Source organism: Colossoma macropomum, unplaced genomic scaffold (genome assembly GCF_904425465.1).
Source record: "Colossoma macropomum unplaced genomic scaffold, Colossoma_macropomum, whole genome shotgun sequence".
Taxonomy (NCBI): Eukaryota; Metazoa; Chordata; class Actinopteri; order Characiformes; family Serrasalmidae; genus Colossoma; species Colossoma macropomum.
This window is the reverse complement of record NW_023494790.1, coordinates 803,088-913,087: the sequence shown is the minus strand read 5'-3', so window position 1 is coordinate 913,087 and position 110,000 is coordinate 803,088. Positions and strand designations below refer to the sequence as shown.

At 41.0% G+C, this 110,000-nt stretch overlaps 3 protein-coding genes across 4 annotated transcripts; 1 reads left to right on the top strand and 2 right to left on the bottom strand.

The window, feature by feature from the left end:
• Positions 1 to 23,011: 23,011 nt before the first annotated feature.
• On the bottom strand, positions 23,012 to 41,874 carry mmp21 (matrix metallopeptidase 21). The gene is made up of 8 exons (XM_036571805.1): positions 41,734 to 41,874; positions 38,310 to 38,699; positions 37,973 to 38,252; positions 36,731 to 36,870; positions 35,779 to 35,920; positions 29,603 to 29,860; positions 27,494 to 27,666; positions 23,012 to 23,730 (listed from the first exon to the last, which is right to left on the bottom strand). The coding sequence occupies exons 1-8, from the start codon at positions 41,872 to 41,874 to the stop codon at positions 23,422 to 23,424; spliced, it is 1,833 nt and encodes a 610-aa protein (XP_036427698.1). The 3' UTR covers positions 23,012 to 23,421.
• A 1,956-nt stretch (positions 41,875 to 43,830) lies between these two features.
• On the bottom strand, positions 43,831 to 70,773 carry uros (uroporphyrinogen III synthase). Of its 2 annotated transcripts, none has more exons than XM_036571865.1 (11): positions 70,658 to 70,773; positions 66,791 to 66,874; positions 64,957 to 65,040; positions 63,443 to 63,539; positions 60,949 to 61,020; positions 54,082 to 54,156; positions 51,588 to 51,671; positions 51,032 to 51,117; positions 47,704 to 47,802; positions 44,997 to 45,186; positions 43,831 to 43,984 (listed from the first exon to the last, which is right to left on the bottom strand). In XM_036571865.1, exons 2-10 carry the CDS (start codon positions 66,851 to 66,853, stop codon positions 45,046 to 45,048), a joined length of 801 nt encoding a protein of 266 aa, XP_036427758.1. In that variant the 5' UTR covers positions 66,854 to 66,874; positions 70,658 to 70,773; the 3' UTR covers positions 43,831 to 43,984; positions 44,997 to 45,045. The 2 variants fall into 2 exon arrangements, with proteins under 2 accessions (XP_036427758.1, XP_036427759.1); XM_036571866.1 differs by lacking the exon at positions 43,831 to 43,984 and adding an exon at positions 67,999 to 68,087 and having other exon boundaries at positions 44,865 to 45,186; positions 70,658 to 70,748.
• A 284-nt stretch (positions 70,774 to 71,057) lies between these two features.
• On the top strand, positions 71,058 to 85,995 carry zgc:92749 (elongation of very long chain fatty acids protein). Its single transcript, XM_036571864.1, has 4 exons — positions 71,058 to 71,236; positions 76,037 to 76,168; positions 78,137 to 78,288; positions 81,795 to 85,995. Exons 1-4 carry the CDS (start codon positions 71,154 to 71,156, stop codon positions 82,220 to 82,222), a joined length of 795 nt encoding a protein of 264 aa, XP_036427757.1. The 5' UTR covers positions 71,058 to 71,153; the 3' UTR covers positions 82,223 to 85,995.
• The last annotated feature ends 24,005 nt before the right edge of the window (positions 85,996 to 110,000 follow it).

Below are 110,000 nucleotides of genomic sequence, written 5' to 3'. Positions count from 1 at the left end.
ATGTAAACAGAGAGATTCAGAGTGGTTTGGTGTGAAATGGTTCAGATGTCTTTACAGTGGTGGTGATAGGAACCAGGGGTCGCCATGACTACAACACAAACATAGACATTTTATTTACTATCCAGAACCACCAGTGAACCTACACAAGTCTTCTGAGTTTATATGGAATGATAATTATGGAAAATAGATAAATCTGAAAAAATAACAATGTAAGTTGTGAGTTGCCTCATAACACCATGCATGTATCCCTCCACCATGAAATGACTTTTAAGAAATATGTTTTGGGCCAAAACTTCACTGTAAAACGATCAGAAAACTCAGTCATCAGGCAGTGAATTCATAACCATTTCATGTAGGAACTTTCTGTGAGGGAGCTTTTAGAGGTGGACGTCTGGTTCCTATCACCACCACTGTGAACAGTTCTGACTCGGTAAGTTTCTCTAGAACACCAAACCACTCTGAACCGCTCTGTTTACATCTTAACCGTTTAATTACAAAGAGCAATTTTACAAATCAGTGAGATGTTTTTTGATTTTTTTCTCTCCTGTGGGTGAAACTGGCATGAAAGACACATCAGGCTCTCTCTTTGTGTTCTGATCTGCTATGATAAAAAAATCTACTACAAATTGTACCATGCAAATAAGATAGCTTGATTTATTTAAAATAATACTGAACACTTTTATGATTAGTATTATTATTACTATTAGCAGTAGCAGAAGTTATAATATATATCACTGTTGTCGGAAGAAAACCTCGTATCTCCAAAATGGTAACTTTAAAGGATTTATTTTATTTTATTTTATTTTTAATGTAAGTCAATGGAACCAGACATCTTTCCAAGTCATTTTGAGCCGTTTCTTTTAGTTGATTCATCAACAGGTGTTTTCAAATTATGTAAAAAACTGAAAAACAACAAAAATGGGGATACAAGGTTTTCTTCCAACAGCGATATATATATATATATATATATATGAGATTGTTGTAAGCATATTCTAAGCATATTTAACCCATTTCTATACATTTTTACACATTTTAATGAAATTGTCTTTTTCCATAGACAGACCATTTGGCTTATTTCAAGAAACCAGTTACAGAATGAATCACTCGATAGAGACCTAAAACAAGTAAAAATGTAGAGGAAAAAGGTTAAAAAATCTTATAATGCTCTAATAATGATCTCATAATGTGAAATATTAAACACACTGACTAGATTTAATATGTTTTCACTTGCTTAAATATCATTTTTGCCGTGTAGTGAATTCTAAACCTGGTTCGCTCATTGATGAGTGTCTGACCGAACAGGCCCTGGATGGCGTGTGTGAGGGTGGAAGGTAGTGGTTTTGTTATCAATGCTGGATATTTGTGAATGTGTGGAAATTCAGCAGGTCTGGCTGTTTGTTTTAAAGGGAAAAAATATTAATCTCAAAGACAAGCGGTCAGAAATGTGAAATGTTATGGCTAGGGGCAGCGGTCAATGGGCAATGTCGACCCCAGACACAGACGCACTCAGCTCATCCCTCCTACGCCGTCCTCCCTCACTCCCTCTCACTGATTCCCATGCAGTGTACATTTCCCTCTGATTACAGGAACATGTAGGATTCTGGATTCAGCTCATGAAACAGTGGATGAATAATGGGGCTCCTGCTTTGAGTAAATCATTTAATCACTGCACGCCTTTCACCACCGCCGTTCTCTTCAAGGTCACGCTGTTATTCATGATGTAAAGTATGCTAATGTGCTACATCTTAGGGGAGAGCGCACACAAAACACGCACAAATTAGGCCGACGCGGCAGAACTTTACACAAAACATGCATTATAATAACAGCAGAGCTTTACACTCAGCCTCTTAAATGTGCACGTATCACCATAAAATGCTTAAACAGAGCTCATAAACATCAGAGCTAATATTTAAATGGGCCACTAATAAGCGAAAACATGGCGCACGGAGTTCTGTTTAAATATAGAGCAAAATCAAAGCAGCTTTGATACTGAATGGATGTCTGGAAATGAGAGAATTTGTGAAAATTATGAAATATAAAATAAAAAGGACCTCTGAACCCCTGAGATTTCCCTTCCCCCACTGAGCACACACACACACACACACACACACACACACACACACACACACACAGAAAGTGGGGAAAAAGAGACTTTCCTCTCTCGCTTTGGAGAAGAGGGAAGAAAGTGAAAGTGAATTTTCATGTTTTCATTCATCAACATTGTGTCACTACAATACCCAGCATGCATTAAGCCAATACATCATACATCCACTGGGAATCCCTGTGGTGCCAACCGATCCTGACTGCCAGTCACTGATCTACAGGCTAATGAATCGTCACTATCGGAACGAAACCTTGTATCTCCAACATTATAAACTTACAGCAGAAGGAAAAATTGATTGTGATTGATTTTTCCATGTAATTTCTGGATCACTTCTGTTGGTCTGTTCATCATGAGACTTAACGCGAGGCAATGAGACGGGTAGCTTGCTTTTCAAATAATACAAAAAAATTAAACAAGGTTTTGTGTGACGGCAATGAAATACAGGCAGATTCACTCGAAAGAGGCCCCGAATATCCTGTAATAATAACCCTCTCTAGGACGAAGCAATCTGAACGAAACAACGTGCAGTGAGCTCCTCAGTATATGGAGCTTTGAACAAGCCGGGATGCCCCTGCGTCAGAGCGGTGAGGTAGGCACCGGACAGCCGTTGCGACATTTAACCTCTGTTTGCAACTTCCGGGTGCATAACCCTGACCCCCTTCATGTGTCTGGCAGGAAACAGAGATCACTTCCAGCATCGCATGTAATGTAATCGATTACACATCCGTCAAGGTATGTAGCGTATTTTTTTGGTTCAGATTGCTTCATCCTAAGGGCAGAGAAAAGAAGCCAAACTGAGGTCAGAGTCAGTTTAAGGAGAGCCTGGCCACTTTTTTTTCCCCGTTATATTAAAAATGTGACTGTGGAATGCTAGAGGGCGCTCACGAGTCCTGAACAAATGGGTGTGAATTGGGCCAAAAAATTAAACATGCTAATTTTGGAAAGTAGAAGTACTGTATGTATTACTTTAAGCTCCAGTTTTGGGCAGCAGTACACTAGCATTACTGCTACTGACCGCTGATTGGTTAGCATTACTGCTACTGACCGCTGATTGGTTAGCATTACTGCTACTAAGTGCTGACTGGTTGGCATTACTGCTACTGAGTGCTGACTGGTTGGCATTACTGCTACTGAGTGCTGATTGGTTAGCATTACAGCTAGTGAGCGCTGACTGGTTAGCATTACTGCTACTGAGTGCTGATTGGTTGGCATTACTGCTACTGAGTGCTGATTGGTTGGCATTACTGCTACTGAGCGCTGACTGGTTGGCATTACTGTTACTGAGCGCTGATTGGTTAGCATTACTGCTACTGAGTGCTGACTGGTTAGCATTACTGCTGCTGAGTGCTGACTGGTTGGCATTACTGCTACTGAGTGCTGATTGGTTGGCATTACTGCTACTGAGTGCTGACTGGTTGGCATTACTGCTGCTGAGCGCTGATTGATTAGCATTACTGCTACTGACCGCTGATTGGTTGGCATTACTGCTACTGAGTGCTGACTGGTTGGCATTACTGCTACTGAGTGCTGATTGGTTGGCATTACTGCTACTGAGTGCTGACTGGTTAGCATTACAGCTAGTGAGCGCTGACTGGTTAGCATTACTGCTACTGAGTGCTGATTGGTTGGCATTACTGCTACTGAGTGCTGATTGGTTAGCATTACAGCTACTGAGCGCTGACTGGTTAGCATTACTGCTACTGAGCGCTGACTGGTTAGCATTACTGCTACTGAGTGCTGTTTAGTTGGCATTACTGCTACTGAGCGCTGACTGGTTAGCATTACTGCTACTGAGTGCTGATTGGTTGGCATTACTGCTACTGAGCGCTGATTGGTTAGCATTACTGCTACTGAGCGCTGACTGGTTAGCATTACTGCTACTGAGCGCTGATTGGTTAGCATTACTGCTACTGAGTTCTGAGTGTAGTCCATTCCCTGCTATTGCCAGTGTGTTGCTAGATAGCTGCTATGCTCAAGGTTGTTGCTAGGGTGTTGCTAGGTAGTCTAGTTAGTATTACCTTCCAGGTAGTTGCTATGGTGTTGCTATGCAGTTGCGATGGTATTACAGCTAGCTGCTAAGGCATGGCAAAAATATCTGACAATCTGATTGAATCTTGAAAACTGCAGGGTGAGTTGGAAGAAGAAAATAAATTGTACTACAACAGTGTTGCAGTGTTGCAGTGGTACACATGCACAGTCCCCATTTATTTGTGAGTTTGACACTTGAACCACAGTCCTGTGATAGTACTGTGATTTACTGTCACAATATTCAGCAGAAAAGGACAGAATCGTCATTTACAGACGTTGCACTGTACAAATGTCTCAGGCAGCCAAAGAATTATTTATCTGGGTAGTAAGTGTGTTTTTACACTATACAACATTATAATAAATACAAAAACAACATAATAGAGTACAAAAAAATCTTTTTTTGTTTGTTTACTTGCTAACACTGTCACACACAGAGCAAACAGAGCAAAATGTTTATTCGTGTATTTATTCATTTTTATTTTATTGTAATGTAAATGCATACTGTGCAGACAAATAGCTTTATTTGCCTACTATATGTGTCCATTACAGTATTACAGTACTGACAGAAAGCCTGTTTGCTCTACAGCTGAGTAAAGCTAGTAGACCAAGTGTAGGATGTGGCTGAAAGAGATGTCAATAAAAATGTCAATAGAGAAATAAATACTGGACTTTTATAGAAATGTGATGTCCTTTTATTTCTTTTTTAAAACCGTGATGCTAGCATACATTAGCACCACCAGAGTTCCTCATTTTTGACTGAGTTTGAAATGTATGGCACAAACTGAAGGACTAGCACTAAACGTATCTGATTACTTTCAAAATCGTAGTTTTTTTCCCTGTTTTTCGAAAAAAAAAAATCTTCATCCACTCCACTGTTTCTGAAAATCTCTACGTCCACACAGGAACGCAAAAACAACTCGAAAAAGCTCGCATAAGCATGTCAGTCCAGCAGGGGGAGGTAGTACCCCATAAAATACACCTATAGTGCACCACCAAGCTAAAGCAGAGATTTTCTAACAAGGTTACGATGGCGTGTAACATATACAGCAGACTTCTGCTAATGTGGAGAGGAATTTGTGAAAAGCAATCATTAAAATGTGGAAAAATGTGAAATGCAACACTTACGACATTCTTTTTCCATACTGTCTTGAAGAATATGTGCCAAAATGAAAAGCAAAACCCCTGAGACATTGTTTTCGTGTTGCTATCCATCTACAGTGTATATATATATATATATATATATATATATATATATATATGTGTAGATAGATAATGTCATAAATGTGCTATGTATCTAAATAGATAGATAGATAGATAGATCTATGTAATGAATGCATGAATATATTGCTTTCTTCTGTGCGGTACTTCAATGTTAAATCAATGTAATCAATCTTTTTATTTTATTTTTTATCACTGTTTAAACGCAGGTTTATGTGCATTACGTTTCATTTTTTTCACTGTTACAATTGTATTTCAGTGAGGCATTTACTACTGAAGTACTGCATGGTGGAAAGCAGTATAGTGCTGCATTGATGACAAGGTGGATTGTTTTTCAGTTCTGATGTGAATTCAGTATTTCGTTTGTAAACTGTAAGTGGGTCATTCTACAGAAACGTCCACTTCTGTGTCCCTAGCATTTACAGATATATCACACTTAAATATCTTAGCGTTACAATTTATTTATATTTTAAAAGAAAACAATAATTTTAACAGTTACACGTGCTTGAGCCTCAATTTAGCGATATTGGTTCTTAAATCAATTATCTAGAATTCCAAACAGCGCAGAAGAGCTCGTCATGTGTAAAGGGTCAGCGCCATAGTTTGAAGTAAAAACATGTTTTTCATGACTATGAAATATATAACTGCAAAAATGACAAGTGAAATGATCTTAAATCTAGTCAGCATATCTGATATTTGGCGTGCACTTATTGTCAGATTATTTAACGTATTTCTATTATTATTTATGTGTTTTAGGTCTTTTTATGAAGTAAAATTATCTCAGTATGCTGGCAGATAATTTTGCTGGTTTAAGCTTATAATTAATCTTACAACAACCTCAACAGGAGAAATATTAGATTTACTGATTATATTTAAGATAATTTTACTTGACAAGATATCATTTTTTACAGTGTAGAACCATGACTTTAGTAAAGAACCTTCAAAGAAATTTTTAAAGTGTAGGATATGCCTCATTTGGAGATCATTGTAGCCTTATTATAAGATTATTATAACTTATTTCTAAATATTTTACTTGTTTTATGTGATTTTAATAAGACAAATCATCTCAATATGTTGGCTGATATTTCGCATGTTGTAAGAAACGTGCTTGAAACCAGCCAAATTGTTTAGATCGTTTGACTAAAATTACTTAAAACAGTTAGAAAAAGTGTCCAGAAATGGGTTAAATGATCTTACATCATAAATGATCTCAAAATGAGAAATATTAGATATTTTGACCAGATTTAAGATAGTTTCACTTGTCAAGGCACCATTTCCAGTAGGTTAATAAACTTCAACACCTCACACTGCAAAAATGGTATCTTGTCAAGTAAAATTATCTTAAATATAGTCGATAACTCTAATATTTATCATGTTGTAACTGTTGTACGCATAATTTAAGATTAACTTATTTCTAGACATTTTTACTATAACAAAATAATTTTACTTAATAAAGTTACTGAGAAAAAGTGAAAATGTCTAGAAATAAGTTAGATAGTCTTATAATTAAGTAAGTATAATTAAGTACACAACCATCTCAAAATGGGAAATATTAGACAGATCGACCAGATTTGAGATGATTTTACTTGACAAGGTACCACGTTTTGCAGTGAATACATCGTTTCATGTAGAAAACTCTCTGAAAAGTGAGACAGGAGTATCACTCCACCTCTGAGTTCAGACAGAAAGATCATGTTTCAAGTAGAAAACAGGAGACACGAGTTCAGCAGACAGGAAGTTTCACACAGAACACACATGCACAGTGTACCGAACGCAGAGAAGCGCCTCAGTGAGGGGCTTCAGATCTGCTAATGCCACTCTTAGCTGAACATCTGAAGACGCTGCTGAAATATTGATGTCGAAATGAAACCGAAAACACCTGCCACTGTTCTGCTCTTCATGTCCCCCGACTGCTTCATCAGGAGAGAGAGAGAAAGAGAGGAGTGAATATCAACTACAGTAAACAAGTGGGAGTAAAAATGGCTCAGAGAATTTACGAATCCCACGACAGCCTTCAACTCCGAATCCGTCTCTAAAGAGAGGCTGAATACGGCGCTGATTAGTGGGTAAAAGCTTCACACGTAGAAACTCCAGCACACGGGGATCCTGTCAGGCCCGAAACAGAGCAGGAAAGCAGCCATCAACAGTTCCCAGCGCTCACTGACAGAGACGCTGTCTCGGCAAGTAAAAATACCTACATCTAGTCAATAAATGTAGTTTTCTCATTTTGAAGTTGCTGTTTGGTACAAGATCCATCCATACAGATCATATTTTACTGGCAGATACGTTTTCTTATTTCAAATAAACAGCAAAATGTTCTGTCAATATAAAAGAGCAGACGGACAGCTAGATAGATAGCTAGATAGATAGACAGACAGACAGACAGACAGACAGATAGATAGATAGATAGCTAGACAGACAGACAGACAGACAGACAGATAGACAGACAGACAGACAGACAGACAGATAGATAGATAGATAGATAGACAGACAGACAGACAGAAAGATAGATAGGCAGATAGATAGACAGATAGACATATAGATAGATAGATAGATAGATAGACAGACAGAAAGATAGAGAGACAGATAGATAGACAGACAGACAGACAGACAGATAGATAGATAGATAGATAGCTAGATAGACAGACAGATAGACAGATAGACAGACAGATAGACAGACAGACAGACAGACAGACAGATAGATAGCTAGATAGACAGACAGACAGACAGACAGACAGGTAGATAGATAGATAGACAGATAGACAGACAGAAAGATAGATAGACAGATAGATAGATAGATAGATAGATAGATAGACGGACGGACGGACGGACGGACGGACAGACGGACAGACAGACAGACAGATAGATAGCTAGATAGACAGACAGACAGACAGATAGATAGACAGATAGATAGATAGATAGACAGACAGACGAATGGAAATATGGATGAACAGAAAGATAGATACATAGACAGACAGATAGATAGATAGATAGAAAGATAGATAGACAGACAGACAGAGAGACAGATAGACTGATAAACAGACAGACAGACAGACAGATGGAGAAGGAGGGAGGAAAGCACCTTGTATTTTTACTTTACTATCTGATTTTGAATTTCCAGAAATTCCCAGACAAACAGAGCGGAGCTCCGTAACTGTGGAGGAGTCAGTCAGGCCTGAGCTCCGTAACTGTGGAGGAGTCAGTCAGGCCTGAGCTCGACCTTCTGGATTAAAAACAACATGCATCAACAGAAACGATGGATCAATTATCAATGACTATAAAGCAGCGACCCCAGCAGGGGAACGTCTCCCATAATTACCTGCAGCAACCCTGAATTAACAGACCATCTGAAGCATGAAAGCAGGAGCATATGTTCCTCCAGTCTGCCCAGCAGACCGTCTCAGAAACACAGACTCTGAGGGAGTCAGAGCCGACTCAGCGAACGGCTCCCAGACACGGACCCTGGCAGTGCAGTCTGAGTGTGTTCACTCCGAGACGCAGTTACACTCGAAAAGTTTTCAGCGAGTTTGTTGAGTTGTAGCCTTTTTCTGTTTCATGTGTTTATAAATGGTTTAATAACAATCCAGACATCAAAGCACTCAGGATCATTTGATTATCTCATTTTAGGTAGAAGATCAATGCATAAATTATACATGAGCTAAAGTACAAATACTCTACACCAAAAAACACCTTTTTATTTACTGTAATGTGTGTTTATGAATGTGTTAATAATAATCCTGGTATCACCAACGCTGACGATTATCTGATTATCTCCTTTTAAGAAAAAAGTTAATTTTTGCTTGAAAGGAAAATATTTGCTTTGATTTGTAGCCTGATTTGAAGTTCTATATCTTGAATGGGTTTATAATAATCCAGGTATCCAAGATCATTTGATTATCTCACTTTAAGCACAAAATCAATCCATAAATTTACACAAAACCTACAAACACTCTACTCCAAAAATCCAACTCTCACTGACCTTTCGCTAGAAGGGGAAAACCCAAAACTTCATGTTTTGTTATGTATAATGTTTGCCCTCTGCTGGCTGACTGAGGAACTGCATTACACCTTTAGTTTTTAAGGGACATAAAAAGTACAGAAGCACCTACCTTATGCTTCCACTCACTGGCCACTTTATTAGAAACACCAACACTGTACTTTCACTAACTGGCCACTTTATTAGAAACACCAACACTGTACTTCCACTAACTGGCCACTTTTTTAGAAACACCAATCTGGAGCTTCCACTCACTGGCCACTTTATTAAAAACACCTGCCTTGTACGTCCACTAAGTGGTGAAACATGATATTATTGGTTAATTTTTCCTTGCACACTGGTGCACCGTGATGTCATCAAAAATCAAAAGACATTTTTGAGGTGGAGCAAACGGTCATTCCATTTTCATGGGAGATTACAAACCACAAGCAGAGAGAAAGAAGAGCCCTTTACACAATATATCAAGCACAATATGAACTGCGCTTAATATGACCAGGAACATAAACTAAAAAATGTAAAAAAAATGGTCATTTTAGAGTTCAGGCTGACTTTAAGCCCTTAAAGCCAGACGGAAATGAATGTAAATGTAATTTCCACTGTATTGTGTAGTACGAGCTCCATGCAGTTCAGTCTGAGTGCTGAACTGATGTATAATGACTCAGTTCTCTGCGTCTGTACATTAAACTGAAATCCAGTGCCAGGCGCTTTGACAGGCTATCAGGACGTGACAGGGGTGTTATTAAGCTATTTCAGCCAGGCAGGACGCAAGTGCATGTGTGCGTGTATTTCTGGATGTGATGGAGCTGTGATAAATCTGGGAGAAAGAAATATGATTATTCAAGAGAAACAGCATGAGGTTGTCTGTGTGACAACACAAGTACAAAATAAATATGAACGAGCGATTAGAGAAATAGGAAGGACCGTGTGCACAAGATAGGTGTTTCTAATAAAGTGGCCAGTTATTGGAAGAACAAGGAAGGTGTTTCCAATAAAGTGTCCAGTTAGTAGAAGCAGGTGTTTCTAATAAAGTGGCCGATAAATAGAAGTACAAGGTAGGTGTTTCCAATAAAGTGTCCAGTGAATGAAAGCACAAGGTGGGTGTTTCCAATAAAGCATACTGTAGGTGTTTCTAATAAAGTGGCCAGTAAGTGGAAGTACAAGGTAGCTGTTTCTAAATAAAGTGGACAATGTAAGTTTATATCTATATATACTTATATAAAGTAGGTTTATCAGTACCTGAGAACTGTGTAAAGAGGCAACTGTTAACTGATTTGTGTGTCTGTGTTGAGAGTAAATGTCAGGAACAGTTAGGTTTCAGCTCAGTCATCCTGTTTTATTAATGACCGCTGCAGCTTTGGCGAGGCTGAAGGACACAGCAATTTTGTGTCGATCATATTTTTCAGCATCAGTGAGTGCAGCGTGAGGAACTGTCAGAGTTGTTTTAGAACAGGAACACACCGGGCGTTCGAGCCCCACGGCTTCTCACCATGGAGCTCATCAATAACAGATCGCATTCATTTCCACCTTCAGGCCAACAAAGAAGGTGAAAAGAAAACTTGTTTCTCTGTCTTTCTCAGAGCTGGAGCGAGACTGCTGAGACATGCTGCATGGTCACGCTGTATCAGATGTACAGCTGTATGCAAAAGTTTGGGGGTCCCTATTTTATTTAAACTTTTCAGAAAAAAAATGCCAGATTTAAAGCTGCACTATGTAAGATTTGGGGATTTGGAGACCTCTCTGGTGGAATGTGTAATTGCACACAATGTGTGGAAGAACATTTTGCGGGGTGGGTTGTGCTTCGGCCCCCTTCCCCAAGGGGATGAATCTGATGAAGAGAATTCAGAGAGGACTCAGTCTAAACTTGGTGAAGGAGCGTCTCTGAGGATGTGAGTGAATTATCTAGTATCTTCATCAGTATGATGATGATTTTGGGATCACTTGAGGCCGAAACATCGAGTTGGACCTTCTTTTTGAGTCTGTATGTGATGTTAATATGTGAAGACATACAACGTGGTGTGAAAAACTCCCGACCGACACCTCTGACTTTTAAATGATGATTCCAGGCTTTACACGGTGAACTGCAGCAGCACACGTTCACCATATTTTAGCCTGTTTATATTCTTTTCACTCAGTAATGACACTTTTTCCATTTTAAGACAAAAATCTTAGGCTACGTTCACATTACCAAGCTGAAGTGGCACAAATCCGATTTTTTGCCCTAATGTGACTCAGATCTGATGTTTTCAGGGCTGTGTGGACACAAATCTGATCTTTTCAAATCCGACCTGAACCACTTTCATGTGGTGCTAGATCAGACACGTATCCGATTCGTCGCCATGTGACCTTAATGTGACGCTCAGATCGGAATTCATGTGCTTTTTTTCCACTGCGCTGCTCCATCATTCAGCGTTACCATGGCAGCAGCGCCGAACAGAAGTTAAAGCCTGTAAACGGTGGAAAAGCAGCTCATCTCACCTTTTTCTCCTTCATCTCGCTCTAATAATGAAGCTGAGAGCTGATCAGAGTTAATGATCTTCTCAGCGAAGCTCGTTCTGCTCGTTAGTTTGTGCTGATGATGAACGTGATTCATTCACGTGACGTTACTGAGTAGGATGAGCTCATGAGGGTCATTTCAGGACGCCGGTTCGTCACATTAATGACAGATTTGAGTCACTTACCTGAACGAGTGTGAACCATCCTGTCAGAGAGATCGGATTTGAGCAAAAAATCAGATTTGAGCAACGAGGCTTGTAATGTGAATGTAGCTTTACATAGTGCAGCTTTAAGCGTGGTCTCTGTAGGAGCCTCTAAATTAATTTTCAACAAATGTAATTTCACTGGGCAGTTCAAACTTCTGCATATGCCTGTATGTCTTTAGTTAAACTGTGTTCACATTCTTCTAGTTATCTAAAAATGCATTGATGCATCAAAGGTGTTATAAGAAGGCCTTGACTATGGAGGGGTTTCAAGGGGGCGCCATTTCCTTGGGCAAAAACCATCCCCCTTGTAAGCCACCCCCTTCCCCCCACTGAATTAATGAGACCACTTAAGATCTCTACTGTCGATATTTCCATTCTATTCGTAGCGAGATTTACACACTGTGGACATTCTTTACAGTTACGATCTGAGCAGAGCACAGCAAGCACACCTAAAGAAGAGGTGGTCATGCAGAATTGTCCACTTTTTCCTTCATTTTTGGATGTTATAGAGTGTTTGGTGCAGCACACAAACCTGCCTAACGCTAAAATGCAGCAAGATCTCTGGGCTACTTTTAAAAACATAAGCAAGTATGATAATCAGTGTTAACTACTGACAGTAAAAATAAAAACTGAAGCTCATAATTTTAAGGCATTATCAAAATATTTGACTAAATAAAAGGCACTGGCAGCAGAGCCAGTGAGAATTGTTTTCCAACAGTCTTGAAGGAGTTCTGAGAGGTGCAGAGCACTTGTTGGCTGCTTTTCCTTCCAACTCATCCCAAACCATCTCAATTAAGTTTAGGTCGGGTGATTGTGGAGGCCAGGTCATCTGACGCAGCACTCCATCACTCTCCTTCTTGGTCTAATAGCCCTTACATAGCCCTGGAGGTGTGTTTGGGGTCATTGTCCAGTTTGAAAAACAAATGATGGTCCCACTAAGCGCAAACCAGATGGCATGGCATGTCTAATGAACCTCTCCTCTGCAGCAGAAGGAACTCTTGGTCTTCCTATTCTGGGCGGCCCTCAGGAGAGCCAGTTGCATCATAGCATTTGGTGGTTTTCGTGACTGCAATTGAGGATACATTCAAAGTTCTTTCAAATTTCCGGATTGATTGACCTTCATGTCTTAAAGTAATGATGGACGGTCATATCTCTTCACTTAGCTGAGTGGTTCTTGCCATAATGTGGATTAGAAAAGTAGCCGAATAGAGCTCTTCACTGTATGGAACTGTGTACCAACCCTACATCCGCCCCACACAAGTGATGGTCTCAAACACACTAAGAAGGCAAGCAGTTCCACAAATTAACTCGTGACAAGACACACCTGTTATTAAAACCATTCCAGGTGACCTCATGAAGCTGACTGAGGTGACTACTTTGAAGAATCTGAAGTATAAAACATTAACATTAAGACTTTTTATGTGTACCGTATGATTCCATATGTGTTCCTTCGTAGTTTTGATGTCTTCAATATTAATCCACAATATAGAAAATAATAAAAATAAAATAAAAAAAAACACTGAATGAGAAGATGTGTCCAAACTTCTGGTACTGTAGGCCTTAAACTCCTTACATCTGGTTTAATTATTTCTCTTTTGTAAGTAGGAGAGGAGATATTGTATTATGATTGGAAACTGTTTCTGATACTCTTAGCAAATGGAAATGTCCCACAGATTTCAGATCATTGTTCATCCAGGAGATTACTCTGATTTACCAAAACACATTAAACTCATATTACATGATATCCTTTGTTAATTTTCTAAGAGAGAACAGTTAAAACACATGCTCTGCAGGGAACAAACCTAAATTTGCCCAAACTTTTGCACATATTAATGACAAAATAATCAAAATTCTATCGGTTCAAAAGTTTGCATACTGAAATGATGATAGATTTTCTTCAATAAATTGTATGTCCACCCTTCCTCTAACCACTTTGTGGTCCCTCTTAGAAGCTTTTGGCTCCTCTCAGTTGTGATCTTCACTCATTTTTACTGAGATTAACCCAGAGATTTCCTCTAATATTTAAGTCTGAGGACTGAGGAGGCCACGTAGGCCAGTTTGACATAGATGTAACTTTTCTGTTCTGATAATTGTGGTGCCGTATTTCACTCTTTATGTCCAACAGAATTCAGGTCATTGTTTATCCAGGAGGTTTTGATTCGCCTCTTCTCAGAATGTACTTGAGTATATTTGAAGGATTTAGTTGCGCAAATGCATTAAACCTAACTTCTCCATATTGTAGTACAAACAGGTGAGTCTAAAGACACTATTAAAGGAAAGCAAGGAAGAGCAAATAAAGGTAGCAGAATGCAAAACGATTGTTAATTAAATGCTTATTGAAGAGAAGGGTGGGGGGTGGGGGGGTTGGCTTTGTGGCCTAGCAAATGTAAATCTAACGTGGGCAGCAACAGAAATAAGTGCTCTTCTAATCCAGAATACAGTGATACTGTTGGTTTGTTCTATCAATTGTGAAGCATTCATGTGAGAACAAACTATTGATCACCCACTGACCTCAGTGCTTTATATGAGCAGAAACCTTGGTAACAGCAAGGGGGGGTGGGGGTGGTCAACCAGCAGCAGTCTGAAAGAAATGAGTGGAAAAATGTAAAGTAGTAGCTTTACTACAGCAGCATAAAGCCACACAAGCTCGAGAAACCAGGATATATATTCATACATACATACATACATACATACATACATACAGCTACAGGAGCTTTTATGAATCCCATTCTAAATCCAGAGGCATTAATATGGAGCTGGTCCCCCTTTGCAGCTCTAACAGCTTCCACTCTTCTGGGAAGCTTCTACAAGATGTTGGAGAGTCTGTGGGAATTTCTGCCCATTCATCCAGAAGAGCATCTGTGAGGTCAGACACTGATGTTGGACGAGAGGGCCTGGCTCACAATCTCCGTTCTAGTTCATCCCAAAGGTGTTGATGGGGTTGAGGTCAGATGGGGTTGATGGGGGTGAGGGTCAGTCAAGTTCTTCCACACCAAACTCACCCAGTCAGGCCTTTATGGAGCTGCTTTGGTCACTGGGGCTCAGTGATGCTGGAACAGGAAAGGTTCTTCCCCAAACTGTTCCCACAAAGTTGGAAGTGTACAATTGTCCAAAATGTCTTGTTCAGGGCAGAGATTTCATGAACTGACCTGTGTTAAAGGTGGCCTCCAATGACAGTGTCACGTTTAAATTCACTGAGCTCTTCAGTAAGACTCAGTGTTTGTCTATTGAGACTGCATGACTATGTGCTTGATTTTATACACCTGTTAGCCATGGGTGTGGCTGAAACACCTAACTCAGTAATTAGGAGGGGCGTCCACATACTTTTGCCCAGTGTATAAAGCCCTGCTACTCAGGTTTGTATGGCTTATACAATAACTGTGTTTTTTGCTTGTTAAAGCAATGTTACAAACAACAATATATATAATGTAACAATAGATACAAACAAACATTGATACAGTAAAAAGTAACAAGGTTTTTTTTATTATTTTATTTTTAAAAAGCGTTTGTATATGATGAGCAAGTCAAAAAAAGTTCAGTTTCTCCTTTGTTGAATTACATCAGCAGCACCTGATTTAACATCATGAAGTGCTGATTAGCCAAACCAGCTGCTGTGATAACTACAAATAGAGCTGGGTGATATGGCCAAAATTCTTATCACATGATAAAAATTATCATATCGTTTGATATCAATAAATATCACGATAAATGTCAAATCAAGTTTGAGGGCTGATTTTTGCTCCTGGTTGGTTAATTGCTGTTTTAAACTATCCTTTATGGTCAGAACATGATAAACACTCACCAAACAGTGGGACATTTCACAGGTCTGTCATGGGAGAGTGGGAGAAAGTGTCTGATCAGCTGTTTTTACCAGCTGGAAAAGCGCGGCCGCAGTTTTTGTAGTAGTCATAATTTAAGAAAGAAAACAGATTATTTAATCTGTCTGGTGTCGAGCGCTCGGCTACCCCGCTACAAACACTAAACTGTTTAGTTTCTCAACAATGTCAGCTTAATACGAACAGCAAACGTTAGCTGACTCAGTAGGTCAGTGATGGATCACACCGCCTCACTGCCATCACTCCGACCACATCCATATCACACCACATCACAGTATTCAGACAGCAGCTAGCAGAGTCTGGGTTTCTCTGTTCTATCGTAGTGTTTGAGGGGTGAACCGCAGTATATCTGATGCTCACTGTGTAAAAAGCATTAACTGCAGTGTGATTTTCCTCCTTTTAGGTACATTTAAACTGAAATTGGTGCTTTTTGTCCTGTCTTATCTACAGTGCTGTGTGAGTGATGGAGCGCTGCTTCTGTCCAGCTGCTAAAAACAGCTAGTCTGGGAAATTCCACACACACTGAATCTTGAGTTTACTTTCGTTTAAGTCAGTGCAGTTTTTTATCTTTCACTTTCGTTGTTTGTGAATGCACTAATACTAAAATCTGACTGAGCGCAGTAACAGTGCTGTAGTTGTGAGGAGCAGACGTGATTTAACGCTGCTAAAGCTGTTAGGATGTTAGGAAAGAGGAGAGTTCACTGTAGGACAGTTACAGCACTGACCTCATCACTCAGGAGAGCAGATCGCCGGTCGCTCCACTCAAACAGGGAACATATAACTCCACGTTTCAGACGTTGCCAAAGTATATTTGGCGACTCATTTTACTCGCCGTCCCCCCCAATCATGTCAAATTACCCAGAAGTGTGCCCTCTTGTGGCGACAGCAGAATAGTGTCGCTTTCCTTGCAGTAGAAAGCGCTACCAGGGCTGTCGCTAGAACGTGGAAGTGTGAGAAAGGTCTATTATATCGAACATTTATAGAACATTTCTTATAGTTCTATTGAGGAAAGTTATATCGCGATAATTATAGTTATCGTTTTATCGCCCTAACTACAAATAATACTGGTCTTCTTCAAGGGGAGATTGGGAAATGTTTAAATTAATATATTAACATACCTAAAATCTCTACTTAATGTACTGTACAAATATTAAATCATATTATTTCTAATATTAGTATTTTTCTGAGCAGATAAGCGCCCAGAAAAATAGCTTTTTAAATACTGTTTTCTCCGATGCCTAAAACTTTTGCACAGTACTGTATATGCAGCTGTGTGCAAAAGTTTGGGTACCCTGGTCTAATTCCATGTGGCCTAAAAGTTATGGCACATTTTCTGTTTTTATGTTTTATTTTCTTCCAAGATGTTAAACTCAGAAAATTATTAGAAATAGTGCACTAAAATTTAAGTCAACAACTTTAAAGCGGTAGTGCTATTAGTCAAAGGTGCGAATTTGAGTGTCAAAAACGTGAATTTTATTGAAATGAGTGTAATTTGCTTGTGAACCCTCACTGGCTGGCTTTAAGGAGGCCCTACATGGCTCTGTGTTCGTGAGTCAGAGTGCTCAGAGTAAAGTTTCATCAGGTATAATAAAAATTCACTACAATAAGCTTTCATACAGATGCAGACGCTTAGCTGGATTCAGAAATGAACACATTCACACGAACGCTGCACTGAAATCAGCGGCTCTGGTGAGGAGAAAAGAGCATTTCCATTTAAAAAATCACCTCATTTACTTCAGGCTAAAATGCGAGGCAGAGCAGGCGAGAAACAGAGTGGTAAAAAAACAGTAAATGTGTGATTTTTCTTTTTTCTCCTCTTCTCTCTCCTCTCTGCTTCCTCTTACAGCCTTTTTGTGATTTTGCTTGTCATTGATTTGTTTTTTTTTTTGCTGGGGTTTATTAATAAAGCGCATGGAAGCCCCTGAGTGCAGGGAAAGGTTATTTGAAAGACCACCAGGAGCTTAATCTGCTCTGATGAAGAGAGTGAATGAATGGAAAGGAGGGGTGGGGGGGCTGAAATCATGTATCGACTTCAGAATCAATGGCTGCTCTGCCAGTCTCTGTTCATTTGGAGCAGCTCAAATTGGACATCAGAAAGCACGACCCAGCCTCCTTTTCACTGCTGCTTTACAAATCCATACGCCTCCTTTAGCACGTGCAGCGAAATGAATTCATGATGTCAACAAGAGTAAATTCACTCGGTTTACCGACACCAGCATGGAGACTCGAACTCAGTTACTGACTACAGCAGCACATCAAACATTTAAACACTACACCGTTAGAAACCTGTGCAGGTTCATATTTCATTCAATAAGGTAATAAAGGTGTAAATGTTCCCTCAAAGCTCCAACAGTGGTTTTAAGGTCTGATTGTGAACCTTAAATAAGTTTTTCCAGGTGAAAAGTTCGTATTTGTACCTTTTCATAACCGAATGTTTTAAACAGAACAGTAAAATAACAGTAAAAAGCCTGGAGACGAGACGGGGTGTGTGGAGTCAGTACAACCTAAAAATATATAACTGCAATCATGGGCGACATTTGGAAGGGGCAAGCAGGGGCGGGGGGGGCATTTGCCCCTGGTGCAATGTTCACCAACTCACCTTAATTATGTAATATTGACAATTATCACAACTATCTAGTATGTATACAGACTGAACTCCACGACACTAGGGGGCAGCCTGTATTCTGATGCAATGAGCTTTTATGCAATGCAATGTACTATCGCAGACGTTGGCAACCCAAATGTTAAGAAGAGCCATTTTATCCTTTCAACAAACATCAAACAACTTTGTGAGCCACAACATTTTATGTCCATTTTACTATCTTGACTGTAAATCTGTCTCAGTATGTGCTAAAGTACTAGTATAGAAGAAAAATATAATATAAACGAAAATGCTGGCTTACTTTACTCTACTTCAAGCTTTGGCTCCCACTTTTCTCGCATCTCCGGCAGGGAACTTTTCCACAATAGTAGAACAGTTTCTTGTAAAATGTCTCTCAACGTTCAATTTTTACACGGTTGAATTCAGCTTCCTATTCTCCAGCTTCTTGTTCTAATTTTCCCGTTCCGCCTTAAATGGTGCCAGAGGCGCAAGAATGTAACTGCTGCACCATTTCAGCTGGAACTGGCGAACAAGCTGACTTCAGCTTCGTGGCTTTTTAGTGTTTGAGTTTCTCACTGCAGATTAAACGTATCAGGAAACCAGCTGGAGTGATTATAAATGCAATTAAGTCAATTCATCTCCAAATTATCAGTGTTTGTCTTAAATCTCTCTCTTTGCCGTTTCGTTAGCTACTAGCTAGACGAGACTGTTGTCCGCGTTGCTATGGTGACCAGCAGTCTGCGCTGACCTTCAGGGTTAAAGGGTGAATTAGCAGTTCTACATTAACTCCAGAGTTTAAGACCATTTATTGTTAAAACTGTGTCGGCACTGCAGTCACTAAGTTTAAATTATGCTGTGGTCAAGAGCCTAACTAGTAGCACAGCTAGTAGCACAGTCTCTACTTTGCTAGCAATGGGAACAACTTTCAAAAACTCCTGAAGCTCCTGGTTGACTTATGCGCTCAAAACAACTACTGAGGCCCACAGCGTCCACCGAGGAGGTCTGGCAAAGTGACAGTGTCTGGATCAGATGCTGACTCTGCTATGGGTTCCTACAAGGAATTATACTTCGGTGTACTTGAATGGGCCATTCACATGGAACAGTCAGTGCATTTGATGCCATGCCCAGTGGGCGCCGTCTTGCACTTCACTAAGGTAGGACATTGTTTATACTTTGATAAATATAGGTTATTTGTAAAAACTAGGTTTTAAACTTACTGTACAGTTGACCCCCTTGACATAAGTCTCAGATGTTGCCTGTGACTTGTATATTAAAATATTTGTGAAAATTAAAATTATTGAAAAATTATTTAGGATTTTTTATGCAATATAGCTTTCTTAATTGTTACAAATTCTCATACTGAAGAACTATGAGATGTCAGAAGCTCCACCAGAGGGCAGCGTGGAGCCAGTTTCGGTCAGTGTTTCTAATCTGTTCTCCTTTTGCTGTAAATAACCCTAATTCTTAATTATGTTTATTTGATTATAATAAATTTTACCAAATGTTTCAGTAGTGACTGTTTTGGTGGAGACAGCTTTAGCTCATTTTGAGCAGAACTCAAAATGGCGACCAGCAAACACTGCTTTGAACACACATAAAATACAATATTTAATATCTTTACATATTATATTTTTATAAAAATACCAAAAAGTTTACCTAATTGCAGAAAATGTTTCAGTAGTGATCATGACGTTTCACACTGATTTTCAGACTTTGGGACTCATTTACTTCAAAACAATGGGATCTAACTGCTCACCATGTGGCCATGAGGGACAGGGATGCAGCCTCACTTCCTGCTCTAAAATACAGGGGCGTGGCTAAAATAAGGCTCCGCCCACAGAGAAAAACTTTTGGTATTTCTGTAACGACATGAAAATGTGGGACAGCATTTTTTAAATGAAGTTCAAATGATAAATGTACATCTTTCAGCTTTATTTTGAAAGAAATTAAGAAGATATTTTGAACAAGAATAAAAAAAGTATTATTTAGTAAATTTAGGGTTTGGGACAGACACCTCCCGATACATACATACATCATCTAAACCGCTTATCCTTCTGGGTCACGGTGGGGTGCTGGAGCCTATCCCAGCTGTCATTGGGTGGAAGGCAGGATACACCCTGGACAGGTCGCCAGTCCATCACAGGGCAGACAGACAGACAGACATACACAATCACACAGTCACTCACACCTAGGGGCAATTTAGCACGTCCAATCAGCCTGACTGCATGTTTTTGGACTGTGGGAGGAAACCGGAGTACCCGGAGGAAACCCACGCAGACACGGGGAGAACATGCAAACTCCACACAGAAATGACCCTGGTCACCCGGCCGGGAATCAAACCCAGGCCATTCTTGCTGTGAGCGCCACCGTGCCGCCCCCCGATAGAATTTATCTATTTATTGTTTATTAAATGTTTATGATTTAAGTTTGGTATCAGACAGATGTGGTTATCCAGCTAAAAGGTAGTAGGTCATATATGATGTGACAGGATTAGTAGCGTTAGATGATGTGTAAGCAGACGTTGGTGTAAATCACGACATCATCTACTATGGAAGTGTTGTTTTGGTGGACTGATATTATTTGAATATTTCTTGATTAATTACTTACAAATTTGAATATTAAATTTGACTGAACTGCCGTCTCTAATCCTAACCCTAACTCTAAACCTAAAACTAACCTTGTTGATAATCAGTTTGCTAGCAAGTTGATCATTTCACGACGAAAAGCACATCAAATCCAACAGTGTAGGAAACCATCACATAGTAACACACCAGCAGCTCACAGCATCGGACAGTGATACGTCAGTCAGAGCACACCCTTCATTTATTTCTAGTCATAACACCCGTTAAGTTATTTACAGTGTTCTAAAAAAGAAGAAAACGTTACAGAAAATTAGACTCAAAATGACTAAATCTACTCTCAGCTGTTCAGTCTCAGTGAGTCTCTCTTTCCCTTTATTCCAGCTTCAATTCTGTTCAGGAGCCTCACTTTCAGTTCCTCAAAGAATCTGCAGACACGCCTCCAAAGTTCAGTCTTAGAAGCTGGTTGATCATTTTCTGAAGTGATCAAACACATTCAGTGGTGTTGAGGTCTGGACTCTGGGGTGGTCAGTCCATCGTTCAGCTTCTTTGTTTGATGTGTCCGTCTCCTTTTCTCAGTGAGGTTCTTCTTGATCAGCTACACATCCTTTCAGACCCACAGCGCTGAGTCGTCTTCTCACAGTGGAAGGATGGACAGAAACACCTGTGGATGTTTTCAGATCTGATCAGCTTGATTTTCTCCTCTCTCTCAGAGATGAAAGCTCTAAGTGCTGTTTATCTGATGGGGGCAGTTTTGGGGTCGACCAGCTCTTCCAGGTGGTTGTCAGGAGTTTTCTGAACTCCATCTTTTTGTTTTCCTCCTTAGTTGTGCAGGTGGACAATCTTAAATCTAATTTCCTCATAAAGATCTCATGGTAAATGAGTAACTTGTACTAAATCAGACGTCACACAAACACACACACACAGACACTAACACACATGAGTAACACTGCTGGGTGGAACATTTTCCAGGTGATCTGCATCCTGCAAACTGTTTGTTAATGTGATAAACAGCAATCAAATCTGGACTAAACATAATCATTAATGGCCTAATAATGATATTAGCCCCCTGAGACCAGCCACACTTTTTCCAACCAACACATATAACCAACAATCCCACACACATCTGCTGTTCTGAACAATCATCAGTAATAAATTAAAGCTCTTGCTAAATAAATGTTCCTCCTACAGATTTGAGGTTAATATAATTAAAGTGAGCAGAAGTTAATCTAGCAGTTGTCGTTTTATTGCCTAGAGATTCTCACACAAATAATAAACAATTTAATTAACACTGCGGTCAAAATCAGGCAAACGGTAAATAAATACATTTGCTTTCGTCCAACTTTTCACATGTAATGACTTACATTACAGATGTTTATATAAATAGGGTTTTTATTAGACTTTAAATAAAGCAAGACGCTCAATGCGTAAAATCAAACTATGCTTAAAGGGAAATCCCACTAAACTTTCATAATTTCTGCAGAATTAAAAGTCATTCAGAGTGGTTCAGAGTGGTTTGGTGTGAAACGCTCTGTTCTAGAGAAACTTCCTGAGTCAGAACTGTTCACAGTGGTGGTGATAGGAACCAGACGTCCACCTCTAAAAGCTCCCTCACAGAAAGTTACTACATGAAATGTTTATGAATACATGGCTTGATATTTGACACATTGTTTTATGATAGTTTTGAGAAGGTTTTGGTTCTTAAAATTAATTCATGGTGGAGGGATACATGATATGCAGGGTGTTGTGATGCAAAATAGTCCCCAAAGAAAACGTATTATTTCAGATTTTCCACTAGTTAACTCAGAAGACTCGTGTAGGTTCACTGGTGGTTCTGGATAGTAAATAAAATGTTTATATTTGTGTTGTAGTCATGGCGACGTCCGGTTCCTATCACCACCACTGTAAAGAAATCTGAGTCTAAATTCTGCAGGATGCCATATTCATATATCTGTATCTGACCGAACTTTATGACTGTATGAGTAGAAATGTACATGTATTAAATGGTTAAACACCACTGGAATTCCAGTTTGGTCCAAAGATAGGCTGAATCCAAGTTAGAGAAAATGTCCTTTAGTGTCTTTAGGGGCAGCACAGCCAAACATGATTCCAAGACAGGAGTAACAGAGTAAATCGGTCTGCTCTTGGATGTGCGTAGAAAAGTAATCTTAGCATCGCTATATAAATGATTCAGCTCAATCGCTGTCTATGATCCAAACATCTGTGCTCATGTTTACTCCACTGTGCAGTTAGCAGATGCTCTTATCCAGGGCGACTTGCATTAACAGGTGAATCATCTAAGTGCAGGGTGATGGTTATCCACTGTGCTGTCCAGCCGTTACCATCATAAACCCCCCGTCACCTGCGTGAGGTCTTCAGAGAGCTGACGTGGACGTCACAGATGTCGAACCACTGCTGGTCCACCTCTCTTCGGGGCAGAAGGCCGTTGTAGGGCAGCCATGCCTTCAGCCTGCGCTCCCTGCTCCCCACCACCCGCCAGTAGGAGGTGCCCTTCAGCAGGAAGAGTGCATTGTGAGTATATGAGAAGTAAGCTGCGTCCAGTTTAGCCACAGGATGGTCACCTGCGGCGACAGCGGGAAACAGCTCGGTCATCTTCTTGGGAGAGCCGGCGGCTAGCCGGTTAGCTCTGACATCAAACCTATAAACCTGAAAATAAACATATTAAATATACTAACTGTCAAAAGTTTGAGCTCATGGTTTTGCATGGTTTTATTACAAATGAGCATGTTTTCTTTAATGGCTTGCAATAATTTATTAAAGAATAACCAGGTGTGTTCTGAGGGTTTCACACGTGGAAATATTGGAGACAATGAGTGCCTTTTTAATGCACTTCATCATCCGATAACTGCAGAAAATCAGATTTTGTCAGTAATCTGATCAATGCATTTATATGCACTTGAATAATCAGATAATGGGAAACTCCAGGTCTACATGAGTCAGACCGTAATCAGATTTCTGCTTTACAACCAGCCAATAAACTCACAGAAGAAGACGCGACGTAAACGTAACATAAACCCCAAACTTCCAGCTGCGGCTTTTTTTTAAACATTGCGCCACTTTACCCTGAAAATATGAACAAACATCGTCTAGAAGATGAAGAATATTTAAATCCTTCATTTCGTTGAGCATGTATTTGGTTTCAGTGTCGCTCCAAAAGTGTTTTGCTGTGTCTTGTGGTGACGCTGATGCTTATTTCTGGTACTGCAGTCTGTTTTCACACACGCTCAGACTGAGAAATCCGAAAGAAATCAGAGTAACAGTTTATATGCACTGAGAAATCTGATTACTGAGCTAAAATCCAGCCTCTTTCTCAGATTTCTTAATCAGATTCCTAGACCTTGCTCTAAGAAATCAGTGTGCTGTTTACACGACCATTTGAATAATCAGATAACTGCAGAAATCTGATTATAATCAGATTATTAAGTGCATGTAAACACACTCAATGACTAAAAATGAAAAATTCACAAAAACTATAATCAAACTAAAAGAATGACTATACATATTAAAGGTTGTGCAGTAGTTACAGCTACTGACTGAGCTACACACACGCATTTGTAATGTTTTTACTGACACAAAATTTACTGTGATATTAATTGTGACATCATTTTCCTCTAAATCTCTAAATAAACCTGGTTAGTTGTTAATATGTTAAACTGGTAACAAAAAAAAGCTGATTTATTAAAAAGTTTGATGTCCCCAAATCTTTGACAGGCAGAACACATGACATCACTGCTGCATCACTGCTGCAGACTGTGTGGTCAGTAACCAGGGAAAAAAAGCAGAAAACATATTTAACAGGAAGAAACGCAGACGCCTCAATAACTAAATACAGTATCACACTGTCAGTATGTCTTGTGTCCACCTCTCAACCTTTATTCCAGCTTCCTTTCTTTTCAGGAGACTCACTTTCAGTTCCTCAAAGAATCTGCAGACACACCTCCAAAGTTCAGTCTTAGAAGCTGGTTGATTGTTTTCTGAAGTAATCAAATGGTACAGGACGGCAGGGAGGCGGACCCAAAGGCAAAGATGAAAACCCGTGAGAAAGGGTGTTAAACAAATGTATTGAGGTAACGAGACGTGAATTGTCACACTGGGGATGAGGTGACCCAGAGCCAGGCTCGGACCGCCAATGTACTGATCGGCGGCCCGTGGGGTTACCGCTGGAAGGGGAGGCAGACTTTATGCTTCACACGTTTGCTCTTAGAGCAAACACCTTTTGTATGACTTGGAGCCGTTTGTAGCTCATGCCTTATTTTGGGCCAATTCCTCTATTTTGTTTTTTGTTTGTTTTTTTCAGCCCTCTTTTCTTTTTTTAAATTTTCTTTTTGTTTTTTCTTTTCTTTTTGTTTAAATACCCACCTGGGCTGCGTACTGTACCAGTCACCCCTCTACAAAGGTGTGACAAAGGGCTGCTGTTTGCCACAGCCTTAAGTAGAGGAGTCCACAGGTGTAATCAGCCCAAGGGCTTCTGGGAATTGGAGTTCCCTAAAGTTATGGCACTTCGCCACCGTTGCCCTCTGCTGGCAGCCAGCTGTGCAGGCTGGACGCTTACATCAACCCCATTCAGTGATGTTGAGGTCTGGACTCTGGGGTGGTCAGTCCATCGTTCAGCTTCTTTGTTTGATGTGTCCGTCTCCTTTTCTCAGTGAGGTTCTTCTTGATCAGCTACACATCCTTTCAGACCCACAGCGCTGAGTCGTCTTCTCACAGTGGAAGGATGGACAGAAACACCTGTGGATGTTTTCAGATCTGAAGCAGCTTGATTTTCTCCTCTCTCTCAGAGATGAAAGCTTTAAGTGCTGTTTATCTGATGGGGGCAGTTTTGGGGTCGACCAGCTCTTCCAGGTGGCCGTTGGGAGCCCCATTTTCTCTGGAGCTCTTAATCAGTTTTTGAACTTTTGGAAAGTCCTGCTTTTCACTTATTGTCCATTGTCTTCCTTCTTACTTGTACTTAATGCCCTGTTTATTCTGGAAAGCGTGGTCTCTGACACTTGCACTGTATTCTACATACCGACATTACACATCATAATGCAATAAACACAATAAATCAGACGTCACACAAACACACACACACAGACACTAACACACATGAGTAACACTGCTGGGTGGAACATTTTCCAGGTGATCTGCATCCTGCAAACTGTTTGTTAATGTGATAAACAGCAATCAAATCTGGACTAAACATAATCATTAATGGCCTAATAATGATATTAGCCCCCTGAGACCAGCCACACTTTTTCCAACCAACACATATAACCAACAATCCCACACACATCTGCTGTTCTGAACAATCATCAGTAATAAATTAAAGCTCTTGCTAAATAAATGTTCCTCCTACAGATTTGAGGTTAATATAATTAAAGTGAGCAGAAGTTAATCTAGCAGTTGTCGTTTTATTGCCTAGAGATTCTCACACAAATAATAAACAATTTAATTAACACTGCGGTCAAAATCAAGCAAACGGTAAATAAATACATTTGCTTTCGTCCAACTTTTCACATGTAATGACTTACATTACAGATGATTGCATAAATAGGGGTTTTATGACATTATAAATACAGCAAAACACTCAATGTGTAAAATCAAACTGCTGAAAGTGGAAATTTTCTCCTCTCTCAGAGATGAAAGCTTTAAGTGCTGTTTATCTGATGGGGGCAGTTTTGGGGTCGACCAGCTCTTCCAGGTGGAGACACAGTTTTCTCTGTAGCTTTTAATCATTTTTTGAACTTTTGAAAACTCCTGTTTTCTCTCTTCATTTCCTTTGACTTTCTCTTTCCTTATGCAAATGAATTATCTTATATTTTAATGTCCTCAGAAAAATCAGTAGCGTGTACTTAATAGCTGTTTTGACTGGAAATTAAATAAATGAACGATGCTGTCTGGCTTTTACAGAGCACTGCAGATGAAAACGATTATGATTTTGTTTATGTTTATGATCGTTTCGGTTAAGTGCCCTCAGTTTTTCCTTCAACTCAAACAGACAAAAGTCTCTCCAGTGATAAATTGTGAGTCTTTGTCTTGTTAAAGTGATTAAAATCTGCTCCCAGACTAGCTGGTGAGCATGCATGTCCACTCTGGTCAGTAAAATGGATGAGGATGTGGAATTGGGCTTTCTGTGAGCAAACGTGTTTCCTATCTCTGTATGAAAGAAGCTCCATGCTGCCTTTATTGTTCAATGCATTGTGATAGTTTCCGAGCATAAGCACACATTCAGAACACGATTCACGTCGGAAATCACTTAATATTTGCTTAATTATTTAATCAGAGTAACAATAAAATGTTACTGGTATGTGGCTTATGTCATACAGACAGATATAATATAATGTAGATTAATGTTTGCAGTCAAAAGGTTATATAGCGGTTTCCAATACCATACACACTAAACTATCAGCGCTTTCACAGCTCTCACCATCGAGCCTCTGAAGAAGTAGATGTGTGCGTCTCTCCTGTCGTAGTAGGCCGTGTCGACGGGGCTGGGGACTCCAGGGAAGCCTTCTGAGATGAGACGAGGATAGCGCTGCCCATCAGCGTCCCGAGAGAAGACCTGATCGCTCTCACTGTCGTACCTCCAATACTGCGTACCTGCGACAGGTGTTCAAAGTGTAAATCTCACACACAACTGCATCTGTTACAACAACCCAGTAGAACCTCCTCCACGTCCCATTAGACCTCACATAAACTGTGAATTCATCACCATTTCCTGTGTGCAATATAATCAATACTCCATGTGAAATACGTGTTAAATATCTCTGTAGTGTAAAGGTTTTCTTGCTTTTCTGTTTGTGATGTTATGATACTGTTAATTCATCACCATCACATGGGTAATATGATCAATACTCCATGTGTAATTCGGGTAAAATATCTTTACAGTGTTTATATTGTCAGTTTTGTGTGAACAGAGTTTATGTGAATGATAGAGTTAATATTGTTATCTTTAGTGTTATATATTTTGTCTATACAGTAACAAGTAACAAACTGTAACCGTGTTAAGTAACTAACAAGGTTAATTACTTTGTTACTTCTTTTCTTGAGTGCCTTGCTATCATTTTGCTGCTGTAGCACTGGGAATTTCCCCGTTGTGGGACTAATAAAGGATTATCTTATCTTATCTTAACATATCATTATTTAAGCAGTAGAACACAGAGGGAGTGTGTTATCACGAAATAACATCACGGCTGTGATTTGGTCGCCGTAGATCATCACAGCCGTGATGTTATTGGCGATAACACACTCCTCGAGTGTTCTATTGCTTTAATACAACAGTTAATAAATACAGTAATAAATTAATAAACTGGGCCGTGAACGCGGCGTTTAATATGTTTTAATGTTCGCAGTTCCTTCACCAAATTATAGTTCCTTAACGAGCAGCTTGTTGCTACACCAGAGTAACGAGCCGGCAGTTCGTTCTCCAGCTCCTCACACTAAATTCCCAAACTGTCATCACCACTGAGCAGCTTTTCAGTCGGCAGCTGTGACAGAAGAACAGCTGAACAACCTGGAATCAGCCAGAAATGAACCCAACACCATTCGCTAAACGTGTAGTCTGATCTTCAGAGTCTGACCAAATCAGACTGAGCCACAAAACTGCCGCAATATCAGGTTCAGCTCAGTTTTGTCAGTTTTTGCCAGATCAGTATTAATGTTGTTTTGTTCCAGCCAGTCTGTAAAGCATCTTACAGCCCATTTAGTTTGGCGAATGGTGTTGGGTTCATTTCTGGCTGATTCCAGGTTGTTCAGCTGTTCTTCTGTCACAGCTGCCGACTGAAAAGCTGCTCAGTGGTGATGACAGTTTGGGAATTTAGTGTCGTCTCATCTTCAGAGTCTGACCAAATCGGCTGTCGGTCAAATGTGATCTTAAAAGTGTCCGTTTTCTGTTTGTAAAGTAAGAAGTAAAAACGTTCAAATGTCTTGAGCGTCTCCTACAGCTGTCAAAGTTGTCGCTTAGCAATGGCGTCTCAGCGGAGTGATACAGTGTTTGTGAAAAATTGAACGCTTCTCAACCAATCAGCTCGCGTGGTCGGAACTAACTGTTGTATAAATTCCAGTAAACACCATCATTAGAAACACTACACGGAAACCCACAAATAACAAACTGCTTAACATTTAGGGGCACTAAAGTACATAAATCTATCTATCTATCTATCTATCTATCTATCTATCTATCTATCTATCTATCCATCCATCCATTCACGTATGCACAAGTGTGAACACCCCAGTCTAATTACGTTTTGCTCACTTACTAAGTGCACAATGTGTATTAATTTGCTAACATATTGACTGATTTTTAATATAAAATGTTCTGTAACTTTCTTTACAGATCATATATTTTTATTATGTTAAATTCAGCAAATAAACAGCAATTATGCACAGACTTGTGTTGAAGTTCTCTCTCTGTAGAGGATGCTTGTTAACTCATTTTTCAATTAGAACATAAACAACAACACTGTATTTCACTTGGGTGCCTAAACTTTTGCATACATCTATATCTATCAGTGTAGGTTCCACTGAGAGAGTTTACCTCTAAAGAAATACGCCGCATCTGTCTTGCGCGTCCACACATGAACGTACGCGTCCACGCCAGCCGCAGGAATTCCGTGCCATCCGACCGGCACTGAAACCGGATCTCCGTACCGGGTTCTGTTATTCCGGTTCTCGTACAGCCAGTACCAGCCGTCCCGCATGAAGTAGGTGTTAAAACGCACCACAACTTCACCGTACTGGGTCTTCTCCTTTCTGATCCAATCAAACACAGTGCTGAACCGGCCCTTACAGCCTCCTGAGAGAGAGAGAGAGGCAGAGAGAGAAAGAGACAGAGAGAGAGAGAGAGAGAGAGAGAGAGAGAGAGAGGGAGAGAGGGAGAGAGGAGAGACAGAGAGAGAGAGAGAGAGAGAGAGAGAGAGAGGCAGAGAGAGGGAGAGAGGGAGAGAGGGAGAGACAGAGAGAGGGAGAGAGGGAGAGAGGGAGAGAGAGAAGGAGAGACAGAGAGAGAGAGAGAGGGGGAGAGAGAGAGAGAGAGAGGGAGAGAGAGAGAGGGAGAGACAGAGAGAGGGAGAGAGGGAGAGAGAGAAGGAGAGACAGAGAGAGAGAGAGAGGGGGAGAGAGAGAGGGGGAGAGAGAGAGAGAGGGAGAGAGAGAGAGAGAGAGAGAGGGAGAGAGGGAGAGAGAGAGATTGTTTCTTAGACTGATGGACAATGTGCTGTAGATGGTTCTGTATAGGATCTTTTTAAAAATGGTTCTATATAGCACCCAAATGGGTTCTTGTTACAGTGTCAATATAGAACCATCTGCAGCACATTCATGCACATTTCCATCAATCTGAAGAACGCTTTCAAGATGCAAAACCCTTTAATCATGCAAAGGGTTCTTTGAGTAAACATGGTTCTATATAGAACCATTTTCTTTACTAAAGAACCCTTAAAGCACCATCTTTTTTAAGATGGCCAATAAGTACGAGTTGTTCCCTTTTCAGGAGATGTTTCTGAGGAGATCAGATATAAGATAATCCACTTGCATAAGGAACGGGAAAGTCAAAGGAAAATGTGTCTCCTAACAACCACCTGGAAGAGCTGGTCGACCCCAAAACTGCCCCCATCAGATAAACAGCACTTAAAGCTTTCATCTCTGAGAGAGAGGAGAAAATCAAGCTGATCAGATCTGAAAACATTCACAGGTGTTTCTGTCCATCCTTCCACTGTGAGAAGACGACTCAGCGCTGTGGGTCTGAAAGGATGTGTAGCTGATCAAGAAGAACCTCACTGAGAAAAGGAGACGGACACATCAAACAAAGAAGCTGAACGATGGACTGACCACCCCAGAGTCCAGACCTCAACACCACTGAATGTGTTTGAAAATCATCAACCAGCTTCTAAGACTGAACTTTGGAGGTGTGTCTGCAGATTCTTTGAGGAACTGAAAGTGAGTCTCCTGAAAAGAGTGGAAGCTGGAATAAAGGGAAAGAGAGACTCACTGACTCACACAGCTGATATATTTAGCTTTTGTTTTATGCTTTCTTCTTAATACGGAAAAACAAATAACATACTTAATGGCTGTTTTGACAGGAAATTAAAGGGCTCTGATTGTTAAGCATAAATAAAATATTCAGGAAAGAACAAATCAAAGTTTACTTAAATACATGTAATTATTTGTCACTCATCTCTGAATACATTAGTAGGTGATGGTGTATTTACAGTATATACACCAAACAGGCATAACAAACACCTCAGTGTCACTGCTGGACTGAGAATAGTCCACCAACCAAAAATATCCAGCCAACAGCGTCCTGTGGGCAGCGTCCTGTGACCACTGATGAAGGACTAGAGGATGACCAACACAAACTGTGCAGCAGCAGATGAGCTATCGTCTCTGACTTTACACCTACAAGGTGGACCGACAAGGTATGAGTGTCTAATAGAGTGGACAGTGAGTGGACACAGTGTTTAAAAACACCAGCAGCACTGCTGTGTCTGATCCACTCGCACCAGCACAACACACACTAACACACCACCACCATGTCAGTGTTACTGCAGTGCTGAGACTGATCCACCACCCACATAGTACCTGCTCTGTGAGGGTCCATGGGGGTCCTGACCACTGAAGAACAGGGTAAAAGGGGGCTAACAAAGTATCAGAGAAACAGATGGACTACAGTCTGTAACTGTAGAACTACAAAGTGCACCTATATAGTAAGTGGAGCTGATCAAATGGACAATGAGTGTAGAAACAAGGAGGTGGTCAGAATGTTATGCCTGATCGGTGTATGGCAGTAACATTGTAACTGCAGCACGAGAACAGTGGGGTTCGTTTTTGTGTCTTTGTTGGGGGGGGTGTGGGGGGGTGATAAGATAGTTTGGCTAAAAGTGCCACAGTGGTCAGAAATGGCCAATGGCTACATGCAGTATTATGCAGCAGATTAGTATGAGAGTGTCAGGAACCTTTTTCCTTTTTTTGAGGGGCTTATCACGGACCCCATTACTTGATTTGATTACAGCGAAAATTACAACAGGGCGGCGTATTCTTCAAGCCAGCAAACAGCTTTTTACAGCTCGCTTTTGGCTTCAACACCCAAATAACTGGCGGCATTAGGGCCTGCTACTGGTAATGAACCTCGCGAACACATCAAATTAAAACGCTGATGGATGTGACGGCAGCTGCTTTGTCGGGACACGCTCGGGCAGTAATTGATGTTTTATGCTTGCTTTTTCGCAGCAAAGCGATTATTATCTTTAATGAATTGTCATCTGGACAGTTTTCTAATAGCGGTCTGGGAGCCACTTTAGATTCAGTCTTTTTTTCCAGGCTTTAAATCTCATCCTATAATAAAACATTAATTACGATGCTTCTGATCTAGAGGAGCTGATAAAACTCTTATCAGAGGTGTTTCTTTTTTTAATGAAAACATAATGGAAGTTATAACCGTAGCCTGTAGGAAAAAATAATATTAGTTTTGGGTTTTATTATCTTATTTCAGAGATTTCTGTGTCGACATTATATCCTGAACAACACCACAGGGTTTGATGTTGGAAAACTTATTAACACATTATTTTAGCGTGCTTGATCTGCCTGGCTCCGAATGTTTTATCAGTCATCACAGAAGTTCACCATGGTGAGCACACAGAGCTGGACTGGCACTGCTTTATATAGTTCAGTAGAAAATCACACAAGACAGTAAAAACATCTCAGAGAACGAGGAGACATGAAATACAAACATGCTTCATATTCGTCTTTGGCAAGTTTGACAGAAGAGCAGATCTGGATCCATTGCCGACTGACAGCAAATGGATAGATAGACAGATAGACAGACAGATAGATAGATACTTTATTAATCTTGAAGGACATTTAGTAACACTAACGTCGTGGTGGTGTGTTAGTGTGTGTTGTGCTGGTACGAGTGGATCAGACACAGCAGTGCTGCTGGAGTTTTTAAACACTGTGTCCACTCACTGTCCACTCTATTAGACACTCCTACCTTGTCGGTCCACCTTGTAGATGTAAAGTCAGAGACGATAGCTCATCTGCTGCTGCACAGTTTGTGTTGGTCATCCTCTAGTCCTTCATCAGTGGTCACAGGACGCTGCCCACAGGATGCTGCCCACAGGACGCTGTTGGCTGGATATTTTTGGATGGTGGACTATTCTCAGTCCAGCAGTGACACTGAGGTGTTTAAAAACTCCAGCAGCACTGCTGTGTCTGATCCACTCAGACCAGCACAACACACACTAACACACCACCACCACGTCAGTGTTACTGCAGTGCTGAGAATGACCCACCACCCAAATAGTACCTGCTCTGTGAGGGTCCATGGGGGTCCTGACCACTGAAGAACAGGGTAAAAGGGGGCTAACAAAGTATCAGAGAAACAGATGGACTACAGTCTGTAACTGTAGAACTGATAAAATGGACAATGAGTGTATGGCTTTTTAAACCTCAATAATCAAGATTTGTTTATTGAAGTTATTTTTCACTATTTTCAGTGTTCATTGTCAAAGAGTAGGGGAGATGGGACCCATGACCCGTCCCTGTCTCCAGTGAAAGATGGTGTGTGGTGTGAGCCTCGTCTGCAGTCACTCGTGTAGTGTGCGCACCTCGACATCCAGGTAACGACAGGTCGATAAATGCTGTACAGCAGCGTAGAATTTCGGAGAATCTGAAAGTGTCCACTAGGCATAATCATAATCGAGGCTTTACTGTTTGAATCGTCAACCAAAATCATTATCAGGAAACAGGTCAAATCCAGAAAGGGCAGCAAGTATAGACACACAAACATAACAACAGGCAAAAACTACGGAGCCCTGCTGGTGACATCCTGTGTAAATAAAAATAATGCGTGGCCACGCCTTATTAACCCGTGGGAACGGGATCCTAATGCGTGGCCACGCCTTATTAATGCATGGGAACAAGATCCTAATGCATGGCCATGACTTAGTAAGGTGTGGGAATGAGATCACGGCTTACTAAGTCATGGCCATGCATAAGGATCTTGTTCCCATGCATTAATAAGGCGTGGCCACGCATTGAGATCTCCTTCCCACGCTTCACTAAGTCGTGGCCATGACTTAATCATCTCATTCCCACGCCTTACTAAGTCGTGGCCATGCATTATTTTTATTTATACAGGATGTCACCAGCAGGGCTCCGTAAAAACAATCCAAAAGGGGTCAGGCAAAAACGGGTAAGTCAAAAATGCAGAAGATCAGTCAAAACCAGAAAACACAGCACAGGAAATAAACAGTCAGGAGCTCAAGAAAGAAGCAATAAAGCCCGGGCCTTATAATAAAGCTAATGAGAGGTCAACAGGTGTAACAGATCAGTCTTCAGGAGAGAGAGATCTGTGACTGAGGGTGCTGGAGTGCCGGAGGGTCAGGAGTCATGTGATCTCCCAGAGGATTCTGGGAGATGGAGTCCATGGAAACCTCTGAGCCATAGGGATGCGTGACAATGTGTTTGTAGACTGAAGATATTTTGTTATGATTTAAATTCTACCAAGTCTTGTTGACAAATAATGTACAGAACTCGACAAATAACGTACAGACGCAAGTAAGTACGCTGGCGCAACACGGCTGCCGCAACACAGCTGCCGCTTTACACCGGTTTTTTGTTTGTTTTGTATTGTTTGTGTGTATGTTTTGATGTTTCCCTGCTGGCTGAGTTTGGCTTCTTGGTCTGGCTGTTTGGGTGTTGCTACATCTCAGCTATGATGCAGCCTAGACCAGCCACTGGAGAGACGCTGTATCACGGGTACGAGGCTCTCTGGACTGGGACGCAACATTGCAGCCTGGGCCGACTGCTTGATTGACAGCTGTGGGGCTGCCTGGACCAGTAGTGTTCGGCTGTGTGAGCAGCGCAGCACCTCGGTTACAAGGCCTCTTGGGCCTGCTGAACCTAAGCGACACTACATCGCAGCTACGTGGCTGCCTGGGCCGGAAGCCTGGGTGACACTGTATTGCTGCTATTAGGTTGTCTGGACTGGTGGTGTTTGGCTACTGGAAAAAGGACATTTTTGACCTTTGAGGCTTCCCGGGTCGGCCTCCTGTGTGATGCACCGTAGTAGCAGTGTGAGACTTTCCCCGTGGCTAAAGACTCTTTCCAGGCTAGCTAAGTGGCTCTATACCGTGGTCAGTGAAATCCCCCCCTGCTAGCCATGGGAACCGTGGAGTGTGTAAGTGTGTGTGTTCTATGTCATGTATTGTTGATTATGTATTGAAGCAGTCTTGAGCATGGGAAAGGCACGATATAAATAAAAGTGATGATGATGAAATGCAATACCTTATGTAACTAATTATTAGTTATATAATTCATACATTCAAATAATACAACAAAACAAATGTAAAGAGTTAAAGGTGTGCACCCTGAAACTCTAGTCCGTTAGGGAGACATATAATGCACATATAATGTGTTTAACCCCGTTAGCCTTTAAATCCCGGTTTCCTTTCTTGACTCCTATAAGTTCAGAACAACTCAGCCAGGCAGCCCTGTTTTATATGTAGTTACTAAATAATAAGCCTGTGACTTTAAGGGCTAAAAATGCAACATCATTTAGTTATTAATCTTAAGATTTCATTTAAAGTTGAAATGTGGGAATTGAAATTTGGCCTCACGTAGAGTTTAAAAGGTTAAACACATCGTCACTAAGCTCCGCTGGTCTGTGAGCTGCAGGAGTGGAGACCGGTGCTCTAGTGTGTACTCTAGGGTACTTACCATAAAGGTTCTGGATAGCCTTCCTGTCGAGCCAGTTGAGTTCGAAGCCAGCGTCCTGCGGCAGATAGCTGGGCTGCATGATGGATCCCGCACGGTAAATGTGAGGCAGGCCAAGGACGTGTCCAATTTCATGCACAGCTACCTGAGCAAGACATAACAAAGCACAATCAGAGAAAAAATCTCATTTGGACACTGGAAGTGTGTTTAGAGTACTTTTCAAAAGTTTGGAATCAATAATACGAAATCAGTGCAGTTTCAGATAATTGTACACAATTATTCTAATATGCTAGTCCTGTTTAATTTCAAAGATTACTACTAATTAGTAGAGAGCTGTATAAAAATGAAGAAATGTTACGTGTCCAGAATGATTAACCGAGCTGCAGAAATTCAAGAATGAAGTTCTAATAAAATAAATATACTGAATGAAGCAGGAAAGTGTGTTAAGTTGGGGGTGCTGTACTTTTTTAACAGCATATACACCAATCAGGCATAACATTCTGACCACCTCCTTGTTTCTACGCTCATTGTCCATTTTATCAGCTCCACTTACTATATAGGTGCACTTTGTAGTTCTACAGTTACAGACTGTAGTCCATCTGTTTCTCTGATACTTTGTTAGCCCCCTTTTACCCTGTTCTTCAGCGGTCAGGACCCCCATGGACCCTCACAGAGCAGGTACTATTTGGGTGGTGGATCATTCTCAGCACTGCAGTAACACTGACGTGGTGGTGGTGTGTTAGTGTGTGTTGCGCTGGTCTGAGTGGATCAGACACAGCAGAAACAAGGAAGTGGTCATAATGTTATGCCTGATCGGTGTATATCCAATGTTCTTTCTCTCCTCAAGGACGGCAATCCATCTACAATCCTTCTGTGATGCAGCGAGGATACGGGACGGTGTTCAGTTTTACTCTGTAATTGCTGATACACGTGTCTGTCGGATTTCGAGCTTCACCTTGAGTAAGCTGATCCCGTTGCCTGTGTTAGGGGCCGTGAAATGTTCATCATCATCGAAATGGATGTCACCGAGGAACCACGCATGAGCAAACTCCCTTCCAGCGCCATCAAACCGCTGAGCGCAGCCAAGGTGTCGTCCTATAACGGGAGAGAAACAAAGCAAGCCATTATCTCTACAGACGTCGTGACGCACAGCACAGTAGCTCTCATTCTCTGCCTCCGACTGCTATATGATATGATTATAACCATGTGAAGTAATCTGTTATTTCAGCGTAGCAGACTAGACAGCTGCTATAGTTGGTAGCATAATGCTTCTTCTGTCCTTACAGAATTCTGTAGCCACAGTGCTCAAAGGAAATGACTGCAGGTATTCATTCCAACCCGCACAGTATCATCTGAGTGCACTAATCGGCTCTGCTCCTTACCAAAGAATTCAATCCAATTCAATTTTATTTGTACGGTATTTGTTATAACAGACATTGTCCTAAAGCAACTTCCAGAAATCTGGGTTCAGCCCCTAATTAGCGCCACCGAGAGAGAATGTGTCATTAAAGACTCCCTAAGACCAGGAGGAAGAACTACTGAGAGGAACCAAGACTCCCTGAAGAACTCCCTACACCCTTAAAAATGTTTTCAAGGGTTCTTTAGTAAAGACAACGGCATATATAGAACTGTGGCAACTCAAAGAACTCTTTGAATATGCAAATAGTTTGTTGCATGGTTACAATGTTCTTCCTTATGATGGAGAACCTGTCAAATATGGTTTAAATAAAGAATATTTTAAAAAGGGTTCTATATAGCACCAAAACGGTTTCACCTGTTGTTACAAAACTCAAAAGAAGAACCTATCCTTATGTGGGCAACACCGTATAGTGCAGTTAGCATACAAGCACAGCCTGTGTCCAGCCTGAGCCTTGGCTACAGCTAGGTTACTTCTGATACCTCTGGGATGAGTTGGAGTTGCATTTGGGATCCAGAACTGTTCATCCAACATCAGTACCTGACCTCACTAATGCTCAATCAAATCCTGACAGCAATGTTCAACATCTAGTGTAAAGCCTTCCCAGAAGAGAAGAGGCTGTTACTGCAGCAAAGAGGGACACTAGGGCAGGTGTCTACAAACTTTTGGACACATAGTGATGGGATTTAATAAGAGCTACTGGGGCCAGTTATGTACACCAACAGCCTCACACTGACAGCCTCATTAGGACTCCTCTAAAGCCAATGAAACATATTCCACCTGTTCCGAAGCCCAGTCTGATGTCGATCTCCTCCAGCGGTGAGTGCAAATCCTCGACAAACTCCAGAGGGGAGACTTCGCTCCACATCCTGAAGGCCAGTCTGAAGATGTACCTCTGGTCATCGACGGAGAGCTGGCTGCTGTAGCCCTCACCAATGAGCCTCCATCTGAGGACGCTCTTAGAGAACGCCATGTGGCCCCACTCACCGGCCTCTCTTTTCTGCCTGCTCTTACGCACCAGCTCCACTAGGTGGCGCTTTCTCCGTGTGGCTGGTTTAGGCTGAGCCAGGGTTTCGTTGGCGGTGCCGTTCAGAACGACCGTGATATTGTTTGTCACTGTGTGGTTGTAAAGCTCAGGAGTGGTGCCATTATATGTGGAGGTCTCATTCAGGTCCTGTGCAGTGGAGCTAGCCTCCGTGGTCTCAACCAGGTCCTCTTCCTTATCTGGGACACCACACCTGGGTTTGTTCATGGCCACTTTGGTGGCGTCATCGAAAAGACCCGTGACGGCTAAACCGGACACCTGCTGGAACTCTCGGAGGGCTTGGATGAAGTCAGGTGACTGTGAGGTACCTCCGGAACTTGAGCGAAACAAGGATGCCCCCTCCTGGACGAAAGGGTCAGTGTCCTCCAGGACCGTGTCAGCATCAAGAAGCATGTCAGTACTCTGGGCTGGAGGCTCCTCCCACTTCACTGCCTTAATGAATCCATACTTGAAGAGAAATTGCTGTGATGCACGACATGAAAATAATTGTTAGTAACCAAGCTCAGTCATCGGAAACGAGATACTGTTATTCGTAAATGAGCCAAGATAACTTGAGTTAGACGGCAGTTCTGAGGCCATTTGTTCCTCTTCCCTGCCAACTTGCAAGCTAACCTTCTAAACATCTCTCTAAGCTTGGTAACATCATTGTTGTATACAATCCAAGTATGTATATTAGTAGATCTCTATGATTAAGTGGTCAAATGTTATGGCAGCAAGTCATCTACTGTCATTAAAAGCAATCAAAGTATGTAGTGCTGGTTTTAACATGCCTCTCTCTCGTCAATTTGGCCTCTTGTTGGGTAAATCCTGTCACCATCTTATAGCCCATTTCATAATTTTCTATATAATTTCCTATATAACTTTCAGAATTTAAAAAACAGAATCAGCTGTTTGAAGTCGTGATTACAGTTGAATTAAAGAGCTGTTTTATTAGTGTTCTATTGAGTTTAACCCTTGTGTGGTGTTCAGGTCTGAGGGACCCATCTTCAATGTTTACCAAAAGAAAAAAGGTGTGATTTATTATTATTTTAATCTCAGATTCTTGGTCTTTGCTCATTTTCTGTGAAGAACATATAAAATAACCCATTTTCAGTGTCTTCACTCTGTTCACCCCCCACACGTTTATATTACACATGTGGTGTTGGGTGAACCTGCAGGGAGCAAAAGTGTGGAGGTGCTGTGTCCTTCACTCTGTTCTCCTCCTACATGGCCTGCTGTTAGTGTGTGTGTGTGTGTGTGTGTGAGGGTGGACAACATGGGCCGGCTGCTGACTGGCTACAGCTGCTAGAGGAGAACCCTACGCTGGACACTCGTGATATTTTAAACATCTGGTATTTTTACATAAATTGTTTTGGCTGTATTGATTTAAATAAACAATAGGTAATATAGCGCCGAAAAATAAAAAATCGAAAATGTTGCACAGTAGGGCTGACCTCACAATGATCCGAGTATCACCTTACTGTTTATCGAAATTACAGACCAAACTAAAATGCCATAAACGTTTAAAACGCGCTGTTACTTCTTATTCCATGTCAGGGGTCTCTAATTAAAATTCAGTAAGGTCCAGTTAGAGAAAATGTCCTCAAGCGAAGGTCCGGAACATCATAATGACTAACTTGGATCATGACTCATTGCCATATACTGTTTACTGAAGTAGCCTAGTAGGTATATCAACATCTTTTACAGTCAACAACTGAATATCAAATCAAATAAAGTACAGTTCAGTCATATTTCAACAATATTTATTATCAGTTTTCTCTTTTTAGATCACGACATGTGAAATAACTTCCCTCTGACTCACTTTCTTCTCTGACTGCTGTTTCTTGCTTCGTGTGTGCGTCACTCACTCGAGTCTCAGTGCTCATAGTAATGCACAGATCTGATTGGCTGAGAACCGTCACGTGTGATATTTACAACGTATGAGATTGGTCTGTGAGTCACCGCTAAACCGGTACCATAATGACTAGAAATGTTACGCCGATTAAAACAGGACCACCCCGTCAAAATTCAAATAACTCTCCATAGTTTATCGGTTATAGGTCCAGGTCCGCATAGGACAGCATCTGGGTCCGGACTCGGACCACGGTCCACCTTTAAGTGACCTCTGTTCCACAGGCACCGCCATGTTGAAATGACATCATGGGTTAGCAACTTTGAGAGGGGTTTTTACTACTTGGAGGTGCTGATTTTAGCAGAACTTTCTCAGAAATCACGAAACTCTAACATTGCGGCCCAAAGAAAAACAAGTATCTCCAAAACACTAACTTTACAGGAGAGGACAATGAAGTTGGCGGTCTGTGCTGTTTGCTGTTTTTTTCAGCAGTCTAATTATCATATTCATATATGTAAATGGAAAAATGAAGTCCCTCTTTAAATTAGCGTACTGTGACTTTACTTTCAATATATTTACATTTACGAAGCAAAAACACAAAAAACTATTCACGTCCGTATCAAAGTAAAATGTCAAATCTTCTCTTCAGCTGTACTTTTTTGTTGTCACAATAAAAGCAATAAAAAAGGTTTTTACTTAATTAATTAAACACCTGTGTTATTTCTGCTGGTTAATGTGGGTCTTTCTTTCACTGATCATGCTGTAAGACTTACAGCTCTGCTGGGAAAATTCCATTTGCACAAAGCCAGAAGCACCTCCTCTAATCTAACTTCAGACAGCTCGTCATACATTAAAACCGCTGTGTGATCCCCTCCCTGTCAGAGCCCCTACAGCACACGCGTCCCAGAGTGACATGGTGATTACTTTTAATAAGGCAGGGCCACAAATTAATATATTAAGGCCACAAGTAACTATACTGAACCTATGAGTTAATATACTGAGGCTACAAATTAACATATTGAGGCTATACATTAATATATAGAGGCCACAAGTTACTGAGGCTACAAATGAATATATTGAGGCAATGTGTTAATATATTGAGGCCACAAGTTAATATATTGAGGCTACAAATTAATATATTGAGGCAATGTATTAATATATTGAGGCTACAAATTAATATACTGAAGCCACTAGTTAATATATTAAGGCCACAAGTTAATATACTGAGGCTACAAATTGATATATTGAAGCTACAAATGAATATATTGAGGCCACAAGTTAATATATTGAGACTAAAAATGAATATATTGTCGCCATGTATTAATATATTGAAGCTACAAATTAATATATTGAGGCCACAATTTAATATATTGAGGCTAAAATTAATATATTGTGGCCATGTAATCATATATTGAGGCTACAAATGAATATATTGAGGCCACAAGTTAATATATTGAGGCTACAAATGAATATAATAATGTCATGAGTTGGCCTAAATATATTAACTTGTGGCCACGCCTTATTAAAAATAGCTCTTTTCCTTTTTTTGGTGTCCCCTTGCTGTTGCTGTATTATATAATTTGTGTTTTTTTTCTAAAAAGAGAAAGAAAGAAAGAAAGAAAGAAAGAAAGAAAGAAAGAGAGCTGTAGATTAGCGTGGCTTTACCTCGGCTGTGTCTGTGTCGGTGATGAGCGTCGCCTGGCGGGAGGAGGGCGGAACTACATCCGAGTGATCGCGGCGGTGAAAAATCTTCTCGGCCGAAGAGAATCCGATCAGGAGGGCGATCAGCCGCGCGAGGACCGGCATCGTTAAAGAGACAGAGAGCGCGAGAGAATATCTGTTGTAGTCTAATGTATAAGCGGGTCTGACAGGCGCGAGCTGTGGGACCGTTTATAAAGGAACACCGCGTCACACGCGCTTCCTTTGAAGTCAAAATTCAAACAGAGACTCGCGCTCACAGCGAGGCGCGAAAATAGTACACGTGTAGCAGGACGGCTCGTTAATCATATACTTATAATAACTACATTACCCATAAGTATCACGCGGTCATCAAACCGGATAAAGCGCGGGTTTATTTTTGTTTACTTGTATTATTCTGTCTCTATATTCGCTTCTGTTTCTGAATATAATAATCCACCAACCTATTACAACGTTAGATAAAACAAATTAACTATAAATTACGTTATTTACTTAATATAAAGGACCTAGCTAACTAGCTAGCTGTCGCCTAGCAACTTGAGAGGAAAATGAGTTCGGCTAGGCGGAGTGATACCGCCATATCCAACAAGCTGTCCGATTGTGTTTTTCTTGTAAATTGGATAATACTAATATTTACTTATATACTAATATAATACTTATATGTATGATTATTTTTATATGAGCGTTATTTGTTTATTTATCGTGAGGTTCTCAGCTATTTCAGGATAAAGCGGCCGTTGCTGTTAAAAAAGGTGTTTCGCTCGGCGGAGGGATACAGAACGCAGCCCCTGCGCTGAGTCGACCGTGTTTGTGAATCAATCACCTGCAGACGAGGCCACGCGCCTCACACCTGCACGCAGACGCACCTGCGTTCTTCTCACACCTCATTGCCAAAGGCAAAGGAAGTTAGCGCGATTTTAAGGGGAACTTCACCAGTTTTTCAAAAAATTGCATAATCCTTAAAACAGAGAGAGGTTTGGTGTGAAATGGTTCAGATGTCTTTACAGTGGTGGTGATAGGAACCAGGGGTCGCCATGACTACAACACAAATATAGACATTTTATTTACTATCCAGAACCACCAGTGAACCTACACGAGTCTTCTGGGTTTATATGGAATGTTGATGATGGAAAATAGTGAAAAATCTGAAATAATAAGTTTTCTTTGGGGACTATTTTGCCTCACAGCGCCCTGCATGTATCCCTCCACCATGAATGGATTAAAACAAATGGATTAAAATACATTTTAAGCCAAAACTAATACAACATGTCAGACATCAGGCAGTGAATTCATAACCATTTCATGTAGTAACTTTCTGTGAGGGAGCTTTTAGAGGTGGACGTCTGGTTCCTATCACCACCACTGTGAACAGTTCTGACTCGGTAAGTTTCTCTAGAACAGAGCATTTCACACCAAACCACTCTGAATGACTCTGTTTACAACTTAACCATTTAATTATGTAGAATTTTTTGAAAAAGTTCTCCTTTAAGTCTAACAAATCCTTAAGAAAATGTCCAGTTACACAAACATGAAAACAGATGATAATAATAATAATAATAATAATAATAATAATAAATAAATAAACTTTGCTTTTGGTTGGTCATTTTTGCTTTCATTTAGTTATTTTCTAAATATATTTTTATTGTATTTTTTTTAGTATTTTTATTAATTATTTTCATCTTACCTATTTTAAAATTCACAATTCTTATATTATTTAAAAAATTATTTTATCTTTTTTTTTTTTAACTGTTTAACCTACTAATTTAAAACCATCAAAAAAACATGGTTATTTTCAGCCTTTTGTTCTCTGTTGTAATGCTCGGCTTCAGTGCAGATGAGAGCCGCCCTCAATGCACTTAGAGTATATTTAAGATTGATTGATTGATTGATTGACATACATATTTCAGTGTTGGACACATACAGTGGCATCTCCAGTGCACATATTTCTCATCTGGAAAAACAAACATAAGTGTTTTTTCATAAGTAAGATACATTTCACATATATTGTTTTATTCCAAAATGTATTTCAAACACTGAAGTACAAATAAACACAAAAAAGACAAATTTCTTACATTGTCAGACGTGTTTATTTTCAGGACGGCTTCTTTCAAATGAAAACAAGTGCACAAACAAACATATGTAAAAGTGTCTCTTTACTTAATTTCGCTTCCCGACAGGCACTTAACAGGAAGTGTGCTTTGACCAGGACTGAGAGAAACTAGAGGAAAGAGAAGCATCACTTATTTTCAGCAAAACACTGATATAAGATTTTACGGAACACATTCAGTGCAGACAAATCAAGAGGACAGTAGCCACACGTTGTAAATGCATATTTGCACATATAATAATAATGCAGTCATGTGAAACTGGAACACTACACATCAGTGGATTTAGTGCTAAATGTAACTCTCCAAATCAGTGTGTCCCAGTTCCAGTATGTCCACCTGCACTACACACGTCTGTGTTTTCCTACTCTAACTCATCTGATTCAGCTCCAGAAAGACTTGACCTTTAGCTAATGATGTCAGTCAGGTGCAGCAGCAACAACAACAAGACATATACCTGTGCAGTGCAGGTAGACTACTGTGCTGGAACTGGAAAACACTGACCTAAATGACTCCTTTACCTCATCCATGCCTTAAATTCTACCACTTTTTAAAAATTCTGTGTAATTCAGTGTTTAAAATGTAAACAGAGAGATTCAGAGTGGTTTGGTGTGAAATGGTTCAGATGTCTTTACAGTGGTGGTGATAGGAACCAGGGGTCGCCATGACTACAACACAAATATAGACATTTTATTTACTATCCAGAACCACCAGTGAACCTACACGAGTCTTCTGAGTTTATATGGAATGTTGATGATGGAAAATAGTGGAAAATCTGAAATAATAAGTTTTCTTTGGGGACTATTTTGCCTTGCATGTATATTTAAAAATATGTTTTATGGCCAAAGCTTATTTTCAAACTATCATAAAACAGTGTCTCAGACATCAGGCAGTGAATTCATAACCATTTCCTGTAGTAACTTTCTGTGAGGGAGCTTTTAGAGGTGGACGTCTGGTTCCTATCACCACCACTGTGAACAAATCGGTAAGTTTATCTAGAACAGAGCGTTTCACACCAAACTACTCTGAACGGCTCTGATTACATCTTAACCATTTAGTTATGCAGAAATTTTGAAAAATTGGTGGAATTCTCCTTTAACTAATAAACAATCCAGTGTGTAATACCTAAATCTTCTTCCTCTGGACGGAGTGTACTGATGCTGTGGCTCGTAGGTCAAAGGTCAGAGGCGGCTGAGCTCAGGGCCTGTGCGATGCCCTTGGCGAGGTGCTGTGGGGTTGGTTTCTCCGCTGAGCAGCCCACCGTCAGGCCCTCTGCCTCCAGAGCGTCTGCTGTGGTGGGGCCTATTGCAGCAAACTGCAGGAGCATGAGTCAGTGAGTTTAATTTAGCCTTGGTTTGGATTCCAACTGCTTCATAAACACTAAAATCTACTTTAATACCTTTTTAATTTTATATATTAATTCCTTAATAAGGGTCGATTAAACCTTATACTTAATTCAAAATAGTACAAAGACAACATATCAAATGTTGAAAGTGAAAAATTTAATTGTTCTTTGAAAAATATATGCCCATTTTGAATTTGATGCCAGCAACACATTTTAAAAAAGTTGGACATGGGCAAAAAAAGGCTGGTAAAGTTGTGTAATGCTGAAAAAAAAACACCTGGTGGCATCCCAGAGAGGCTGAGTCTATCAGAGGTAAAGATGAGGAGGGGTTCACCACTCTGTGAAAGACTGCACCATCAAATAGTGCAACAATTCAAGAATAACGTTTCTTTACGTAAAATAGCAAAGAACTTCGGGATTTCATCATTTACAGTACATAATAACATTAAAAGATTCAGAGAATCTGGAGAAATCTTTGTATGAAAGGGACAAGGCCGAAAACTAATATTGGCCGCCCATCATTTTTGGGCCCTCAGACGGCACTGCATTAAAAACAGACATGATTCTGTAGTGGAAATCTCTGAATGGGCTCAGGAACACTTCTGAAAACCACAGTTAGTCGCTGCATCCACAAATGCAAGTTAAAACTCGATCATGCAAAGAAGAAACCAAATATAAACAGGATCCAGAAATGCTGCTGCCTTCTCTGGGCCTGAGCTCATTTAAGATGAATTGCGGTGAAGTGGAAAAGTGTCCTGTGGTCCAACAAATCAGAATTTTAAATTCTTTTTGGAAGTCATGCACAATGCGTCTTCCAGGCTAACGACCACTCAGCTTGTTATCAGTGCACAGTTCCAGATGACTTTTTTCAGGGAAGGCGTTGATTATTTCATCAAGACAATGAATGCATGTATTACAGCAGCATTGCTCTGTATTTAAAGAGTCCAGAGGCTAAACTGACCTGCCTGCAGTCCAGACCTGTCACTCATTGAAAACATTTGACATATTATATACTGAAACATACGACAAAGGAGACCCTGAACTGTTGAGCAGCTGAAATTTGATATATTAAGCAAGAATGGGAAACATTTCACTTTCTAAACTACAGCAGTGTCTCTTTAGTTCCCAAACACTTACAGAGTGTTGTTAAAGAAGAGGTGATGCAGCACAGTGGTAAACAGGCCCCCGTCCCAACTTTTTTGGAATGTGTTCCTGGCATCAAATTCAAAATGAGCATGTATTTTTCAAAAAACAATAAACATTTCTCAGTTTCAACTTTGTACTATTTTAAATTAAATATAGGGTTTAAAAGATTTGCACATCATTGCATTCTGTTTTTATTTACATTTTTTACAGCGTCCCAACTTTTTTTATGCTAAACTTTTGAACAGTAGTGTTCATGGCTTTAGGCTCTGGAGGAAAACGGTGCAAATGTTGAAATGTTGCTTTAACATATGAAATACATGCTAATACATAATAAAATACCAAAAGTTGTGGCCCCTAGCAAAGTTACATCAGACGCTATATCTACTAATTTCACTGCAAGACCTGCAAGACTGCACATCAGTTAGCATGAGGTTGATTGTAAATAAACAGTGCTGAATTTCCCAAAAAGCACTGCAGCACAAAGACTCCTGTAAAATGGCAAAGTGAGCTTTGACTTTGAACTCTTTCTCTAACACTGGGGTGTCAACCCTGGAACCTGCAGAGTTACAGTACTACAGAGTTACTGTGAGTTGCTGTGTTCCTGTCGTGAACGCCTTGTCAATTAGCTGATGAGTTGAATCAGCTGTGTTAGGGCAGAAAAACTAATGAACTCTGCAGTGATGTGACCTCCAGCACCAGCGTCTTACTGCAATATCAGCTGCCCCTTAATGTATGAAAGCTGCTATTTAAAAAAAAATAGTTTATAATAATCATTACTAGGGACTGTCGTAGAGGTGACATAGATCAATATTATATACAACGTGCAGAACTGAGATGTGTTTTCAGAACTAAACCACGTGGTCTAAAGTCTGCAGTGTGGATCTATTTTTAAAACTTGTAATATCTGCTGTGTGAACATAGAAAATGTGAGCACTTGTTAAACTGTGCACTTGAATGAATATGAATGAAATGTGAATTCATTGTGTATTCGCAATGCTCTAAAATGGTCGTAATCATGTTAGACTGTATACCATTAAGCACATATCAAAAAACAAGTTATTGCATGGCAGCATTTTAGGGAGGTCAGCCAAACTTAGCAGACTATCATTACTTACCAAAACTGTGAGCCTATATTATCTATGAAAGTACAAAGATCAGATCTGATCGGTATTGGCTGATACTCAACATTGAACTACTCCGTAAAAACTATATTAGGACACTCTAATAATTACTATTATTATTATTATTATTATTATTAACTCAAAATCAGGCAAAAAGGATATTAATACTCTTGTTAATAATTCTATTGCAATTTAATAAATTAAAACCTTGTTTTATTACCTTAATCTGGTCCAGCTGCGGTCCAGCCAGTCTCTTTAAAGTGTCCAAACAGAACTTCACCCCTGAAGGACTGAAGAAAGCGACGCTGGCAGGCATCCCCTGACAAAGCACAGGATGAAGAGTTGAGAGCAACGCAATAAGAGCAAGTGAAATATACTGTATATAACACAGCCTATATGGAGAAGCAATAACTAAGCACATATAACATGAAAAGCAACAGCGATTTAGCTTCCTAAATATTAGACTGTTGTTTATGGTAGAATTTACTGAATGTTAAAACCTGTTTGGTTGCTGTTTTTTTGTGTGCTCAATGCAATCAACACGTCTGTGAAAGTCAGCAGCACCAATTTGTTGTATTCTGATGAACAAAGCATGAGTTGGCACTGGTTATTTAGAGACAGGGTCTGTATATACTATATATATATATATACATATATATATATATAATATACACATATATATATATATATATAGTTATTTATAAAATCAAATCCTAACTCTAAATATCCTATATATATCTTTTGTTGCTCCTAGATGCTTCCATTTCACAATAATAGCACTTACAGTTGACCAGGGCAGATCTAGCAGGACAGACGTTTCACAAACTGACTTGAGGCAGAGGCGGCATCCTATGACAGCGCCATGTTAAAAGTCACTGAGCTCATCAGTATGACCCTCTACTGTCGGTGTTTGTCTATGGAGACTGAATGGCTATGTGCTTAATTTTATCCACCTGTTAGCAGTGTGGTATTTATATATAGAGTGTGTATTTGAAAGTGAATTAATGGCATCACTTTTTTCAGTATACAACGTTAACTTTAAGAAAAACATTTCATATAAACAGACAGTCAGAAGTAATTCATTCAGGCTGCACTCAATTCAGGTTATTCAGTCCAGTAATAAGTACACTAGCCAGACAGCACTGTATAAGGCCAGAAACATACTCAACGCAAGGACGCAAATGCAAATGTGAACGCTAGGTCAACGCATTGCAAACGCTCGGTCCTTCTGTACAAACTCACCGCGCGTTCTTACGTTGCTGTGGAGGTTAAAACACTCAGTATTGAAGGCGGCACTAGAGTACAGATCAGAGAGGGATCTACTGTTATTCCAGCAGCCTCAGCAGCTAAACGTGGACAGTAGAGGAGAGTGAGCTGCTTTACCTCTTCTGTTGGATTGGAAATGCGATAGTCAATCATATTTTTATGCCATCTTTGCGTGAGACTTAAGTGGTCATCTGCTATGGCAGTTGAGAAAGCACGCTGGCGGTACAAGACCGCATGGTCAGGTTTGGCTGTCGTTATAGCGCCCCTTGCTGTGACGCTCAGAATGCTGCTTGCGCTTGCGTCGCATTATGAATTGCGTCGTGACACAGTTTTGAACGCAACTACGTGTGAACCCCCGTCTGTGTAGCTTGAAGCGTCTGCGTTCGCGTCCTTGCGTGGAGGCCTAAGGCGCCCAACACATCGATCGCGATTGACCAGTTGATCACACAATGCATGCTGGTAGATCACGCCTCATTCAAACAGGCTATCAAATTTCAACACTTTCTAACTGCTTCTGGCGGTGACGTAAAATATGGCCACTGTCTCTTTAATTTACTGCATGTTACCATAGCTACGCCACAGCCAGCCTACAGCCAGGGTTACACTACACGGCTTTTACACCGATTTTAGCCCCGATTCTCAGTCTGGCCAAGTCTGCGCTGGTCAGCTCTAGTCTGCAGATTTTTGGGTCAGTTGGAGTCGACAATTGGAGAGAGAGTCGAGTCGTGTTTGAGGGGCTCAGACTCAGATTTTTTGGCCTCCTGATTGCGTATCAGACCAGTCAGAGTTTATCAAACAGGTTTTTGTGACCCGACTCTGAGTGAAATCTAGTGTAAACTGATCAATGTCTCAATCTGAATGGATTCCTGCAACAACCAATGAAAACAGAGATGTGAAAGAAGAAAAAACAGCAAGTACACAAAGACAAATGGTGAAAAGTCTCTCACGTGATCTGAGCTGAGTTTAAGGCATGAGCACAAGACAATTTATGTGTTTATGTACATTTAAAACTGAAAAATACCAACTGATCCACTTAAACACGTTTACCTGCTACTTCTTTACTGTTTCAGCGCAAACGGCAGAGAAAACAGCAGCAGCTCCATGTTTGTTTATTTGGGTCTCCTAGTAACAGGAGAACATGCGAGTTCGCGAGAGTTTGCGCGAGTTCAGTGAGCTCCGTTTGGTTCAGCAGAAGATGAAAAGTTGAGTAGTGTGTGATCCCTAATTGTTTAGTATGTGTGATCCCCAATATTTCAGTCGCCCAAAAAAATCTGATCTCATAGTGTGAGACATCCAGAAAATGACTCAGAAAATGAGTGCGAGACCTAACACAAAGAAACCATGCAGAGCGCGAGGGGGACTGTTTTTTCACAATGTCAATCCCCAAATGCATCTGCTTAATTTGCCAAGTAGCCATCGCTCTTCCAAAGAAGGGGAACGTTGAGAGGCTTTTTTTAACTATACACAGAAACTACGATGACGAATTCCCAGCTAAAAGTGAACTCCAGAAGAAGACAGTGGTCCAGACTAATGTTACACAAACCTGCCGACACCATTCAGTGCAAATCATCAGAATAAGGTTAGTGTGATTTTTTTTAGTTTGGCCTGTAATGCTATCAATATAGGCCAATGAAGTGCGTTTAAAAAGTTTCACAGCCTTTTTTTTTGAGGTAGATCAGGATGACCTGTCCACTGGAAAACGTAGATCTAAAGCCACAAAAGTATGGGCTCCCCTGTGATAAGCTAACCTACAACACATGCATGTATTCAGCTGCAGTACATGCCAATGGCAGATTTTCACCATGAAGTGCAATTGATGGTTTGTTGATGATGGCTGACTGTCTCACTTTCCATAGCTGAGGTGGTCAGAGGAGTGGGCAGTGGCCAGCCTCAAGCTAAAATACGGACCGATCCTGAAATTCAGTCGCGGGAGGTTAGGGAACCAGCCCTGTGACCGGAAGGTCGCCGGTTCGATCCCCTGAGCCAACAGTACGTGACTGAAGTGCCCTTGAGCAAGGCACCTAACCCCCAACTGCTCCCCAGGCGCTGCGGGCAAGTGTGCTCACTGCCCTCTAGGCCCTCTCGTGTGTGTGTTCACTAGTGTGTATGTGGTGCTTCACTGCACGGATGAATTTCCCCGTTGTGGGACTAATAAAGGCAAACTTAACTTAAAATTGCAGTGTATGCCTGGCTTGAAACAACAGTGTGATCAGATTTTTGCCTTTTTTTGTCTTTTTTGTCTTTGCCAAACTTCATCAACTTCATCAGGGCTTTACCTTTACCTGGTTATTAAAATAGTGAGTGATGTTTTTCTCCAGGTCAGGATGTTCAGCCGTCTGATAGACTGTGAGGGTCTCCAGAGGGATTTCTGAAAGAGAGAGAAAGAGAGAGAGAGCTAATGCTCTTCATGTCATACAGCATGATTAGAAACAGGGCTGTAATTAGTACTGGACCCAGGGGGATTGTGACACCACCAGCTTCAGCACACTGCAGCACAGAGAGAACAGACGCTATTCAATTACACGCACACACGCACTCTTGAGCGCACGCCCTCGCACGCGACCGCTGATTCGCAGAGATACCGCAAATAGAGTTATGTTGGAGATGTTTTTCAGACTCTCTAATTAACCACAGAAGCAGATGTCACGGCAAAAATAATATCTGGCACGCCAACAAAGTAACAAAGGCCTCTAAATAATATTATGTACATTTATAACCACAAGCTTAATAGATACATGCAAACCAGAAGCTGATATGAAAATATCTTCGGCATTCAGGCGTCTCACGTTTACAGCAGTCACTGAACTGAGCTAAAACATTTATTTTCACAAATCTGACCGTTTTGTCTGAGCGCGGTGGGCAGCACTTCTCTCTTCAGCGAGCCGCAGGGAAACAGCAGAGGCAGGATCGCCGGATCTTCTCCTGGGTTCAGCAAAAAACAAGCAAGAAAATGGATTTTTATTTTGCTGAGAAAGAAGAACATGTGTAAATTTGTCTTCTGCGCTGCTCCGTTCACTGACTGTACTCTGTTGTGTTTAGATAAAACATAGAAAAATGCTGAGATGATATGTACACTAGTGCCTGCTCTGTACAGTGATGTGCCCATATAAACCTAATCAAAAATCTAAAGCATCGCTACAGGAGTCTCTACACTTCAATTAAGAGCCACTACACTTCGACTAAAGATTACAGTAAAACAATAAACCTGTTTTTTATATAATGTGATATGAGGAATTATGCTTTATATGGCCAAATTTTACTTATGGGTTTACTTTTTAAACTTACTTTTTACTTTTTAAATGCTCCAAAGGTCAATTTATAATAGTAGTACTGAGTAAGTGGCTATAAATGTTCAGCTCATACAATAAAATAATTATTAAAAATAAAACAGAAAAAATACATGTTAATGCATTTTTGAATAACTTTATATTTCAGTAATTACTGCAGTTAGATAGTGCTTTACTGCAGGTGCTAATTCCTGGGGTGGGGGTGTACATAGTTAAGGTGCACAAGAGCTGTCAATTATAGCTCTTAATTAAAGCTCCAATTAACATTAAAATTGATTCTGTTGTGTTGTTTTGTTTAGATATTGTCGAAGAAAGAAGAGCCAACTGTGGAATAATTTCCAGCACTCTTTCATGTACTTTCATTGTTTGAACAGTTATTAATAGTCCTTCCTTTATTCTGTTAATTATCACCCAATTTATCATTATTGGGGGATATAAGATATTCATAATGCAGATCAGACTAAGAAGTTTAGTGACACAATGGAAATAAAAACACCACTGCAATCGACAATGAAAATGAATCTCTATACTGAATATGTATGATATTCATATTATTTGTTTTTGTGTTTTGATGCTGGCACATAAAGCTTCAGATATCAATATGATTGTATAATGATAAGTATAATTGTAGGTGTACTTTGTTTATCCATTTTTATATCTGAATTGCTGTATGAAAGCTATAGCCTCCTGATGTTAGGCCCCCACTGCATTTGCACCCCTGAACTTTACTACATTAACATACATGATAGCTGCATTCAAAAGCCGAGGCTGCAGTCGAGGTAGGGCGGGTCCTCGGTAGGACTGTCCTATGAAGACTCCTCCTTAGTGGCCTATCGGTCACACAAATGGATCAGTCCTAACGAGGGTGCGTGGTGACGCCACCAGAACGGCGCCAAACTCGTGAGGGAGCTGGTGAGAGAAAATAGAGCCCGTCGCTTTGAGTTTGTTGCTTTTTTCACTTCTTCACGGAAATGGAGGAGATGATCTTATGTATTTCTTATCTGAACTACATACATCAGGATTAAGATTAGATTAAGTCCCACAATGGGGAAATTTCACCTCCGCATTTTAACCCATCCGTGCAGTGAAACACCACATACACACTAGTGAACACACACACTAGGGGGCAGTGAGCACACTTGCCCAGAGCGGTGGGCAGCCCTATCCACAGCGCCCGGGGAGCAGTTGGGGGTTAGGTGTCTTGATCAAGGGCACCTCAGTCACGTACTGTCGGCTGAGGGGTTCGAACCAGCAACCTTCCGGTCACAAGGCTGCCTCCAGAATTGTGGGTAACTGAAGGCCTGGAAGGATACATCTGATGCGTCCTTTAAGTCACTCAGAATGTAGGCTGCATTTCTAGGCTGTATGTGAAGCATGCTTCAATTTGGAACAGCCTTCTATGATGTAGCAGCCGAGAAATGCAGCCTAGGCTTTGGAACACAGCTATTGTACCAATGAGAGCGGGGCTACCCAGCATTCTATGCCCAGAATGTTTTACCTTAATTTTCATCAGTTCTCTTCTTAGAAAAATATTTCAGCACTGTAACTTGTTACAGCATGTTACTCTCAGGCTAAAGGCCAGGTTTGGATATATTTCATGTGTTTTTGTTAATTTAACCATGCCAACTAGGCTAACCAGGCTAACCAGCCTCACCAGGCTAACTAGGCTATAGTACAGTAATACAGGCTAGTGACTATTATTGGGCTCATCAGTGGCACAACTGTCAAAGTGATGCCCCAAATAAACACTAGAGGCTAATACTGCAAGAACGATTAACAAACAATATGTTGTGTGACCTTATAAAATGATTCAGCCAGTGTCCAGCAACAAAACATTAATAATGTTTAATAATCTGATTCTAAATAAATACTAATGATTTCTTGTATAACTATGTTTTATCTCCGGTCTGTAAAGCACTTTGAGCTGCCACTGGCATGAAAAGTGCTATATAAATAAACATTATTATTATTATTATTATTATTATTATTATTATTATAAAGGCTGTATGAGAAAGATAAAAGCAGAAGAGTAGAGTGGTTCTCACTTTCAATGATGAGTCGAGACAGAACGTCTGCAGTGCCTGTTTGCTCCCCACAGGTGGTCAGACCCAGAGCCTCAACTACACAGGAGATAAAGCAGAAAACATTAGCCTAAACCAGTAAACTGCACATGCACAGGCAGCCCTCCATAAAACATCTGCATTAAACTAACCAAAGGACAGAACCTACACACCAGGAATGCAACTGACTTATATTAGATATGCAAAAATGTTTAACCTCTAACACAAATGTTTAACATATTAAAAAAAACACAAATAAAAATGAGTCCTGCATCCACGGAGCAAAAACATTTAACCTATATTGATTATACAAAAACATAACACAGAAATGTTTGAGAAATGAGACATTTAACCCACATCAAAGAAAAGTTTATTTTTAAAAATCACACATTATTCTGTATCAAATAAGCAAATACATTTAAAATATAAAAAAACATAAAAATATTCTGCATAAAATATACAAATACATATAAAAATACATCTAACCCATATCAAATATTTAATCCATAATTTTTTTTAACAAAAATATTCTGCATCAAATAAACAGAAACATTTAACCCTAAAAAATAAATTTAATTTATTTTACGAAATCACAAGTATATTCTGTCATATAAACAAAAGCATGTAACCCTTAAATATATACATATTTATTTTATGAAATACAATAAGAATATTTTGAGTCAAATAAACAAGCATTTAACCCTTAAAAAAGCATACCTATTTAATTTATTTTCAGAAATCACATAAAAATATTCTGCATCAAGTAAAAAAAGCATTTAACCCTTAAAAAACAAAAATATTTAATTTATTTTTTAAAATCACATCAAAACACTCAAAAACATTTAACCCATATCCAAAAAAATATGTAATTTATTAAAAAAAACACAAAAATATCCTACATCAAATAAACGAGTGTTTCATGCACATCAACGAAATGATTTTATTTATATAAAAAAATCACACCATACCTGTCAGCTTCATCTGATACTCATATTCATCACTATAACAGCTCACTGTAGCCCTTTATACTTGTCATAACTGCGTATCAATGATTTTAAATAACAATTAATAAACTAATGTTAAACCATTAATAAACACATTATAAAAGTAGTTGTATTATAAAGTGTTAACCAGGTATGTTTTTAAAAGAGGAAAGATATCCTACAAATAAGGATGATTTAGCCAATATAATCAGCTCTGAAACATTTTAAGCAGTTTATGCAAAAGAGTTTCAATTAAACACAGAAAAAAAACTGTTACTGCAACCTTTAATCTGTCAACAAACCAGAACAGGCGACAAAAATCTCCGACCTGTGAGATCTCCCTCCTGTTTACCGACACCTGGCTGCTCCCTGAAGAGCTCCTCAGGTGCTGCAGCAGTCGGAGCTGCTGTGAGCTGATGATTGTAAAGGAGGAATAAAAACACAGCTTGTGGTGAATCTGTTTCCAGCTGCAGCTGAAAAGAAGTAATACATTCCTGCAGGTGCGTTCGCAGAGAGGCACACACACTCAAGGCCACTCTAATTAGCAGCTCATTAGCTAATGTACTAAAGAGGAACGCAGCAGGGACGTGTGAATCCCACCAAGGTGTAACTGTCTGCCACCGCGCTTCAGAAGAAACAGCCTGAGTGGCTCTGTAATTCAATTTACAGCCAGCTTGATGCAACAGCTATTAAAGTCACTGTACATTAGCCAGATGTAGTAGAGAACAGGGCGTATGTCGTTAGTGCTAACGTTAATGTTTTACACTGAAACTTCACTCACAGTATAGAACTGAAAACATCTGAAGAGCTGTTTGTATGGAGGAATCAGAGAATGTATGAATATAAACTCAGGGCTGAAATAAGCTTGTTATAAAGTGTTCATGTGATAAATTATTAACGCCACGCAATTTTTAATTAAAACACATTAAAACATATTTTATGTTGAAAAAGAAGTTGTTAAATATTTCCATGCACTAACAGCTCCACACACACAAACACATTTAGAGGATAAAGACTCAGATTTGGGTCTTTATCCTCTAAACGTGCCTCAGTTTGGTGTTAGTGAGCCAGAGTTGCTAGTGGTTTAGCCGTTACCTCTGATGCTGACTGGGATATGAATTAAAAGTAGCTTTAGCTGACAGGTCTGCACACAAACACAGGTTTACCCGCTCAGATTTGAGTCTTTATGTGCAAAACTTGCATCAGTCAATGATGCAATGTGTGAAGCTGTTTAGGCTTTTTGCTAAGCTAACGTTAGCTTCTAATGCTAACGAGGATGCTAAAATAAAAAACGCTTTAGCTAACAGCTCTACACACAAAAGAGTTTTACACAGATTTACTCGCTCAGATTGGAGTCTTTATCCTCTAAACGTGTCTCAGTACGGCGTCAGCGAGCCAGAATAGATGACAGTTTAGCTGCTAACCTCTGACACTAACCAGGATATAAATTAAAAGTAGCTTTAGCTAATGGACCTGAACACAAAAGCAAAGTTTTACCCGCTCAGATTTGAGTCTTTATCCTCTAAACCTGCCTCAGTACGGTGTCAGCGAGCCAGAATCACTAATGTTTTAGCCGCTAACTGGGATATGAATTAAAAGTAGCTTTAGCTGACAGCTTTGTACACAAAACACGGTTTTACCCGCTCAGATTTGAGTCTTTATCCTCTAAACCTGCCTCAGTACGAAGTCAGTGAGCCAGAACCACTAGTGGTTTAGCCGCTAATCTTTGATGCTGACTGGGATAGACTTAGCTAACAGCCCTGAACACAAAAGCACAGTTTTACCCGCTCAGATTTGAGTCTTTATCCTCTAAATGTGCCTCGGTTTGGTGTCAGTGAGCCAGAATTGCTAGTGGTTCAGCCGTTACCTCTGATGCTGACTGGGATATGAATTAAAAGTAGCTTTAGCTAACAGCTTCGCACACAAACACGGGTTTACTCGCTCAGATTTGAGTCTTTATCCTCTAAACTTGCCTCAGACAACGAGTTGAAATGAACCTGCATGGTTGTGTGTGAAGCTGTTTAGGCTTTTTGCTAAGCTAACGTTAGCTTCTAATGCTAACGAGGACGCTAAAGCAAAAAATGCTTAAGTTAACAGCTCCAGACACAAAACACAGATTTTTTCACTCAGATTTGAGCCTTTATCCTCTAAACTTGCCTCAGCGAGCCAGAATAGATGATAGTTTAGCTGCTAACCTCTGATGCTAACCAGGATATGAATTAAAAGTAGCTTTAGCTAACGGCCCTGAACACAAAAGCAAAGTTTTACCCGCTCAGATTTGAGTCTTTATCCTCTAAACCTGCCTCAGTACGGCGTCAGTGAGCCAGAATCGCTAATGTTTTAGCCACTAACTGGGATATGAATTAAAAGTAGCTTTAGCTGACAGCTTTGTACACAAAACACGGTTTTACTCGCTCAGATTTGAGTCTTTATCCTCTAAACTTGCATTAGTGAACGAGTTGAAATGAACCTGCATGGTTTGTGAGTGAAGCTGTTTAGGCTCTTCACTAAGCTAACATTAGCTTCTAATGCTAACGAGGATGCTAAAGCAAAAAATGCTTTAGCTAACAGCTCCACACACAAAACACAGGTTTACTCGCTCAGATTTGAGCCTTTATGTGCAAAACCTGCATCAGTCAATGAGCCGAAATGAACCTGCATGGATGTGTGTGAAGCTGTTTAGGCTTTTTGCTAAGCTAATGCTAGCTTCCAATGCTTACAATGACATTAAAGCAAAAAAAAGCTTCAGCTAACAGCTTCACACACAGAAACAGTCTGATGTGCTGTATCTGGACAAAAAATTGCTGGCCATGGCTGTAATATAACAAAATGCACTGCTTTTCAAGTTAAATTTGAGCAAAGAAAACAAATGTGGGTAATCTTGGTGAACTACACAAAGCCGTATTAATCATTTTAATATTCTGACAGCCCAAAATACTATATAAAGGCAGAAAATGCATTCATTTATTTACTAGATTTCATAATTAACTAAGTAATGGAAAACTCCGAGTGAGTTATTAACATCGCAGCTGTGATTCAGTGGCACGCACACGCTGTAGGCAAGTACAACAGATCAGATTTTATGTGCGATAATGCACATCTCAACTGTTCTGAAGACAAATGTAAAGCAAAGAAGCCTGAACATTGTATCAAATGAGCTTAAATACAGGACACTTTTTGTGCCACAAAATGTAATAGGGTCATTTTACAGAAACGTCTATTTTTGTGTCCCTAGCGTTCACAGATATATTACACTATAAAAACATGTTAGGGTTACAGTTATTTATATTTAAAAAAAACAATAAGTTATTTTAACAATTACACCTCAATTTAGCAATATTGGTTTTTAAATCAATCATATAGAATTCCAAACACCACAGAAGAGCTCGTCCCCAGAGTCATGTGTGAAGGCTGAGGCCATATTTTGAAGAAAAAAACATGTTTTTCTGCAATTTTAACTACAACACTCTATACATGACTATGGAATATATAAATTAAATCACATAAAGAAAACAAATGCCAAATCAATATTTTAAAATATACAGGGACATTCACTCGAAAGAGGCCCCGAGTTTTCTGTAATAACTCTCGCTGGGATGAAGCAATCTGAACGAAACAACGTGCAGTGAGCTCCTCAGTATATGGAGCTTTGAACAAGCCAGGATGCCCCTGCGTCAGAGCGGTGAGGTAGGCGCCGGACAGCCGTTGCGACGTTTAACCTCCGTTTGCAACTTCCGGGTGCATAACCCTGACCCCCTTCATGTGTCTGGCAGAAAATGGAGATCACTTCCAGCATCGCATGTAATGCAATCGATTACACAAATGTCAAGGTATGTAGCGTATTTTTTTGGTTCAGATAAGTCCACCGTGTCTTTCAGTTATCAGAGATTCTCATTTAGCTCATGATTTCATATGAAGCTTTTAGCTGAAGTCACTGGTGTGACCGACTTTATTCTGAGGTCATTGTGAAAAAATAGAACAAATGGATTAAATTCCATATTTTAGTGGATATTCCATGATTGACAACATGTGGTTTGATGTTCTGTAGCAGTTATTTTGTAAAATGTATTTTTCTTTAAAAATGTCTCTGGTGTTACGTTTATTATGTGTAACACCAATGAGGATCAGTAACACCAGTGACTCCTATGGAGAGATAGAAAAGTGGACGTTTCTGTAGAATGACCCCTTTACGTACATTTAGAACCATAAAACTGTGAATATCAGGTTCAGCTCAGCTTTTTTTCCAGATGAAGCTGAATGTAGTTTTTGTTCAGTCAGTCTGTAAAGTGATTTGAGCTCATCTTGTTTGCTGAATTATATTCTGTTTGTTTCTGGCTGATTCCAGTTTGTGAAGTTGTTCAGCTGCTGACCGAAAAGCTGAATCTGATGTTGACCAGCTGGTTCACTCTCTTCAGAATCGGACCAAGCAGGCTGCAGGTCAAATATCATCTCATAGAAGTTATCTAATGTGTCCGTTGTATAACCCTTTCTGGCACGCATAGAGAATTTTATTCAAAATACCAGATTTATTGATATGAACAAGTTACAAACCATTAAACTAAAATAGATTTTGGGTGAGATTTTCCAGGTTCAGTGTCAAAGGTCATTTCTGAGGCGTTTTTTTTAAGTAATCACTGCATTAAGTCGTAGATTTCTCCATGTGATTATGTGTTTGCCCAAATGCACTGTGGTTACTCTGGGTAATCACCAATTTTTAGCCATGTGACCCTCTATTTCACATATATTCTCAGTGGTTACTTGGCAAAACAACCACATTTTGGCCTTATAAAATGCATATATTATTTTTTTAATTATTATTTTGTAAATTCTCATTCTATAGCATGTTATCTACAATTAAAACATACAAAACCAACCTGGATAACCTGGTAAGCAGTTTGGGACAGGCTCCTCCAACAACCATGCAAACCCAGTTTTGCAGAAAAAGCTACAGTTCCTACATCACTTCCTGTGTGCTACTGTTTAACTGTCCCAAGAACAGCATTGAACTTTTTTTCAGAAAATGTAGTGGTTACCTCTTTAAACACTGATGCAAATTGAGAAATGAGAAAAAAACATATTAGCCCTATTCACTATGAACTGCTCTACAGCTCCCTGAATGCACTGCAATGTAACGTGTGCTCCCACCCCCTCCTCAACAATGATATATAGGACAGCACCACAAAAACAAAACAAAACAAAAAAACAATGCGAGGTGTCCAGTTCAAGCGAATTGGCAGTTATAAAAAACCTACTGTTCACTGAGGACATTTAAAGAGGTTTAACAGTGATCTGCAGCTAATGTGGTCTGTTTTGTACATTTTGTTTTTACTTAAAATTATTTTTGAATTGTGCAAGTATTCAGTGCCTGTTTTTTGCTGTTGTAATTTTTGCATATTTTGAAAAAAACAATGGCGAAATATTAAGTAAAAATAAAATAAAAACACAGCTGGCCCACAGATTAGTTGAGATTTTTTAAAACGGCCCTTTTAGTGGTTGAGTTTGACAACCATGCCTTAAAGGGATGAAAGGAGTTTAGGGTTGATCATCAAAAGAAAGTAGCACCCCATTACCACAGCTGTTCCCAATCCCATGTTCTGCAGATGTTTGTGTTTTCCCTGATTGAACACACCTGACCCAGATCATGGAGGGCTGGATAACAAGTTTGTCAGTGCAGGAAAGATTGAGATACTAATGCATTTTCCACAATTACAACTATTTCTTACCTGCTTTGCAATACATTTACTAAATACCACAAACCACAGACAACAGAGAAGCACTTAGCACTGAATTTTCTACTAGTCTTTCATTAAAAGGCTGGGTTTTGTATAGATGTATATATCAGGCAACAACAGAAGAGTGGCTAACTCACCTAGTGATGCAGTGGCCTTCCCCACCACATACACTGACTTTGTGTTCCACTTGTCTTTTGCAGCGGTCCACTCTGGAAATAATAATAATAAAAAAAAAGTCAGCTTTTTTTAGCTTTATTGCCATGAACACTTATTAACAGGCAATAACGTTATATAACAAATCACCTTGAGGTTGGGCTTCACTTCACTTAACTTCTGGGGCCTTAAGTCTGAAATCTTATCTGCTTAGTCACCATGACAAATTCAGTAAGGACTGAATTTAGGACAGAAGCTGTTACAGAACAGCAGTTCTTAAGTTCATAATCTTGTCCATTAACTCCATATAAGACAACAGTATCACACAAACATCCTAACTAGACTAAACCTCTTAAATACTGTCATAACCTTTAGACAACCCTAGAGGTGTCTTAACTTCAGTTTTAACCATCTGTTTCTATCGTTTTCTAGCAGTAGCATAATGAAGTTAGGTTTATATACATCGATCAGGCGTAACATTATGACCACCTCGTTTCTACGCTCATTGTGCGGTGGTGGATCATTCTCAGCAATGAGGTAACACTGACGTCTTGGTGGTGTGTTGGTGTGTGTTGTGCTGGTCTGAGTGGATCAGACACAGCAGTGCTGCTGGAGTTTTTAAACACCTAAGTGTCGCTGCTGGACTGAGAATAGTCCACCAACCAAAAATATCCAGCCAACAGCGTCCTGTGGGCAGCGTCCTGTGACCACTGATGAAGGACTAGAGGATGACCAACACAAACTGTGCAGCAGCAGATGAGCTATCGTCTCTGACTTTACATCTACAAGGTGGACCGACAAGGTAGGAGTGTCTAATAGAGTGGACAGTGAGTGGACACAGTGTTTAAAAACTCCAGCAGCACTGCTGTGTCTGATCCACTCAGACCAGCGCAACACACACTAACACACCTCCACCACATCAGTGTTACTGCAGTGCTGAGAATGATCCACCACCCAAATAGTACCTGCTCTGTGAGGGTCCATGGGGGTCCTGACCACTGAAGAACAGGGTAAAAGGGGGCTAACAAAGTATCAGAGAAACAGATGGACTACAGTCTGTAACTGTAGAACTACAAAGTGCACCTATATAGTAAGTGGAGCTGATAAAATGGACAATGAGCACAGAAACAAGGAGGTGGTCAGAATGTTATGCCTGATCAGTGTACACTGAAAACAGTGTTTTGAGTTGTAAGGGTTTTTTTCTAACTCTGCGTTTTAAAGATCTCAGACGCTGCAGACTCGATCTCCACCGCCCCTCTGATCACCTTCGTGTGTTAATGTTGATGATGAAATATTACAGTGATGGTGGTGAATAATGAGGAGACGGAGCTGAACGTGTGTCTGTTTATGAGGAGGAGTAACGTTAGCGCGCTCGGCTAAAGCGTTTGGGAAATGGAGACTGAAACTGGGGAGCGGCGACGCTCTGATAAACAGCAGGGGGCGCTCTCAAAGTATTCACAACTTACAGGTTATCACACTTTAGTTTTATTTGGCTTTCTTTACATCAGTAACGTTAGCTAACGTTAGCTGTCTGGCTAACTAGCTTGATTACGTGTTTACGTTTCAGCTGTGCATGTATGGTTGGTTGCTAGGTAACAGACATAACAGTTGATTGTCGACTTTGATCGAGTAAGTTAAGATTTCCTAACTTGAGATGAGATACTGTAAGATAAAATTCCTAAATTAAGATTTGCTTCTGTAATAAGGATATGTGAAGAATCTTATCTTGGCCTGTCAGCTGAACTGTAACACTTATAGTGTACATATATATATGTGTACACTATAAGTAAATATATATATATATATATATATATATATATAAATATATATATATATATATATCGCTGCTGTTGGAAGAAAACCTCATATCTCCAAAATGGTAACTTTACAGGAGAAGGAAAAAACATACTTTACTTTTAATGTAAGTCAACGGAACCAGAATTTTTTCCAAGTCGTTTTGGGCCGTTTCTTTTGGTCCATTCTTCATGAAATTTACACAAATGTAAAGGTACTTTCAAATTATGCCAAAAACGCAAAAAAAAGCAAAAATGGAGATACACACACATATTAACCACACACACACCACACACACACACACACACACACACACACACACACACACACACAGTCTTCAGTCCAGGGTCCTGCAATTTAGATTGGCCACTTCTCTTATGCTGGAGCTGAGCTGACAATCTGATGGAGAACAGTGACACACAGTGGCCGATCTGTATTACTGCTGCAGGTTTTCTATTTTTTTCTGATTCCACAACATATTTTACACAAACAGTTAATGATGCAGCATGTCATTACTAAAATTCAGTATGTGGTGAAAGTGTCCTATGGTGCTAAATGGCTTGTGATGTTTTATTATGTTCCCTTCAAAGTGTTTATTATATTTCCTTTAACACAAAAAAGCCTATTTCTATATATTGTATCTGGTTGGTTCCTGGTTGGAGCTTTCATGAACAAACCACTGACCTTCTCTCCGTGCGCTGGATTCGATGCACATTTTCACGGCTTCGACTGCTCTGGGGCTCGTAAAGATCAGCCCTCCATGCTTCTCTGGCTGAAAAAGCTGCAGGATTAAAGTAAAAAAAAAATTCTCATTAATTCTGCAGCATTATTATGCAGTTCATCTTCAAGAAGATTAAGCACTCTCAGAAATGGTGTGCTAATTTTGTGTTATCAGTAATGTAACACAAACTCTGTTTTTTTTCCAGCTGGGAAGGGTAATGTAAAAGGAATGCAGATAGCTAATGTAGCTATGAAGCCGAATATCTTTTTGGAGTTATATCTTCAAATCATCATTACAATGGAGAGAATGGATCACTCAAACCACAGAACCACAGAAATGAGTCGTTAGATGAGGAGGACAAGCGGCCTAAAGTTAAAGTTACCAAGGTAGCTGGTTATCTAGCTACCAGAGCCGGTTTATGAGGAGCCTGGCCACTTCCTATTTCCCCCATTATATCAAAAACAGGACTACTAAACAGAAGAGGGCGCCCGCGAGCGGGTCCTCAATGAATGGGGGTGAATGGAGCTCAACGGCTAAAAACGAAAAGTTTAAATAGTTTCTAATCACTGAACCAGAACTTTCCTTTAGTTTTAGAAAGTAAAAGTTTGTATTTCACTAAAACAGCAAAGAAAATTCACCTGTATGTTTCCTTTTTCTGCAGCAAATGGGTTTTAGGGAGCAGAACACTAAAATTACTGCTCCTGAGTGCTGATTGGTTGGCGAGCAGAGCAGCTCGTTGGCTGTTTGCACTCACTGATGTCATGAACGTACATGAGGCGCTGTTTTAAACTTCTATAACTCGAGTTTAAAAGCTCTTAAAAATATAACAGCAGTGTTAAAATGTTTTATGCTGTTCTGTGTTCAGGATATGAATGAATTATTTTACATTAAAGATGTTTAAGCATTTATAAACTATGATTTTGCTCAAATGCTCCCTATTAACCCATTCATTTTAGACCTGCTTTGGAGCGCCCTCTAGCGTTTGAGAAAATAGGAAGACATTACAGAGTGGGAATTCTCTATACAAGTTCTCTGTAGCTACTGTAAATCAGTTCTTTTCTCTGGATGGAAGAATAAAGTGCCTCTGACACCCATTTGGCCTGTAATTTACTTATTGGCCTGTAAATCAGTGGCTAGCAGTCAGGACTGGTTGGCACCACAGGGATTCCCAAAGGTTTTATGAGCTAATTGAGTAACGCACACTGATACTATAGTCAGAGCATTGAACACTGATGAATGAAAACATAAAAACTATGTAAAACTATGAAATTCTGTTGAACTGATGAGGCTGAGGGATAAAATGGTGCCCCACAGCATCCAGCATGACATGACAAATAATAAATAACAACTAACAAACAACACTGAAATCTAGTTTTAGGCCAGAATGCCTTTTAACTAGACACACAGATGTGCTATAACACAAATCTATGTGTTCATTTGTACACATATGTTTTGAGAGTTCAGACGTGACACTAACCTTCTCCGACAGGACATTCAGTGACACAAACTTAAAAGAGAGAACAGGGATCAGTGTAGCGGAGAGTCCATAGGCAGCCAGCTCCTGCAAAATAACCAAATACATGCTTAAAATTATGATGTAAACTTCACATCCATTTCAAATGACCTCCACTCACAAATCGGGCTGGCCGATACCGATAAATTTCAATATCATGATATTTTCCATCATGATATCGGATGAGGTTTAAATTAACATTAAAAAAGTTAATAAACTAACAATTCCATGTTTTGTTGAAGTTCTAAGTGTAAATAAGTTTTAACACATCATCTACAGAGAACACATTTTTGTGCATTTCAATACACATTTACTGTTTATTTGCTGAATTTAAAATATTGGGGAAAATAATAAATCATAAAGTGTGGCCTGTGCAAAAGTTATGGCACATTTTATGTTTTATGTTTCAGTATATTAAACTCATACCTAGAAATACAAAGAATAAAACTGGCAAAACAAATGACAAATTTAAGGATGTTCTCTGTAGAGGATGCGTTGGCTTATTTTCACTGAAAAAACTAACAGAACATCTGATTTGACCAACTTTTGCATATGAATATACGTAGCATGAAGTCATGCAAACATGAACCAGACAAAAACATAAGTTCTTCCAAGAGAACTCCATTGATTTTTTTAAAACATCTACATAATTGAGTGGTTAAGTTGTAAACAGAGCGGTTCAGAGCGGTTCAGAGTGGTTTGGTGTGAAACGCTCCGTTCTAGATAAACTTACCGAGTCAGAACTGTTCACAGTGGTGGTGATAGGAACCAGACGTCCACCTCTAAAAGCTCCCTCACAGAAAGTTACTACATGAAATGGTTATGAATTCACTGCCTGATGACTGAGACACTGTTTTATGATAGTTTTGTAATAATATTTTGGCCTAAAATGTGTAATTAAAACATATTCATGGTGGAGAGACACATGCAAGGTATTTCTAGGCAAAATAGTCCCGAAAGAAAACTTATTTTTTCAAATTTATCGCTATTTTACCATCATCAACATTCCATATAAACTCAGAAGACTCGTGTAGGTTCACTGGTGGTTCTGGATAGTAAATAAAATGTCTATATCTGTGTTGTAGTCATGGCGACCCCTGGTTCTTATCAGTACCACTGTAAAGACATCTGAACCATTTCACACCAAACCACTCTGAATCTCTCTGTTTACATCCTAACTATTTAATTATGCAGAATTTTTGAAAAATCTGTGGAATTCCCTTCTGTGTGTCTGCTGTCAGGCCCTGGATATCATAAGTAAAGAGCAAAAAATATATTTAAAAAAGTGCCTGGCAACAGTAAAACTATTGTATGGGCACTATTTCATGGATATAATGCTGATATGCATCTAATATTCTGCTAAAGCGATCACTAAAATGAAAAAGCAATATCTCAATATACACCGATCAGGCATAACATTATGCTTCTACACTCATTGTCCATTTTATCAGCTCCACTTACTGTATAGGTGCACTTTGTAGTTCTACAGTTACAGACTGTAGTCCATCTGTTTCTCTGATACTTTGTTAGCCCCCTTTTACCCTGTTCTTCAGTGGTCAGGACCCCCATGGACCCTCACAGAGCAGGTACTATTTGGGTGGTGGGTCATTCTCAGCACTGCAGTAACACTGACGTGGTGGTGGTGTGTTAGTGTGTGTTGCGCTGGTCTGAGTGGATCAGACACAGCAGTTATGCCTGATCAGTGTATCAATATCTTGATATATCGCCCAACCCTACCACAACGTTTCTTAAAAACAGTGGCAGTGAACTACAATAGTAGAGTAAAACTCGACTGTACCTTTATATACGGGTCTGGTCCGCTGTCACTCTCTCGTGGCTCTTTTAAAAGCAGTACTTTCATTTTGGCTGTTATCTGCAAGCACTGAAAAGCAGACAAAGTTTGTTACTGTCAAACAAGTCCAAGTAACTGCTGGCTTCTGCCAAACAAAACCACAAACGCAAAGACCTCCACTTTAGAAATACACTTTGATTTGTGAAGCCATTTACAGTATGAATATACACATTAATTATCCAAGTCAATTCCTTTGTAATGCCTTAAAAGCTCAAAACAACTTTCTCACTCTTTCATAAGCTATTCAACAGCACGAGACAATCAGTGGTGCTTAGAGTAACCTATAAAAGTGCAGCTACTGCAGTGAAATTAAAAAATACCTTCCCAAAAAACTACATAAGTACTAAGTAACAGAACATCAGTAGAACTTCTTAGAATATCCAGAGTCTACTAGCAGTGGAACTGAATATTATCAGGATTTATCCTCCCATTTTAAAGGGGAAATTAAAGGGGAATTCCACCAATTTTTCAAAATTTCTGCATAATCGTTAATCTCGTTGAGATGTAAACTTACTTACTCAGACATCTTTACAGTGGTGGTGATAGGAACCAGAGGTCGCCATGTCAACGACACAAATATTTTATTTTATTTACTATCCAAAACCACCAGTGAACCTACACGAGTCTTCTGAGTTTTTATATGGAATGTTGATGATGGGAAAGTAGTGATAAATTAATAAATAGTGAAAAAATAAGCTTTCTTTGGGGACTATTGTGCCTCACAACACCCCGTGTGTACCTCACCACGATGAATGCATTTTTCAAAATACGTAAAATAATGTCTCTGACATCAGATAATGTGTTATTTACAGTTTCATGTAAGTATATGGATTTTTGTCATGCTTAGGATGTCTGGTTCCTATCACCACCACTGTGAACAATTCTGAACTGCACATTCACTCTGAACCACTCTGAATGACTTTGTTTACATTTTAAAGATTTCAATATGCAGATTTTTTTAAATTGGTGGTATTCCCCTTTAATTAATATACTCCAATCGACCAATCACAAACCAGTACAGATCCTAACAATAATAGGACTGAGTAAAAAACAATATTTTCCCACTAATATTCTTGAAAATACTCAGCAAAGTACAAATCCATCACGATTGCTCTTGGTCTGTATGGAACTGAGTAACTGGAGTTACTACTGACCTCTGGAGACGCTACTTCAGCTTTTCAGGAAATGAAGAGGTTTGGTCACCACTTTCTTGTTGTAAAATCATTGAATATATCCTTAACAGCTGTGGAGGATTTGATGTGCGAAAATGAGTCTCCTCACAACTGTCTCTGAGAGTGAGTAAGCACAATGAACACACAGCACCGCCCCAAACCCGACACATGCTCGCCTCTGATAACACAAAGCCGAATGACAAAAGGAGCCCAAAGTACCGGCAAAGTGTCTAACAAGCTTTCCACAACAGCTCAGAGAGGAAAATACAATGGCGTTTTAGGGCCACTGTTAATAAAAATAAAAATAGTAGACTTCGAGAATAAAGTCGTAATATGTCGAGAAAAAAAGTTGTAATATTTTGAAAAAAAAAGTCGGTTTCTGTGATTGAAGTAAAAATCGACATTCTGATCTTTTCAGGCGATGATTCACAGGTTTTCAGTGTGAGCACTTAAGAAAAAAAAGCTATTTAAAAAAAAAAAGGTTGAATTAATTTTTTTTTTGTGGGCCTCTTTGCTTTACAGTTGCAAACAGGTGGGCCCTGGCGCGGGAAAGGTTGAGAACCCCTGAGCTGGACTGACCTCTCTAACTAGCTCACTTTTGACCACAGTAAACAACAAATATAGGCTATTGTTGCATAATAAGAAACTATAATGGTGTTTCCATTAGTATCTTAGCATCGTAGTAATTACATTAAATATAAATTTAATAAATAAACAAAATATTTACATCTCACTGTTTTTTTTGTAGACTTTTTGGTCAGAAAGTGCAGAGGAGAAACATTTCCAAATTTGCATTTGATCAGCAAACAACAGCACTGGATATTTTATTCGTCTTATTATTATTGTGGGATATTTAGGGAGGGGAAAATAAAATCCCAGCATCCAAACCCAGACTCTCCAGTTAAAGGAACCCAAGCAGCTCTCTCTGATGGTACCATAGCTGAGGAGACACTGGGTCCACTATAAAGAGTCAAATTCAATTTGTAGACAAAAGATGTTTATTACAGAAAACTGTAAAGACCTTTGAAATGTTAGATGGCAAATCTGTTATTCAGTCATAGTGAGATGTAAGTAGTAATTATGCCAATGTTTATCATTATTATGATAGATTATGTCACAATATGTATATATTATATATATGTATATGTCACAAGTTGGTGTTAGGAACTAGGTATCGCCATGACTACAACACAAATATAGACATTTTATTTACCACTCAGAACCACCAGTGAACCTACACGAGTCTTCTGAGTTTATATGGAATGTTGATGATGGAAAATAGTGATATATAAACAGTGAAAAAATAAGTTTACTTTAGGGACTATTTTGCCTCACAATACCCCACGTGTGCCTATGACAATGTTTATCATTACTGTGATAAATTATGTCGCAATATGTATATATTATATACACCGATCAGGCATAACATTCTGACCACCTCCTTGTTTCTACGCTCATTGTCTATTTTTTAGCTCCACTTACTATATAGGTGCACTTTGTAGTTCTACAGTTACAGACTGTAGTCCATCTGTTTCTCTGATACTTTGTTAGCCCCCTTTTACCCTGTTCTTCAGTGGTCAGGACCCCCATGGACCCTCACAGAGAGAAACAAGGATGTGGTCATAATGTTATGCCTGATCCGTGTGTGATTAGGCATAACATTATATATATATATATATATATATATATATATATATATGTGTGTGTGTGTGTGTGTGTGTGTCACAAGTTTCTATTGCCAGTACTTGAAGCACACCAAGAAACCTGTTTTATTATAAAGACAGCAGAATTAGTCCTGTTTAATTGGATTTAGTGCAGTACAGTATGTGTAGAATATAATTGTACTTTTGATAGAATTTTTCATAGTTTTTGTTGTCTGTTCCAACTTAACAAACCTCAGAAAAACTAAATATCGTGATGACATATCATGTATTGCGAAAACACATCGTGATGTGACATCTTTGCCATATTGCCCACTTCTAGTAGCAGTTACATTTGGTACTTATTTACAAATTTAGATGGATTTGTACTTTTAATGAGTATTTTCAAATAATAATAGCTTTGAGTCCAATTTTTATTCAGCTTCATGTTAGTCATTACTTTTATTTCTTTTGTGTTTAAGTTTATTCTGTTGTGTTGGTTCCTGCACTGCTTTGGCTTCTCAGTTTAGACCATTCTCATATTTTAGACCATCAGAATCCAAAAACAGAAGAACAGAGCTTAATAACTGCAGGTCCTATGCTGATTGGTGCTGGATGTACTAAGAGGTCCATCTGCAGTTCTGCAGGTTCATTAAGTTACTCAGTATTTGAGTTTTTGGACTGTTTGCCTCACTTTTAATAGAGGATTATTTAGTCCCTTCAAACAACTTCTCGTCACATTGGTGTCACGTTTAGGTACTGGCTGTCTAAGTCTGCTGTAGTCCAGACTCTAACCGACTATTCCTAATAATAATAAGTGCCATGCTGTTACAGTTCGTGGTCTGCAGTGGACAACGTCCTGCTGGGGGGCACACAAACAGCTGACCGCAAACGAGCTACCCATTCACTATGTTTCTATACTTCCTCCTATACCATTCAACGTGTAAACTGAGAATATAATGTTAATAATAATACCAAACTTATAAAAAAATCACACCCACTTATCTAGTCGATCACATTCTCGCAGTGTTTATATTCTGTGTAATCCATGAAGTACAGAGGACTTCTGTTGATGAGCATTTTTCAAAATAAAAGCTCAACGGTTGCGAAACGTTACACGCTTGCTTTCTCTAAAAGCTGGTGATAATACCATCCTCTGCCATGCATCTGAACCATTACGTCTCATATATAGAATATATAAAACCGAATAAGGTAAATCTGTTTGTATTTTGAGAAATTATACTTCTACTCAGAGAAACTGGTATTTTGACAACAACTGGAACGGCCAAAGCGCTCGTAGATGCGTGATTGGTTGGAACCACCGTCCTTATCCCGCCCACCTTTCCCTCGCGATGATCTGTTGGTTGAAACGGCTGTCCGTCTCCTCGCCCACATTCTCCTCGCCCGGCTCATTGATAAAAGCAGCAAATCTGAGAAACTTTAAACGCGCGTCTTCTGCGTCTTTTGGAGTTACAGAATAAATCAGACGAGTGAAAAATGAACACGACACCTCTGGAGACTTTCGACTTCGAGCGGAGGTTTGACGAAAAAGTCGCATTTGAGTGGTTTGAAGAAAACTGGTGAGTGAAAACTAAAATCCCAGCCTTTCTGATGAACAGAACCGACTCAGAGCTCCTCTATGGACCGGCTTTTGCAAATGCAAAGATAAAACGATTGCAGAAGATGTCTTGCCTAGTTTGCATATAATACATATAATTAATACACATATAGGCTCTTCAGCTTTTCCCAGTGGGGCCAGAGGGGAAGAGGACACTTCTCTTATCTGGACACTTCACACCTGGACACTTTATCTCTGTACTAATATCTGCACATATTTAGATAGATAGATAGATAGATAGATAGATAGATAGATAGATAGATACTTTATTGATCCCGACGGAAATTTAGCAGCCAGTAGCAGTCACACAGCAGAGGAAAGCAATAGTAGTAAGAGTGTAAACAATAACAGGAAGAATAAATATAAAAATCGTATTTATATTTATTCATATTCATATTTATATTATTTATATTTATTTATAAATATTTATATTCATTTATATATTTATATTTATTTATATAGTATTTATTCAGTATTGTCATTATATTCTGTTACCCGTGCCTCCTCGTACAGTCATTACTGCACTGATTTTTTATCTCGGGTTGTAGATCTTACTGCAGATTTTTGTATATTTCTATTTGTATATATGCCTGTAGATAGGTATTTTGTATTTATTTTTCTTTTTATATTGTTTCACCCTTATTATTATAACTGTGCTGTGTTGTGTGACTGATACTGGCTGCTGAATTTCCTTTGGGATCAATAAAGTATCTATCTATCTATCTATCTATCTATCTATCTATCTATACATACATATGTACGTGTGTGTGTGTGTGTGTGTGTGTGTAATACACTGCATATACTACAATATCAATTCATAATTCAGGTGCTTGACAGACCCGGATGGAGAAGCTTAAACTATCTTCCAGTAAAATTACTACTGCAGTGAAATTCCCAAGTGGAGATAAAGAATACCTGACCAAAAACAACTTAACTGAACAAGCATCTGGTCTAGAAAGTGCTCCGGCACTCAGTTCCCTGTGCTACAGTACTGAGAGCTGCAATAAAACTTCTTAGAACATCCAACATCTCTCAGCATAAGAACTGAGGTAACTCTGTTGTTCGCATTTTGGTCTAAAATAATAATAGTAATAACATAGTAATAATAATAATATATAGCACCTTTCATACATTAAAAATGCAGCTCTAAGTGCTTCATAATACAAAGTAAAAACAACAGAGGATGAAGAGACAAAAGATAATCAAAAATAAAAACAACAAATAATGAACATATAATAAATAGCAGAAACAGGATATGTTAAAAATTACAATTAAAAAATAAAAGACAAGATAAAAGAAAGAAAAAATTACAGTAAAAATGCTACTAACAAGAAAATAGAAGTTAGTATAGTAATATTCCAGTAAAAACAAAGGAAACAATAAAAAACAGTTAAACACTAAAGTAAAGAAATATGTTTTAAAGAAAGAAATTACTGTTTAAAATAGATGCAAAAGCTCCAAAATTGAGAGGGAAAAGCCATCCTGGAGCTGAACCACCACAACAGAGTGGAATCAATCCACTAAAAAGGGGTTAGGAACTAAATCTGAAGGACTGAAATGGAACTGAGGAAAAAGTAGAATCCACAAATGTTTACAAATAAACCTAAATAGAAGTAAATGTGTTATTATTTGAAAATCTTTTAATAGTTTAAATCAATTAAAATTGTTTAACAAAAAACAAAAAAATGAAATAAATCTGCAGACACACCTCCAAAGTTCAGTCTTAGAAGCTGGTTGATCATTTTCTGAAGTAATCAAACACATTCAGTGGTGTTGAGGTCTGGACTCTGGGGTGGTCAGTCCATCGTTCAGCTTCTTTGTTTGGTGTGTCCGTCTCCTTTTCTCAGTGAGGTTCTTCTTGATCAGCTACACATCCTTTCAGACCCACAGCGCTGAGTCGTCTTCTCACAGTGGAAGGATGGACAGAAACACCTGTGGATGTTTTCAGATCTGATCAGCTTGATTTTCTCCTCTCTCTCAGAGATGAAAGCTTTAAGTGCTGTTTATCTGATGGGGGCAGTTTTGGGGTCGACCAGCTCTTCCAGGTGGTTGTTAGGAGTCCCCAAAACTGCCCCCATGAGATAGACAGCCCTTAAAGCTGGGTTTCTAATTTCTCGTGTAAATGGACTGTCTTATGTCTTGTCTCCTCAGAAACATCTCCTAAACAACTCAATAACTCGTACCTTTACAGTGTGTATATGAATTTGAATGGGCCGTTCCTCATTAGTAGCTACAGACACATATTACATTTGTTAATACACCATTAATACTGCTATTATTTAGCTATTAGTTCATAATAATGGTTAGTTAACAGCTTTAAAGTATTATTGAATAGTTTCCAATAATGCTCGTATACTTTAGACCACTTCTGTTGTAACTACTGCACATTGTTACTTCACTGTGTTTATGTGTGACAGACAGACAGTGAGTAAATAAATAAAAGAGAGGATGATGAAATGATTTTCGGAGTAGACATCCAAAGTCCACATGCACTGTATCTTTCCAGGATCACCTGAGGAACGAGAGGGATATTATTTCCTTATAAAATTCCACTTCTGAATCCAGTCGTGCAGCAGCGCTGCCAGATTGGCCCTTTGACGCCCACTTAAGTGCCCCATCCGCTGCGTTAAATGAGACGCTGTTCAAATATCACTCAGCCTAACAGGTGTCGGCTCATATCAGTCCTGTGAACTGAAGTAACATCTGTAGAGCTGTGGCAAAGTCTTTATCTTGTACAAAACCAGCATGTGATAAGGAGTCCACGCTGTTAGTGACTGATGTGACTCACCTTTGTCCCGGTCATGACTACGTCACTGTAATCAGCTCCATCTCTCACATCCGACTGGCTGCAGACACATTTCTTTATCTGCAAGAAATTTAAGTAAAATTGATAAACGAATAAAAATAAAGTGAGGGTAGGCGATATGACAAACATATATATCAAATTTCACAGTATAATTGAAATTCTTGATGGATTTTATTTATCAGGGTATATATATTTTAAAATAAAACACTTTAGATGTTTAAATATGCCTATTTTTGTAGATTAGCAGTGGCGTATAATTCTGGGAGGTCCCTTTACTTTTTAATAAGGACCAATTTTGACATCAAAGTAAATCTGAAACAGCAACATATCAGCTATCAGTAGCAGTAATGGTAACCAATCAGCTCTCAGTAGCAGTAAAACTAACCAATCAGCTCTCATTAGCAGTAATACTAACCAATCGGCTCTCAGTAGCAATGATACTAACCAATCAGCTCTCAGTAGCAATGATACTAACCAATCAGCACTCAGTAGCAGAAATGCTAACCAGTCAGCACTCAGTAGCAATAATACTAACCAATCAGCCCTCATTAGCAATGATATTAACCAATCAGCACTCAGTAGCAGTAATGCCAACCAATCAGCCCTCAGTAGCAGTAATGCTAACCAGTCAGCACTCAGTAGCAATAATACTAACCAATCAGCTCTCAGCAGCAGTAATACTAACCAATCAGCTCTCAGTAGCAATGATACTAACCAATCAGCTCTCAGTAGCAATGATACTAACCAATCAGCTCTCAGCAGCAGTAATACTAACCAATCAGCTCTCAGTAGCAATGATACTAACCAATCAGCTCTCAGTAGCAATGATACTAACCAATCAGCTCTCAGCAGCAGTAATACTAACCAATCAGCTCTCAGTAGCAATGATACTAACCAATCAGCTCTCAGTAGCAATGATACTAACCAATCAGCACTCAGTAGCAGTAATGGTAACCAATCTGCACTCAGTAATGCAAACCAATCAGCACTCAGTAGCAGTAATACTAACCAGTCAGCACTCATTAGCAGTAATGCTAACCATTCAGCACTCAGTAGCAGTAATGCTAACCAGTCAGCACTCAGTAGCAGTAATGCCAACCAATCTGCGCTTAGTAGCAGTAATGCTAACCAATCAGCACTCAGTAATGCAAACCAATCAGCACTCAGTAGCAGTAATGCTAACCAATCTGCGCTCAGTAGCAGTAATGCAAACCAATCAGCACTCAGTAGCAGTAATGCTAACCAATCAGCACTCAGTAGCAGTAATGCTAACCAATCAGCCCTCAGTAATGCAAACCAATCAGCACTCAGTAGCAGTAATGCTAACCAATCAGCACTCAGTAATGCAAACCAATCAGCACTCAGTAGCAGTAATGCTAACCAATCTGCGCTCAGTAGCAGTAATGCAAACCAATCAGCACTCAGTAGCAGTAATGCTAACCAATCAGCACTCAGTAGCAGTAATGCTATCCAATCAGCACTCAGTAGCAGTAATGCTAACCAATCAGCACTCAGTAGCAGTAATGTTAACCAATCAGCACTCAGTAGCAGTAATGCTAACCAATCAGCACTCAGTAGCAGTAATGCTATCCAATCAGCACTCAGTAGCAGTAATGCTAACCAATCAGCACTCAGTAGCAGTAATGCTAACCAATCAGCACTCAGTAGCAGTAATGCTAACCAATCAGCACTCAGTAGTAGTGATGCTAACCAGTCAGCACTCAGTAATGCAAACCACTCAGCACTCAGTAGTAGCAATGCTAACCAATCATTACTCAGTAGCAATAATGCTAACCAATCAGCACTCATTAGCAGTAATGCTAACTATGCAGCACTCAGTAGCAGTAATGCTAACCATTCAGCACTCAGTAGCAGTAATGCTAACCAGTCAGCACTCAGTAGCAGTAATGCTAACCAGTCAGCAAATCGAAATGTATCTCTTTCTGTGTGTTACAGGACGACTTCGTTCGTGTTCTGCACTCTGTATGCTGCTGTTATATTCCTTGGCCGGCATTTCATGAGAGAGAGGCAGAAGCTGGACCTGCGAAGGCCTCTAGTTCTCTGGTCACTGAGTCTGGCTATATTCAGGTGAGTATCACTCAGATAACGCAGTTCCACTGCTCCACAGCCCACATGTGGCACTGGGCATGTTGATGTTAGCGTATTGAAAATTCAGCACTACAATGTAGTAAAAACTTCAATACTTTAACTTTCAACTCTTTATTTAAATCGCTATAACGCTACACTGATGTAATTTACTTAAAGGCGAATCAAACTGCAGATTCATCTGAGTTTATTCAGTAACACGAGCATAAACTGCAGGGATCAGTCAACACATGGTGTAACAGTTACAAATAAACAAACGCCGCTCAGCACCGCCCCCTAAACCTGTCATTAACAAACATCAAATAAACAAACGCCGCTCAGCACCGCCCCCTAAAGCTGTCATTAACAAACATCAAATAAACAAACGTCGCTCAGTGCCGCCCTCTAAAGGCGTCATTAACAAACATCAAATAAACAAACGCCGCTCAGCCCCGCCCCCTAAAGCTGTCATTAACAAACATCAAATAAACAAACGTTGCTCGGCGCCGCCCTCTAATGGCATCATTAACAAACATCAAATAAACAAACGTCGCTCAGCCCCGCCCTCTAAAGGCGTCATTAACAAACATCAAATAAACAAACGTCGCTCAGCCCCGCCCTCTAAAGAGGTCATTAACAAACATCAAATAAACAAACGTCGCTCGGCGCCGCCCTCTAAAGAGGTCATTAACAAACATCAAATAAACAAACGTCGCTCAGCGCCGCCCTCTAAAGAGGTCATTAACAAATATCACATAAATAAATTTTTTGTATTCAGTCTAATAAGCTTTGGCTGTTCAGACGATGAAAAGTGTTTATTTTTTTGATCAAGCATGGTGATTCTACACTCAGTATCAGTGTCAAGTTCAAGATTCTGGAATTGTGTCAGCCTTTCTTGAATGATATAAATTCAGCTATGTAGCCTGAGAGCAGGGTGGGGTGAGCTGAGGTTTCAGACAGATATTTCACTTCGCAGCATTTTATCTGATTATTTTGGATCTACTACAGAGACTGAGATTACAGTGCACCTGTATAATATCTGTCAGGTCAGAGACACTGGATATAAAAAAGGCTTGGTTGATCGCTGGTGAAACAGGTCTGAAATAGAGTGTAGACGGTTTTTCATATCAGAGACGTGGGAAGGTGTTTTAAGTTAGGGGTGCTGAACATTTTAGCAAAGCGCAGAATTTAAGAACACATCATGAATCTAACAGACTTTTTTTTGTGACCTTTCTTAAGAACACATTTAAGAAAACACTTAGAAGGATACTGGTGAATGAGGCCCATTCTTACGAACTTCTTAGTGTTTGTCTTAAGAACCTTCACAAGTTTTTTTCTTAAGAATGCTTTCGTAAATCCGGCCCCAGAAGTCGTGATGTCTACAATGCATTTATAGCCATTTTATTGACTATCCAAAATGACCAGTACCTACTCATGTATATTTGGGCCAAATTATATCTCAGACATTAGGCAGCATATTCATAAGAACTTCATGTAATAACTTTTTGAGAGCAAGCTTTTAGAAGCATTAAATTCATCAGACGTCTGGTTCCTATCACCACCACTCTGAACTGTTCTGACTCTGCAGAGAGCCTGAATTACATAGTTTTCTTCTTAATGATTTAATAATGGTGGAATTTTGAAAAATCATTGGATTTTCCCTTTAGGTATAGGTGAATGAGTAAATGTAATTCATGGCTGTGTAATTGAACAGTTGTGACTGCAGGGCAGAGTGCAGTTTCCCTAGAGCAGGTTCAGGTGTGCTGCAGCTGCATTTTGAACTTGCTCCACCTTTAATCAATCACTTTAACATGTTTTGAGTAGAATATCAGGCTCTGCACACTGACTGGTTACGATTACAACTCTACAGAGCACTGGAAGTCCTCCAGAGGAGACTTATATAGGTTTAATATGGTATCAAAGATGCTTTTAAATGAGTATTTTGTAATGTTACATGTGTTTGTTCCTCAGTATTTTGGGAGCCATCCGTACCGGATCCTACATGGTGCACACTTTCAGCTCCAATGGCTTCAGGCAGACTGTGTGTGACACCACCTTCTACAGCGCACCCGTCAGCAAGTTCTGGGCATATGCCTTTGCCATCAGCAAGGCACCTGAACTCGGTAAGCTTCCACACACACAGTACGGTACAGAAAGCAGAGACCACCTGTTATTTTAATTTCCAGTCAAAACAGTCATTCATTTTCCAGCATCATTAAAAAACAGAAAACATTTTGAAGAAAATTACACGTTTTTTTGTGTTTATTCCAGCTTTCATTCTTTTTAGGAGACTCACTTTCAGTCTCTCAAAGAATCTGCAGACACACCTCCAAAGTTCAGTCTTAGAAGCTGGTTGATGATTTTCTGAAGTAATCAAACACATTCAGTGGTGTTGAGGTCTGGACTCTGGGGTGGTCAGTCCATTGTTCTGAGAACACCAGCCTCTTTGACTGCAGACAAATCGGATTTGTTTCTTAAATCAGATTTGCAAGTGATCAGATTGGATTTGTGTGTCCAGACATCACCAGTCTATCTGCATGCATTGCCGTGGTAACAGCGTAGATGACAGCAACTACGTAGCTACGCTGGTGATGCGTATTTTTAAAACGCGGATGCAGGAGAGATGAAGGAGCATCATCTCGCCCTCCAAACTCTTCAGAACTCTCTTCATAATCATGAACCTTTAGAGCTCTCCTTGAATCCCAGCACTCCATCACTCTGGATTTGACATCATAATTGTTTGTCGTGGTCCGAGTGATGCAGAAGACACCAATCTGAGCGACCAGAGTGTCCAGACTGAGATCTGTAAAAACTCAGATAGGAATTGCATTTCAAACCACCTCCAAATGTGGTTTGGATTTCATGTGTATTTTGCTGTCCAGACTCACATCAAGCCAAGAAAACTGTTTCTGTCAGCACGAATGACAGTAATATTTACTGAACTCCAGCAGAGTCTGATGCTCGGAGAGAACATATACATCACAGGTTTATCTCTGTATTCTTCAGTTCTGTTTTTACCAGTTTAAACAATTAAAAATATTTCACATTTACCTCAGTTGCTAAATATGGTTCTTATTAAAAGTGAAGGGGCATTCTCGAATAATAAGGCATCAAAATAAGCATCTAAAATGGTTTCGTTGGGATCAGGTATCGAAAGGGAAAAAGTGATATCAGTGCATCCCTAATCGTACTGTATCGATCAGAATCACAGCACATCGTATTTTATCACTGTATTGTAAGTAGCATGTTGTCCTGTGACTAGTTTATTAGCTTGGGGCTAAAAAAACTCTAATAAACTGAAAATGGAAACATTAGCATATTAACATAAGGCATATTTTCAGCCACAATTGTAAAATAAAAACAAAATTCAATGATGTGCAAATCATTTAAACCCTATATTTCATTGAAAATACTACAATTGCTGTAGTTTAGAAAGTGAAATGTTTTCCTGTTCTTCTTTGATACAGGATTTCAGCTGATTAACAGTTCAGGGTCTCCTTGTCGTATTTTTCATTCCATAATGCGCCAAATGTTATCAGTGGGTGACAGTCTGGACTGCAGGCAGGCCAGTTTAGCACCCGTATATGCTTATATACTTAAGAATCTGGGTGCTAAACTAAAATATATATACTAAATTAAGACACCACTGTATCATATTCAATTGAATTATGAATCAGGGCTGCAACAAACGACTAATTTGATAGTCGAATAATCTATTGATTATTGAAACGAATAGTTATTCAGATTCTGAAACACTGAATTACCAAATAACTCTTATGTAGCTATCAGCTTTTAAATTTAGCTTGAGGTTGTTTTATGCATTTGCTAACTAATAATGAATACAGTAAAGATGAAAAACTGTTCTAATGAACTTTCCTGCTGATACAAAACATAAATAAAACATTTTTTTCCTGTCAAAATGTAAAACCAAGGATGTGCAAAGTAGCAGCAATAAAATATAACAAAACTAAATATGTTTTCCTTTAGTCAAGTAAATCAATCTAAATGTTAAATGTAAACAGTGCAGTCTGTGCTCTGTGCACTCTGCTGTCTGTCTACTCTGCTGCTGCTGAATTCTACAATCACAGGTCTTTACTGAAACGCAGGAAAGTCATCTCTCCATGATCTCTGAGAGCAGATACTCCCCACTGCAGGGAAGATGGGAAAGTGGCAAACTTTCGTGGTGAACTTGTTCTCTATGAACAGTTAAATTTGAAAGACTCTGTAAACATTTCATTTCAGCTGTAAACCTTCGTCCAGCTGCCCTGTATGTTCGCGGAGAACTACCTCCTGTTTGCGATTGGTGGAAAACGTCCGCAGAAAGCAGAAAACTGTTTGCATCTGTTAGCAAATGCTATTCTGTGTTCGCCGAATTTGAACACACCAAGGCCTCGACACTAAGACGACGATGCAGTGTTTAAAACTAAACGTTATCTAGAACGTGAGCAGGGTCGCTGTGGGTAATAGTTACTTCCTTCTCTGCTCCAACTCCGTTAATGATTTCAGAGAACAGCATTTTGAAATAGAAATGAGTGCTGTGTCGGCGCTGCACTGTCCTGTTTGTTTACTGTGTCTAATGGCTGTTTAATTTGTCGAATTTATTGTTTCTGGTTAAATTTTTTGTCTGTATGTTTCCACTTTATACTTTTTGTTCCTTGTTGCACCGTGATCTTCCTGGAGGAACGTAATTTCACTCCACTGTGTACATAGATGGAATGACAATAAAAGCCTGTTGACTTGACTAGATGTTACAGCTCATAACACAAGTAGGACGGCTTAACATTAGCATTAGCTCATGGGCTAGCACAGCTATCTTACAGAGATGAATCTTCTTCATCCAGTGAGGCGACGTGTGGATGTGCTCCAATGCCAGCTAAGGTTGGCTTTATAAATAGCACAACTGATGGCCTTTTTTTCTGAATTTAGCATGAAACACTCCCACAGATTTTGTTCTTGAGGCAGCCATTGTGGTTTTGTTAACTCTCCAATGAGCGGCAATGTCAAAACATTCCTAGTGAGCACAAGAAAGACGCGTAACGACTCCACCAACTAATCGACTACTAAATTAATTGCTAATTTGGTTGTTGATTTTAGTGAACTAAGTCGAATAATCGTTGCACCCCAGTGAATTTTGTGTATCATTACACCCCTAAATATCACTGTTGTTTATTGTTCCCTCTTTAGACCTACAAAAAACCCTAAATAAATGTAGCTGTAGAAAACGCGTCAGACAAAAGTATGAATAAAATTCAGGTTTCAAAAACCTGCTGCAGTTGTTTTTAGCCATGTGATGTACTTTGATCCAGGCCTGGAGGTAACAGTCATACAGTGTCAGAAACTAGATAATCAAGTCTGTTAGAGATTACAGAGCACCTCCACACAGTTTGAGGTGAGGGAGTGATGATGTAGGCATGTTAGTATGGCGCTGATTGACGGGGTATAAGCTTACATTCCCAGCTACATTAGCCTCGTTGCTCAGATGCCAAAGTGAAGAAGCACTAAGTATTCCTTTAAACTCAAACCTGTTTATTCTGCTCACCTTACTGATTTATGAGTGTGTATGCAGACTGACTACCACCGCTGTTAACGCTGTTTGCACCTTTAATCATTGTTTCTCCTGTGGTCTCAGGTGACACGGTCTTCATCGTTCTCCGCAAGCAGCGTCTGATCTTCCTGCACTGGTACCACCACATCACGGTTCTGATGTACAGTTGGTACTCCTACAAGGACCGGGTGGCCGGAGGCGGTTGGTTTATGACCATGAATTACACAGTCCATGCACTGATGTACAGCTATTACACCGCCAAAGCGGCCGGCCTGCGACTGCCCAAGCCCTGCGCCATGATCATCACAACAATGCAGATCCTACAGATGGCCATGGGCCTGACCGTCCTCGCGTTAGTTTACCACTGGCACCATGACGTCCACTGTGCCTCCAACATGAACAACATTGTGTCGGGCTCACTCATGTACCTCAGCTACCTGGTGCTTTTCACCTGGTTCTTCTATCAGTCCTACCTGAAGAGGGAGAAGAGCAAGGATGTTAAAGTTGAATAAGAGTGGATTGGCCAGTAGGGGGCAGTAGTGTGGATCTAGATTAGGAATCGGCAAATAATATTTAGTTAAACTGTGGATTAAGGCCCAATCCCATTTCTTATTTTTACCCCTACCTCTTGTTTTTGAGTGTCGCCCTAACCCCTTGGAAGTGAGTTACAGGGTAGTGGTTGAAATCTTCCCTCTGAAATGGGACCCTCAAATAAAAAGAGCATCACTTCATTAACAGCTACCAGCGCTGCTCTGTAGGCAACCCTGCCCTGAGAATGTAACTGCTGGACTATTTAAGGTGGAGCGGGAAATTTAGCTAACTACCGAGACGTCAGCACTACTAGGGATTTTAATGCTTGTTATGAAGAAAAGGACCATAATACACTGAAACAACATTAAACTAAGATAATATGATGGTTAGCATAATTTTTTAACAGAGAAAATTCTCACATTTGTGGCTTTCTTTGGTCTCTTGTTCTCCATCTTACCGTTTTTTCTTTTTTTCTCATAACTCTCTGTTTGGAGTCTCTGAAAAACCTCCATTTGGAGGATCATGTAGCTCTAACACTTCACCCTACCCCTCTGTCTCAACAAGAATCAGGACACCCTACCCCTAGACGTGAACGCACAAAACGGTAGTAGGGCTAAATGGTAGGGGCGAGGGGTGAAATGGGATTGGGCCTTAGAGTGATTCACACTGTGGTAAACAGAAACAGTTTTCACCACATTTGTGTTCATAAGTGAAACAGGAGATATTTTCTTAGGATTTCTTAGGTAGAAAGTCGTTGTACGTTCAGTCTTGTTTGTGGGGAAAAAATTATTCCATTTTTTTGTCATTTTGGTATCAAATAGAAAAGAGTTTAAGGTGCAGACTCAAACCCGTCAGTACACAGTGCAAACTGAATGTAAATGCACGGACAGCACTTAAAAAAATGAACAGCACTTAAAAAAACATACAGCACTTAAAACAAACAGCATTCCAAACAAACAGCACTTAAAAGGAAGCTCCACCAATTTTTTTTAACTATTTCTGCAGTCACTGAGGTGTGAAATGGTTGATTGTAGAGACTCAGATGTCTTTACAGTGGTGGTGATAGGAACCAGGGGTCGCCATGACTACAACACAAATATAGACATTTTATTTACTATCCAGAACCACCAGTGAACCTACACGAGTCTTCTGAGTTTATATGGAATGTTGATGATGGAAAATAGTGGAGAATCTGTTTAATATTTCTTCATCTTTATTTACAGCTTCCTACAAATGAGTTATATTTTACTGAAAGCAGTGATTCAACTTTTGAATGCTAGTTTTCATGCAGGGAACCTCATCTTACAGCAGTGTTCTTACTTTGAGCCTCATTAGGTTTTAACACAGTTTGCACCTTTTCTGTTTTGACATTCCTTTTAATTGTTCAGCAGCTATTTTGATTTGTTTGTAATTTTGTTTTAATAATTACTCAAAGTGAATTACTCAGTGTGTTGTACTGTAGGAACAGATTAACAGAAGATTTATTCAAAATGTTTACCTGAAAACCTGAAATGTGATCACAGCTGAAGGACATTAGATTGTTTAGAGAGAGTACTCGGGGCAGGAAACTTCAGGATGCTTATGAGGGTCCGGTTTGATTACTGTTTCTGACTTTTGCACTGTTCACGTTTGGTGTCTAGATTTTGTTGTTTTATTTTATCACTGGAGTCAGAAATCTAACATTGCCAACAAACACTAGATGTCAATAATCACCCAAATCTTTTTGGTAAATATATCGCTAAAACTGCTCTCAACCAGCTCTAACCTCATTCAGGTATTTTTTAAGGTCGTGCAGATATGGGGGCTCCTGAGTGACCCAACCGTCTAAACGTTGGCCCTGTCATCAGGTGATCACAAGTTTGATCCCTGGTGATGCTACAGCCGTCCGTGGCTAAGAGTCCAAGAGAGCACAGTTGGCCTCGCCCTCCCTGGTGGGTAGGATGCCCCCTGCCTTCACCCAGCGCAATGATAGCCAGCTGTGAGCTGATGTAACAGAATTGACGGTTGGCGCTGTCCTCCAGCTGTCCGATGGCGTTGCATTAGTGGCAGTTCGAAAAGATGCTTCACAGGTCTCGGAGGAAGCCTGTGCTAGCTTTCGCCCTCCTAGCACTGGTGGTATCGTGTGATTGGGGAAGTCCTGACAAGTGGGTGGAATTGGATACTAAATTGGGGAGAAAATTAGGAAGAAAATGTAAAAATGTCATGCAGACCTGTTGATGTGGTTTAGAGCACAGTGTGACTTTGAGCTATGAAAATGAACAAAACTGCACCGTGTAGCTGAACGCTGAGGGTGGACGCTTTAGACAACAGGTGTTGTGCCGAATTCCGAGTCCCCTGCAGAATCCAACTCCCCTTCACGTGCATATGTTACGCAGGCATATAGATGATAGGTTACTACTCGAGATTATAGTTATTTATAAATAGAAACAACAGAAATCATGAACATAATCTGCGACATCTATATGCCTGCGTGACGGAAACACAGAATTCGGCATACCACCTTTCGTCTAAAGAGGCTTCCTGCAGCTACACGGTGACATTTTTATAGCTCAAGTCAAGTCATAATGGGTCCTTAACCACATCTACAAGTCTGTGCGACCTTAATGAGGAGCTGTATGCAGTTTGAGTGGGTTCAGAGACATTTTGGGGTTGCATTCATAAAATCTGGGTGACTATTGACTTCTATTGTTAGCAATAATTGCCTTGTAATCTTGGCTGAGTGGAAAATCGTTTGAATTATATTTTTCACTAATGCTCTCAAATAGTGCTTCTGCCATCATTAAGTTCAGAGAGACATACAGCTACACACTCAAAATCAATGGTTCTTCAAGGGTTCTTTAGTAAAGCAAATGGTTCTGTATAGAGCCATGAATACTCAAAGAACCCTTTGCATGATTAAAGGGTTCTGTACATCATGAAAGCGTTCTTCAGATTGATGGAGAATGTGTTGTAGATAGTTCTATATAGCACCTTTTTGAAAAGGGTTCTATTCACACCAAAATCGGTTCTCCTATTGGTACAAGCTTGACATCGTAACAATAGCAGAACCCTTTTGGTGCCATATAGAACTATCTACACCACATTCATAATCAATCTGAAGAACTAATTCTTGATGCAAAGAACCCTTTAATCATGCAAGGAGTTCTTCGAGTGTTCATGGCTCTATATTGAACCATTTTCTTTACTAAAGAACCTTGAAGAACCATCATTTTTAAGAGGGTAGCTCTATGAAGTCCAGAATCCAGAGCGTAATGCAGTTCACTCTCCCTCGCTCAAAAGGAGTAAAACTTGAAAAGCATAACTGCGGCTGGCTGGCTGCAGTGTGAGCACACCTGGAGGCTTTACCTGCTCAGGTACTGATAGAGATCTGACAGATAGGTATCGGAATGACGGGGAGTCTCGTGCTTTAGTGAAGATATGCTTTGTAGAGAATGTCTCACACATACCTTTGCCGGTCACAGATTTAGATGAAGTTTCCTCATTGCTCGGCTCTCATTGAGATTATTTAATGATTTCCTCCGTCTCTGTGACTTTTATTATGACTCTAACAACTGATTGACTTTGAATTACATAATCACAGTGAATGCACTGCCAGACAGCGTTTTATGTGGGAGTTTTTGCCAAACCAGTTCCTGTACCCCCTTTAAGACAGTTGTCCAGTTCGTCCGGATGTGGAGATTGTTTTGTGATACTGTGTCTGTATATAGGATGAACTGAAATACAGTGCTGAGCAATAAATTTCCAGTCAAAACGACTTTATTCATTTTTCAAGTTATTCACCCCTAAATCTGCTCTCAGCTGTGTGAGTCAGTGAGTCACTCTTTACCTTTATTCCAGCTTCCAGTCTCTTCAGGAGACTCACTTTCACTTTCTCAAAGAATCTGCAGACACACCTCCAAAGTTCAGTCTTAGAAGCTGGTTGATGATTTTCTGAAGTAATCAAACACATTCAGTGGTGTTGAGGTCTGGACTCTGGGGTGGTCAGTCCATCGTTCAGCTTCTTTGTTTGATGTGTCCGTCTCCTTTTCTCAGTGAGGTTCTTCTTGATCAGCCACACATCCTTTCAGACCCACAGCGCTGAGTCGTCTTCTCACAGTGGAAGGATGGACAGAAACACCTGTGGATGTTTTCAGATCTGAAGCAGCTTGATTTTCTCCTCTCTCTCAGAGATGAAAGCTTTAAGTGCTGTTTATCTGATGGGGGCAGTTTTGGGGTTGACCAGCTCTTCCAGGTGGTTTTTAGGAGACACATTTTCTCTGGAGCTGTTAATCAATTTTTTTAGAAACTCCTGTTTATTCACTTCTTTTTTCCTCCCTTGTTCGAGTGGACTATCTTATATCTAATCTTCTCAGAAATCTCTCCTGAAGAATGAATAACTTGTACTTGATGGCGGTTTTTACTGTCTGCACAGAACTGTAGGCCATTACACAACAGTCTTATCTTGTAAATGGTATTCAACAAGATTAGTAGATTAATAGTGTGGTTGTTTTCCACATTACATCCGTTTATTTGTCTTCATGGCATTATTTCTTTTATCCATCCATCCATCCATCCATCCATCTGTTTGGGGCGGGGGTGGGGGTGGGAGAGGGCAGTAGTTTTCTATATAGCATCTGAAGAATTTAGTTTCTGAATAAATGCTCTTCTAAAAGTGCCAGAAATTGTTTTACATTTTATGATAAACATGATCATAATGCACTACATTCCTTAGTTCACTTGAAAACTGACATTTTCTTTTTTCCATATTGCAGATGTTTCTTTTTCTAATGGCTGTCTAAAACATCCTGCTGTGTTATTGTAATGTTGGTGTAATGACAACATGTAACACTTTATCAGCAACATTGTTTGTTTTAAAGGTCTTGAATTTTTGGTTTAGAGCAGCAGTTCTCAGTCGCAGTCCTGGTTTTGTTTTGTCTTTTTTAATCACATTTTTTGATTTGCCACACTGAACTTGGCTCATGAAGGTCGTGATGATGATGATGATGACGATGATTGAATCTGAAGTTGATCCTGAAGTTGATTCTGTGTACTGTAGCTGAGATGGAGAACCTCTGCTTTAGAGATGTATGACTGAGCTGTTTACGTACAATAAACATTTACACACTGATGTATTGTTTTAACTCTGGCTGCTCTTTTGTTCAATTTAATCTGCCGTCTTTCGGTTCCACACCTGCAGCGTTTACCTTCCTGAGCTCATTTTAACCTTAACACTATAAAAACAATCAGACCAGACTGTTACATGAATTTTTACTGATTTTGACCAGCATTTGTCCCTTGGTAGCTGAGCTAGAACCTACACTTTCAAAAAAGATGGTTCTTCAAAGGTTCCTTAGAAATAAAAATGGTTCTACATACAACCATAAGCACTTAAAGAACCATTAGCGTGTTTATGGTGAAATGCTTCTTCAGACTGACAGAGAATGTGTTGTGTATGGTTCTGTATAGAACCTTTTTGAAAAGGATTCTACACTCTTAAAAAGAGGTAATAATTAATAAAGAAAATGGTTCTAATAGTTCTATACAGAATCATGAACATTCAAAGAACCCTTTACATGATTTAACCCTCTACTGCACACATTATGAGAACAAATAAAAAAATATATATTTAATTCACTTTTTGCATAAATTTGATTCATTTTTTTTCAGACCTGTTTATTACATTTACACACATACACCTTCTAAGCCGCTTATCCTTCTGGGTCACAGGGAGCCTATCCCCTACACAGGTCACCAGTCCATCGCAGGGCAGACAGACATACACATTCATACTCACATCTAGGGTCCAGTTGGCCTGACTGCATGTCTTTGGACTGTGGGAGGAAATCCACTCAGACACGGCGAGAACGTGCAAACTCCTCACAGAAAGGACTCTGGTCACCTGGCCGGGGAATCAAACCCAGACCCTTCTTGCCATGAGGCAACAGCGCTACCCACTGCACCATCGTGCCGCCTTTCATTAAACTCAAAGACATAAGAAGTAATAGTAATAATATGTACAGAGGTCCTTTTGGATTATGTTGCCTTGAGGCAACATTGTGCAACACTGGGGATAAATGGTATAGAGCCATGTTCCATGAAGTAGTGAGACCTGGCTTGTGACTGGCTAAATCCATTCAACTGTCGCACAATGTTGCTTCTAGGCAACAAACATATTTCTGCAAATTCTCAAAAAAAAAAGACAAAGATACTGAATGTTAAATAAGAGGTTTAAATGTGCCCACTAAGAGATACTATGACCAAGAACATGCTTTTTATGGACTTATTCAAACTCTTCCCTTTATTGTTAACCCTATGATTGTCTTTATAATTTGTCTTTATAACTTTATAATATAATTTCATTGTAAAGTGAGGAAGGTTAGTTTGTTGCCCTGCACTAGAAGGTTAAGGGTTCTTTAGATCATGAAAGCGTTCTTCACATTGATGGAGAATGTGCTGTAGATTGTTCTATATAGAACCTTTTGGAAAATGATTTTTTGTAGCACCCAAAAGGTTGTAACAATAAAAGAACACTTTCGGGTGATACTTAAATGATGATTAAAGCGTTCTTCAGACTGACGGGAAAATGTGCTGGAGATGGTTCAATATAGAACCTTTTGAAAATATTTCTATATAGCATCCAACAGGGTTCTTCTATTGTTATGATGTCAGGCTTACAGTAGAAGAACGCTTTTTGTTGCTGTACAGAACCCTGTTCAAAAGGGTTCTATTTGGAACCATCTACAGCACATTCATGCGAATTTTCCATCAATCTGAAGAACGCTTTAATGATGCAACAACGCTTTAATCATACAAATGGTTCTTTGCGTGTTCATGATTGTATATAAAACCATACTTTACTAAAGAACCCTTGAAGAACCATCTTTTTTAAGAGTTTGCATTTAAAATCCTGTGGAATTTCAGTTTGACAGATGCCTTAGTCTGTGTTACTGCATTAAATTAACACCTGATTATTTTAATGAGTCTGTCTGTGTTGTGGTGAAGCTGAAGGAGAGGTTTGGAGGAAACCTGATTGGTTAGAAACATGAAGAAACACGTTTTGAAGCCATAATTGCTGTACATTGTTCTCACATTTGCTGTGTGAGTAGGGTGGGAAGGTGCTCACCTTGAGTGTTCACTGTGCTACGAGGACAGTGTAATAAAAAAAATAGAAAAGAACTAGAATCAAATGTATTTTCAGTAGCGGAAATTTTGAAACATTCCCCTTTATGTACTGAGCTCAACAGTTAGGCCCAAACATTTGTATGATTTTTCAACTGTTACCCAAGCCTGCAACAGTAGATCCAATTCCTACAATCAAATATCCTACACACTTAAAAATGATGGTTCTTCAAGTGTTCTTTAGTAAAACAAAAAAAGTGGTTCTTTATAGAACTCTGAACTCGAAGAACCTGTTGCATGAACTTTCATTGATTTTGAGCAGAATTTGCCCCTTGGTAGCTGAGCTGGAACTACACTTTTAAAAAAGACGGTTCTTTAAAGGTTCTTTAGTAAAGACAATATAGAACCAGAAACACACAGACAACCATTTGCATGCCTATGATAAAATGGTTCTTCAGATTGATGGAGTAATGTGTATGGTTCTATATAGAACCGTTTTGAAAAGGATTCTACACTCAGACAGTGCTTCAAGGCTTCTTCTATATAGAACCATGAACATTCAAAGAACCCTTTGCATGATTAAAGGGTTCTTTGCATCATGATAGGGTTCTTTAGATTGATGGAGAATGTGCTGTAGATGGTTCTGTATAGAACCTTTTGGAAAATGATTCTATATAGCATCCAAACGGTTGTAAAAATAGAAGAATGCTTTGGGTGCTATATAGAACCCTTTTCAAAAAGGTTCTAAATAGAACCATGAACACTCAGAACCCTTTTGCATGATTAAAGCATTCTTCAGACTGATGTGAAAATGAGCTGTAGATGGTTCAGTATAGAACCTTATTGAAAATTGCTCTATATAGCACCCAATAGTTATGATGTCAAGCTTGGAACAATAGAAGAACCCTTTTGAGTGCTATATAGAACCCTTCAGATTGATGGAGAATGTGCAGTAGATGGTTCTATATAGAACTTTTTAAAGGGTTCTTCTACTGTGACGATGTCAAGCTTGTAACAATAGAAGAACCCTTCTCAAAAGGGTTCTCTACAGAACCATACACAGCACATTCTCTGTCAGTCTGAAGAACATTTTTATGATGCAAAGAGCCCTTTGAATGTTCATGGTTCTATATAGAACCATTTTCTTTACTAAAGAACCCTTGAAGAACCATCTTTTTTTAAGAGTGTAGTGCTTTGAACAATCTTAGTTTGCTCTGAAATCTTTTGTTATGAAGAGTTGAGGGTGGTGGAGGATGCAACTGCTACTCTGCCAGATATGATGCCTGAGCACTTGTTTCTGGAGCTTTGGACAAAAAAACCCACTAAAATTTTGTCCACCTGCCAAAAATCCATCCAGCTTGGCAGGAAAATGCCCAATCTGGCAACAGTGGTGCCATTCAGAAGTAATCATGGCTATTGTGTCTTGATTTTGGTTTCAATGATAATATTGTGAGTATTAAACAATCAGATCTTTATTGTTGCATGAACTTTCATTGATTTTGAGCAGAATTCATCCCTTTATAGCTGAGCTGGAACTACACTTTTAAAAAAGGTGGCTCTTCAAAAGTTCTCTAGTAACAACAATGGTTCTATACAGAACCACAAACACTCACAGAATCATTTGCATGTGTATGGTAAAATGGTTCTTCAGATTGATTGAGAATGTTTTGTGTATGGTTCTATATAGAACCTTTTCTTAAAACATTCTCAAAACAGATACTACATGGAACCATTAACATCCAAAGAACCCAAAGAAAATGCTGTAGCAAAAAACTTTTTTTTTGGTTCGGAAAACAAGCCAACTGAAATTTTGTCCTCTTGCCAAAAACTTATCCTCTTTTTGCAGGAAAACGGTCAATCTGACATCACTGGTGCCATTCAGAAGTAACCAAGTCTATCGTATCATTATTTTGGTTAGGATCATAATATTGTGGGATGGATTATAAAACGTTCTAATGGAGAGAGAATCAGAGGCTGTGGATAAATGACACAGCAATTAGTGTCATCCACTGGTTCACCACAGGACTGTGAACTTTCACCTCCGTTGTATATTTTACACACAGGCGATTGACGCAGTTGATTGCAAAGTAGGGATGTTGTGAAATTTGCAAATGACACTGTTATTGTACGCCTCCCGGTTAAGGATGAAACAGGTCAGAGTCCTGTGGTGGAATTTCAAATGGTGTGATTTTTTTATTTTTTTTTTTACAGATTAATGTATTTAAAACCAAAGACATCCAAATATGCCTGTGACAAAACTGTGGCGATAAATTTCTGCATAACTCAGTGTGTGAGACGTAAACAGAGAGATTCAGAGTGGTTTGGTGTGAAATGGTTCAGATGTCTTTACAGTGGTAGTGATAGGAACCAGACATTGCCATGACTACAACACAAATATAGACATTTTATTTACTATCCAGAACCACCAGTGAACCTACACGAGTCTTCTGAGTTTATATGGAATGTTGATGATGGAAAATAGTGGAGAATCTGAAATAATACATTGTCTTTGGAGACTATTATGGACTTAAATATGCCTGAATCTTCTCAAAACTATCGTAAAACAATGTTTCAGACATCAGTGAATTCATCCCCATTTGATGTAGTAACTTTCTGTGAGGGAGCTTTTAGAGGTGGACGTCTGGTTCCTATCACCACCACTGTGAAAAATTCCGACTCGGTAAGTTTCTCTAGAACAGAGCATTTTACACCAAACCACTCTGAACGACTCTGTTTACATCTCAACTCATTGAAATTTTGGAAATAAAACGGTGGAATTCCCCTTTAAGGGTATGAAGATGGAGAGTGAAGCTCACATTGTGCAAAAAGGGCCAACAATGATAAGGCTGTTTTTTATATTGATGATTTGCTGGTTTTATAATCTGAATGTAAGACATCAGAAGAGCTTAAATTATATTACTGACCAAGCCAATATTATAATAGGAGTAAATCAGACGAGATTGTCTGAACTTTGTGACAGTGAGCCACGTGTAAGAATCAGAATGTTCTTTTAGATTGTCATCATTCACTGCACTTTGATTTTTAGATTTAACTCTCCGGTAACAAACCTCCCGCAATGAAGACAAACAAATACGAATATTATTTTATTCCCTCAGCTGTTAGACCGCCTAAAGGATATGTTTCCCTTTCATTGTGCTGTACAGTTCAGTCAGCATCAGTCTTATGTGAGATTTTAATGATTTTAATATTCGCGTCTGCTGCCAATAAATTGCCCTGAGAACTTATAATGAATTGAACTTGAACTTGACATAGACATGGTTACTTCTGAAAGGCACCAGTGTTGCCAGATTGGCCAGTTTCCCAGGGATTTTTGGCAGGTGGACAATGTTTGGGTTGTTTTTTCATGAACTTGGCTGGATTTATAAAAAAGTCTATGAGTAAAAGTAATGAACTGCATTAATAACACAGCTGAAATTTGAATAGGCCTAACATTCAGATTACAAAACCTACGAATGATCAAAAAACAAAAGATACTCGATATAAGACGTATGAAATATTAAAGATTTTTCAATATTAAAGTTCACTTGGCATTACTGACTACATAGCTCTGCTAAAAGTTGGAAAATATGTAATGAACATGTTTAAAGTATTCTATAAAGGTAAGTTCAAGTAATAGTTTTCTTAGCTGCCTGTATTAATATTGTGTTTATTTGCCTTTCTGATTGTATGGGATCATAATCCTAATGTACACAACACATTTTAAAAATGTTAATACTTAAAATATTGAGCATCAAAATAAAGGACTCCAAATATTATGTGAAAAGTGTTTGGTTGTTTGTGCCAGTGACAATAAAAACAACAGTGCCATCTAGTGACGATTTGAAGGGGAAGTCTACTGATCTTTCAATTAAATGGTTAAGATGTAAACAGAGTCGTTCAGAGTGGTTTGGTGTGAAACGCTCTGTTCTAGAGAAACACACAGAGTCAGAACTGTTCACAGTGGTGGTGATAGGAACCAGACGTCCACCTCTAAAAGCTCCCTCACAGAAAGTTACTACATCAAATGGTTATGAATTCACTGCCTGATGGCTGAGACACTGTTTTAGGATAGTTCTGGAAAGATTTTGGGCTAAAACACTTTTTAAAATCAGTTCATGGTGGAGGGATACATGCAGGGTGTTGTGAGGCAAAAGAGTCCCTGAAAGAAAACGTATTATATCAGATTTTCCACTATTTTCCATCATCAACATTCCATATAAACTCAGAAGACTCGTGTAGGTTCACTGGTGGTTCTGGATAGTAAATAAAATGTCTATATTTGTGTTGTAGTCATGGCGACCCCTGGTTCCTATCACCACCACTGTAAAGACATCTGAACCATTTCACACCAAACCACTCTGAATCTCTCTGTTTACATCTCACACACAAATAATACTGAAAGGATGAAAAATCGGTGGAGTTTCTCTTTAAATAATCTGCAAATTTTCTAAGGCAAGATATCAACATTTATGGCACCAAGCAGTTCTGATGTCATGTAGGTTTAAAAGTTCTATTATTTGGAATTATGTTTTAAATTCTGACCTTCGGCTGTTTTTTCTATGCATTTTGGTGGATTTTTGAACATTTTTAACAATACAATATACACAAAACCTGGCAACCCTGAATGTCACGTATGCAGCAGGCTATAGGCAGGACCACTGCTGAACTGAGCATAGCGAGAGGACACTGGCACAATCAATACAGAGCAAAATAGATGGAGAACCCTCTTAAAAAGATGGTTCTTCAAGGGTTCTTTAGTAAAGGACATGGTTCTATTTACAATCATGAGTTCTATATAGAACTATTTTGTACTTGAATGGCTCTGAATGATGAAACAGTTCTTCAAATTGGTGGAAAATGTGGGGTAATTCAGGCGATGTAGGGACCGCAACACCACGGGTGCTTTTATTAGCGGTCTCCACATCGCGGGCGCTTTTATTAGCGGTCGCCACATCGCGGGCGCTTTTATTAGCGGTCGCCACATCGCGGAAGCGTTTATTAACTGTCGCTACATCGCGGGCGCGTTTATTAGCGGTCACCACATCGCGGGCGCGTTTATTAGCGGTCACCACATCGCGTGCGCTTTTATTAGCGGTCACTACATCGCGGGCGCGTTTATTAGCGGTCGCCACATCGCGGGCATTTTTATTAACGGTCGCCACATCGCGGGCGCTTTTATTAGCGGTCGCCACATCGCGGGCGCTCTTATTAGCGGTCGCCACATCGCGGGAGCGTTTATTAACTGTCGCCACATCGCGGGCGCGTTTATTAGCGGTCACCACATCGCGGGCGCTTTTATTAACTGTCACTACATCGCGGGCGCGTTTATTAGCGGTCGCCACATCGCGGGCGCGTTTATTAACCGTCGCCACATCTCGGGCGCTTTTATTAACTGTCGCCACATCGCGGGCGCGTTTATTAACGATCGCCACATCGCGGGCGCGTTTATTAGCGGTCGCCACATCGCGGGCACTTTTATTAGCGGTCTCCATATCGCGGGCGCGTTTATTAGCGGTCGCCACATCGCGGGCGCTTTTATTAATTGTCGCCACATCGCGGGCGCTTTTATTAGCGGTCTCCACATCGCGGGCGCTTTTATTAGCGGTCGCCACATCGCGGGCGCGTTTATTAGCGGTCGCCACATCGCGGGCGAATTTATTAGCGGTCGCCACATCGCGGGAGCTTTTATTAGCGGTCCCCACATCGCGGGAGCGTTTATTAACGGTCGCCACATCGCGGGGGCTTTTATTAGCGGTCACCACATCGCGAACGCGTTAATTAGCGGTCGCCACATCGCGGGCTTTTTTTTTTAGCGGTCGCCACATCGCGGGCGCGTTTATTAGCGGTTAGCACATCGCGGGCGCTTTTATTAACTGTCGCTACATCTCGGGCGCGTTTATTAGCGGTCGCCACATCGCGGGCGCGTTTATTAGCGGTCGCCACATCGTGGGCGCTTTTATTAGCGGTCGCCACATCGCGGGCGCTTTTATTAGCGGTCACCACATCGTGGGCGCTTTTATTAGCGGTCGCCACATCGCGGGCGCGTTTATTAACCGTCGCCACATCGCGGGCGCGTTTATTAGCGGTCGCCACATCGCGGGCGCGTTTATTAGCGGTCGCCACATCGCGGGCGCGTTTATTAACCGTCGCCACATCGCGGGCGCTTTTATTAATGGTGACCACATCGCGGGCGCTTTTATTAGTGGTCCCCACATCGCGGGCGCTTTTATTAGCGGTCGCCACATCGCATGCGCGTTTATTAACGGCCTCCACATCGCGGGCGCGTTTATTAGCGGTCGCCACATCGCGGGCGCGTTTATTAGCCGTCGCCACATCGCGGGCGCTTTTATTAGCGGTCACCACATCGCGGGCGCATTTATTAATTGTCGCCACATCGCGGGCGCTTTTATTAGCGGTCACCACATCGCGGGCGCCTTTATTAGCGGTCGCCAAATCGCGGGCGCGTTTATTAACTGTCGCCACATCGCGGGCATTTTTATTAACGGTCTCCATATCGTGGGTGCGTTGATTAGCGGTCGCCACATCGCGGGCGCGTTTATTAACCGTCACCACATCGCGGGCGCTTTTATTAATGGTGACCACATCGCGGGCGCGTTTATTAGCGGTCCCCACATCGCGGGCGCGTTTATTAGCGGTCGCCACATCGCATGCGCGTTTATTAGCGGTCGCCACATCGCGGGCGCTTTTATTAGCGGTCGCCACATCTCGGGCGCTTTTATTAGCGGTCGCCACATCGCGGGCGCTTTTATTAGCGGTCGCCACATCGCGGGCGCTTTTATTAGCGGTCACCACATCGCGGGCGCTTTTATTAACTGTCACCACATCGCGGGCATTTTTATTAACGGTCTCCATATCGTGGGCGCGTTTATTAGCGGTCGCCACATCGCGGGCGCGTTTATTAACGGTCGCCACATCGCGGGCGCTTTTATTAACTGTCGCCACATCGCGGGCATTTTTATTAACGGTCTCCATATCGTGGGCGCGTTTATTAACGGTCTCCATATCGTGGGCGCGTTTATTAGCGGTCGCCACATCGCGGGCGCGTTTATTAACCGTCGCCACATCGCGGGCGCTTTTATTAATGGTGACCACATCGCGGGCGCGTTTATTAGCGGTCGCCACATCGCGGGCGCTTTTATTAACGGTCGCCACATCGCGGGCGCGTTTATTAACGATCGCCACATCGCGGGCGCGTTTATTAGTTGTCGCCACATCGCGGGCGCTTTTATTAGCGGTCGCCACATCTCGGGCGCGTTTATTAGCGGTCACCACATCGCGGGCGCATTTATTAATTGTCGCCACATCGCGGGCGCTTTTATTAGTGGTCACCACATCGCGGGCGCCTTTATTAGCGGTCGCCACATCGCGGGCGCGTTTATTAACTGTCGCCACATCGCGGGCATTTTTATTAACGGTCTCCATATCGTGGGTGCGTTTATTAGCGGTCGCCACATCGCGGGCGCGTTTATTAACCGTCACCACATCGCGGGCGCTTTTATTAATGGTGACCACATCGCGGGCGCGTTTATTAGCGGTCCCCACATCGCGGGCGCGTTTATTAGCGGTCGCCACATCGCATGCGCGTTTATTAGCGGTCGCCACATCGCGGGCGCGTTTATTAACGGTCGCCACATCTCGGGCGCTTTTATTAGCGGTCGCCACATCTCGGGCGCTTTTATTAGCGGTCACCACATCGCGGGCGCTTTTATTAACTGTCACCACATCGCGGGCATTTTTATTAACGGTCTCCATATCGTGGGCGCGTTTATTAGCGGTCGCCACATCGCGGGCGCGTTTATTAACGGTCGCCACATCGCGGGCGCTTTTATTAACTGTCGCCACATCGCGGGCGCGTTTATTAACGGTCTCCATATCGTGGGCGCGTTTATTAACGGTCTCCATATCGTGGGCGCGTTTATTAGCGGTCGCCACATCGCGGGCGCGTTTATTAACCGTCGCCACATCGCGGGCGCTTTTATTAATGGTGACCACATCGCGGGCGCGTTTATTAGCGGTCGCCACATCGCGGGCGCTTTTATTAACGGTCGCCACATCGCGGGCGCTTTTATTAATTGTCGCCACATCGCGGGCGCGTTTATTAGCGGTCGCCACATCACGGGCGCTTTTATTAGCGGTCGCCACATCACGGGCGCTTTAATTAGCGGTCGCCACATCGCGGGCGCTTTTATTAATGGTGACCACATCGCGGGCGCGTTTATTAACGGTCGCCACATCGCGGGCGCTTTAATTAGCGGTCTCCACATCGCGGGCGCTTTTATTAGCGGTCGCCACATCGCGGGTGCGTTTATTAGCGGTCGCCACATCGCGGGCGAATTTATTAGCGGTCGCCACATCGCGGGAGCTTTTATTAGCGGTCCCCACATCGCGGGAGCGTTTATTAACGGTCGCCACATCGCGGGGGCTTTTATTAGCGGTCACCACATCGCGAACGCGTTAATTAGCGGTCGCCACATCGCGGGCTTTTTTTTTAGCGGTCGCCACATCGCGGGCGCGTTTATTAGCGGTTAGCACATCGCGGGCGCTTTTATTAACTGTCGCTACATCTCGGGCGCGTTTATTAGCGGTCGCCACATCGCGGGCGCTTTTATTAGCGGTCGCCACATCGTGGGCGCTTTTATTAGCGGTCGCCACATCGCGGGCGCTTTTATTAGCGGTCACCACATCGTGGGCGCTTTTATTAGCGGTCGCCACATCGCGGGCGCGTTTATTAACCGTCGCCACATCGCGGGCGCGTTTATTAGCGGTCGCCACATCGCGGGCGCGTTTATTAGCGGTCGCCACATCGCGGGCGCGTTTATTAACCGTCGCCACATCGCGGGCGCTTTTATTAATGGTGACCACATCGCGGGCGCTTTTATTAGTGGTCCCCACATCGCGGGCGCTTTTATTAGCGGTCGCCACATCGCATGCGCGTTTATTAACGGCCTCCACATCGCGGGCGCGTTTATTAGCGGTCGCCACATCTCGGGCGCGTTTATTAGCCGTCGCCACATCGCGGGCGCGTTTATTAACTGTCGCTACATCTCGGGCGCGTTTATTAGCGGTCGCCACATCGCGGGCGCTTTTATTAGCGGTCACCACATCGCGGGCGCATTTATTAATTGTCGCCACATCGCGGGCGCTTTTATTAGCGGTCACCACATCGCGGGCGCCTTTATTAGCGGTCGCCAAATCGCGGGCGCGTTTATTAACTGTCGCCACATCGCGGGCATTTTTATTAACGGTCTCCATATCGTGGGTGCGTTGATTAGCGGTCGCCACATCGCGGGCGCGTTTATTAACCGTCACCACATCGCGGGCGCTTTTATTAATGGTGACCACATCGCGGGCGCGTTTATTAGCGGTCCCCACATCGCGGGCGCGTTTATTAGCGGTCGCCACATCGCATGCGCGTTTATTAGCGGTCGCCACATCGCGGGCGCGTTTATTAACGGTCGCCACATCTCGGGCGCTTTTATTAGCGGTCGCCACATCGCGGGCGCTTTTATTAGCGGTCGCCACATCGCGGGCGCTTTTATTAGCGGTCACCACATCGCGGGCGCTTTTATTAACTGTCACCACATCGCGGGCATTTTTATTAACGGTCTCCATATCGTGGGCGCGTTTATTAGCGGTCGCCACATCGCGGGCGCGTTTATTAACGGTCGCCACATCGCGGGCGCTTTTATTAACTGTCGCCACATCGCGGGCATTTTTATTAACGGTCTCCATATCGTGGGCGCGTTTATTAACGGTCTCCATATCGTGGGCGCGTTTATTAGCGGTCGCCACATCGCGGGCGCGTTTATTAACCGTCGCCACATCGCGGGCGCTTTTATTAATGGTGACCACATCGCGGGCGCGTTTATTAGCGGTCGCCACATCGCGGGCGCTTTTATTAACGGTCGCCACATCGCGGGCGCGTTTATTAACGATCGCCACATCGCGGGCGCGTTTATTAGTTGTCGCCACATCGCGGGCGCTTTTATTAGCGGTCACCACATCGCGGGCGCTTTTATTAACTGTCACCACATCGCGGGCATTTTTATTAACGGTCTCCATATCGTGGGCGCGTTTATTAGCGGTCGCCACATCGCGGGCGCGTTTATTAACGGTCGCCACATCGCGGGCGCTTTTATTAACTGTCGCCACATCGCGGGCGCGTTTATTAACGGTCTCCATATCGTGGGCGCGTTTATTAACGGTCTCCATATCGTGGGCGCGTTTATTAGCGGTCGCCACATCGCGGGCGCTTTTATTAATGGTGACCACATCGCGGGCGCGTTTATTAGCGGTCGCCACATCGCGGGCGCTTTTATTAACGGTCGCCACATCGCGGGCGCGTTTATTAACGATCGCCACATCGCGGGCGCGTTTATTAGTTGTCGCCACATCGCGGGCGCTTTTATTAGCGGTCGCCACATCGCGGGCGCGTTTATTAATTGTCGCCACATCGCGGGCGCTTTTATTAGCGGTCGCCACATCGCGGGCGCGTTTATTAGTTGTCGCCACATCGCGGGCGCTTTTATTAATGGTGACCACATCGCGGGCGCGTTTATTAGCGGTCGCCACATCGCGGGCGCTTTTATTAACGGTCGCCACATCGCGGGCGCGTTTATTAACGATCGCCACATCGCGGGCGCGTTTATTAATTGTCGCCACATCGCGGGCGCTTTTATTAGCGGTCGCCACATCGCGGGCGCGTTTATTAGTTGTCGCCACATCGCGGGCGCTTTTATTAGCGGTCGCCACATCGCGGGCGCTTTTATTAGCGGTCACCACATCGCGGGCGCATTTATTAATTGTCGCCACATCGCGGGCGCTTTTATTAGCGGTCGCCACATCGCGGGCGCTTTTATTAGCGGTCACCACATCGCGGGCGCATTTATTAATTGTCGCCACATCGCGGGCGCTTTTATTAGCGGTCACCACATCGCGGGCGCCTTTATTAGCGGTCGCCAAATCGCGGGCGCGTTTATTAACTGTCGCCACATCGCGGGCATTTTTATTAACGGTCTCCATATCGTGGGTGCGTTTATTAGCGGTCGCCACATCGCGGGCGCGTTTATTAACGGTCACCACATCGCGGGCGCTTTTATTAACTGTCGCCACATCACGGGCGCGTTTATTAACTGTCGCCACATCGCGGGCGCGTTTATTAGCGGTCGCCACATCGCGGGCACTTTTATTAGCGGTCTCCATATCGCGGGCGCGTTTATTAGCAGTCGCCACATCGCGGGCGCTTTTATTAACGGTCGCCACATCGCGGGCACTTTTATTAGCGGTCGCCAAATCGCGGGCGCGTTTATTAGCGGTCGCAACATCGCGGGCGCTTTTATTAACTGTCGCTATATCGCGGGCGCGTTTATTAGCGGTCGCCACATCGCGGGCGCGTTTATTAGCGGTCGCCACATCGCGGGCGCTTTTATTAACTGTCGCCACATCGCGGGCGCGTTTATTAGCGGTCGCCACATCGCGGGCGCGTTTATTAGCGGTCGCCACATCGCGGGCGCTTTTATTAACGGTCGCCACATCGCGGGCGCGTTTATTAGCGGTCGCCACATCGCATGCGCGTTTATTAACGGCCTCCACATCGCGGGCGCGTTTATTAGCGGTCGCCACATCGCGGGCGCTTTTATTAGCCGTCGCCACATCGCGGGCGCTTTTATTAACTGTCGCTACATCTCGGGCGCGTTTATTAGCCGTCGCCACATCGCGGGCGCTTTTATTAGCGGTCACCACATCGCGGGCGCATTTATTAATTGTCGCCACATCGCGGGCGCTTTTATTAGCGGTCTCCACATCGCGGGCGCTTTTATTAATGGTGACCACATCGCGGGCGCGTTTATTAGCGGTCACCACATCGCGGGCGCATTTATTAGCGGTCGTCACATCGCATGCACGTTTATTAACGGCCTCCACATCGCGGGCGCGTTTATTAGCGGTTACCACATCGCGGGCGCGTTTATTAGCGGTCTCCATATCGTGGGCGCGTTTATTAGCGGTCGCCACATCGCGGGCGCGTTTATTAACCGTCGCCACATCGCGGGCGCTTTTATTAACTGTCGCCACATCGCATGCGCGTTTATTAGCGGTCGCCACATCGCGGGCGCGTTTATTAACGGTCGCCACATCTCGGGCGCTTTTATTAGCGGTCGCCACATCGCGGGCGCTTTTATTAGCGGTCGCCACATCGCGGGCGCTTTTATTAGCGGTCACCACATCGCGGGCGCTTTTATTAACTGTCACCACATCGCGGGCATTTTTATTAACGGTCTCCATATCGTGGGCGCGTTTATTAGCGGTCGCCACATCGCGGGCGCGTTTATTAACGGTCGCCACATCGCGGGCGCTTTTATTAACTGTCGCCACATCGCGGGCATTTTTATTAACGGTCTCCATATCGTGGGCGCGTTTATTAACGGTCTCCATATCGTGGGCGCGTTTATTAGCGGTCGCCACATCGCGGGCGCGTTTATTAACCGTCGCCACATCGCGGGCGCTTTTATTAATGGTGACCACATCGCGGGCGCGTTTATTAGCGGTCGCCACATCGCGGGCGCCACATCGCGGACGGCCTCCACATCGCGGGCGCGTTTATTAGCGGTTACCACATCGCGGGCGCGTTTATTAGCGGTCTCCATATCGTGGGCGCGTTTATTAGCGGTCGCCACATCGCGGGCGCGTTTATTAACCGTCGCCACATCGCGGGCGCTTTTATTAACTGTCGCCACATCGCATGCGCGTTTATTAGCGGTCGCCACATCGCGGGCGCGTTTATTAACGGTCGCCACATCTCGGGCGCTTTTATTAGCGGTCGCCACATCGCGGGCGCTTTTATTAGCGGTCGCCACATCGCGGGCGCTTTTATTAGCGGTCACCACATCGCGGGCGCTTTTATTAACTGTCACCACATCGCGGGCATTTTTATTAACGGTCTCCATATCGTGGGCGCGTTTATTAGCGGTCGCCACATCGCGGGCGCGTTTATTAACGGTCGCCACATCGCGGGCGCTTTTATTAACTGTCGCCACATCGCGGGCATTTTTATTAACGGTCTCCATATCGTGGGCGCGTTTATTAACGGTCTCCATATCGTGGGCGCGTTTATTAGCGGTCGCCACATCGCGGGCGCGTTTATTAACCGTCGCCACATCGCGGGCGCTTTTATTAATGGTGACCACATCGCGGGCGCGTTTATTAGCGGTCGCCACATCGCGGGCGCTTTTATTAACGGTCGCCACATCGCGGGCGCGTTTATTAACGATCGCCACATCGCGGGCGCGTTTATTAGTTGTCGCCACATCGCGGGCGCTTTTATTAGCGGTCGCCACATCGCGGGCGCGTTTATTAATTGTCGCCACATCGCGGGCGCTTTTATTAGCGGTCGACACATCGCGGGCGCGTTTATTAGTTGTCGCCACATCGCGGGCGCTTTTATTAGCGGTCGCCACATCGCGGGCGCTTTTATTAGCGGTCACCACATCGCGGGCGCATTTATTAATTGTCGCCACATCGCGGGCGCTTTTATTAGCGGTCACCACATCGCGGGCGCATTTATTAATTGTCGCCACATCGCGGGCGCTTTTATTAGCGGTCACCACATCGCGGGCGCCTTTATTAGCGGTCGCCAAATCACGGGCGCGTTTATTAACTGTCGCCACATCGCGGGCATTTTTATTAACGGTCTCCATATCGTGGGTGCGTTTATTAGCGGTCGCCACATCGCGGGCGCGTTTATTAACGGTCACCACATCGCGGGCGCTTTTATTAACTGTCGCCACATCGCGGGCGCGTTTATTAACTGTCGCCACATCGCGGGCGCGTTTATTAGCGGTCGCCACATCGCGGGCACTTTTATTAGCGGTCTCCATATCGCGGGCGCGTTTATTAGCAGTCGCCACATCGCGGGCGCTTTTATTAACGGTCGCCACATCGCGGGCACTTTTATTAGCGGTCGCCAAATCGCGGGCGCGTTTATTAGCGATCACCACATCGCGGGCGCGTTTATTAATTGTCGCCACATCGCGGGCGCTTTTATTAGCGGTCGCCACATCGCGGGCGCGTTTATTAATTGTCGCCACATCGCGGGCGCTCTTATTAGCGGTCGCCACATCACGGGCGCGTTTATTAACTGTCGCCACATCGCGGGCGCTTTTATTAGCGGTCTCCATATCGCGGGCGCGTTTATTAGCAGTCGCCACATCGCGGGCGCTTTTATTAACGGTCGCCACATCGCGGGCGCTTTAATTAGCGGTCGCCACATCGCGGGTGCGTTTATTAGCGGTCGCCACATCGCGGGCGCGTTTATTAACTGTCGCTATATCGCGGGCGCGTTTATTAGCGGTCGCCACATCGCGGGCGCGTTTATTAGCGGTCGCCACATCGCGGGCGCTTTTATTAGCGGTCGCCACATCGCGGGCGCTTTTATTAATGGTGACCACATCACGGGCGCTTTAATTAGCGGTCGCCACATCGCGGGCGTTTTTATTAATGGTGACCACATCGCGGGCGCGTTTAGTAGTGGTCCCCACATCGCGAGCGCGTTTATTAACGGTCGCCACATCGCGGGCGCTTTAATTAGCGGTCGCCACATCGCGGGTGCTTTTATTAGCGGTCGCCACATCGCGGGCGCGTTTATTAGCGGTCCCCACATCGCGGGCGCTTTTATTAGCGGTCGCCACATCGCGGGCGCTTTTATTAATGGTGACCACATCGCGGGCGCGTTTAGTAGTGGTACCCACATCGCGGGCGCGTTTATTAACGGTCGCCACATCGCGGGCGCTTTAATTAGCGGTCGCCACATCGCAGGCGCTTTTATTAGCGGTCGCCACATCGCGGGCGCGTTTATTAACTGTCGCCACATCGCGGGCATTTTTATTAACGGTCTCCATATCGTGGGCGCGTTTATTAGCGGTCGCCACATCGCGGGCGCGTTTATTAACCGTCGCCACATCGCGGGCGCTTTTATTAATGGTGACCACATCGCGGGCGCGTTTATTAGTGGTCCCCACATCGCGGGCGCGTTTATTAGTGGTCACCACATCGCGGGCGCGTTTATTAGCGGTCGCCACAACGCGGGCGCGTTTATGAACTGTCGCTACATTGCGGGCGCGTTTAATAACGGTCGCCACATCGCGGGCATGTTTATTAACGGTCACCACATCGCGTCCCAGATAGCAAAAAAGATCTGGCCCGGATCCGGCACAAATCATCCAAAAGCTCTGGCCCAGGTCCGTAAAACAGATCTGGCCCTGTGTCCTTTTGCACAGTGGGCCAATACTGGTACAGATCTGGTTTGCAGATTTGGGCCAACACCGGCCCAGCACTGGGCCAGTTTTCAGTGATTTCTTTACTCATACAGCCCAAATCCGGGCCACATCCGTATCCTCATTTTACATTTGGATCAGTTCCGGACCGGAGGCGTACACCTCCGGCCCAGATCTGCACCTCCTCCGGCCTGCATCCGCACTCCTGCTGGCGTGGATCCACATCTCCTCTGGCAGTTTTGGTTTTTCCTTACATGACATAATTGAGTAATTTATGCTAACACTAGACATTATTTAATTCAATTACAAACTAAATAATAATTAGTTTATTTTATTTTAAAAGTAGAAATAACTAGATGTTTAGACTAGTTTGTTTCTCTGTGTTAAATATACCATGGTCTAGGACTATTCTGTTCCGTATATTTTAGTGTTTTTCTTCTCCCACACACCCACATTACTCAGGTCTTGTTAAATACATTAGCTGCATCATGTACATCAAGGAAAACACTAAAATATGCAGGGCAGGGGTACTCTAAGACCAGAGCGGGTAACCTGAAATACAAAATTATTTCACAAACAAAGTGTATTTCTTAATAAATGTCTAATTGAAGAGTTGGGAAATAAAATTAAACTTTGGTGGTTTGACATGAAATGATTAATTGTAGAGAAACTTACTGACTCTTGCTGAAACGTATTCTTTACAATGGTCACTGTGAAGAGTTCTGACTTTATAAGATTCTCCAGAATGGAGTGTTTCTGATATCCTGATAATACTGATATCCTATTAATGTGTAATATATAATAATAATAATAATAATAATAATAATTTTTAAATATGCTCAGCATTACAAAATCAGATAGAGGTAAAATTCATTTTTCATGTAATCTGTATCAACACTGAATATTTCTTTACTTGCATGAATTAACTCTTCAATCACAGCACAAAAAGTCAGTTAAGAACAGTTACAAAACAGGTAAAACCAAGAACAATTCAAAAACTGTATTGAATATGAATACAATATTTATTGAACACTTAACATTTAGCACCTTTTTGTGTTTTCCAAAAGTGAATTATTAACCCTCTGTGGTTTGAAGAGCTGTAGATGACCTGAAAGAAACAAAAGGAAAGAAAAAAAAATCACGACTGAGAAACTCAATTAGTTCATAATTGTATGTAATCAGGAAGTACAGTGAGTAGCACTGAGCACATGTTTAAGCTTTCACAAAAGAGCTTCTCAAAAGCATGTACAAGTGAATTGGTAGAAATTTCTACAAAAGACCAGAGCCAGGAGTATAAATAATGTTCTTATTTTATGATTTGACTTATATTCTTAAATTTCCCTTGGTATTTTACTGATTTATTGTTTGTGTTATTGCTTCCTTCGATCCCTGTTTTTGTATATGTTTAGCTTTATTTAAAATGAGAGCCACCCTCAATGTACTTCCAAGTTTAAAGAAAGGCTGACTGATTTGATTAGTTGATAGAAAATACTACTTCAATCAATGTGAAACTATCAAGAAGTTACAGTAAGAAATGTCTACCTGGAAAAAAGAATCACAGGCTAAACTAATAAGGACTACTGGGACAAAAAAATGCTTTTGTGTTGATTAGATAAAAATACAAAGTTAAGAAAACTGCAAGAAATGGACATAATACTTGTTAAATAACTGAAAAAGGCAGTTCTTAATTTTGTTCAGGTAACCCTTAAGGGCTTGGACTATGTAGGAAAATCTGATTTCTGTATTACCATCCTCTCTGAGGAATAAAGAAAAAAGAATAAAAAGTTCATATTAAGTTGGTGCTTGCAGATTCTGCGCTCCCTGCTCTCCTATTTCAAATCAGGGGCACCAGTGCTCCTGGGCAAAAAACTTAACATAAAACTCTGATGAACCTGTATATCGTTCACTATAAGTTCAAACCAGGTTGCAACACAAACCTGTATCTCTCCCGGCGTCTGCCTCCGCGGTCTGATGCAAGATTGAACCATCGGATAGCATGTTTGGAAATCTCTTCTGTGGTGTTGCTGCTCACTTTGCATTTCCGTACAGCTCCTATGTGAAAACATAAGTAACTAGATATGCATTTCCTGAAGGGAATACCAGAGCTTGCAAAGCAACAAAATAAAAAAAGTGTGAAATGAAAAAAGAAAACGATAGACAGATACAGACTAGGAGTTGTAGATAGACAGATAGGGAAATAGTTGTAGATAGATAGACAGACAGACAGACAGAGTTGTAGACAGACAGAAAGACAGAGTTGTAGATAGACAGACGGACAAACAGAGTTGTAGATAGATTATAGACAGACAGACAGATAGTTGTAGATATACACAGAGGGACAAACAGAGTTGTACACAGACAGAGAGACAGAGTTGTAGATATAGACAGACTCTCAATTTGGCTATTAAGCTTAGGAATTGGGACAATAAAAAGTAAAAGAAATGGAGACAAACTTCGTGTATTCAACATGCAGGAAAATGGGTAACGCAGTTTCATTTGCATACACTATACTTGCGAAAGAGAGAATAAAGAGCCTTACCTTCAATAGTCATCTCCATACAAGACACAACCTGCGAAAATAAGTAATAAATCATGATTAAAGACAAATAATGATTAACTGAATGCATGTGTGCATTACTTTTAGTGGTGTTCAACGTCATTTATCACTACAGAAAGCATCCTTTTGAAATGTACACCGGTTAAATTTGCTACATATTTCTTCATATCGTACGTACTTCTTCACGTGTGTGTACCTGGCACAGAATTTAATGCTTTAACAAGCTTTAGCAGTGAATAAAAATGAAAAATTCTTTCTTTGAGTGACTAAAAATAACACGTCCATTATAATTTACACTCATTCAGACAAACGTAGCAAGGGCTGTGTGACTACCAAGTTAAATAATTAACTTATATCTTAAATAAGTACATTTCAGCTAACGTTAGCTTGATAGCTACGTTACTGATAAGCTAACCTAGCTAGCTAGCTAGTACAGTAAATAGCAAAGTAAAGGCTAATTGTATTTGTATCTCTAGTAACGAAAACAAAGTTATCTGGACATTAACTCGTGTTCAAGATTAGTATTCTCACATTGCCAGAAAAAAAGCACCTTCGTAATAATGAGGCCGAAGAGTCTCGTTAGCCAGCTTGTTATGTGGATTTTCCGTTCCACCTTAAACGGTGCAGCAGGGCTACTGACTACTACTTTTAAGGTGGAACAGACCATTCAAATGAAAAACTGGCTAATAAGATGTCAATTTCACATTCATTCGGTAATTTAACTGGCGTTATAAAGCTACGTTGCCCAGACACTCTTATTTAAGATTTATTTCTCGTCTTTAATAACATTAGTGTCACTGATAAACTAGCTAGCATAGCCGCTAACGTACAGCCCTCAAGCTAGCTAGCTAGCTAACGATACAAAGAAAGAGAAAAATAACACTTAAAAGTTTCCTTCTTATCAAAAATATGACTATTAATCGTGACTCTGATAGCAGTATTAGCTAATAAGACATGAGATGTGACCAACCAGTTTTAATGGCTCCATCCTGGCCAAAATCTGGTAGACCATTGGAAACCGTTGCGAATTTTTCTGATTTTTTCTTTCTTTTACGTCGTTTCAGTTGAGTAAGTAAGTAAGTAAGTAAAGTTTATTTATATAGCGCTTTTTACAACAGGTGTTGTCACAAAGCAGCTTTACAAGGAAATGAGCATTACAAAAAGAAGTCCGGGTCCGAGCCCCCATGAGCGTCGCCAGTGGCGACAGTGGCAAGGAAAAACTCCCTAAGAGAAACAGGAAGAAACCTTGAGAGGAACCAGGACTCAGAAGGGGAACCCATCCTCCTCTGGTCGACACCGGATAGTAAACATTGTTAGTATAAAGTATTATAGTACAAAAAACAGGGTAAAACGTGAAGGAAACAATTAATTTGAATAGTTCAGTTCATGCAGCAGAAGCAGCAGCATCAGTGGGGTCAGGTTGTGAGGGTGAGGTTTGCACGGTGAGCAGTGGCACCCGATCAAGGCAGCAGAGGCAGCAGCATCAGCAGCAGGATGGGCAGCTGTTCAACTCGGCAAAAGAAAGAGAGGAAAAACACAGTCAATGGGTGATTGATTAATTTGAATTAGTTTGAATGATTGATTGGTTCAAGTGAATAATTTTGAATAGTTCATGTAGCAACAGCAGTAGTATCAGTGGGGTCGGGTTGTGAGGGTGAGGTTTGCACGGCGTTGAACAGCAGGAGGCTCAATGTTGGTAACCCGGTCCAGAGGGCTGGCGAGCAGTGGCACCCGATCGAGGCAGAAAAGGCAGCAGCATCAGAACGCACAGGACGGGCAGCTGTTCAACTCGGCGAAGAAAAGAAAGGAAAAACACACAGAGAGGAAAACACACAGAGAGGAAAACACACAGAGTTAGTTCTGTAATGGGTGACCGATCACAAATTACAGTGTTAGCAGAGACTCTGGCAGGTACAGAACTAACAGGGAAAACTAATTACCAAAGGCTTGAATATACAAGTAGGTTTTTAGCTTAGACTTAAACACTGAGGCTGTGTCTGAGTCCCGAACGTTAACAGGAAGACTATTCCAAAGCTGGGGGGCTTTGTATGAGAAAGCTCTCCCCCCTGACGTAACTTTATTAATTCTAGGTACTAATAGTAAGCCAGCACCTTGTGATCTAAGTAGGCGGGATGGTTCATAGTGAGAGAGAAGTTCACTCAGGTACAGCGGGGCGAGTCCGTTTAGTGCTTTTATAAGTCAGCAAGAGAATTTTATAATCAATCCGAAATTTTACTGGCAACCAGTGTAAGGCTGATAAAACTGGGCTGATATGGTCAAACTTTCTGGTTCTAGTAAGAACTCTGGCTGCAGCGTTCTGGACTAGCTGAAGCTTGTTAATGCTTTTGCTGGGACATCCAGCCAGCAGGGCATACAGTAATCTAGCCTTGAAGTAATAAATGCATGAACTAACTTTTCTGCATCCTGTAGAGAGAATGCATTTCTCAATTTAGCAATATTGCGAAGATGCAGGAAGGCTGTTCTAGTAATATTAGTTATATGTGTGTCGAAGGACAGATCAGGGTCTATAATGACACCAAGGTTTTTTACAGATGAGCTTGATGCAACTGAGAAATTGTTAAGTTTAAGTGTTAAATTAGACAGTTTGTTTCTGGCTGCTTTTGGACCAAGAAGCAGAACCTCTGTTTTATCTGAGTTTAGAAGGAGAAAGTTACTCCACATCCAGTCCTTTATGTCTTGTATACAGTCTTCAATCTTGCTAAGTTTAATTCTATCATCTGGGTCGCTTGCTAAATATAACTGAGTGTAATCGGCATAGCAGTGGAAGTTTATGCCGTGTCTACTGATAATGGT

Coding starts and splice junctions, on each gene's coding strand:
- mmp21 (XM_036571805.1), bottom strand. CDS start 41,874: ATGCCGGTCCTCGCGCGGCTGATCGCCCTCCTGATCGGATTCTCTTCG. Junction 35,921..36,730: donor ACGGGATCAGCTTACTCAAG/GTGAAGCTCGAA, acceptor TGTCTTGCTCAG/GTAGCTGTGCATGAAATTGG. Junction 29,861..35,778: donor GGCTATCCAGAACCTTTATG/GTAAGTACCCTA, acceptor TCTCTCTCTCAG/GAGGCTGTAAGGGCCGGTTC.
- uros (XM_036571865.1), bottom strand. CDS start 66,853: ATGAAAGTACTGCTTTTAAAAGAGCCACGAGAGAGTGACAGCGGACCA. Junction 54,157..60,948: donor GAAGGCCACTGCATCACTAG/GTGAGTTAGCCA, acceptor TCTCCTGTGTAG/TTGAGGCTCTGGGTCTGACC. Junction 45,187..47,703: donor CGCAGCTGGACCAGATTAAG/GTAATAAAACAA, acceptor ATGCTCCTGCAG/TTTGCTGCAATAGGCCCCAC.
- zgc:92749 (XM_036571864.1), top strand. CDS start 71,154: ATGAACACGACACCTCTGGAGACTTTCGACTTCGAGCGGAGGTTTGAC. Junction 71,237..76,036: donor GAGTGGTTTGAAGAAAACTG/GTGAGTGAAAAC, acceptor TGTGTGTTACAG/GACGACTTCGTTCGTGTTCT. Junction 76,169..78,136: donor CTGAGTCTGGCTATATTCAG/GTGAGTATCACT, acceptor TTTGTTCCTCAG/TATTTTGGGAGCCATCCGTA.